Consider the following 144,179-nt stretch of genomic DNA (forward strand, 5'->3'; position numbering starts at 1 on the left):
GACAACACTTGAGAGGGGCATTATGTGCATTCCTGCGCACTATGCACCATTGGCCCGAATTCCTGTCCGTCATTCCACCACAGCCGCGTCGCTCCGCCCCCTCTTGCGCAGATGTGAGCGCTGATTGGCTCTCCCATTAGTCCTCCGAATTCCCCCGCTGGCCAATCGCTGTCGAGGAGGACGGACCCTTTCCGGTGGAACCGTGTGTCGCGCCTACAGAGCGCACACGGCGTAGAGGAGAGTACGGCGCACGAGTCTCTGGAAGGGAGATAACGGGTTGTGTTTTTGCCCCCCTCTCCACTCAAACAACAAGAACAAACCAAACCTGATTTTTTTAGGGGGGTTTACAGAGTCTTTTGCTCACTAGGAGGAGGGGAAGCGAGGGATTGGGAGCCGCAGGTTTTTTTTTCTTTTTTCGTTTTTTTTTTTGTTCTCGCCTTTTTCCCCGTAAAAGAGGATTCTGTGTGTTTTTCGCGGTGGTGGTTTGTGTTCTTCGCTCTCGCCGCAAAGATGATGGTCGGAGAGGTCGAAGTGAAGGAGCGACCGAGGCCGAGTCCCGACTATTTGATGCAATTATTAAACGAGAAGAAGCTCATGACGAGTTTGCCAAATCTCTGCGGCATCTTCACACACCTGGAGAGGCTTCTCGATGAAGGTAAGAGCTTGGGTGGGTAGGTGGGGTGGGGGGGGACACAGTCTGGACACTGTGTGAGGGGAGAGAAAGAAGGGAGAGGGGGAGACACACACTGGGGGGAAAGGAAAGGAAAGCGGGGTGGGATTGGGAAGCGTGACCACGGCGCAGTCCGGTGTCGGCTCTGGATAACGGTCGCTACCATCGACACCACCAGTTTCCCCGATATTGCTGACCGTAGCAACCGTTGCTGGCCGTCCCAACTTCCACCGAGCAAAACCTGACATCCAGTAGTTAGGCTACGTTACCCCCTTCTTCTTCTTCCTCCTCCTCTCTCCCTCCAGTGTGAGTTTGTTTTTGCACAGCGAGATTGTGTGTGGAGGGACCGAGAGTTGAGTTTGAGCCCTTTAGCGTCAGGCAGACAAGGCTTTCTTTCCCCCCGTTGGAGTTTGTGTTTGTTGCTGCTGCACTACTCTTGACTTTGAGGAGGAGGAGGAGGCGACGAGGCGAGACGAAAACTTTCTCACACTCTTCTCAGTCAGGGGAAAACGCCACCAATGACAACGTAACAACAACAACAACAAAAGTATAGCGAAGTTTTTGGGGCCCCACTTTTTCATATTAATGAAGTGTCAGTGTCGGGTTACGGGGGGTGAGTGAGTGAGTGAGGGGGGGCTGGTTCCACATGTTCCCCAGCAGGTTAGCTTCGGGGTTAGCCACATTTGAAGCTAACGAGCTCTGCTGCGATCCGCTAGTGTAGCTACGTCTTCAAAAAAAAAAAAATATATATATATATAGAGGACGTAACATCGTGTGCGTTTAGTCTCGGACGTGTATGTCAAGAAGTATTATAAACAAAGGGGGGTTCAACTTTCGCTGTCCTCCCCTTGTCGTCGTTTTCTCTTTGCTTCGAGGGGTTGTGTGTGTGTGAGAGTTGTTGCCCAGCGGCCGAGCTTAAAAGCACGGAGGAATGTGTCTGCTTGTTGCCCAAACAATAGCCAGTGAGTTGCTGCTGCTGCTGCTGCTGGGAGGGGGAGTGCACGAAGATTATTTCAACCGTCCAACTTTTTCATTAAAAAAAAGAAAAGGAGGAGGACACCGTTGTTTGCCTCCCTCTTGTTTTTTGTACCTGCTAAAGCATTTGTCTTCAAACGAGAGTATGTCTCGATAATATTTCCTTCCCTTTGCTGCAGCAGCCGTCGTGTTTTCTGTGTGTGTGTGTGTGTGTTTGCCCTACCAAAAATTGCGTCGCCTTTTGTCGGCGGCGCCATCCCGACGGGATTTGTCCGTCTACGTGTATTTCCAAACCATTGTTAGTGTTTTTTTTTTTCTTTTTTGGCACACACACACAGATACACCGCGGCGGCGCAAGATAAACGTGGCTTATTTGCCGTTTATGTTGATGGTATCAATAACATAAGCTGGTCTAAGCGGAAGGTTGGACCTATGGTTTATGTAACTGATCTGGGGACACTAGAGAGCGCCACAGCCCCCCTAGCAGACTGTCCCCGTGCTGTGTTGTTGGGAGTATCGTATTGGACACATTGACACAGATGAATTAGAAATAATATGACTATGTCTGTGTTAATGAATACACGTCTTCAGAGACCCACACACGGCACAGCACAGCAGGCGCAGAGCCCCGTGCATGTGTAATAGTTTCGGCTGCATGTCTGGATGAGTAGGCTCTTCAGTATGTAGTTGCTAAACCGGTTTGCAAAGATTTTCTTGTTTCCTTGATGGGTGATAAACAAGACAGGTCAGGCGTTAAGCGGACAGTTTCACCACGAGGAAGCCACATTAATGCAAAATGTAAAACACTAAACAAAATATTATTACTCAAATTAAGTTTTAACCTTAATGTTAGTTTGGCACAATGAATGTTAATGTTCCTCTGTCTAATAAAGGCCAAATACTGTTTTATTATCTGCGGTGATGTTATAATGTTTTACCACCAGAAAAATGGGCATTTCCGTTTCAGATTGAGTCTATCAGAATTTTTTTATTTTTTTTATTTTGCAGTGAAGTAACAAAACAGTGTTTGTTTAGTTTTGTTTGGGAAGGAGAATAACAGTATTTGAGCAGTGTGATGGTAGTATTTTCCCCACATAAGAATCACCAAGTTTGATTCACTCCACACCCCATAAATGCTTCACAAAAGAAGCACTATGAAGTTGTTGTTTTTAGAAAAGCCAATTGCTTTATTGTTCCCCATTGGGACTGATGGGGTGTGTTGATATTTTCATTGAAGGGAGAGTCAGGAAACAGACTTGTTTTCTTTTTCATTCCCGTTCCCCTTTGCAGTTATACCCAGCCCCAATGGTCGCAGACCCTGGCAGGCTGCTGAATAGCAAAGAAGAGGGACCATGCTCTGTGTAGCGCTCATTTACTCTCAACTACTCAGCTGTGCTGCTGTTGGCACACTGTATGAGCCAAGCCAATGGAAGCAGTAAACCTTTTTTTTTAGATCCTTTGTGGCCAATTGGGATTTTCTTCTATTTTATTTTTTTATTTTTTATTTTTTATTTGTATTTTACACTCATTGGCCTTCAGTTTTTCACACTAAGTAAATCTGTAACGGAGAGTGGCTGCTCTGATCAGGGTTTCCAGTTGTGATTTTAGGGAGGACCGTTAGACCAAGAGATTCACCATGGAACGAACATAGTCCACATAGAACGAACAAATACTTTCTCTGCGTTTCCCTAAAGCCTGTGATCAGAAGGTGCAGAACATATGTAACACAGTATTAGTATTACACTCTTTTCAAAAGGGGGCTAAATTGCCCCTTGTTTTGTGCAGTCACACATTGCTTTGCATTTTGCCCGTGTTACCTACTTGTGTATATATACCATCACTTCTGAGCAATGAGTGCCGAACTTAATCAAGAGTAGAAACGCACTGCACTCAGCAGAGATGTGGTCTGAATGTGGCACAGGCAGTAAGTGCTTTTAAGTAAACGCGACACATCTGAAGCCTGCACATTTTCAATTTTTCAAATCTTTGCTTTGTAAACACAGCCTTTAAATATTTCAAATCTACCTTCAACCTATAAATTCCATCTTTGCTTCTTTTGGAAAGTTAAGTAATCGCGTGACGTGACTTCAGATTTAGAAATGACTAACACTGATTTGCATATCTATTTTTCGTTTCCATCTGTTTTTGTAGCTTTAGAGAAGCCGGGCTGTTTAAAGTTCAGAAACTGCTCCTGCACTGCTGAACTGGTCTGACGCTTCTGCGCAGCGCCTGGCAGGGTGAAAACGGATTAAAAAAAAAAACCTTTCCCTGTCTGGTGTTAAAGAAATCATGGGTGAGATGCTCGCGACTCCACAGCCTAAGGTTTACAAGGGTTTCCACAGCACCAGCCCAAACTTAACCACGCCGCCAAAAATTGCGTGTGTGTGTGATGAAAGCCACCCCAGTGCAGAAGAGGCCTGTCTGACTGTCTGCTTCCTGTTAGGGGCTGTTGGGTTTGCTTTCCCCCTTTGGACGGGGCTGAAGCTCTGATGCGATATTTGGGGCCGGCCGGCCTCCTCCCACTCCCTGTTTGTTCTGCTGTGAGCTGACCCCACCCAGGTCGAAGCAAACGCACAATCCAGTGTGCAGTTTTTGAAAAAGAGAAAAATAACCTTTCCATTTGGCTTAGTCCTCACAAATTTGTCAAGTGTGTGTGTGTTATTTTTAATGTGCTGCGTTAGTTACCCTGTGCTGTCAGATTGCTTCAATTCCAGTGCAGAAAAGTAACTTTTAATTATTTTCTATTTGTACTCTGTGGTTGCTTGTTGTGCATTGATGGATGGAGAACATTTTCTAACTGGTTCTTGCTTGTGGAAAAGATCAACATTACACTCAACCTCCAGACTGTGATTTTCAGTCAGACAGGAAAAGACTCCAGAAGGAAATCTTTAACTTGTGTGGTGTTAATTGCATTTGATCTAGCACGTTTATTTTGTTTTTGTGTGTGTGTGTGTGGAGTTTTCTCCTCAGAGCATTGTGTGTACCTTTTTTTCAGTCAGTGCTGTTTTCATTGAAATGAGGTGGTTTTTCAAGGTGACAAGAAGAAAGCGGTCACTACTTGAAGCAGAAGTAGACACATAACCGTCTCTCTCTCAGTAAAGCGTCGGTTGTCTTTGCAGAGGTACACAAGTTTCTGCATTGTCGATGAAACACCTCTTGTCTCCTGAGTCTGCACTGTTTTGTCGGCTTAAATGTGATTGAGCATCGTGAATAACCTCCCTTTGTCAGGCATAAGTGCAGCAAATATGAGCAACTGCTTTTTAAAAGTCTTTTCCAAATTGTGCGTGTCTCAAAGAGTGTAGTCCTCCGACAGCTGCACGTCTCTGCCCCACCCACCCACCCAACATTTCGTGCATGTCTACACAGCTGTTTCCATGGTGGAAGAAAGCTGACACCACCCGTGTGTGTGTGTGTGTGTCACGCCTGCCCCCAACTTTAGTGGTATGCATGGACGTCCATGTAATGCCGCCAATACGTATGTAGCCCCTCAAGGTCACTCTGGCCGATTGACAGCCCCCCTTTGAAATCCCCTTGCGTTGCAGTTGTTCATCTCCCAGAGGTGACACCTGCTATGGAGGTTTTTTTATGTCTCTTTACGATCTGCCAGCCAACAAGCTCCTTCAAATTGCTGTATTTTCTCTTGGCAGGAGGAGACAGCCCGTATAACATCTAGAGATGTAGCCTACTAGTGAAGCGCTGGCGCTGTTTTAAGGTAGCGGAGCATAGGAGAAAGGAAGAGTTTTTATTTTTTGTTGTCATGAAGTGCGGTGACTAGTCAGATTGACTGAAATATAATATAATCCAAGTTCCCCATACCTTTTCCTTACAGGCTCTTTTTTTTAGCTTTATTTGTATAATAGATTAAATGGCCCATTGTTCCATTGCACGCTGTGTGGTGGAGCTGCGCGGTGCATCGTACCGTGCTCGTTCATGCCACAGCAACCCCCCCCACCCCCTTCTGCAAATACAGTTTTGTGTGTCTGCTTGTTTGTCTCTGTGTGCTGTGATTTAACAGGACATTCCCGGGAGAGCTGTCAGCATTTGGAGGACAAACTGTCTGCTGTCCACTGTGGTGCGTTTGAAGGGAACTGGTCCTTTGGGAGCAGCTGCTTGGAGAACAGATTTTGATAAATGGGAGAATGCTAGAAGTCTGCGTTTGGTTTTCTACCTGACGTCTCATATTTCTGCCAGTCCGTCTCAGTGGCTCTAGCCCCTGATTTCTTTTCTGTTTCTGCGTCTGTGTTGCGGTCCGCGCCTTACTGCCGTAGCTTGACCCCTGGCATTCCTCAACACAGGGCCAGACCTGCGCTCACCTTTGACATGCAATCAATTTATCGGCTAACAAGACTGAGCGCTGCTCGCAAAGTAAGATAGAGCTCAGAGCCGTGAGAGAGCACGGATAGAGTCTGACAGGAAGAGAGAATTAGGGGTGTTAGGCCAGGACTGTTGTTGCAAGCAGAAACCTGTTATAACCCCCACCCCCAACCCTTTTCTTTTCTCTACCCCCCCCCTCATTCTATCCCAAAGCGCCACTTATAAGCTGGAATTTAATTAACCGGGAGCCATTCTGTGAGCTGGTTTACTGAGCCGTCGCCACCAGTGAGAAAGCAGAATTGGAGGCTTTGTGCTGTCTCTCTCTGTCTGCCTCTCTCTAGCCCTCGTGATCTTTTTTTCCCAGTCTCTCCTCCCTGGTTATAAATTAGGTGGTAACACAAGTCTGACAGGGTGAGGTGTAGAGGTTGTGGCAGGACCCCAGCGTTGCCTGGCCTGTCTTCCTTCTCGCTCGCCTCTGTAGCAGCAGCAGCCGTCCTATCCAGCAGCAGCAGCAGCAGCAGCAGCAGCCCCACCACAGTTTACCCCTCCACCCACCCACCCCCGACTCTGTGAGCTTCAATCCCTGTTTTAACTCCCACCACCGGACCAAACTTGCCCCCTTGGCCTCGCTCCAGCCCCAGAAACGCCATTCCCCCCCCTCCCTCCCAGCAGGTGCTGTATGATAAAGTCATCCAACGGCAGCTTGGGCTCTTATCTCAGGCCTCAATCCCATGAGTGCTGGGACCTCCTTATCGCTGCTGCCTCTGCCTGGCCTCCTGTCTCCGTACCCTACCCCGGCCGCCTGGCTGACTATCTAGCTCACTGTCGCCATAACCAAGTGTCTTTCCCTCTATTACGGTCGGCTGTTAGACAACACATTGCTAGAGACCGTTTATCTCTCTGTTTTTCCTGTCTTTTTTCCTCATCCTTAAAGCAAGGCGATCCTGTTAAAATTAACAGTGAATAATGTTAACTAGATGCACAGTGAATTTCCCTGAAAGAATCAAAATGTGTTGCTCTCCAGCAGCCAGTCATTACTGTGTGTGTTTGAGTGGCAACCAGATGAAAAATAACAGTTTTAAAGAGGAAGGTGTGTCAGGGGATGTTGTAATCACTGTTACAACAGCTCGCTGACACTGAATTGTACATTAGATTGTGTCGCTTATTCTTTTTTTCTGTAACCACTGCAGTTACCCAACTTGAATCAGCTTTTACTTTTTTTTGTGTGTTGTCTCGTGTAAAAACATCTACGGGAAGTTACGCCCGTTTCATACTGGAAAGGAGCATGGAGAAGGCGAGTCAGTGGTTTGTTTTTCCTTCAGACAGACAGGGAGAATGAGGGGGAGCTGCTTTTCTTGCTGTGGTGACAAAGAGAACCAGGCTCCTCTTTTTGCTGCTCTCTCCCACAGAGGTGGGTCTGTCTCTTAGCTTTCTTTTGACTAATTTAGATTACATCATGAATCATTTCTCATCTCGTCCCTCCTCCACACACTTGTGCGGATATGCAACACAGGAGAAGTATGGGCCCCACCCTGTCACATTCTTTGAGTGCTTCAAATAGCACTCCCACCCCCCTCGCTCGTAGTAGTCCCCCTTTTTTTCACTCCCCCCTTTTCTCCGCCTGTCTTTGTTTTTTGAGACCTGGCGCTGCAGTTAAAGTTTCTAATAGTTAGGTTTCTCAGGAATCATACCAGCAATATTTGTCACCATTTCCTGTTTCCTTCCCCATTTTTATCATAGAAAGGAGGAGAAAAAATGAGCTGAATGCTCACTCTGTTCCTCTCACTCGCCCACCCCTCTGCATTCATTTTCTCTCTCCTTTCAGAGGAGGAATGGTAAGAGAGCGTTGGCAGCAAGCTCAGGAATTTTACCGGGAGCACAGTCAGAGCACTTAACCTCCAGCCTGGTGTTTGTTTTCCCCACACACTCTCTCATACTGTGTTTTAGCTCAGATTAATGTGAATGCCATCCACAGCGAGGCAGAAGAACTTTTACTTTTACTTTGCTTCAACAATCTTTAAACGTTGAGTGCATAATTTGATATTCAAGAGTTTGGTATAACTGACACAAAAACTCATCAAATTACAGCCAAAGTCCAGTGCTGTTTTTCTAAATGGTTTTAATTTTCATTTTGTGACAGCTTTCCAACCTTTCCTTCATACTCGTCGACTCGAGTTCAGCAGCCCCATCCTCCTCCTCCTCCTCCTCCTCCTCCTCCATCCTGCTTCACAACAGCCCAGTGGATCCGTGTGCTTGTGCTCTGCAGCCTCTGCCTCGGTGTCTCACTAGTCGCAGACTGGCCGATAAATCAAATGAGAATAATTTACCTGTCCCTGTTGTTTCTGTGAGGCTTGGCAAGAGCAGGCGGTGCTGCCATAACCTTCCCTAAGGGCCACAGAAAGTGAGGTGGCAAGATGGTGGGATTCCTCTGTCGTGTTTTTCCACCAAATAGCGAGCACTAAGAGCTGCTTCCATACTCTGTCTCAGCTGCTTCCTCGAATCGATTCTCTACAGCTTTTTACTCTTTTTTTTTTTAGTCCTTACAAGTCAAAGTCCAAGTTATATTCACAGTGCTCCCTGTTGCTTTTGTCTGCTTTGTTGATGCTACCCTATCGATTTTACAGTTTCACTATCAATCAAAGCTTTTACACATACACATTTTTGTCAAATGACGTTTCTTTGCCAAACATTGTATAATGTTCGTTCTGTACCGTTGACCTCAATCCATGTTTTTACTGTGGCATTTCCAACCAAATTTTTTTTGGCTGTAGTTTTTATACACATTTAACATTAACCTCTGGTGCAGCTGTGAACTCACCAAGCTCTCCAACTGCAGCTGTATCATTGTCTTTGTAGACAAGCTCTCCAGCAGCCAGTCATTACTGGAGAAAATTGGGTATTTAGACTTTGTTTTGGTACACTCAGTTATGCTACAGTTTGCTTATCACATTTTGTATTTTTACCTTGAGCAGTCTTTGTTCGATCTGCTTTCAATCTTGAATGCAGCTCATGTCTCATAAAGGTGTTTGCTGCACTGTTTTTTTTGGGGGGGATGATGTTGTCCCTCTAGATTTCCCTGGTCTTTCTTTGAATGAAATTGACATTGTGTGAAAATCTTTCTAGCATGTGGCCACCTTGGGATAGCTTTTCAGCGCTGACAACTGAGATCAAACTCTTAGCAAAATAAGTATTGTCAATGTTGTCTCAAACAACTGTAAATATTGTTCAGTTGTTGTTTAGCTTAAGGTAGAGGCAATGGATGAATGAACACTAGTCCCAATATCTTTTGGGAAAAAACTCAGACTATTGGACGTTGCTTTACAACTGCATGTCAAATACATGCCATTATTAGCAGAACTGATTTTGTACAGGCAACTTAACAGCATGTTTTTGAGGACGGTAAACTGGTTTGATCACATGTCAAAGTGTGTTAAGCGTAAAGCACGAGCAGAGCACGAGCAGGAAGCAGAGTATCCTCCTCTAAGCCTTAATGCTGCACGGCTCTCTGTGAACACAATGAGCATTGTCTGCAACTTTGAGGGCTCGTTCAAAACTGTGGTTATTCAAGTTTGTGGTTGTTGTTTCCACCACCTTATCCTCAGCCACACATGTCGCTCTGTATGAACCTGCAATAGGACGCCCTTTCTTATATTATCAGATTAAAGAGGGGTTGTGAGTTAGCAGCATGTTGCTCAATTAGTTTTTTTGCTCCCTGCTTGTAGCGGTGGAATTTATGGTGGGGTTGAGGAGGAAGTCTGCACAGATTTCTTGAGGCAGCGTTATGCAGTAGTCACTTAAAACAAAAAACACTGCCCCCATAATCCATTCAGCATTGTTTCAATTGCTTGAACAGGGTCGTTTCTCTGTTACTGACAAATTCACACTTAACCACTGTCTGGCCTAACCAGAATTACATGTGTTGCACAGTTGTCTTTTACAGTGGCTGTCTGGCCTGCAGTCTCCTAATGTACAACATGATTTGCTTAGCATAATTTATGTCCATGTGCATCACATCCACCCAAAAAAAGTGACAGTAGCAGTGCATGAATGAAGTCACAGTTGTACAAGCACATGTGAAACAGTTTTGTATCTGCTGCTGTTTGTTTAGCGTTTGCCGTCGCTTGTCTGTTTGTGGCGAGGCTTAAGTCTATCTGTCCTTATCAGTGCAGTGGTTGGGAGGAGATTACCGAGCAGAAACAATGGGTGGTTTTGTATGATTAGTTTTTAATTGGTGAAACAAAGAGCCTCTTTAGCGCTTGTTTGTAACATAGGAAAGACTGGCATAAAAAAAAAAACCCACGATAACTGGCAGGAAAGAATGTGCTGTCTGTATGAAAGGGTTAGCGAGTGTGTGCACCTCGTCCCTGCTCAGTAGATTGATTGTGTTCGCTGAAAAGAAAAAGACGAGCAAGGCTGCCTAGAGCGAGGGGAGGATGGCGAGGGTGATAAAGAACTGTTGGGGGGAGACAGAGGATTCCTATGTGCTGTGAATGAGGTCATCTGGTTGGTTATGAGGAAGGTCGCTGACCCCTCCCTCAGCTCCACACGCCACCCCTCTGTCTATCCCTTCCTCCCCCACAGCTAATGATACACAATGGCTTTTTGTGCTTTAATGGGCCAGACACACACACACACACACTGGGTCATTCCTACCAGTTCACATAGAAGTGTGCACACAAGTGCTGTCTGTCAAACAAGGCTGCTACATTGCAATGCATTTTTATGCACTGCATTTATTAGCTGCACATACCCAGCCATCTTACCAGCGAATCCAGTTCCGGGCTTGTTCAGTAAAGTGAATGAAATAATGCAACTATAAAAAATATTTTATGTGATTAATGCTGATTGCTAACCCATAAAATAATTCCTTTGCTGGAGTAATGTAGTAGGATGGGATCGGAAAACACTTAACCACGATTTATACAGTTTTACCTGACTTTATTGTTGTTTTTGGCAATATGTGTGTGTATGTTAAATGATTGTAAAGTGGTCTACTAAAGGAATGTATTATACTGTTTTGATAAATGACAAATACAAATACAAAATGCATGCTTGTGCTTGGAGAAAACAGTCTGTTGAAAAAGGCAGCATCTATCCTTATTTATTATCCCAGTCGATAACGTCCCTAACCCTGCGTTACTTAGACACTTTTCCCCCTTGACCCTGACCATGACCCCAATTACTCTGGGTTGATTTCCAGATACACTTCTGACCCAAAGATCTAACGGTCTCATCAATGACCAATACACCATATTATAGTAGCTTACACCATGGTCACACAGCTCACAAGTGGTTAAGACCACCCCAGACGTAACAGTATTTAACGGGTCACATAAATCCTAATGGAGCTTTAAAAAGTTACCGTAGAGTTGTTTGATGTTTTAAAAAAAAGGCCCAACCAGCTGGTGCAGTGAAACAGTTTCTGTCTGTGTCTACCCTCGACATGCTGCTCCACTACACTTTGGCCTTAACTCCTGCCATCTTCACTCAGTGTCATTACACAGGAATGTTGTCCATAAAAGACTTGCAACGTGTTGTCTTAATTGTTGTCTTGGAGAAGATTGCAGCTGCTCCTGTCTGTCTGGTGTAAAATATTTTCCCGCTAAAGGTGCGAGGACAAACATGGGGCACAGTGATTTGTCTCATGTTGCTGTAAAAGTTAGAATTTTAAATCGGAGATATGTTTGTGACCCCCTGCATTATAACATCATTTACTGTCAGTGTTATTGGTCCTGTGGGGAAGGTTATAGGCAGCTGCGGATGGACGGTGCAGAGACACATTAGGTGAGACAGGTGTGGCCATGACCAAGGTGCCAAGTTGCCAGCTGTTGTTGACACCTTAAGGTGAAGAATAGTCTGCCAGGAGATGGACTTGTCTCTCTCTGTCCCATGTAATCCTCCTCTCCCCTCTCTTTGTCCACCTTTCCTCTCCTCTCCCCTACTCTGCTTTCCTGGAGAGTGTTTTGTCTGACGTGAGTTTAGGCTGTTTGTGATGGGAGCTCTTCCTGCAACCTTATTTTTATTGAACGTCTGACACTTTCGATGAACCAGACCTCTGTTTTGTCTCCACTCCTCCCTCATCACCATGTATAACACCCTTCTCTCTGTCTGCGCCCCAGACACACATGCAGTGCGCTTGGCTTTCTCACTCACATCTTTTCCTCTCTGTCTCAAACATGTACATGCATCATGTTTATGTCACACTGTTCACTGTGTGTAATAAATGATAGATATTGTGGTGCTTGGCATGAAGAGTGTTTCCATCGTTTTCATAGAGTTCTCCAAAGAAAAAAAAAATCTGTATCTGTTCTCCCAAGGGAGTGACTCATTTTTCCTGGCTTTGTCTTTTTACCTATTAATTTTAGCAGAGCGACTGTAGCTTTCGTCACCCTCTTTTCTACTCTGTCTTCCCGCGCTCTTCTCTCATGTCCCGTTTCTTCTCATTTTTCTTCGGCCGCTCTCCTCTTCCATTTGTTTCCTCCTTTTGCAGCTTCCCTCTCCGTACGCCAATGTGAGCATGTGTGGCAAAAATCCAGCCTTGGGGCTACATTGCCTCTTTCATGTGAGGACCAGTGGTGACATTAAAGGCCCGCAAGGTGGTCCGTCTGTTTGCATCAGCCCAGCTCTCACTGTCTGCTGCCCAGGACCTTAGTGTGCACTCGTCCCTCCGCTCATTCACTCCCAGGCTCTAACATCGGGTGGTGGAGAACAACACGCCTGTGCCTGCTGGCTGTAATTGTGCACATGTATATGCATTCACAGATTTGTTAAGCCCTCTCACCCAAGCGCTTTGAGACAGATCGATGTTTAAAGGCTTAAGCATAGTGGAAGCTTGGTTAATGACAGATGAGTCGGCAAGACGGCTTTCCTCTCTTCTCCTTTTATCTCCTCCCTCCCTCCCTCCCTCCCTCCCTCTCCTCCCTTTATGACATCGTCGTGGCCCAGTTGTTCGGTCCCCTTCAACATCTTTGTTTTTTAAATGCTGTAGATGGTACATTCAACATGACTTGCCAGACAAAACAGATCAACCAGATGATCTTCAGGACCAGACAACCAGACCAAACAAATGCACAACCCAAGAGCAGCTCTCCTTATGATCTGCAGACAGTCAGGAATGGGGGTGAGGGGGGCATTTCCTCAGTCTTCAAGACAAGCAATCTTTAAATCTGGAAGTGCATCAGACAAGTTTTTCAGCATCCCATAACAATGTCAGACCTGTTTGTTCTTCATAGAGATTCAGTACCAGTTTGACTTACAACTACCAACACTTGTACACAATCCATACCCGAATACTTGGCTCGTACGACTTGAAGTTCTTGCAGAGAAGCACGCATATGCATCCTGATATATTTCATATAGTATGGCTAATTCGTGATGTAAAAAGGGAAGCCGTTTGAAGTGGCAAGATTCAGATCCTGGAAAAAAACTTGATGTCAGGCGGTGGAGATAATAAAGAGCCAGCGCAAAGACACAACAGCTGTGATGTGAGTCTGTGTTGTCGCACCCAGGGACAGCAACTAAGTGGCTGCTGGACTGGAACTTGAGATGGTAGCTACAAGCCCCAGCAGGCCCCGTTCCTGGGGATGAAACAACAGCTGACACACACACACACACACACATACATACTCTGAGATGTAACCTGCCTGTCGTCCTGTGTTCGTAACGTGTCCTTCCCCCTTGTTGTGTTTTTTTCTTCTTCATAGAAGATCTAGACCCGCATTGCTCAAATTCTGTGTCGCATTAACCACATTGCTGTCACCTATAATTGCAGCTGCTAAATCACTTCAGGGTGGGTGAGAAGCTAACATTACAGGATGACACATTAGCTAATTAGCACCAGCAAGTAAAATTTTCCTCAAATCCACATTACTAAGAAAATACAGAATACAGGACAAGTACCGGTGTCGTCAGTACCAGCGTTAACTGGTGACTTCCACCTGAGTGTGTCGATCATCGCCTGAAATGAAGATAAATGTGCTCGAGTGTACAAGTCTTTGAGAGGGTTTAATTCAGCCTTTTGTGAGCCTTTTGAAAGCTTATGTTTGCAGCTCTGTTGAATTGTTTTGTATTATACTGAGAAGTATTTAAATCTGCCGTCTACCAAGGTCTCCTACTACATTGAGGCTTTCATGATCTCATTCGCCCGTAAGTTGCTTTGGACAAAAGCGTCTAACCAAATGAGTAAATATGAATATATTTACATCAGTAAGGATACACTGTATTATTTTTAGATAGTTTTACCTGAGTGTTTTCTTATTTCCTAATCCGATACAATAAAAACACAAACCCAGTGAGGCAAGCATGGAGTTGAATGAATCTTTGGCGCACACTCTTATCAACAGCTGCATATGATAAGAATATGATAAGGTAGGAGTTATTGCATGGTTGTTGGATTTGATTTCCTCAGATTGGAGCAGTATTTATTGATAACAGACCATTTATTTAGTCAAATCTTATTTTAGCAATAAATCAATAACTTTCATAGAGGTGCTACTACCTTTTTTTCTTTTTTCCAACCAGGAGATACCCACCGTCTTCTGGTGTAACCCAGTGCTTGGCTGTAATTTCTCCCACCTGTCTTTAAACAGGATTGAAAATGAATTGCTAATGAAACACACGTGGAGGCAGTGGTTTCCCTTTTTGCCTTTGTCTACGTTTTGTGGCATCATTTTTTTTTCCTGATGTAATCAAGAGACCTTGTTCTCTGATAACGAGAGAGTCAGAAGAATGTGGCTGTTCCTCATTCTGTCAATCCTTCACCTAACAAACACACATAAAATAAAGACTTTTTTTCCCCCCTCAACCTGTTTGTTGACATTCTCAATACTGCACTTCTGGCAGGCTCCTGCTGCTTCCATCTGTTTCTCACCACGAATCTCTTGAGTCACAGTTGATGTAAGGATTTGCCTAAGAACTACAGTTAAAATGCAGCTCCTGTCCTATCCTCCCCATGTGTTGCTGTTTGACTGTGTTTAAATGTGATGAAAACGACCAGCTGGATAAACTCTACCTTAACCTGATTGCCTAGTTTGCTTTCCATATATATTATTTTTCAGTTCCGCCAAAAACAGTTGAGCTATTATTTTGGAAGCATGGGTAAAAAAAAAAAGAGATTATATCACATAAGACACAAAGTCGAAAATGTTTTTTTGAACTAATGGGGGAACTATGAGACATTTTCCATCCTCTTTCCCATCTTCTCCATTGGTTGTGAGCACTGTGGTCTCCTTAGTTACAGGGGTGGGGACAGGAAGCGCTGTGCATGTTATCGTCTCCTGTCACATTGACAGTCAGAGCCTTTCCTTCCTTCCTCTCTTGCTTCCTTTTCTGACAGCTGGACCTTTCCTGGCATTGTTGCGTGACGGAGGGTGCAGCTGCGTCTAGGGATAGATGCAGTTGAAAATGTGTTTAGTAGATGAATATAGTGGTCAACTCTTTGGTCACCCCTTTGAGGCATAGTGTTTGTTTGTATCTTAACAAGAGTGGGTGTCTACTGACAGGAAATGTCCATTTTCTTGAGCCCCTCTGGGCAGTGGACAAAGGAAAAGGGATACCCCTTCTTTCACAGGCCAGGGTATATGGGTCCAGGGCGGCAGTGAACACAAATTGGGGCCAAGGACTGCTGCTCCAGTTCACAACGCAGGCCAGCATCAGCATGCATCCTGACTCTTCATCCTGTTATTCTTCCCACACCTTATCTCATAGCCTCACATCTTGTCAGGCTCACACATGCATCCTGTGCTGTGCACTTTTACATCGCATCCCCCCTGTGTGTATGTGTACGTGTGTAAGAAGTATGCCTGATGCCGCAGTGGATACAATTGTTGTGTTTCCTGAAGCATATATAAGTGCATACATGGACCCACACATAGAGCATTAAATGAGTTAGAGCAAACCAAGAGAGTGTTTCATGAACAGCTCCATACCGCACGGCACCGGTCTCACTTTTGTTTGTCTGATTTCTCTGGCAGGTAAAGGCTGTGAAATGAGTTCCCATGAGATGCAGAAAAACCTACAATCTGTTTGGCTGCATGCGTTGTTCATGCCTTGAACGTGTTCCTGTCCATACTAATTAATCCAAGAGTTTTTGATTGCTCCTGTTTATAAATAAGCATCATTTTCTGTATTCATGGACCCACACAGATACAGGATATATACCAGTGGAAGTAGAGGATGGTATTACAGCTTACCTCAGATAGTTTCTTTTTCTTCTTTTTTTTTGACCAACTGTATCCTCTCAAATTTGTGAAACCATTTTCAGCTCATGAGGCTTCTCTCTTAAAGCCAGCCTGTTAAATGACTATTGCTGTGTGGCTTCCAATTTAACGCTACATATCGCACCCCTTTTTAGATGGCAAAAGCTGCAGTAAAATAGCCCATCTTTGCTTGGTATCTCAGAAAGGAGCCTGACTCTGCATCTGTGTGCATTAGTTTTGTTTGTTTGAGCTGAGCTAAGGTATTGGGCTACTTTTTTTTAAAAGGTGAACTGAGGAGAGTGGACTCATAAGCGCCGCTTTTGCTGTGCTGCAATCGCTGAATAATTAGCATTATTATGAAACTACTGAGGTAAAGAGGTTTTTCCGATTCTGTTACCTACCACACTACCAACCCTGTGCTCACTGAGAGAAAACCGTCTCTGTGTGTGAGAGAGTGTGAAGGAGAGAAAACAGTTTCAGTAGCTCTGTACCTTGCTCATTTCGCTTTGGGGTGCCTCCTTCGAGTTTAACAGTGTGTGCGCTCATGCACACGCACGCGCACTCACACAAGTTTCACCTCGGGATCCTGTCGAAAGTCCCCCACGCAGAGAGTAATGAACGTTGGCCCCTCGCGGCAGCCATTAAGAGTAAGCCATTATGGTTCAGTATTGAGCCAGCCCTCCCTGCCCGTTTCACCTCATTCTATGGTAGACCCCACTGAGTGCACAAAACTGGCACTCCTATGGCTCATTGAGCTGCCAGCATGCCCCCCACCAGCACACAGCCCCATAAAGCAGTTCCACATCATCAAATGTGATGATCCCTTGTTCTAATTTTAGTCTGAGGTCTTAATAGCTCTGCAGATACTGTCTGAAACACTAATTTAACTGTTAAGCTGGGGCTGGGGTGGCATGGTGACGAGAGTGAGAAGAATAATAAGATGAGTTTTCCATTTTTAAGGATTCCTAGATGATTGCAGTAAAAAAAAAAAAAAAAAACAGGAAGTGATGCTACTAACAAGTGTACTGGATAAATAACAAAAATGTGAACGTAGCAGAAAGAAGGCACTGCTAATCATTTTACTTGCAGTTTGCTAACACCCCTCTTTGCCTTTTATGTAATTGTTTTTTTTGTTTGATTTTTTTTAACCAGTATTTTGGAGCAGAAAGAAGTTTTTTTAATTATTTTTTTAATCTTTGGTTATTCCATTTTAGGATGTTCTGCAATTTCTGCTATTACTGCTATTCCTTGGCTACTTGACTGTTGCTTGTGGATTTGCCTAGTTTATTATCATGATCTAAAAATTAACATCTTAACTCCTCAAGTCTGGATCACCTTGGCTCACTTTGAGCCGTGTAATCACTGCACCCATTTGTCTGTCACTGCAGTTGCTGGAGTTGTTCAGTGACAATAGCTGCTCTAGTCAAATGGTAGCCTAACTTCTTGTTGCTGTTCGACGTTACATACAATTTGTCAAACATAAGACAGTCCTACATTTTTACCGTTTCCTACACAGATTTCTTTTATTCTGTATTTTCAGTCCCATGTTTCCCCACTCCATCGCTATTTCTGCCCCCCCTCCACTTCATCTTTGCTTTGGTCCCCCTCTCCTTGTCTACTCTGTCGTTTGCTTTGTTTAATCGCCAAGCTAAAGGGCTATGACACGTTCTTATAGCACACCGTCACCACTGCTGCCAGAAGCCACGGAAAGCCACATTCAGCTTGGCACTTCTTCCTCCTGCCTGCATGCAGCCACGGTGACGGCCCCAGAAAACATTGCATTTGTCACCAGTTATGATTAATGGCTTTGCTGATTGCTGTTCGTGGCCACCACCACACCTACACACTCTGCTTTTAGCATACATATTCTCTGGGGTTCGGCCAGAATAGAGGAAGATGTAAACCCTGCCTCCAATTTATCAATGTTTCTGACATAATTACTGTCTTTGATTCATAGTGTGATTCGATAAACTACAGACTTAATTCTTTGTCAATATTTTGAGTGAAATAATCTTAAAGAAACCAAATTTAAACCAAATATATTTTTATGTTTATGTATTAGTTGCACAATTCAAGTTCTTCTTATGAAATATCATACGTCTGCAGCTCTAATAGTTCTGATTAGTTTGATGCATTCTGCGAATAAAAATGGAAGAAGCTGCATTCCCCGTTATGTTTGCCTTGTGCAGAGTACAGCCTCGCAGCACTGGCTTCTAGTCATCATGGAAACATTATGAAACCAGTGAGAGTTAAGGGAGAGAATGGGCTTGATGCATGATAAACAACAGCTGTGTGATACTGTAATCTGTGTTTTTATTCTTTGTCACTATACTAAATATGAAGCAGTGGCTATTAAGGCGAGATGGAGGAGAGGTGTAGCTGTGTTTCCTTCTCGTTTCCTGCTGTATTTGTTTAGCAGATTTTTCTCTGAGGCAGTTTCCCTCCTCCTTCTGTGAGGAGTGTTATTTCTGTGGGTTCACTTTCTCAGGGGAGCCTTGCCTACAAACACACAAAAGCTTATTAGCTCGTGCGTGTGGGTGTTTTTTAATGTTCAGCTGGGTGTTTGTTTGTTTTTTTATATGTACTTGAGTTTGTGTCAGGCCACGCATATTCCTGTCCATTGTTGGACCATAACTAAATGTTGTGCGAGTCGTTATCTATGTGTGTATTTTCAAGCAGCGTTCAGCTCATTATTAAGATCAGAGAGCGGAACGTGCTGCTTTCAGGGAGGTAGTTAGCTCGGATGTGAACGTGTGCACTCGCACACCCCAGATGTATATGCTCTCTGCAATGTCTGTACCACTGCGTGTGCCTCAGACAGATACTGTGCTGCTGCGCGTGTATGGAGGCATTTTTCCATTTTACTATAAATCAACTGTCCATTCCCAATTTGGATGAAAGCGTCGTTCCTCTGTGTCTTGGCCTGCCATTTACCCATGAGATGAGCAAGAAAGTGTGTGCGTGTGGGTGTTTTGCTGTATTTTATTACTTTTTCACCTGGATCAGAGAGGAGAAGATCCCGAAACCTTGTTATGCCAGTCGTTTATTTAGTGGCCTATCTACTTAAAGACCTGACGCTGGAGCTTTTTACCCAGCCTGCCTTAGGAGAATCCCTGACACACAACATAAATCTCCCCCCCGGCTTCCAGCAAACAGCACCGTCATTTCCGTCTAGAACCATTTAGACCCCCTCCGCCCGTGGGAGCCAGCGCGTATATCCACATCATGTCAGGGTTCGAGAAGCGTGCGGATGAGTCACCGCAAAGTGAAGCTGTGTGTGTTTCTTAGTACCATTTTTGAATTTGACAGTCAAGATGGATTGTGAGACGTTAACAAAGAGCTGATGGCACAAATTTAAAACGCAGTAAATACGTTAAATCTGCTTCAAAATACTCTCAGGTTATATTTATTCTTGAAAAAGTTGCTGCATGATGTAATTTATGCATTTCTTCTATCCATACTGGCTGATATGATCTCTTGGAGAGTGATTGGTGACAAACTCCTCTGTTTCCAAAATGCTAAAAATCCCATTTTGTGTCAAGAGGCCAGCCAAAGCTAATACGATGCTTCAGCAGGCAGGGTTGAATCCATTGTGCATCTTCCAAAGTGTTTCTTTTTTCCTCCCTTCAGTCAAAATTGCCTGTTTTGTGCGACTATTCCTACGCTTCAACTCGATACTTCAAGAGGAAACGCAAGCGGGGAATTTTGTGCTAAGAAGCGTCACAACTTTTGAAGATAATCAGCAGGTTGAGAATTTACTTGTGATGATGAGCGTCGCAGTGTGTGACTGATCTGTGTGCAGCCAGTGACTGAAGCAGCAACCCAGATTGTTTTCTGCCGCTAAAATGAACAAGTGTACCCTAAATATCACATGCCGCTAGCGGTAGATGCTATAGCTCTGCTGCTGCTGTGCCCAAGAACTCGTCCCCACCCAGTCACATGCAGCCCAGACTGATATGGGGCCAAAAATTTATTGGTTTGAAACAAGTGTGAAATAAAGTGTTTTTAATGTCAGATATACCTGAGTTGAGAGTGGGTGGACATTATCAGGCCGGGGGGAGAGGCAGGGTCGGATTGGGATACACAAAACTAAGTGTAGTCACATCTGCAGTTGTCTCCGAGTCTGTAGAAAGAGGATTATTGGATGCCATGGGGTGAACGACTTGCACCCCGGTGTGTTTTTGACTACTGCAAGTAATAGACACAGTTGGGTAATGCCGCCGTAAATGAGTTGGTGTGTTTGATGCAGCTGTTTCCAGAGACATAACATTACCTTAATTGGATTGAACAATGGTGAATCCACAGTTGTCGTCCGATCAACTCCTGCATGTCCAGTAGTATTGCTATTATAATATTATGTTCCTATGCCCGTAACTTCTCAGTTCATGAGGCTACAAAACCAAAATAACGTGACCTCGTCAAGCAAGATATATCACAACTAAACCTGGTATGTTCCTTGTAAGAAATGAAACGCATGTGCTGTTCCTGGCCATGGCGATAGCGCAGCACACTCATTAACAGCACAGGAGTAGTTTGTGCATGAACATCAAAGGATTGTGCGGCGCAGAGCCTACTGTTAAATCAAAGATTAGGAAGTAAAAATAAGACAGAAGCATGAGGAAACTTCTTTTTTTCCCTCCACAAAGAGGGAGGGGGAGGGGGAGGCAGCTGTGAGTTGACGATAAGGCCCAGAAATGCATACGTTTTCATGGCTCGGTCACCCCCACCAATGCGCACTATACTTCGGCTCTCTGCTTTAAAAGAAACCTCCGTCTTTCATATGCTTGGCCTGCCAAACCCCTAAACTGTTGAAGTGGAGTGTCGTCTTGGATAAAGTTGTCTGTGCTGTGAATAAAGGGCAGGAATGCATTAAACGCCCAAATCCTTTCGCTTGCAACGGGTACCCAGGCTTTGTGATTGCTAAAGTGCACAGCTTTAAAGTGAAAAGGCTTGTTCCTCGCCCGAGTCTCGTTTCACTCAGCACCAGCACATTTAGGCCTATCTGTGATTGCTGTGGTTTTTTTAGACACAGCCTCCACATTTCTTATGCCTATATTTACCTCGGCTTCCAACCCGTTTCCTCACCTGTTTAAATCATTAATTGAACGTGTGTGCATTTGCAAGCAAGGAAAGGGATGGAAGGATTCCTCCTCACACACTATAGGTTTTTGATCTGAAATCACCCTAAACAAGAAAAGACTCATTCAGTCTCTGTGTAGAGTTCAACATTTGATCATTTTGGCTTTAAGATTAATTGGTGTTAGACTCAATCTGTCTCAGGTGCCAGATATTATCAGCCTAATGCCAGGCATCACAAGGCATCTAAAGCTGCTTTCCTCAGGCAAAGCTGATCATACACTGATTACTCACCCATTACATTTCTTTTGCTACCCTCTCTCTCTCTCTCTTTCTCCCTCTCTCACACACACACACTCACTCACATAATGTGTATGAACAGATTTGCTCTGCATGGTCAGAGGACGTTTTGCTGTGAGCTACAGGGTGAGGACAAAGCAGTTATAGAGCAGGTCTATTTTTGGGCTCTTAATGGACTTGTTCTCATTCTCTAGTGGAGCAGGTCTGGCTGAATGATCTTCACCAGTCTTAAACCTGATTACAGCATCTCCTCCTGGATTTCTCCATTGTTTTTTTTATTAATTTCACTCTGCTCCCCCCCCCCCCCCCCTGCTCCCTCTTTGATCTTTCCCCTCCACTCCATTACCCCAAATTTGTGCTCACGCTGTGTTTACATTCATTAGATCACATTAGATGAGGAGAGCTGCAACATTAGAAAGTATTCCTACCTCATTTGGTTGTTTTTCCTTCTTCTACGTGTTCTCTCTCTTGTGTCTGCCAGTGCTGCCACTATGTGGCCAGTGTTTTTTGGCATCAGGCTGGGTGAATAGATTAAAAGCGTCTCTATCTCATTGTACTGAGCTCCTGATGGCTGTCAAATACCACTCATTCATATTACTAGCTAGACTTAATGGGTTTACTTTCTATCCACACATGAATCTCTGGTGGTCCAGGTATAGTTCAGCTTTGCCCTGTCAAGAGGTGATGGCTTGGCATACTGAAGAACTAATTATGGTTGTGGTAGCAAAAGTGCTCAGTGTGCAGTCTTTCTCGAGCGTACTGCTTTTAAGATTACATTTTTTACATTATGCTTATACCTTTGATATTGCAGTAAGTCAATTTTTGTAAAGGCAAGACCTCGGTTAAACGTTGTGCTTGGAAACTTAAATGTTAGTGGGTTTCTATCTTACATTATTCAGATATCCTCTAAATTTCCCCCTGAAATTAAGGTCCACTGACTAGATTTTTCCAGCGCTGTCAACAGCAGCATGGTCTTTGACCTAACAACTGAACTAAGTTTAATACTTGGGTCACATAATGACAGCTGAAAAACTTTATCCACTAAGGGCCTTGAAATGCTTGAAAGCTTCAGACAGCGCGCCTCGAGTTTTCTGTTTTAACTGCTTTTCCCCACTTCCATCCAACTTCCTCCACTTTGATTCACCGAACTTCCAGCCACATCCTCTCCCACATCCCTCAGTCCGCTGCCCCTCGAAACCCCTCCACAGTCCATCCACCCCTCCAGCACCCTGTCCCTTGGGTGTTCATCTCTCTGCACTGCCAAGATCACTGAGGAGATGAGGAGAAATCTTCTCTTCACTTGAGCTCACAAAGGGCAGATGGATATTCAGCTGCAGCCGGTTGCCATTTTCTTGTTTCACTGCAGATTTGAGAACAAAAGACAGAAATTGAGTGAAACAAAAAAGAGAGGAAAGAGAATAAAATGAAACATGTTTTAACTCAACAGTAAGGCAGAAGAGAGCAGTGAGAGTCAAGAGGAATACAACTGCACTCTGCTTGCTCAGCACTGTGGTTATAATTCTTCCTCTTTCCTTTGTCTTTGTCTCAGCAAACCTTCTTCCACTTTGCCCTCCAACTACTCCCAAGGTTGATTTTTGTTTTTTCCTGACAGATCGCTCAGTAAGAGAGAGAGGAAAAAAAAAACTAAACAGAGATATTATTATCTCTTCCATTGTCTGTGTGTGTGTGTGTGTGCATAAAGCCACCCCCCACAGGTAAATAGACAGCTCTGACAGGAAAGTGCTGTGTGAGTGTGTATGTGCAGTTTGCAAAGTCAGATTGTGGATGACGCACCGGCACGAAGCTGAGAGGAGACTGAAGGGGAGTAAGAGGGGATCTGTTACCGCTCCTCATATAGCTGTTAAACACAAGCGTAATCCAGATTCCTGCCATCTAATGCCAGAGTTGAAGAAAAGTTCTCACCCATCCCTTACTCGTGTTGATTTTTTTTTTTTTTTGGTCCTCTTTTGTCTTTTCTTTCCAAGATAGTGATCCTCAAGTCTCCCTCCCTTCTGTCTCTCTTACAAATTCAGCCTTTTCTGCTGGGGTGGACAGCTAGACAAATGATTTTGTCGGTCGTGCAAGGCAGGGGGTAATTTTTTAGGTGAGCACAGCGCTTCAGAAAAGACTTGCTGCGCTTAAATTAGAGGTTGTCAAATGCTGCACGTCTCCACTGATGGCCCAGCACGGCCCCCTTATGTTAATGTGGCATTTCAGCAAGAGGAAATAGAATTAGGAGAAGGAGGGCTGCTGCTGGTGGTTGCTCAGTCGCATTGTCACATGTGCACACTTCTTTTTTATTTTCTCTTGTCAACCAGGCGACTAATGCTCCAAGATACATACAAGACTTTGCATATTCATATGTAACCTACAGAACGCTGGCTCCTCTTAACTCGTCATTGATGGCTCCTACACACATGCTTAGCCCACCAGTGATGTGTTAAATCACTCCTCTGTGCTTTATGAACGTTGGCTTAAAGGAAAAGGCAACACAAAAAAAAAAAAAGATACTAAAGACCGGCAGCCAGAAAGTGCATTTTCATTTTGCAGAGGGAAGCGAGAGCAAAAAGAGAAGCTATAGCAACCACTGACCAGGCTGCACTTACGGACATTAAACCCACAACTTAGTAAAGATACCGTCATTAACCAGCAGGGCCAATAGCGTGTAAAGTTTGTTTTGGATAGATGGTGCACATTTGCTATTAATTCTTATGTTAGACCTTCCCGGTCTCCTCCCTGTGCAATGTGTCACTGCCAAGCCCCTCTGTTCCTGCACAAAGCCTGAATTTGGCCTGAAGCTGCTGGTGTTGGTTAAGACTGATGTAATCTATCCACTGGGCTAGATACCATGAGGATGAATTCATCTTGAGGGAGGACTGGGAGTATCTATGTGGACTTCAGAGCGTGGTGAAGTCATGTGGTTTGGGAACGAGTCGCTCCGGGGCCAAGTCTCCTCTCGGGCTTGTTTGTGTAGTTCCAGTGTGAACCCAGCGTTGTCCACACAGCTGCAGGCCAGATGTGTAGGCTCGTCCATGTACACAAGCCCATCAAACACACCTCGGTCTGTCATCGATGGTATCCAGCGAAAACACATTTTCACCTAAACAACAAATCCCTGCTAAGTAATTACATGGCTCAAATCCATTTCGGTTGAGTTGTTGTAATCGTGTCTTCCCACAGAGAATCTATCATGTGTAATTTGTTAACATATTCCAACTTAAATCAAAAGCACTGAAACCTTATTATGCACTTGAGTGTCTGCCTCGGTCAGAGGATACGACCTGGAGGTCACCCATGCTTTACAAGAGGCATCTAGCAGGGGAACTTGACACTCGGCTGTAGAGTTTAATATAGAGCTCCCAACTGCCTGTAAGTCTCATGAGAGATGGAAATATTGCCTAACAGCCGTCCTCACTCCACCCCAGACAAGTCACTCCTAGTGACCTCACCAGCCCGATAGTTTTGTTTCAGCATTGTCGTCCTCTAACTTAAAAACACAGACTACTCTTTTTCTCATACTGCTTATTAGCTTTTTTTTTTTCGTTCAGTGATGATGGCACGACTGTTTGGTACGATGACGGCACACGTGGGAAGTCAGAGAGTGTGACCAGTGTGTGTCCTTTTTATTAACGGGTGTTACAACCGCAGCTGTCGTTCCTCGTCCCGACTGTGACACACAAACATAGCACGCGCACACAGACACACAAGGTGAATGATTTTGTTTTCTGAACTGTCAGAGCAGAGCTTTTTTCCTCTGGTGTGTGAAGTTGTATGTGTGTGTGCTGCTGCAGAAGAAGTCAAAGTGGGGTGCATGTGAATTAGAGGGGAGTGTGTGTGTGTGTGGGAGGGAGGGAGAGGTCCATTAGTTTTATCTGACAGAGGGATCAGATCTGAAGGCATATACCTGAGCCTGAGCGATTCTCCGTGCCTCATCTCCCCACCTTCCCAGCCGCTCACATAGGCTGCTCTATTAGAGAGGAGCCACTGGGGAGTAGTTGGCAGAAAGGAAAGATGGTGGCCATAACCCTTCAGTAATGCAATGCTTAACTTCTGTCTCTGTTATATAGAATAACCTGCATACATGCGCAGTTTTTTAGTCGGGAGGAATTCATTGTGAAAAACTGATTCCTGCAGGTAGTAGCAGGCCTCCCTGCTCATAGGCTACAATAAACAGTTTGTGATGTACTCTCCACAAAGTTACACCATTGTATTTCTAGTATTCAAGGCAATTGACAAATTCCTGTTGTTTTTCTTTGCTCTTTTTTTTTTCAACAGCAGATTTATATGCTACATTAAGCCTTTTCCCCCAGAAGTCAAAATCAATATGACAGTGATCTATTAAATACAACTTTTTATAATAAAGAAGCCCAATTGTAATGTAGTTATTCAGTTGCTTATCACAGTGTACATGTTTTTGTGTGTTTCAGAGATCAACAGAGTGCGTAAAGACATGTACAGTGACACAGTGAATGGCCTTGTGGACAGACACCCGCTGGAGCTGCCTGAGCCTCTGGGACCCATCGTCCACCTGCAGGAAAAACTGTTTGTGCCTGTCAAAGAGTACCCAGATGTAAGTAGCTTGTTTACACATCTCACACACTGTCGGCCATCTCACTGTGCCAATAGTCTTGGTGCCTTTTCCATAATTGCTTAAGGACTAATATTTACACGGCAATGAGCAGGCAAATACTTTGTCTAGAGAAAAATACAATAAAGAAAATAATTGTGAGGTACATTCAATCGATAATGTTGTATGTCTGTAGGAATGTTAAGCATATTCTCCTTTTTGTTGTTTAATCAGCAGGTAAATCAGCAGCTCTAACAGATCCACAGTTTGTATTTGTGGACATGCTCACCCACATACACCTACACAAGTTGATTTACAGACAGGTGCCAGTAGCTCAACAGTCTGCTAGTGCTGTGGATGTACCCACTGGGAAAAAAAGAAGAAGATTTTTCTCATTTTTTCCAGTTAACGGTTTTACACTCTGTGGTATTTTTCTCATACATTCCACTCTTACAAGCCTCCTGTCTTCTTTCTTCTGCTTTTTTTTGCTCATAGTTCTCATTTATGTTTGATAAACAAGTAATTGTTGACCAGATTGACTGTTTTAGTTTGTTAAGCAATAGTTGCAGCATTCATTGCATGTGTGCCAAGTTGTTAATGGACTACCTTTTAAAGCTATATCCGGTGGCAATGAAAGCTGGTCCTGGTCTCAGGAAATGATGGCATGCTGAGGTGTTTATGAGCTACCTGAGTGGTAGATTAGTGCTGAGAGGGAGAGGAGGAGGCAAATAAGAGGAAGAGCATCGTGAGAGGTGAACTGCAATTCCTTAAACTGGTTAGATTGTATTTTTTTCACATGCACACACACACAGACACACACACACAGGTTAGGGATGAATAGTGCATGGTGGAGCTGTCATATACTGGCTGTAGAGATGAGGATGTTGGTGGCAAAACTGAAGAGACGAGTCAGTAAAAGCCTTGTCTGAAGAACAACAGATGTGGTGTGTTGTATGTGTGTAGCCATGTCGTGTGTGTGTGTGTGTGTGTTTAAGGTTCTGACCACGGTCAGTCTGCCACTGTCCTGACCCCGCGGTAGTCTCCGGCACACACATGAGTGGTTGCGTCACGTCTTGTGGAGCAACGTTTCTCGTCGTAATCCCCGCAGCTTGCAGTGAGGAAATGAATGGAGGGAGGTGACGAAGGATAAGAGACACCGTAGAGCAGGGCAAGGCCCAGCCAGGCGTGGATTGCATTTTCCCCCTGACAGAATTGATAAAGGGCACCAGGGACTGGATGGGATAAGCTGAGCTCCAGCTGACCCTCAGACCAAACCCAGCCTCTGAGCTCACATGCTAAATCAGCCAACCAAGTCCCAGTCTTTCACCTTTCATCTATAGTGACAGGACCTCAGGTCCTTGAGCACTTCCCTAATTAGCTTTGGTATGTTCACTGTAATATTTATAATTACTGACATATTATTATTATTATCCTTGACGTGTACAGAAAATGATTGTGTAGTTTATCATAAAAGTATAACCTCTCTATATATAGATATATATCTTCTATAAATACTGTACTGGGCATACATTATGTAGACCATTAGAAAGAAAGAAAACTGTAGATGTGGTTGGACTGATCCTGTATGTGTGATGGATCCATTAGTTTATGTGCAGTTGTCAGAATTTATTTGGTCTAAAATTACTGATTTTATGTTATAGCCAGTTATTTAGTTTTAAAAGTAACGTCTGATACTGTGCTTTCTAACTGGAGTCATCTCTCTCTGTATAGCAAGCTATTTAAAGATTAGCAGATGAGCCACAACAACATTAAAACCCCACAACTTGTTTTAATGTTGTAGATGAACTGTGAATCTGATTTGTAGAAGAATGAATGAGGTTCGCGAACATGTGTGAAACACGGGCGGGGGGCACCTGTGGCTGTGAAGATATTAATGAACTGACTCTCTCTCACACACTCGCACACAACAAGCACGCACACAAACTATTAAAAGTGTGGCATCCTCGAATGACCCCTGTGCTCCCTTCGCTGGATGTGCTATGCTGTTCCGAACAGAGCTGGACTGTAACTCAGTATTGTGTTTACGAGCTGCCGGGAAAGCTACTAAATTAATTAGGCTTCCCCCTGGTGGCTGAGATGACTCACTGATGACCTTAGTAGACACAAATTTATACACACACTAACACGAACACAAGGATGTACAAGTACAAGCAAATAAACATCCACGGTGACGTTAAAACAGCAGCATATTTCACCTGGACACTTCTCCCCTCTATTTCGGTACAAACATGCACACACTGTAGTCATTAAGTCTGCAGGAAAAAAGGCAAATGCCAGATAGTGTATCGATGATTGGAACAAAGGGAATTCAGCAGCAGGTCTAAATGGATTTTCTTTCTGTCCCTACTCCTCCTGTTTCCAGAAATTATATCTGTTAGAAGAATGTGTGCAGAAACTGTTAAACTGGTTAGTTTTTGGCTCTCAAATGTGGTAACGTGTCCTTTTGCCTACTCCCTCTCTTTTCACTGCTCCGTCTTCTCCTTGCAAGTGTAAGCTACTGGATAGGTTGATATTAGGGAATGAAATGTGGGGATTCTTTATTTAAACAGCAGACAGAAAGTGTTGCAGTGTGCTCAGCTCGTCTTGATAATTGTTGTTTGAACACACTGTGAGTTACAGTATGTCAGGTTTCAGTTTATTTTTTCAAGGAGGATAAATAGAGGAGGCACTGGGTAGTGGGGGAAAAGATGGGGGGAGATGGTGCAGGATCAGTGTGAAAAGGGGGAGAGGGGAGAAATGATGAAGTAAGAGGAGAAAAATGTCACTTCCTATCCATGATCTGCCCATAGCTAAAAGGAGAGGAAACTGTAATGATGATTATTAGACGGGGGAATATTTCTCCCCCACTCACATTTCCGTCTGATTTCCCAGATTTCCCACATCGAAGACATATGCATGTGTGCTTGTGTGTGTGTGTGTGTGTGTGTGTCTGTCTGACTGATGCAATACTAGGTTCTCTCAAGAAAACAGAGAAATCTGGTCCAAGTCTCAGTTTTGTGTTCTTGGCAGCAGCTCACCTGCCATGGAAGATTTGTCATCGTTCATACTATTTCCCTGTCTTTTCCCTCTCTCCACACTTATCTTGTCATTTTGGGACGCATGCCATCCACTTGCCTTCTCCTCAGTTTTCGCTTTAATTTAAAGCTGAGACTCCCACCATATCCCTGGGCCGAGGTCACACCAGCTTGATGGGGCTTTCTCTGTCTCACCTACGACTCCTCTGCTCTGGTTTCACCAGTAGATAATTAGATTGTCCTGGTGCCTGGATGCAGTGCAGCATGTCAACTCTACCAAAATAACTTGCCTTGCCAGCACGCTTCTACTCTAATTCCCTTAAGTGTGTCCCTCCTCTGGCCTGTGTGTACTTGCCTGTGTGCTCCACATCTGTCTGTAAACGTGTTTGTGTGAAGGCCTGTGTCTCTGTCACCCTGTCTGCCCGTGTGTGTGTCTGTCTACCCACTCCCTCGCCGTTCTTCAAAGTCAGCCATTTCCTGATGTCGTCAGTGGTGCAGAGCGCTGTGAAGCGTCACCGTGGTGACTGCATCTTGACTGACAGCTGAGTTGCAGGCTATCTGATAACTTCAACCTTCAATTAAATGCTATCTGTGGCTGCACTTTTTTTTTTTCCCGAGCACACGCTCACACACACATTGATAGGCGGCTGACAGACAGCTCAGCATGTCATTTCCGTTGACCTTCAGGCATCTGATAGGATGTGTGACATGTCTTTTAAGTGTGTCCCTGTCTCCACTTTATTCCCTGCGTATTTGTATTTGCCAACCATTAAATGTCCAGGTGCACATGCACACACAGATGCCCCCCCACCCTCCCTTGCGTTGCTGACTCTGTGAAACGTGACCCTCGGTTAAAGCTGCAAGCTGATGTGCAACTGGTAAACAGGTTTGTTCTCTTGCCAGCTTGAAGAGAGAAAGGAGCGACCACTTGTCTAGATAGGACTGTAAAAACTTTGCAGTTCAGTTCTGTTGTTGGTTGTTTCTGTGGCATTAGTGTTTGTCTCTTGTTTAGGGGGTTGCCATGGTACTTTTGGTTGTTTACCTAAGTAATGGACTCCACAGAGGAACAGATGTTTGATCTCCCTGCAAGTCCTCATTTTTTGGTTATTAGTCTGTATTTCGAAGGTAAATGAATCCAGTTCATGTCTACAAATGGATTGCCGGCTTTAAAAAAGCCAAGAAATGGTTGATCAATATTGGTTCTGTGCTCTCTGTTGGCAGGGACAGGAGATTGGTTCCTTTTGTTGTTTAAATCAGTGTATTGCATTTAAAAGAACAAACGTTGCCTTTTATGGTGCATTTCTTCAAGTACAAAACATTTTTACAAAATATGAAAAAGATAATTAAAACGCAGATTAAAAAAAATATGCTTTTGTAAAACTAATTAGAAAGTTCAAAATAAATCAAGAGTATGTTTCTGCCTCTTTTAGTGATAGACAGTGGTAAAATAGCTTTATCGCCTCATGATGCTTCATCTCCACCGCAAGGTACAAAGATCTGAGAGAACCAAAGAAAGGGCTCTGGTGGTTTGAGGAGACAAGTCGTCCTGGACCTTTCTTTTTTCATTGCAGTAAAATTGCCCGGCCATCCAGCCAGTTCCCTGCACAGGGATAGTCATTAAGCTCGTTCCCATGAGGGTGTCATCACTTATCATGCCAGCTCCTGATATCCTTCTGACCCCCTTAAGTCATTACCAGTCCTGGAAATGTACCGCCCCACACCTCACCTCACCTCACCGACAGAGCAGCAGAGTGGAGGATTTTGATATCTCTAGCTAGCCAGCCATGCATGATGATGATAATTTGATGAACGGATGGTTTTCTAGTTAGCTATTTGATGAGGAGGGTAATTACAATGATAATTTAAACAGAGAGGACTATTTGTTGTAGTCAGTTAACATGACGAAGGGCAACAGCGTGAGCTGTTAAATGTGTATTTATAACTGCACTAATGCCAGTGGGTTGCTTCCGTGTTAGCAAATTGCACTTGTATACTGTAAGTGGATGGCGTCTTGTGATACCTCAGTCTGTCTGTCCCTGAAGTCATTAAACTGAGAGGCACAGAGAAGTGAAAACGGAGAATGAAGGACAAAGGAAGTAGGTTTACCACACAGGGATCAAAGGCTGCACCGGGGACGTAGTGTCAGCTTATACAGAACGTGTGTGCATAGACTAGATTCCACTGATACACGGTTTTGGAGACTGCAACAAACATTGATGCCTTTTCTTTTCTTTTTTTTAAAAGCCCTAACAGATACAGATACAGCACTGCAATTCAGAAGAATCTGTTTGGGATTTCTCATATTAAGAGTGGAACAATGAACTTTCACAGTACAATCAAAGATGATGGATAGATTCATGCACTGGATGAAAAATCTGTGCCGACAGTGACCTTTTTTCAACAAGACTGAATAAACTGATAATTTATTGTAAATAGCAACACAACTAAAACTAATCCTGCAACATAAAGATGATATATAGGGCTCAGAGATAGTTGGAAACATGCACAAACACTAAATCTTAGAGTAAAGTACAGATATGCAAGATGAAATGTGCCAAAAGCCTCACTTCTTTAGATTAAACATGAAGCTGTCGTCCCCTAACAGCAGCACTTCATATTCTGTATAGTCCTGTACACCAGTTTTAATATGATTTGATTTTACTAGGCAGCTGGTAGTCAGTCGGATGACGTATGAGTAAAAGATGGTGCCGCTTGAATGAGATGGCTGATGCTTGATCAGATGATGCAAGTGCAACTTCACCGCTCTGTCAGAACTAACACAATGCTCTATTAAAAGGATCGAGTATTGGCCAGATGTGACTAATCTAAATTAGATACTGTTTCCCTCCCTCTCTTTACGATGGGCTTGCGGATAAGGTAGCGGAGCATGGCCAACATTATTCCACAGCTTTGTCAAAGGGCAGTCTTCTATTGACTTATGATGATTAACTAATGCTCAAGTGAACACAGAGGGATAGACTGAATGTTATTTAGCATCTTCCTCATTATTTTTTTTTCTCGCTACAGTTTGCTTATCTAGAACTTCGCAAACTTTGCCCCGTGCTTTCCTAAATCACGTCTTCCAAACTTTCAGCCGACATCAATCTTTACGCTTTCCACCTCTTCGTCTTCACTTCTCTGTATTTCCACCCTGCCTGCAACCCCAAAATAAACCCAAACAGAATTATCAAAGGAGCCATGGATTAGGCGCTAAATGCTGGATGTGCTGAATAGAGAGCTTTGAAGTCTATAGGGCTTTGAGGCAAAGATGTCATCATTGGAATCTAAGTCTAATTTTCACTCCTTCATCGTCCCAGCCTCACCACCTCTGTCCCTCCTGTAGATCAACCATACAAACCGCTGCAGGTTATGCACCTGTCTGCTCCCTCATCCCGATATTCCCCTCTCCATTTAGTCCTTTTTACAGTGTGGAAAAGATATGTGCAGCTTGTGTGTGTGTGTGTGTGTGGATGGCGGGGATCAGACTATAAAAATGCAGGTAAAAAGAACAGATTAATTGAATGGAGGAACGTTTCCTCCCAAAGATGAAGATTGAGTGATGAAAAGGACAGACAGTGGGCCGGTGGCTCGTGAGGTTGTGTGTAAAAGAGAAACATCGATTGCCGTTGTTAGAGACCCATACGTTATGAGAGAATGCCGGATATGCAGAAGAGGAAACGCAAGATCCTGTGTACTAAGACGAAGAGGAAGAGGAAGCACACACTGTTTCCAGAGCCTATGAATGGATACAGAAAGGAGGAGGTGTGGAAGGAGAGGGGAGGTGTTTCTGGCAGCTAAGAGCAGCGTTCAACTCTGCGCCCTCTCTCAAAACCTCCAAATACCGTAACTCGAAGTGAAACGAAGCAGAGGGTATCTGAGGTATGAGGAAAGGGGGGGGGGGGGGGGTTTGCTGTGATGGATGGAACGCCATTACTTTGGTATGAACTGTTTCACAATCATACATCAGGGCAGGGTTAGAATCAAGAGAGATCAGGAGCGAAGAGATGAGTAAACTCAGAAGAGATGGCCGTGCCTGGTGTAACCACAGACTCCACCTTGCTTTGATACATTGCACCGAATGAACTGTTCCTCATTTCCATAAGCCCAGCACGGCCGGCTAATAAGTGATTGGTATTCTCCTCCTGCCCCGGCCCCGCTCTTTGATAAGCCCCGCGCGCACACACATAGCCAGAGAGCATGATCTCATTTCCTGTCTCCCCACCACCACAAACAAACGCCGTCAAAGGCACAATTGTTCTGCTTCTCTGAGCATTGTTGGTGGAGCTGCCGTTGTTTCTCAGTTGTTCACACAGAAACAAACCACAATGCGCGGGCACACACACAAAACCCATGCGACAATCAGCTCCGGGTGCCGAGGGTGTCTGCAAGAGTTCACCCCATGTATTGTGGTTTCACACACGCCCGTGCTCATAAACACACAGTGTCGCAGACGTAGATATGCTCACAACAAAACCCGCCTGTGGAGTAGCGATAACTGGGGCTAAACAAAGGCCCTTTAATGTCAGTGTAAGCCCTTGTCCTGAAGGGGGCTTTGTGTGTATGTGAAAGTGCATGTGTGTTTCTGTCTGTCTCTCTGTGTCTGCACACTAACTACGTTTGTGCATCTACTGTAAGTGTTTCTCTGTGTTTGTGTGGAAAAAGTCAAAGACGAACTGCGATGAGGCTGAAACAGCAGAGTGAGGGAAAGAGCGTGTCCGACATAGGTCCCAACAATCTCCCAATGCTGTAAATGAGCAGGGCAAAAGGGAGAATACAACAAAGATACAAGCAGGAGAGACTGCTGGGAGTTTGCAAGTCAGCAAAACACACAGTTTATGCCTGTAAGTTTGGTGCTGACAGTGTTTTGATTAAACAATGCTGTTAATTATACATACTTTTTTTTGCACTTGGGCAACCCCAGTATGACTTGTTGCTCCCTGCTACCAGTCATGGGCAATCAGGCAGTAATGGGGAAACTAGAACTGTTAATTATAATCATCACCACTTAACTTGATTTTTTTTTTTTTTTTTAAATATAACATTGGTGTTGATTTATTTTAATTGTTAAAAGCCTGTTTAATATGACTTTCCTTGTCAGCATTGATTGCTTCAAGGGCTTCTGGAGGGTGCAAAGCTTGGAAATTCAGCCAAAAAAAAAGAAAGAAGCTACAGCAGTTCCCAGACGTGATTTTTTTTTTTTTTTTTTTTTTTTTTTAAAGACCTCAGTCTGGCGAGCAAGTGGAGTTGATGTAACAGCGGGAATGTAGAGGATGAAAACTAGCTTTTTTTAGTAGGTGCGGAGGAGGCTAGATAGTTTAGCAAGAGGAGGTGAAGAGAGAATAGTGTATTTGGCAATGAGGGCACTGCATCCATCCTACTCCTCTGGCTTAACTGAGTGGAGTTCCTGGCAGGCTCAATGGCCCTGCACCCTTCTGATAACTCACCCGCTTGGCTCCCCATTGTCTCTACATACCAGTGGCTTAAAATGGAGAGCACCTTTTCTAACAGCATATCAACATCCATGAGAAGAATGTCAAACCCTCAGTACAGAGCGGGAAGCAGGGGGAGGCGAGAGCTTAGCTTTATTCCATCACTGCGATGATATTGGCTTCTTCTTCATTTACAGTAGAGTTGCACTCTGAGCTGCATGGTTTTAACTGAATGAGGTCGATGTTGTTGTTGTTTTTTTTCTTCCCGACTGAGACCGAGGCGAGATGCTTGAAGCGCGGTTGTCTCATGTGTGTTAGTGATTACACTTTTCCTCGAGTGATGAGTGGTGTGAATAAAACTTGTGGTAGCTGCTCGGCCAGACGCGGCGCCCGCTCTGTGCTCTGTGTGCACATGCCTCCGTCATTAAAACACATCTGACACTGGTGCACCAGCCGCTACCCAGAAGCGCTTACTCTGTGGGGGGGGTGGAGGCCATAAAACCCAAGCCACACGCATCTAACCCACCCACTCTAACCTTTTATCTCCTCAAGCAACCTCTCGCATAGAGTCGCACATCTGGAGTGGGAAAACTGTGAGAGTGTAGTGGCACCGTTGGCCCCTGTTGTTCACAGAAAACCTCCCAGTGCTGTAAAAAAACAAGATGTTCATGACTTTTCCCCCTCTGCTCCCGTGTCATCATCTCTCTAACCCTCTTTTCTCTTCATTTTGCTGAGCTCTCCTCCGTCAGGCCCTTCCTCGCTGTCGAGTGCAATTGTCATCAGCATATGTCCACAGAGAATACCTTCCACTCTTACAGTGAGAGAAGTATTGGCAACATAGTGAGAGAAGATGAAAGAGTAAAATATTAAATGTGCTCTCTGTACTTTTCGAACCAGCAACCACCTCAGATCAGTCAGTTTTCAGGGCTTGCTCTGTAATGCCTCTACTGTACTTAATATATTCATAGCCTGTAGATAAGATGGGTTTTTGGACTGATGGAAGATATTGTTTCCCATGTAGCATGTTAGGCTGGAGGGAACTGTCACATGTCCCACCTCCAGAGAAGCCTACTTTCATATATAAACTATAACTGTTTAAACCTTGTAGGAGTAAAAAAAAAAAAATGGTGTGCCAAATGACAGCAAATATTTTTAGCTAGCAGGGAAGCTATGTGACAACACACAGGATATTACCACTGTAGCCTCTGCATAGTAGGTTAGAGGCTGTATTTTTGTGTGTGTTTTTGTTTGTGTATTGCACAACAGCACCACCATGACGCCGAGAGCTTGGGGTCCACCCTTGTCTGTAGTGGTGCCGTGATGCAGACAGACAGCCCTCTCCTGTGCTCCTTGAGGCTCTCTCTGTGTGTGTGCTTGTGTTTGTGTGTGTGTGTGTGTGGTTGCGTACGACTCAGATGCAGGCCAGCACGCAGCGTTGGTGGCTGACCTCCAAGGACAGGTGCCCCTGCATCCTCCAGTAGGCACACACACACACACTGCTGCCGCAAAATAGCCCCTGCACCCGTTTTCCTCGATTAGAGATAACCAAACAGACAGTCGCCTTGTGACGGAGAAACACACGCATGAAGTCTTATGTAGCTGCGCGCTGTGATCATCTGCAGGGACTCCAGCAGCTCTGCAGCCACAGGGTGTGTCTTTCCTCCCAGAGACAGACGACAGGCTACGGATGCAGGCAAGCCCAGTGACGGGGACAAGGAAGGAAAACAACAGCCTGGAGTTTTTGACTGTCCTCACCAGTGTTAGTTTAGATTGTTTAGGGGAAACACACCGACATCCCTTTAAATTTATAATCCCTCTGTAATTAAATGTGACTCCTCTGATGGCCTTTTGAATTTTGCAGACGCATTGGTGCGGTGGAGTGCGTAAGCAGATGTGACTCTGTTTAAGAATTTAATGCAGGGGTGTCACGGCTCAGTGTAACGGCTCAAGAGACGAACAGTTGTGCTTCTCATTGTCATGGAAAGCTTTCCACTGTGCCGTTTTGAATATTTCAGGTTTGGAAATTTTCCGTACGGCCAAAAATGTCCCCCTTTTAACAGCATCAGAGATGTTATACACACCATAGTCTACAGTGTTCAAGTATGGGTGGTTTGTTTACCTCTCGATGCATCGCCGTGCTCCCGAGCTCCCCTGCTTTCCTTCTGTTTTTTATTTTAGCTGAAAATTGTGTTGGATTATTTCAACACATTTTCCCTTTATCCCGTTGGAAGCCAGTTTCAAGTGGAGAGGATTACGTTGGTAAATACGTTTCCTTTTGGTACAAAGCTCCCAAGCCACTCACCACTGAAAAGGGGGGGTCGTGATAAGAAAATTGTGTCAAGCAAAAACTACCTCACGTCACCACTCACCTCCCACTCAAAGCTCTCCACTCCATTCTCTCCTTGTTTCCTCGCCACCATTCCCACCCAGACTAATTTCAGGTAGTTTTCTATTTTCTGCCCAGGACTATTTTGACATCAAGTGTAGATGATAAGTAAAAGTAGGAGCGAGCTGACTTTAGTGTGGCCTGTCCTTATATACTTATATTGTGTCAGGCAGGAAAAAACATAAGCCTGTGTATCATTTGTATCTTCCTTGACATATTTTATAAGCTCTAGTTCTAGGCCGATTTAGCAATATTGCATGTGACTTCTGAAATTCCCTGTATTTGATTGGATTCTCGACCCTACAGTTTCCTCAAGTCAATATCAGCACAGTCAGTGTATATAGTATTTCTTCTTAGAGTTTCCTGTAAACACGCTTCTACCTTCAACAAGTGAGCAACACTGTTGTTTCCTCGAATATCAAATTGCACATTATAGGCTGAATTTTAAACGCATTTGCCATTTATAAAACTTTGGCCCAAGAAGTTGTTTTCCTTAGCTAACGCAAAATGACTAAAACATGACACATGGCTCAATATTTCTTCGCTCCACGTGTGCATGTAAACCTGCACCACCACCGTTATGAATATTTTAAATGATAAATACAATCCCATACAGCTATGCTTGGGCTGCAGCAGGTGCTTTCACAGAGTGTGGTACATTTACTGTGTAAAGAACATAGAGAGGGCACAAACTCAAAGTCTGCTCACTAATTCATCTGTACTGTTTGTGTTGATAAGGCACCGGCCGGATATCTGCAGACGGCTGCTAGCTAGCTTCAGCTACTCGGCAGGGACAGACTGAACAAAACAGAATCCATACACTTCACATTTCACATCCAGAGATGATATCTCTTCAGCAAACACGGCACAGATCACATCACTCTTTTTTTTCCAGTTTGTCCTTCTCATAGATGCAATCTCTAGGTTTGCTCCGAGATAGCCACAGTCAACTTACCGTCCCATGCTACGACAGTCTTATAAAGCACAATAGAGCAGCATAGATGGAGTGTGATTATTCATGTCATAATTTACAAGACCACAGGAACTCATAGCTGCTCTCACAGCCAGCTATCATCTGTGTTGCTTTTAAACCTGCAACAGTCCTTTTGTGGACATTGTCAACTCCACAGGGCAGGCACTGTACACATTATGCAGCCCCAAATGAACCATTAGCCTCAAGGAACAACAGCACACGCATACAATTAAGCACAGATGTTCATTCAGAAAGGGTACAAATGTGCCCAAATAAAAATAGTGATTAATCCAAAAAATCTATTTTTATCGTTCTTATTATATTTTTATCCGGCCCTAGTGGGGGCCAGCCGTCGTCTCTCTGTCCTAGAAACACACAGTGACATGTGCTGATGTAATAGATTTGGCATGATGTGTATAGTTGTGGCAGCGGAGGTGCGATAACCAGCAAAGCTGATGTCATGCTGTTTAGAAGTTCACTGAAAGTGGAGTGTGCGTGCGTGTGTGTGTGTTCGTTCGTGCGTGTGTGCAGAATGCTGTCTATGATCCAGTTCAACATGAAACTTAGAGCTTTTATATTCCGCCTTTGTTATCGATGGGAGATTTTAATTGCTTATTAAACCACTCTCCACTATGGTCTTGCTCTTCTTTCATCCATTGACTCACCAGTTTATTTCTCTCTCTGTGTCTGCAGTATAACTTTGTGGGGAGAATCCTTGGCCCTCGGGGACTCACAGCCAAACAGTTGGAAGCAGAGACGGGATGCAAAATCATGGTGCGAGGCAAGAGCTCCATGAGAGACAAGAAGAAGGTAGGTTCATCGGTGTGGCAGTGTGCCCAGTGTTAATGTGTTTTTATCTCTTGATAACAATGTAACTGAGTTGATTTCACTCACAAATAAAAAGACCTACATTCTTTCAGCCAACCCGGCGCTCACCTCTTTCTCTCTCTGCAAGGATCTGTCTTGAAGTATTACAAAATAATATGAAACCTGGTTTGACTGCTGTCATGCAATAACATCCCACCAGCCCCTGTAGGAACATGAGGCGGACACACGTCGAGTTGATGCCCTGTGGCTGCTTTCTGACACTTGATAGGGCTGTTTGCACAAAGCTGTGCAGTGGAAAGTACAGAAGGCAGTAGTAAGCACACGGCCAAGGCCAGGGAGCTGCCTCTATTTCTGGAGCTGCTGAGCCGAGGTTGGAGACATAAAAGGCTAATGTTGTGTGTCAACATATCCCATGACCCAAGGGGTGAACTTGGACCAAAAAAAAAAAAAGTTTACATCATTTTCCTGAAAAATGGATATTTGCACAATGTTTTAGCCTAAACCCGCAGCGTGCATTATCCAATGTGACTGACTGTTGCACAGTAATGTTGATGAGAGTCTGCCAGACCATGTTTGGTAGTCGTGTGTCACACCTTCTGTCAGGTCAGCCTCACTCCAGAGTGGACTCATGGCACATTTATTTCAGCATACATACTCAGTTTTGATGCACAATATGATTATGATTAAAGCAGATTAAAGATAATTGAATGATGAAAACATGAACTTTGAATGCAAGCAACTCGCATGCTTTCCCAAGGCGTTCCCAAGTGTGTCAGATCAGATTTGTTGATGTCCTTTGAAGTTTCTGTGAGGACAAATTGACAGTTTTTATTTCAAGCATATGTGCGTGCCGTGCCCATGAGCTTTAGCCGAGCCATTACAGCTGCCTTTGGCTGTTTTTCTGTTTATTTTTTCTTCATTGAGTGACACCTTTTTGGAGTTGAATTTCTTTATATGCTATCCTATTTTTTCCCTTTTGTCTGCGCACCCCAGTTGCCCAGATTTGCCAGGCAGTGGTGCTATATTACAATGCATTATATTACAAGTCAGAAGGTTGAGTGTATTTCATCCCTTTTGGTATGGGAATCACCTTCCCTACACACATACACACATACACACACCCATCTCTCTCTCTCTATTTCTCCCTTTCTCTCTTTCACTTACACTCATACTCTCACACACACACAGAGTCCACAGTGCATCGTAAGAGAAACAGGGTTCATACACACAAATACACAGAGATTTTCAGCTGAGTCATAATCTTAGAAGCTCCAGTTTGCTGCAGGGCTAACATTTTCTTCCCTCTTTCTTTTTTTATGGCTCCTCCATTCGTATTTTAATTTCTATCTCTTCTCATTTCCCTTGGAGTGTGTTCATTATCACAGAACAAGATGAAGACATTCTGCTATGGTTCTTTCTTTGGAATTAGACACAGAAGTAGTTAAATGGCAGTGAACACGCTCAAGCATGTACAGACTCACGCCCGCATGCACGCGCGCACACATCCTTAAGAAGTTCTGCTTAGCTCATTACATGAATCTATGATTACCTTCATAATCTCTTACTATCTTAAAACTTAATGACATGTGCCAGTTTGTTATGCTGTGGGGCGCTGTGACGGGACCTGTGAAAGGCTCTGCACAATTAGTACACCAACAAAGGCCCAATACAGTTAAACATTTATACAAAAATACAGATGAGCGCTTTGTAGATGGTAGCAAGTTAATGGGAACATTTCCTGCACACATCCATATAATTTAATTCATTAAGATGATGTTTTCCGGTCCTCACCATGTCCCTTACCTTATAGCCCTAACCTTATTGTCTGCTTTAGATATTTAGAGTAACATTTGGTTAAATTTTGGTAAAAGAGTAAGCGGGGAAAAGAACATAATGGTCTCCCTTTGCTGTTCCCATTGTTAATGTCTCACAAAAATCACTATCGGGTTTGCTCGCTGTACCCCAAAACATTTTTGGATGGCCCTGGTGTGTCATAACTGTGGCTCAGTGGCAGACAAAGCCACAGCCGTAGCCTCCAGTCACTGCATCCTCAACCTCAGTATTTTCAGCTTGATGCCCTGTGGCAGCAGAGGAAGCCACGGCAGCAGCTTAGCCAGTGTGTTTATTCAGGATCCATTAGCGGCAGCGTTTTTATGCTCTCAATAATTCAGCTGGTTGCTCCCTCCTGGGCCGCACTGCCTGACGGGGAGTCGGCTCACTGGAGCTACACAGTGGGAGAGAGGGAGAGAGAGAAACAGAGTAATATAAAGAACAATGGCAGGGGAAGAAAAGCAGATCAAGTAGAAAATAAGGAGTAAAGAAGCAGGTGAAAAGAAAAATGTGGCATCTCACACTTTGATTATATAAAACAAAGTGACAAAGTATAACGTTTGCTATTAAGGACATCCTAATCAGTCTTTCTCACTCCCGGTCGCTTGCAAATTATCTTATTACTGAGTATCTCATGTCTCAGATTTTAATTATTTTTGTCATTTTTTACTTCCACTATACACAACAACTTGTGTTGCACGCCCACCCCACACACCCCCTGCTCTACCCATTTTCTTTGATTGTATCCCATATAATTTTGTGTGCAAATCACTTTGGCTGTTGTCATTTAATTCTGTCTGGAAGTGCTGTTCAGGCCTGCTGCCACTGATCCTGTTTAAACAAGTCTTTGCTTTGTTAACCTCGGTCAAACAAATTATTTTCTCCACAGACGGTTTCTCTTATTCAAGATTTACTGTTGATATTAAAACTTGAATTAGTATTTACCACGGCTGCTTCTGCTGCTTGTAAAATTTGAACACATTGTCAATTTTAACAAAGATAAAACAACAGTAATTAGTCGTCATTATTATCACATGAGTCATTGGCGACTGTAGTGCTGTCACCAGAGCTGTATTTGTTAAAGGCAAACACATTAAAGTCGTTATTCTGTGCTCAATTTAGTAGTTTTATGAATTTAAGAGCTATGATTTTTTTTTGTTTCTTCCCCAAAGTAGATTGAACAATTTATCATAGAATATAGAGATGATCTATGGAGAGAATCTGGTGAAATGTATGTGTTTTTTTTTATTAATCTGACAGTTGGACTCATGAGCATGAAAATGAAAAATCACAAAACCCACGTGTGTGTATGTGTGGGCGGGACTTGATGTTCGACTCAAATGAAAGGAGACAGGAGAGACTAACACAGGATAATAACCTGTCCCCAGACTGCACGTCACACTCTGATCAAACAAGACTGAGTGTAAGGTGTCTGTGAGAGTGACTGAGGAAGTACAAGTAACATTGCTGTGACTTCTCTGATGGAGACTTTTGGACATCCTGTTTTTTTTGACACATTAGTGGAGACAGGATGGATCACACCCTAATTCCATAGAGGACATTCCTCGTTAAGGTGTTCAACAACAACACCACTAAAATAAACCCTCTCCCAGTTTCTTGTGCTTGAGTTTTTTTGTTATTCTTATTTTGTTGTTAAATCCTGTGCAGTTTCCAGACGCTGCCTAAAGGGATGAAGCTTGTGAATAATGTCCTTTTTGATGATTATTGTCTAAACAGTTGGAAGGAAGAGGGAACTCCTTCTGGAGCCTTATTCCACTTAAACTTTCATCTAATGTGGCAGCTTGACTCTCCCAGGTTTCACTTTTACAGTCATGCTTAATGCAAAACAACAGCAGGAACAACGGCAATTAAATTACAGACACATTATATCGACCACTGCATAGACAGAGCAGGGATTTCCCCTCGCTTTTGCAAAAAAACAATTCCCTAATTCTATTTTGGCTACCACGCAGTGTGAGAGATTACAGATGCCACTGTAGACAGCTGTTTTAGTTTGAGCCACACTAAATGTACTTTCAGACTTGCACCTTGAGAAATGCTCTATATCAAATAAATTTGCTTTGATTTGTTTTTTTGCTGATTGCCTCGACACATAATAGCTGAAACTGTGGTATCAGCACAGTGACTGGCAGAACGGTGAAGGCCCACACCGGCGGCTACGTTTAACTTCTGCCAGCCAATACACAGTGCCACAGCACGTCTCCCACGTCTCATTGCTTAAGAACTAATATGTGACATTGGCAGTCAATATGTTGAACTTGATTGGCCTGTTGGCAGTGCAGCCGGCTAGTTTTGTTTAAAGTTTAAGCTTTTTTTTTCATCTCTTTGTGACAAATTACTTGACACAGCACAACTGAAAGCTGTTTCTTGTTTATTAAGAATTTAGAGGGTACGATTATGTTGATGAAACAAACATTGTGCTTTTGGTGCCTATGCAATGCACTGGACATTCAGGACGGCAAATGGCAGGAAGTGTAGCAACCACTGCAGTAAGGTTTATTGGTGGTGTTATTAATTTAATAACTTCTTTTGAGATATACTGCTATGTGGTTCCTTTTTCTACACAGAGCTGAAATCCCTGACATTTAGGTGACCTGTACAGGATGGCACACTGTCGTAAAAAATTATCTAACCCAATGCAATGATCAGAGTTCACTAAAATCATCAAGCTTTATTAAGTTGCGCTTTATTTCAGTTCCCAACAGCTCCCAGTGAATGTGTTCATTTCTCTGAGTTCAGCTTTGATTTGTTTTGGTTCACGGTAAATATTTTATTCCATATTTCTCTACATGCGCTGATCCTTGTTCCTCTACAGTTGCGCTTGTCCTATCTTGTCCTTTAGAGCCCCTGTAGCTCCCTACTGCACCTGTTTTGTCTGCTGGCATTTACCCTCGGTTGCATTGACCCCGCTTGGAAAACGTCTGATCAAAGGAGAAGGGGCAGCTCAGAGCAGGAGAGTTGAAACAGTGCAAATAGTTTAATTTATGAGTGTTAAAGTGCAACATAGCCAGGACAGAACTGTGGCACCACATAATCTAAAATCCTATTGAAGCAGCAGTGTGGTATATTAAGCAGGACTGACCTTCAGCCTCAACGCCAATGATTGAAAGCTCTGTGTCTGAAAATGTGCAGCCTGTTATGTGTCCTTGCAATAAATCCCTTTCAGCTTCAGGCGTATAGCTGACCCTGTGGTGCGGCTTCCCTCAGGCAAAACAATGGTACCGACAGAATCAATAACGTAAAGGAACGTCAACGTGTAAACAGCGTTTTTTTCCCAAGTATTGCTTCTTAAAAACAGGAGGAAAGAGACCCCCGTCTATTTTTGTAACCTTTCTGTATGTGGTGTCATCCACGCCGAGAACGGAGGCCTGAGAGTTTACTGGGCTCAATTCGAAGGGGTGTGAAAGCCGGCGGGCAAACAGGTGTTGTACAGGCTGATGATGGGAGTCAGGCAACATAAACAACATGGAGTCTTATCCCTCTGATCCTATTCTTAGATGCCGTCTCTAGATGCAGTGTCCGTGCTATTTATTCATGCTACATATTTTTGCCAAAACCGATTACCCCGGTATGTGGTTATTGCCATGGCATTTGATGCTGGCCAGCGTGGACGTTCTCTTCAAAGGCTTTCCCAGTATTCCCTTTAGCACTTGCCTCACCTCCTGTCGCTTTTGTCACCCTCTCCCCACTGCGCCCCCCCCACCGCCAACCGCCAGCCCCCACCCCCGTTCGTCATGCTGTCACTTTCCCTCAGAGGGCACACACTGACCTTGTTCACAGGCAGTCATGCTGGTGAGAGGCGTGTGGGTGTGCATGCGTGGACGCGAGTCAGTGCATGCATGCGCATAGCCGTGAGTGTGTGTGTGTGTGTGTGTGTGTGTGTGTGTGTGTGTTATTCTTCTTTTCCCGGATCTCTTTGACGACAATCTAACCAAATCAGAAATCTGCTCGAGTGAACGCAGACATGTGATCGACTAATCTTGTTGGGTTCAACTTCAGCAACAGCATAATCGGTATATACTGTATCTACCATGTTGTTATTATTATTATTATTATAATACAGTGGCCTGCGTGCAGAGGCAGCCCTCTTGCCCTGTCTTTCTGTGTCCCCTCTAGAAAATGCTGAGTCACCCTCCAATCCCCATGTCCCCTAATAGGCCATAAGCAAACAGCCATGGTGAAATAATGGCCTGACAGCTGAAACTAGGCCCTCCCCCTGTGTGGAAAAGGGGAAAACGAGAGTGGAATATTGAACTTTCTTCTGTGTGTGTGTCACTGTGTGTGTCTCTGTGTGTGTATGTGTGTGTTGTAAAAGAGCAGTGCCATGGCAACAGCTCTCTGTGGAGTAGAAAGCAGGTGGGTGGCACTCGGATCAGGCTCTGTGTGTGTGTGTGCGCGTGCGTGTGTGTGTGTGTGCGCGCTCCCTCTCAGTTTGTGGTGCGGGTTGAGTGCACTGAAATCATGTCAGGTGGACCCCCCATAGAGCGCTGCAATGCATTGTTTGTAATTAGACACCCTCACAGCAGCACGCTTCTCAAAAAAATGAGCAGTGATGTGAAGTTGAGGTGGTTTGTATATAGGTGGGGGTAAACGACTCGGTGTTCGTCAACAGTCTGCACAAACCTGCACCAACAGCAGGAGGTGAGAAACCGGGGACGCAGTCGACTTCCTGTAACTCTGACCTCGTTTTTTTTTTAGAAAAAGAAATCAGACAACATTTTTAGAGTTTGATCCGTTTTGACGTTTCCGTTTTGTTTTCATGAATTCTGTCATACGCTAACATTGTTACACTATAATCCTGTTTTGATGTTTTTAATGTGGCGTCACACATCACAGAATCTGAGGTTGTGTCTGTTCAGACAACCTAGACCTCAACTCCTCACCTCAGGGGGAAGTAGTCGGCTTTAAAACCGCTGGCTGTCATGGTTGTACAGTGACATGCGATACAACCTCAAAAGCTTTTTAGAGTGTTCTCAGTGTGTCTTTGCTGCATTTACTGTCAGCGGGGCAACCGGCAGTGGTAGGAAAGCAGTTATGCGAAATGGAGAAAAAATATATAATTTTTTTTTAGAAAGATACAAATGTGAAGCTACTCCATATTTGCCGTCACATATCCCAATTTACCTTTTTAACAAGAATGACGGGTAACTGGGCTTCTCTTGAAAGCACATGAAAAACGGTAGCACTGTGCACCCTTTCCCAAACTCAGCCTCCCCAGTTCAAATCTTGAAACGGCTTCACATGCAACTGTGTTGAAAGGCTATTGAGCAGTGACAGTTGGTTTTCAATACAGCCTATTTTGCCTTTGATGTAGAGCTAGTGCTACAATTTTGCACTCTGAGCACTTTGGTGGTGCCTTTTTCAGCAGGAAAAAAAAACAAGTCCCTCAGAGAGCTATTGTTACTTAGACAGTATTGTCCACACAAATACAAGTCAGACAGAGGTACACACTTGCGTACCTCTACGCACAACCCTGTGGCACTTTGAACCGTATCCATTCCTCCTAGTTAAATTGGTGTGGTTTAAAAATCCCCATCCATCTCTCGCTCTCTCTGATCTCTCCATCCATCCATCTTTCGCTGATATTAATTGCTGCAGGGCTAGCTGTCGTCTTTGCCTTTGTGAAGCGAGAGATCTATTAAAGAAAGGTGTCCTTTCAAAGTTAAAGCTAAATAGCTGACTAAAGGGCCACTCCTGTCATCCGGCTTCTCTTCACAGGGCCCTGTCGTCCTCTGTGTACGCCTTGCTCTCGCCTGCGCTTCCTCTGATACGCTGTGTTATGTTACTGCACTGGAGCTCCAGCACACCCACACTGTTACATTCACTCACGGTCTTGTCTCTTTCTCTTTCCAGGAGGAGCAGAACAGAGGGAAGCCAAACTGGGAACACCTAAATGAAGACCTTCATGTCCTGATCACAGTGGAAGACACACAGGCCAGAGCCGAAATCAAGATGAGGAGAGCAGTGGAGGAGGTCAAGAAGCTCCTCGTACCTGCTGTGAGTCTTTACCCCCCATGCAATCATGTACACACGTCACACATGCAGTGTTTAATGTTCACCGTAAGTACAGTTATTTGAGTTCACCGGGGAGTTGATATAAAGGACATGGTTTAACTCTGATTTAAGAGCAGTAATGCTGAGAAACATCTCAACTACCTTAGTCCGAACAACAGGATAATGAGGCTACATATGGCACAGCACCTCTATCCCACTGTTAGCATCCTGTTTACTTCCATATATAGAGCAGGGGAACAGGTTGGCTGTACCACCAGCAGAGTGGAAAAACATAGCTAGCTGCACACACCTCCTGTGACTGCCACATTTCATCTCCGCATCCCCTCTGCCCCAACTTCCTCATACGCTGCCACTGGTGATATCTGCCGGTAGCTTTTTGGCAAGCGCTGTGTGTTTTCCCTGTTAACTGTGGAGACCAGGTGGGCAGGGCAGCTGAAGGCCCAGATTTGCCATCAGGTGGCAACGCGCAGGGCTTGGTGGTCTGCGGAAATGAGACCAGCCGATGCCAGGCACGCAAGGTTAAACAAGGGATGCGGTGTCATTTGAATGGTAATGTCGTTAAGCTGCTTTCCTTCATGCACTTTATCCTGTAAACGCAGAATTATGCCTACATGTATGCTTTGCATTTACATTCTTTCACTTTGGGAGAAAAATATGCAGCAAGGAGGTTGTTTGCCCTAGATATTGCTGCATCACAGTACAATTCATCAGCCTTAAATTTTTTTTGCAGTAGCAGAATTACGATGCTCACTGGGCTAGCGAACACCCCTCCCCTCCAAAAAAAAGACACCCCTTTTAATTATAACCAGATACACAGTGATTAGGAGAAACCAGGAAGTCTGAGCTGTGAAATTGTGGAATGATTTGCACATGTTTGTGACGCTGTAAGAGTTCAGTCTAAATCTGTCAGAAGGCACCTATAATAATCGTACCACATGTCCAGGTGGAAATGTGGGATAACTTTATTATTGCCATGTTTACATCCGTGTGAGCTTTAACTTTTTGTTCACCTGAGCTGCACATGTTAAGATCTGACAAGAGGGGCCATCATGTAGAGGAGCCGCCTTCCCTCTAGTGCCTCCCCATCTGTCTGAACGAGGCCTTAGCCCAGCCTGACAATGTGGAAAGCACTTCAATTCATGTCCTCTTGTTTAAGGATTACTTGTCTCTATTCAGCCCGTCTGTCACTTCCTTTGGGCACTTGTTTTGTTTCTGAGTGCACGAGTGTTTCAGATCTCCACAGCCTGCATGTACACAGAGGATGTTGACACATGCACACAAAATTTGCGCGCGCTCACACAAACTTGATGATGAAGTTGTTTCTGGAAGCGACAATGTTCTAAAGAGTGATGCAGAATGAGTCACTGTTAACACACACGTGTAGACACATACACAACAAAACCCCTCTTGGCGTCCATTTAAGTCAATGACGGCTCTCAGCAGCTAACACTCATCTGAAAGGAGTGCCACAAAAATAGCCTCCCAACTATTCTAGAAATCTCTGTGCATTTCACAGCCTAACAAGTACATTAAAGATGGTCTGGTGATTCAGGCCCAGAACCATTTAGTGGGTTAAGAAGAAGCTCTCCTCTTTTATTTCTCAAACACAAGGAAGCAGCTTCCAGCTCTTTACGGACACTAATGAAATCTTGCTCATAAAAAAGTTTCACTCTACCCTTAATTCAAATAAGAGTTTTATAGAACTAATTAATGACCCATTGCAGTCCACCAGAGGCCATTTTTCCTTCAAGCAAGGCATCTTTGCTCAATTAAATGTAATGAAAAGATCCTTCCATTAGACACACATTATGTGTTGTGTGTTTTCCCGGGTCTATCAAATGAACCCGTAAATTCTTTGATCCTTGAGGGACAAAATGTGTCTCCCTTATTCTGTATTACAATAAAATACACAGTGCATTTGTCTCGTTATAAAAGCATATTTTTTAACACAATATGCAGCACATTTCATTTTGTTCACTTAAGTAAGCCAAATTGGGAACCTGGGCTTTCCATTCAGCTTAAATCCAGATCTTAAAGCACATTGCTACAGTGGCCTGTCACTTGCCAAGGGTATGACAAATGGGAATGTCAATAGTAGTGACGTAGTTTCAGTGTGGCGGAGTAATCGCCCAGTTGCCCTGTCCATGAATGTTTGGTTGGTGCATTATCTACCCCGTGAACCTCCCCAGGGGGCTATATATTTTTTCATGTCATTACGCGCATGTGCATACAGACGTCATGAGTGGGTGGGCAGTGGGCCTGGCTGGCAGTAATGCCCTTTATCATGCTAAACTAAATTGGATTAAAGTATGGACGCAGTGGGTACGCACTGTTCTAATGAAGGGCATCTTCTCCACATTTGGCAGCATAAAATCGCCTTTATTAAATCGCACAGGAAACAAAATGAGGTCATGCTTTTTTATTCCCTTTCAAGGAACAGGCTTTAGTTGTCATTGAGGAGGACCCAGCTCCAGAAGTGAAACAAAGAGTGGGGATAACCTGAAGGTTGTTTATAGGCTTTATAATGATAGTTTCGCTTTGACATAATCTCATAATTGACTCACTTGGGATTAGAAACCAGGATGTCTAGAACGGAAAAACCTATTCTTATGCAATTTAGCTGAACTCGCAGTGACATAATAGTGAGGCTTTTAGAGTTTATTTATATAATAGGAGGAGTGTATTGTATGTAGATCATTGTTGAACATTCATGTTTTTTATTTGATAACTTTACATCAGAGATTTGTTCAGAAACATCAGACTATCAAGATGAATTATATGCACATATTACAAATTACTTAAATTGCTGTGCAAATTCATTATTTGCCATTTCAGTTGTTGACGTTAGTAAAGCAAATATGGACTATTTTGTATCTCGCACTACTCGCTCAGGTATCAGCTGCTTAGAGTTGAAAGATTCTACTGATGGGAAGTGTTGAAGGCTCACACTTGTTCCTCTTTGCCCTCGGTAGCTCTCTTTTGCTCCCGAGTCCTGTGAACTTTTCAACTATCCATGAACTGGGAGCAGAGGAACATTGAAGAGATGAGAGAGAGACACGGGGAGGGAGAAAGAGAGAGATGGGTGGGAGAGCTTGATTGAGCTACTCTTTCAAGTGTGGATTTACTCCACTGATCCTGCCCTCGTACGCACACATATTCACAGACTAGCTCACACCCACCAGCACACACACACACACACACACACACATGGATATCCATGCCCAGAAAAATGCCTCCACATGCATGCACATACACAGACACACATACCGAGTAATATGCTCCACTTATCCCTCGAGTCCTTGGTTAAGGCCCTCAAACGAAGCCGGCAGCAGAGCCCCACTGCACTTTAGGTAACCTCCACTTAGATACTTGCAGAGCTCTGTGCATAAACCCTGACTGGTCTGTTCCATTCCCCCTTTCTGTCCCCAGAAGTGCTGGACAGCACTAATGACTCAACTGTAAGCAGATATTGTCCTGTGATTGACGGCGAACCCTTGCCAATTGTGCAAGAGGCTGGAACTTTGACGTGTATATAATCCATGATTATGTAGAATGATGTAGCTCTCACAAATAAAAAATCAACTCTCAGCTGACATTTGTAAACAGAAACAAATCCCTCTGAATTACGTCCATATGTTATTAATGGTCCTCTGGTTGAGTTGTAGCACTCATGTCAAACAAAGCTTGGATCACAAACAGAAATGATTCCCATGTGTGACAAGTCTTGGCCTGCCAACTGTATGCACAAAGTGCCACATATCCATGTGACTTTGTATCAAGCCGGCCTTTAGCCTCAGTGCACTTTCTATATAGTCCATTTTAAAATGCCTAATATGAAATGTAGCAGCGGCAGAGATGGCAAACTCAACCTTTATTGTGAGCAAAAAAACTCATCTTAAGCATGTTGCATCACACAAATATATTTTTCCCTCTGACAACTGAGAGAAAAAACACTCTGTGACATCGAGGTTGAGATAAGAGCACAAATTAAATGTCTTAAATATTTCACCACAAGTCGTACAGAAGCACCAAGTCACTTAGTGTAGATTTACTGTTTAATTGTCATTATTATGTTAATTGAGATAGACATTAAAATGATATTAAGTTGTTTTAAATTGTACTTTTCTTGAGTGTTGCAAAGTGAACAGGGAAAGCAAGAAAAAGAAAAAGTAGGGCATGATTTAGATTTTGTCTGTATTTTTTATTTAGGTCTGATAAAACCCTGACATGCTGCCTTCCTGTGGTGCTTAACAGACATAACCACTGTTAAACTAAACTTTTAAACTGTGCCATGCCCACTCACCATAATTAAAAATCTGTGACACTTTGGTTGAGTCAGTTCGACACTGTTCGGCTTTAGACCTGTTTTTGTGTGTCTGTTCACATTTGTGTGTTTGATTGACAGGTGCATGCACTGGACATTGTTATGGATGTAATTGTCAGTCGTACTCTCAGGTCACAGTCATGTTTGAAGGATTTATGGGAGAATGACAGACAAGCAGACAATTGAACAAGGCCATTTGAGACCAGACACTGCCCTTGTCCTGAGATAACCCTCACTACCTTTACCTAAACCACTTTTTCCTACCAGATAAAAAAGTGCTAGAAATGTCCTTGTGTCCACATTTTGCCTTTCGGCACTCGATCTCCGTTGTGTAGGTGGCGGTGCTGTATCTAATTTTTTAGACGAATAAAAAAAGACTTGAGATTTTTATCTTGGTGAACTTTGTGGGCTGCAGAATCCTGACACACATCCACGTGCTGAACATGCTCGAAGATTATAGAGGAAGCTATTTTTTTCCCTAACATTTATGTTTTCAGTAATCACTCTGGTGTGACGTAATTGTTAGGATAAAGTGGCTTTGACCTTTCCTTTTTTGAGTTAAAATGTTCCTGATTTAGAAGCATATGTATTTATATCCCACTTCACTGAAAGGTGCACTGTAAAAGTCCGAAATGATAAATGTTAATGTAAACGCGTTACCCTGGAAACAAACTCCCTGTACAGCACCTCATGCATTTGATCGATCAAATTGTTATTCCTTGTTTGTTATAAGTCGGTCACAAACAGGGTTTGTACCCTGGTGCCACGTCTCTTAATTCTGGTCTTTTGTGATTTCCATTTCCAATATTTTCAAGTTGATTCATTTGACCTGAGGATCTGGTAGATTATGGCGTAAAGCAAATTATTTTTATTTCATAAGAACTTAGTGAGCAGGTCTAGCTGCTAGCTGCTGGCATAGTCCTATTGAACTAGAATCTAAAGCCATATGGCGATGTGTATGGGATGTAAGATAGGTTGATACAGTAACCCCCCATGCCAGCCACACTGCCCTACATCTGATTCAGTGCAGTGACGGGTCGCACTCTCACTTGCCGCAAGGTACCTACAGCACATTAAGAGGAATAGGCTCGCTAGCCTTTACTCTCTTAACACACACACACACAGAAAAAGCTGTAAAGGTTAGGTTAGAAAGGAGAACAGCACACAGAGAAAGAAAGAGCTAGTTGGCGTTGAGGCACTTTGGCTCCTGAGAGCCGAGTGCACGTCTCCCTGAATGAAACTGTCATTGCCGAGAACAAAGTGAGCATGCTAGCAGCCTGAGCACACCAGCGGCCTCGAGCACAACTCTCCATTTGCAGCACAGTGGGGACACAGTCCTGCTTCCTGGCTTCAGATCGCCATTCCCTCTTGTGCCCCAACCCCCCACCCCCACCCCCAGTTCCCCTCGATATTTCTATTGTGCCTTTAAAAAAATCTATTTTTGGTATTTTCTCACTTACTTAGTTCTAGTCCACATTATGGAAATTAAGAGAGGCCTCCATTGCTCCACTTTCTTTTTTCATTTATAAATGCTTTGGCATTGGCCAGCAACATGAGAGCTCCCCATTAGTTGCCATGTCTGGCCCAACCAGTCCATTGTAGTCCTTCTAGGCCAAGGCTAAGTTTCTCTTTTGGGAAACCTGTATAGCGCTCTGTTCTTGTTCCAGTCTCCTGCATCCCTGAGCCCGAGTCTCTCCTCATCTCTCTTTTTCTCCCGCTCTGCCTTGGACCACCTTTGAGGAAGAACATACAGTAGATGGTGTTTTTGTAAAAGGCAGACAGATGGACCTTAATGGAAGCCAAGTTTGGCGATCTGCGGGGTGTTGTGTCTGTACTTGCCAGTATGCATCCGGCTTTGCAGAGTGTTACAATAGCAGCACCATCGGAGCCACTCAGACAGGAAAGGCACAGAGAGAAGATGATGCAGAACAAGCAGAGCTAGATTTAAACAGTGGAAGTCTGTTTGAGGCAGCAGTGTACTGACTTTGCGATCAATAAACATCCCTTTTTGTTTTTCTTTTCGTTTCTCTAGTTCTCACTCTGCTCTCTCTCTGTCAGCAGTGTATGACAAATGAGTACAAAACACCATCTGGCTGCATCCATCCATGTGTGCCTCCCCAATTAATGATGTTTATTCTCCGTTAGGCCTACCTATTACTACCATTCTCCTTTTATTTATTCTTAATCTACTCCCTCCTCACCCCCCACCCCTTCCCTAACATCCTCTGTCATGCATGACATCCAGCATATCCATCGAAGCTTACGTCTCTCAGTGAGCCTGACTGGTTGACTCAGGTGATCATTCCTATCACTGTACCGGATCCACATGGCTTTAGTGGTTCTGACGGCAAAACTCTGCAAAAGATATCATGGCCACCATTGTGTTGTTGTTTTTTTTAACTGCAACATGGCGTGATGATACAAGTTGGAGTGTTCATCTTGGATTAAAGAGATAGTACGTAGTTCGTACTCTTGAAGTGGTGTATTATTTTGAGACAGGACTCCAGTGTTTCTCAGTGGGGGAGAGCAGACAACTTTCTACTGCAGATATTATACCTAATGGCCATTTGTACCTCATACAACCCCACTTCATAAAAGCTGAATTATCCCTTTAAGCTCATACTTTTAAAGTGTATGCCCTGTAAGAAACATGCAAGACCTGCGCTACAGCTGCTGAGTAAAGGTGGTGATCATCTGTTCTTGCCCCATTTCCTGTCCGATTGTGAGCGCGGAAATGTGTTGAATGACAAAAGTAGCTATCATCCCACTGTGTCTGCCAGCTGAAGTAGGTTTAGAGGCCTGTAGGTAGTAGGCAGTAGGTAGATGGGGGGTGTTACATCAACCTGGCTCTCCCTCTTGGCTGTTATTACCTTCATCAGGCTAATGAAGGAGCTGGATTGGATCATATTAACCTCCTGATCTCCACCTCCCAGGACACCGCAGCTACAACAGGCTGGACTGCACTGTTCACTGCTCCCATTATATTTGTGTGTGTGTGAGTGTGAGTGTGAGGGAGAATGGTGAGCCCGTCCCACCTGCACGTAGACACTGCATCTCCCACATGAATGTTAATCATCTTTTTAATTGGCTTCCTTGACTTGGTGACCTCTACTTGAGACGGCAAGACTGCATCACTGTGTTCCTCCTTCGGTGCTGTTATGCTGTTTTCTTGCTTTGCCTGGAGAGTGCGAGTGTGACGGTGAGACCGGTTCTGGCCTGGAGGCAGGGTGACCTTAGACTTCCAACAATCCTCTTGTCCTCCACTTTCATCATTATCCATCTTGACATCCTCACACTCTTTGCACTCATTTATCCAGCCTTTTGCTCCTTTTATACCCCGCTAATACATTTGAGACGGGCACTTCACAGACGCCTATTGAAACCCTGCAACCAGGAGAGCAGAGGAGAGCAAACACTAAAACTGTGTGATGTATAAATCGCCTCTGATTAATGATTTGGAGGTGATAAGTAGGTAATTGGAATTGACCACTTAAACCCGTTTTACCACAGGAAACAGATGTGGCTTTTGTGACACGTATGCCAATAATGATTACTATTGCATGTCATTTCAATGGTTAGTGTGTGTGAAGTGACCATGATTGGTCACATCAGATGAAACAGTATTTACTCAAGCATGCACGCTGACGTACATCCCCTGTTAATAGCCCTTTTTTTTATTATTATTATTTACTCGTCGGTGACATAAATAACAAGCAAGCAGAGGTCCCGTTCAACTGCACACCAGACACCAAAAGAACAATAAAATGCCCCAGCTCCGTTGGGTTAAATGTTGGCATTAACCTCAAACACATGAATGCAGGCTCATCATGCATGGCCCTGTATTGTATCCCACTTCACCAATGCAGGATGCTTTGAAAATAAATGGCAACAAACACAACCAGTTACATCACGTGGAAGAACCATAAATGAAAAGCCCACAATTATTGGCAGAGAATGGAAAAGCTATTTTTACCTGGGCCTCGTGGCTTTCCAAGAGGAGGAGAAAAGGGAAGAGAGTATTTTTGTATTTATCATCTCAGAAATGTGCAGGAAGGGAACCCACCATACTCCCAACCAGGGTTGATGATGTATTTCACTGTTTGTTTACTTTTTCTTTCCTCTTTGTCTGCCACACATTCTGTTCAGTTACCTCTCTCTACACGAGTTGTCTCCCTCAGTGTACATCAGGAAGACATCTTAAATTTTAATTTTCCTTGTCTCACTCTTAGGTCGCATAAAACATTCATCCATTGTAAAGGTGTACATTTATTCCCCTGTTTACTCGTTTGTCCCCTTGTTTTCTCTCTACCCATCTTCCCCCACCCTCAGTTCGTCCTTTAGCTTTCCTTACTTTGTTGTGTGTTCGCCACTTCTTTTGCTGTCTGCTGTTCTCTTTCTCTCTCTGCGTCTCTCCTATTACTGTACCGGCAGTGGCTTGAAGACGACCACATCAAGTTAACACACAGGTTGCACACACACCACAGAACAGACTAGAGAGAGGTCTGTCTCTTCTCTAAGCCACGAATCCTAACAGTGTCACATTATATAAGTATTTAAAGAAAAGAAGTTTTTTTCAGAGATTGTGTGGCCACAAAAAAACATCGGTAATTCGAATGATTCTTCAGTTGCATGCAATTCTCTACTGTAATTCTTTTTTATTATTATTACTTTACAGCATACGGTAACTACTGAGCTTCTGTCCATGTGTCCCTCCTGTCGGCCTAAACCCAGCGGGGGGACTTGGTATGGTTTTGGCTTGAGGGTCCCTCCTCGCCACATCTCCATCTGCCCGTCCCTCCTCATACTCAGCTCCATGGCTCTCCTGGCAGGCAGACAGGTGGTACTGACCTTAAAGAAACAGCACCCCTGTCGGGAAAAACCTGCCTAAGCCTGGCATCCTTCCCTTGGTCTTGTCCTCCTTCTCTTTAATTTCCTGGCCCCTAGCGCTGAAACACATGCAGACTTCCTCAGCCAGTTTCAGCCTGGAGAGACTTGGCCCAACCTGTCTCCTATAGCTACGTAGCTGAAAAACAACTATAGAGGCACAGCAGGTGTGATCAGATAAAGCTGCATTCATTATGATAATAATTATAATCAGATAACAGTCAACAGTTGAAAGCATCCCAACAAAGGAACAGTTTAATGCAGTGGCCTTGTAATCACAGGAGTGTTTGAGTTTAATTTAGATAGAATTTCTCGTGTATCTGCGTCTACCCAGGGACGGACCTATAGTAAGCTCATTAGTTGTCGTGGGGGTTGGTGTTTCAGAAATACCATAAGAGCGAAGAAAGCGGCAGTGTGACTTTGAATTCTGCACTCTCCTCTGTTCCCCGCATCATCAGGAGTCTGCTCACGGAGCCAGCCTCGGAAAATGGTGAAAACTCCAAGGCGGGGAAAAGATTCAGATTGCAATAACATTTGTGCTGAATGGCATGTTTCATCTCCTTCCCCACCTTCTCTCGCTTGTTTTATCCCTCTGTCATTCATCAGCTCGCTGGCGTGGACAATTGGGGAAGAAGGAGAGCAGCACAGTATCGTGGCTTCGCACTGTGAGGTGCAATCTACAGATGCTACTGTAGGATCAGAGTAAATTACATGTAATGCAGAGACGGGTATATTCTTAAGCCGTCTAATTCGTAGCATTGATTATCCATCCATCTATCTTCCTCCGCTTCATCCGGGGCCAGGTCGTAGGGGCAGCAGTCTAAGCAGAGAGGCCCAGACTTCCTTCTCCCTGGACACTTCCTCCAGCTCTTCCAGGGGGGATCCCAAGGCACCTCCCCAGGGAGGAGGCATCCGATACAGATGCCCAAGCCACCTCAGCTGGCTCATGTGGGGGAGTAGCGGCTCTCCCAGGTGACACAGCTCCTCACTCCATCTCTAAGGGAGCGCTCCACCACCCTGCGGAGTAAAACCTATTTCAGCCACTTGTATCTGAGATCTTGTTGTTTCCGTCATGACCCAAAGTTCATGACCGTAGGTGAGAGTAGGAACGTAGATTGACTGGTAAATCGAGAGCTTCCCTTTCGGCTCAGCTCCTTCTTTACCACAACAGACTGGTACCTCAACCGCATTACTGCTGCCACTCAATCTCACGCTCCATCCTTCCTTCTCTCATAAACAAGACCCCAAGACAGGAGGCAGGAGCTCTCCTCCGACCTGAAGGGTGAAAGACACCTTTTTCCAGTCGAGAACCATGGCCTTGGACATTGAGGTGCTGATGGTCATCCCAGCTGTTTTACCCTTGGACACAAACTGCCTCAGTACATGCTGAAGGTCCTGGCTTAAAGGAGCCAACAGGAGGACATGATCTGTAAAAAGCAGAGATGAAATCCCGTGGTCCTCAAACCGGACTCCCTCCGCCCCCTCTGGCTGCGCCTAGAAATTCTGTCCATAAGAACAATGAACACTGATTTATCAACAAGTAATAACTTAAACAGACTTGTTGAACCAGGCTAAATGTCAGGATGCTCAAGTGAAGAGTCCTGGTGCTAAGTCACTTATTGTCTGCAATGAGTCTGTGTCTGCAGGTCTGGAAACTTCCTCCATGGTCCTGAGCTCAGCCTCATCACGCCGCAATTAGCACTTTCTCTCTTATGGTCTCTCCTGAGTTCTTCCATCCCTTATTTCTCCTTGAAACATCATCCTGTTGCTAATCCATCTCTTTCATTTCTCCCCCCTAAGGGGAATTAATCCTGTTTCTTCTCCTGTCTCATTCATTTGATTTTTTTTTAAGTCCGCTCAGATCCCCAGCGAAGGTGCATTCTATGTACACAGGCCCTCTGCACCACTTACAGAATTGCCTCGCCCGCTCATGCTGTCCTTTTAATTTCAGTTCATGCACATACACATGCACTTCAGTCCCCAGCCACGCAGGTCCCTCACACTGTAAAATAACCTCCTTTCTAATCCACCTGGTTGTGCTTGGCTCCTCCAGGGCTTTTTTTCAAGTGTCCTAATGCAGAACACAAGGAGGAGGGGGCGGTAACAAGTCAGGCTGAGAAACCCGGGCAGTTTTAATCTGCCCTGGTCCTCCAGTGACGAGGGGAGGGACCCTGCAGGCCCCTGACCAATCTCTCTGCCTCTCTTTGAAGGTCCACTTAATCCCCTTACAGAGAAGCAAGGAAATGCAGAAGTGTGCACGTGTGTGTGTGTGTGTATGTGGATGTTTTTATGTGTGGGTTGCTGCGGTTAGGACCCTGTAACTCCAAAGGCTCAGTGCTGATCAAGACTTATGCACATTGTCCCTCTGCCACTCTGTCTCATTGTCTCCGTCACACACACACACAACTTTATACATTGTCCACCCGCAGTAGTTTCTGAACTTCCCCCGGGGCCTTACCAGGGCCAAGCATCAACATCTGTGTAGTGGGACACACACACACACACACACACATATACGGCGCGCTCACACACACACACACATTGCTTTCATCTCAGCCTCTCCAGCGACTGTGTGTCCCAGTGTTCAGGCAGGAAAATAGGATTGTGTAGAGCTCAGCGTTTAGAGAGCCCAAAGGCCGCCCGTCAAATTCAGCTCCTACAGTCTGTGATGGCGTGCTTTGCCAGCCATCGTTCAAGTCATTTCAAACTCCATTCTCTCAGTCCCACCAGCCAACTCTGAACTGATGGCTTTCTTTGTCTCCTCCGCGATGTCTCCACTGACTTCACTTTCATTGCGCTCAAAGTCCTCTTCTTTTCTCTTTCACTGTTTTTTTTTTGTTTGTTAGTGGCGATGTTTGTAATACTCCACTTGCCGTCTTATTGTGCTGACTGGTTTTCCCATGGTGGAACTTGGGTTGTGTTCATTGCGGCACAACTTTTTTTTTCTTTCTGTGCAATAAGCTCTGAAGGCACACAACATCTGTAACAATAACATAGCGTTAAAGATAAGAATATACATTTCAACAAAGCATTGAAGCAGCTTTACAGCAGCTAGGATGCCTCTTTAAGCCAGTCTGTCCTCTATGTGTTATCACAGTGAAAGTTCTGCCTTCAGTAACATGGGCCCAGATTTTCGCAGCATAATATTCAGTTTGAATTGGATTCCCAGATCTTTTCCCATAATCAGCCTAGCATGTTGACACTGACTCTATGAATTAAACGGAGCCAGATGAAGTGGCAGAGGAAGGTGTGCCTAAATAGGTCATTACAAAAAACAACTTTATTTGGCCGACTTCACATATCTAGGTAGATCCATCCAAGAGGTTGCAGGTTTGAATCCCATGTCTTTCAGGAGGTGCTTGGATCTCTGTTTTAGGAGGAGACTCCAGTCGGTGATCAGCTCTGAGTCAGGATCTCTGAATCTGATGCAAATCCCCTAGCAGCATTTAAAGCTCCCAAATCATCTCTGGCCAAATCCCTTCAAGATATTCCCTGCTCGATTGGATGGCATTAAAGGATCGCAGCGACAGAACAATACACCGCCTGGCAGCCTGGTGGAATGAGGGATAAAGAGAAAGGAGGAGAGGGAAAGTGGAAGGGGAAATGGAATAGCAGTGGGAGAATAAGGTAGAGACTGAGGGTGCAAATCAGCAACATGGGCTAGGGTAGCACGTGAAAGCGATTTAGCGGTAGGTTATCGTTTATTGGTTGTTAAGGAGCAGATGATGATGAGAGAAAGGGGACAGGAAAGACCTGACAGCTGTTTGTTGGGCTGTAGACGTGGTAGGACTGCATGATCCCCCCTCCTCCCTTTGCTCTTAGCCCTGTAACATCATCTGTTTGTCAAAGCCGGTGCAGGCCAACAAGCTTTAATAATATATCTAAATCATGTTGTTAAATCTGTATATATTTTTCTAGGTTATTTATATGAAGTTTAATCCTCTCTTAATGCTGTTATGTTACATGGAATACCAGCCCAGTTTCTGAGGATAAACAAGATCACTCAGAATTTCCGCACAGCTTTTCCCCTGTACTACTGGAAATGCTTTTGATGGGAGAGAAAAACTGTTTTTTTTTTGTTTTTTTTCCAGTTGTAGAGAGCGCAGCGAGCTGGTAGAAAAACATATTTTCTCTCTTCTCTCTCTCTCTCTTTCTCCTCCCCTTTTCTCTTGTCGGTGACACGGAGTCTGTGTATTTGTGTGTCAGTTGATATTGATGGGGTTAGCCCAGAGCACCAAGGCTGCCCACTTCTCTGTTGTCCAGCACAATAAAAGGTTGTTATGATCCTCATAGATCCAGGGGGCCAGACTCGGTCCGCCACCCATATTTACATTGCATTTTTATGGATAATCTCAGGGAAGCTGTGCAAGTAAACGAGGCTCTACCAATTAAATGAATGCTTCTCTGGGACACATTGAAACACCCTGAGCACCTACTACCACTGCTACATCAGACAGAAAGAACAGAGGCAGCTCTGTTACTCTGAGGCCTTGGCACTTATGAGCTTTGTTATGATTCAGACAGTGGAGTATTAACAGAAGAGTTAGTTCCTGACTTTGTAATGTGCCACTTTAAACTGTACCTCAGTAAGCTGCGTGATTGACAGTAATGGGGCGGAGCAGCCGTGATGTGTTTGTAATAATCTGACTGGAGTCAGGTTCGCTTCTATGCTAATGAGCTAGTGTGTTGGTGGTTTAGCATGACTAATGGCACACACTGCTAACAGAGCTGTCTGGGAGTGAGGAAGGAAGCAAATGAGTAAAGGAGAAATAAAGAGGCTTTACGGGAATGTTGTGAAGGTAGGAGACAGTGAGAGACGAGAGGTTGCAGGAGATTGCGTTGTTAGTCTGTGGGGAAAAGGAAAATACAGTTGAGTCCTGATTCTCTTGGCAGATATGTTCACAAAAGCTGTGGAGCAAGGCAGAGGGAAGAAAATTGCCTTTGAAAGTGCTGCAGTGAATTTGGGAAAGGACATGCAGCACTTACTCCGAGCACCATCTTTAACGGTTCTCTTCATGAGACAGAAAAGGTTATACTTGGTGGTGTAGTGTAGCTGTGTAGTTTTTCCTGTAGTTGATTGATAGATGATCTTGTCTTTGCAAAGTGAAAAGGATTTAAAGTATTTTTATATATGTATGATATGGATTTAAGTATAATACATTGTTGTTATGTTGTATTTCACTTTTGTTACAGTACTTTGTTGATTCTTACATTGCGTGAAAAACAACTGCTGTTTGCGCATGTGGCATTTAGTTATGTGTTTTTTTTATTTTTGCCGGAGCATTTATTTGATTTATTATGTTGTCTATGGGAACATGAGAATCAGATTTGCTGTGCATTGCATCTGTTTTCGTTTCTTAGCCCAATCCAGCTTCCAAGTTTGCTTTAGTTGACTTGAATTGATTAAACTTTCTTGTCATTTATTTATTTAGTGTGGAGATGTTTTGAAGCTCGCTACAAGCACTCATTCCTTCCTCTTCTCTAACTCTCCGCTTCTGGAGAGTGTGGAATTGTTGATAAGTCGTCTTGGCAGCGTGGCGAGAGTAATCATTTTCCTCCAGATGTTAGAGTTTGGGAGGGAACCAAAAGGGAGTGGAGAGAGGGAGGGGAACGGGAGAAAAACCAGCTGCCGCCACTACCAGTTCCACCCCTCTACATCAAGTCATCTACTCCTCCCTCCCCAAGGCTCCCAACACCACCACCTCCTCCTCTCCTCTCCTCTCCACTCCGGTGAATGTTTTCTCCCCCTCCCCTCTCATTCTCAGTTCTACACATTCTGCCTCTCCCTGTATCCCAGGAGGCAGCCGGGGCAGGCTGTGTTTACTGCTGAGGTAATTGGAGTAGTTTGGAGAGAGCCTGACCCTGGCCCGGCTAAGGCCTAAGATGGGTGTGTATGTGTATGTGTATGTGTATGTGTATGTGTATGTGTATGTGTATGTGTTTGTGTATGTGTGCATACACCAGTTTGTGATGACTGACAGTGAGGCCAGGGAAGGAAAGCAGGCCTTAGCCAGTGTCAGCCCACTAGGGAACAGACAAATTGGTTTTCACTACGCTGTCTGTCTTTTCTTGTCTCATATTCTCCAGCCCGATCCCTTTCTTCTTCCTGAATATCTCTCCATCTCTCCACCAACTCAATCATTCACGCTTCTTTCTCTTGTACATGCTCTGTGCGGCGTGTGTTTCTTCTTCCTCCTGGTACTCTTTTGTTTCACCTCTCTTTCATTCCCTCACTCTCTCTCAACTGTTCATCATTTCTTCTCTCTCCGAGCTGAGCGTTCAGCTGTTCCTGAGCTGCATAGACAGTGACTCTTGCCAGATATGAGCAAAGACGCCCCCTCAGTTGCAGCCATAGACATGAGCAAATTCATCCAACCTAATCCAGGCGCCTGTTGTGTTTATCTGTGGGTGAGATGGATAGGAAAAGGCCCAGAATCGGGGCGTCAGGGGGAGAGTGAGGGTGCAGCTCTGTAAACACTCTCAGACAGCTACTCATCTGTTGCTTATTGTCATCCACACACACACACTAACACGCGGTGCATACGTAGCACCGAGCATAAGCTCTATTGTCTGTAACAATTGGCATTAGCTGCAGTTTGTATTCATCAACATATGGGCACAGGCTTTGATCAGGCGAGAGGCACAAAAGAGTGAAGCATGACAGTGATTTAGCATGCATCTAGTGACCTCATCGCAGGGTTGTCAGGTAGGCAGTGGGACACGGCTCACCTACTTTGGCTCACCGCGTCTCCCTTCTCCACCCTCCTCCTCCTTTTCCCTCCTTTCCTCATCCTTCTGTCTTGCTCCTCCCTGATAGCTTTTACCGCTCTGCTGATTTCACAAATAGGCCTCATTGATTGAATCTGATTCTTGTGGATAGAGCAGCTTTATTGAGTGGCTTTTTCGCTGATGGACAGGAGTGTGTGGGTGTGTGTGTTTGTTTCGCACATGCGTGTGTGCATGTTAGGGATGATAAAGAAAAACTTCCTCTCCTCATCCCTCTCTCACTCTGTAATCCAGCAGTTATATCTCTCCTGGGAATTCCAGCAGCCAGATCATTGCAGGCACACACACACACACACACACACACACACACACACACAGGCAACACTCACGCACACACGGTCCTGGTAATCGCTGTATCTGAGCGAATTGTTATGGGTGGTGCATGCTGACTGAGGAGTCTGTTAATTGTGGCGACACCTTGAGCAAGGCAACATTAAAGTGTTAACTGCTCTCTCTGGTGCTGTTCATCAAACATTCATCTAAGCTGTGCTCCTGTGGTAGGAAGCTGGCCCAGCACACCCAGGGCTACGCAGTTTATAAAGCGAGAATATGGAACTTTTTACTAAGCTGCAGCAACAGCGGCCTGTCAAGACACAAGTTGTAATTACAGGACGATGGCACGGGAAATTATTGCGTTGGGCTCCGAGTTATTAAAAGTACCACAAACAGAATACAGCGAGGAGCTAACAGTCCAATTTTGAGTGTTAGCTCCTCGCTGTATTCTGTTTCAGTTACTCAGGAAACAAACACAAAGTCATCTTAGTAATCAAGCCGTCAAATTGGCATTCATTCAACTGATCGAAAACATCTGCATTTGAGTGCTTAAATGTAGATACTTAGAGCTAGTCTCTGTCATGATGAGAATACTAATACAGCAAACCGTTGCAAGACCCCAACTTTGGTCTATAGTCGGTGCTGTGTGACCTTAAATGTTATGTCAAAGTCATTGCAGGGGGTTCTACCTGCCCAGTATAAATTAACGGGAATATTTGTGTCATAAAGACGATTTTGACGCCATTATTTACCCTAGTCACCAGTTATATCTTTTGGTTTCTCCTGATCTCACAGAGCCACTTCGGATCTGCCATCTTATTTGCTGTGTAGGTCAAACCAGAGTGCTGACACTTCCTCAAACTTCCTCAGAGCACTACAGAGAACAAAAAAAACCAGACAAAAACATTGAAGTGTTGCGGTAGGGAATTTGTATTTTGATGGGGGGAAAATGAGCTTGTTTCAGATGTAAATCAGAAATGATCTGTCGGGGTTTGGGGGCTTTAGCTAACAAACTGTGTTAGTGAGAAGATGGAGCTATATCAGCAGCACTCCACTGGGGGTACACACATTTCACAGACAGCAGCGCACACCTCGTCCTAGCAGCAGCATCTGCGCTCTTCCCCTCTCGCTGCCCTCTATTTTGTGCCTCTCTCCTCTCAACAGGCAGTGTGCCACCTAGGCAGAGTTGGATGGATGGTGCCACCCTCTTCCCCGGTGCCCATTTAACCCACACAACCCTGCAGATCCATCATCATACAACACACACAAACGCATGCAAAGCCCTAACATTCATATTCCAGCATACAGGATATTTGTCCTGAGCTGCAGCCAGCTGCCAAGTACCTTGTATCTTCTGAGGGACCAGCCAATCTCCAATGGCCCCAAAATGTGCTCTTTTTTTCTCCCTCTGAATTTTAAAGGTTATTCTTGCTGCCAAATATAATATAATAATAGAAACAAAGACACCAAGAATGTGTGGCTCTGCAGTTTGCACCTTGCTCACAAGGACTACCTGCTCTTGATTTTAAAGGAAACCCTAAGGAATGGTGTAAATGATGGTTGGCAGACAGCAGGCTGGTGTTTTAGGGAAAGCTGCTGACAGGTTGGGTTTTTGCAGAATACATGGTGTGTTTATATGGCTCCTCAAACTGTGAAAATAAAAGGCAAAAACAAATGCTTTTGTTGTCACTATAAAAGTGTTAATGTGAAAGCATAACAAGCACCCCTCCCTCCGCCTCCCACACCCTGATGATTTGTATCAGGTTATATTGCCTTAATGCCTAGCCTTTTCCCCATTCCTTCCCTCAACTTTGTCTAACAAGTCAGCTTGGCCTACTTCCAAAGAACCACTGACACAGTTTGTAGGGAGATGCACACATACACAAAGAAGGAAGGAAAAACAGCTGCTTTGATTCATAGCAGTCATTAGTATATTTTTGCAGACTCTCGGGGGTTATTGTTTGTTTTTGATATGTTTTTTTGTTGTTCTTGTTTTTACTTTTTTGTATTTTACAAGGTTGTAGAGGTCATGGTTTGATTAAATTTGTGGTGTAAGTTACTGAAGAGGAAAAATAAAAAAGAAGCAAAGGTAACGATGACAAATTGCATTCAGTGCTGTTTACTTTGCACACTTTTAGGTGTGATAGGCAGCTATGTAAGCGCTTGTTCATTCATGTGTACAAGTGTTTACAGGGAGGTTGCAGCATCTAATTAGTAGTGATTTTGACTCTATTGTGGGAGGTTTACTTGCCCATGTTAGCCATTGACCTAGACCATGTTCAATTAGCCTAGTATGGTTATCATTGTTGACACTGGATATCAAGTGGCTCTGTTCACCGCCAAGGCCAATGGAAAGAGAACAAAATGAGGCTTTGGTGACAATTTAGGAGCAATGTGTGTGAGAGTTTTACTAACTATTTAATGTCTTAATTAGGATAATTGTATCAACAGGGTTTGTTTTCATATCAAATAGCTACTAGATCCACAGTTGTGAAATCACAGAATGAACCAGAAATCTATTTTGATGATGGGCCTCAGTGTAATTGTGAATTTCTTCACCCCTCTGAGCATCCTGTCAAATTTTGATGAGAAGAAGAAAAAAAATGAATCATGATGTTGCATCACGAGATTTTGCACCACCAGTCTTTTGTCCATCTTTACAAGGTGGAAAAAAATGCAGCTTTGAAAAAATGTTGGCGTATTGTTGTCCTTTAAGACTTCGCCAATAAAAGAAAAGAGAGACAGAGAACTGTGGAGGTAGTGAAGGAGAGAGAGAGAATTTCCTCGCTTCGTTAATTGGCAGCTCTTGTGGTACACTAAACATTTCTCAGGCACACACACACCCAGCTGAAAACTGTGACTGCTCTGAGGCCAGTGCCTTATATTTAGTCAAGGGAGACCAGCCTCTGTCACTTTTTCTCTTGCTTAACCTAGCTCCTTTTCTTCCTCTCTTCTGTGGCTGTGTTGAAGAGGAGTCTCAGGGGAGGGCTTAACTCTGAGCCCTCACTCTTTTTTTCTCCCTTTCTTTCTCTCTCACCCCTTCCACATCTTTCTTTTCCTTATCGTCCTCTGAATGGAGCGGCAGACTTGTGGTTGAACTGTGAATTAGTCCAGACTCTCGCTCAGAGATAGAATAGAGAAAAGGGGGAGGTTCAGTATCTGCCCTCCTCCTTTATTACCACCGCCACATTACTGCGTGTGTAGGTGATGCATTTACACACAGATTCGGAGCGCGTGCATAAGCCTTTGTGTTCGTGAGTTGAAGTGGCGAATGAACAAGCACCACAGCTGTACTTTTTTTTCCTTTTCTTTTTTGTCACAAAAAGCATGAAATCAATAAGGTAAATCTGAGGTCAGCGAGGTTTCACACGCCTGTCTTTGCACCCTTCAGTTTGGAGAGTAATTCACATAAGGCCCTTCTTAAATTATGATGTACAACCTGGAAAATCACAGGGGCTTTTTTGTTGTCATGGTTATTGAGTGTTCGGTAGCTTCAGAGGAAATGGAGTTTGGAGGGGCGCAGAAAGGAAGGGGGGAATAGATGGGTGTGAGTGGGAGGAGGGGTGCTATCTTAATTGCTTTCCGTGAATAATTTCAGTCCCCTAATTTGGCGATAATGACAGTGGCTGCTGCTTTTGTATTTATTTATCCAAACATTAATTGACAGGACTGACATTAGCCAGGGCGGTTATTGCGCATTTGATTGCGCACAAGGGAGCAAAGAAAATTACAGTAATTATCATTCTGATATGGATTATGAATATGCATTCCCACACTTAATGTTTCTGTCAGCATTTTAGTAACAACAAGGCACTCTGCCATGACAACAGCACTTTAGCTTATCTCTATCTCCTGCTTCCCATGCAGACCCCAACCCAACCGGTGGTCGTAGAGAGCAGACGACAAGTCCGAATGATTTAGCTGCTCCACTGTAGCTTTTTAGCAACACGGTCATGTAGCGGTTGTCATGTGGACCGTTTCAGCTGGCCCGGAGAGGGGCCTCTCTCTCGGCCTGTGTGGGATTTATGTGGGGTGAGTTATAGTGGATGGATGTTAAAAATGTCTTTGTTTCTTAACAGGCGGAAGGAGAAGACAATTTGAAGAAGATGCAGCTGATGGAGCTGGCGATTCTCAATGGGACGTACAGAGACAACAACATCAAAACACGTAAGTGAAATCTAGTGAGCGCTCACACACATACAGTATTTCCACACGTAACGTAGTCCATCTGTTTTGCACCATACAAAACTAATCTTTAATCTGCACAGACCATACATTGATCAAACATACTTAGTTATATCAGTAAAAAACAATCATTTATTTCTGTATTTCTCATTAACTAATTCTGTTTACCTTCATCAAATTAATGTGTAGTCAGACCTCCTGTGTACATACCATTGTATTATCTCTGACCACTAGCAGACCTCTCTCTCTCTCTCTGAAGCTCTCCAAACAATTCATGTTTACCTACCCCTCCATGAGTAGGACAACTTCCATTTCGTTCTTCTCCGTACTTCTCTCCTCCTCATCCACCCCCCATCCCCATCCTCATTCCCACCCCCTTGCAATCCAGATGCAATCGCTCTGTATCACTTGCTCTTTGCGGACTCTAAACCGCCAGCACATTGCTACACTCCACCTGCTCAACTCTGCATGTTAGTCACTGTTTCACACATCTACAGCATTTGCTCCTTAATCACAAAGTGTTATTTGTAAATGCATAACTGCATCTGGATATGGACCGAATAAATCCAGATCTTGTGCAGTTACTCTGAACTCTTGGTTATGTGGTTAATTATTATTCCAAATTTAATTTCTACATGATCAGAAACTCATCAGAATTGTGAAATGAAACTGTTAAGTGATTAATTTCACCTTTTTTAATATTCCTTATTTAACGTCGGCTGAATTGGTAGCCGTGATGATGAACAAGCCCACCACCTAACCATAGTTACCGTAGCGTTTGATTTAATTGACCTGCCTTTGGGGGAAGCTTGTGTGGCGTAGCACCAGGCACATGCTAATGCAGAAGCACGGTTTCTCTGTGTGTTCATTTGTACACCATCCAATCTAAATGGACCACTGACTGTACAGAGGATCAACAGTCCTTTGAATCACTGTAAACCTGAGTGTAATATGCTCCCACAGCGACCGACGTGTCAAATACAAAAGTCTTACCAGTCTTTTGTGAAACCTGCTCCTTTGTGTGTCCCCTTACCCCCCTCCTGATGTAGTCAACTGCTCCATTTCCGTTGATGTGTGTGTTTTGTACCTTGCCTATGCCATTTCCACTAGATGAATGTGTAGCTGCCATGGTGATTGGTAATGCTTTGGATGCATTGGGATGACAGCAGCATTTTGTGCTTCTCGTGTTGGTGTGAGGGGTTTTATTTTTATTTTTGTTTTGCTATGTTGACTTTTTTTTTTTCCGCAACAAATTGTGGCTTTTGTGGTTCACCACCATGATCATTGCATGGACTAATTTTCCCTTTTGTCCCCCTCCTCCCCTCTCTCCTGCCACTTCCTGATCCCCTTTTCTTTTCCTCCTATGTATTCTCACCCTTCACTGATCATCTGTGATTTTGATCGACCACACAACACTTTATCTCTTGTCCTCTTTCTTTCTCTCTTTCTTTCTGTCTTTCTACTCCTGTCCTTTGCTCTCTTGCTTATGGCAGCCACCCTTGCGTTCTCTCTTGCAGCGGCGGCAGCAGCCGCACAGGGCCCCCGCCTCATAGCAGCCCCCACGGGTCAGGTGTTGCCTCCACAGGCACTCCACAGACCCCCAACACCAGCCGGGGCCCCCATCATGAACCTCATCCGGCCCACTCAGATGGCTGCCATGTTGCCCAATGGCACCCCCACCCTGGTGCCTCCCACACCGGATGGCGGGCTTATCTACACCACCCCTTACGACTACCCTTACGCCCTGGCACCCACCTCCCTGTTGGAGTACCCCATCGAGCACAGTGGGGTTCTAGGTAAGAGAGCCTGGGGAAGCATGGGTGCAACAGGTACAGCGGCCCACTTTAGCCATTCTGGACACGAGGCCAGCTTGTTTTACCCCGGAGCTGGGGTGCTGGACGCGGCTGCCATGAGCCACAGTCAGGACTTGTTGAAAGGTAAATATGTCGTGTCCACCTGAGGATCAAAACAAACAAACTCACAGGGTGGATGTGCTGGTGAAGCTCTTTGGTTAAAGGGATGACCAGCTGCAGTTATGTGGCTCATATGGACGCTATATTATAAAGGCAAAGGGGGACAAATCTCACCTTGTGAGGGTTAGGCTCTTGGAAAGTTCTCTACGTAATTTAGACCGAGGTTACTTCACTGTTTTTAGTTACGCTCTCGCCAAACAGTTATGCTCTCAGGTTGACATTGCCTCTTTTTTGCTAGGTTTATATAGGAGGACTTGGCTCAGTGTGAAATGAGGCACGCTGACAGAAACACGCTCACATACACGCAGCCTGCTCTCTAACCCTTTCATGCACTGGCCTGGAGGCATATTCAGTCTGGCGGCAGATCCCCTCGGATTTCTGCAGCTTTTGAAATCATTTCTCTGCGCTGTTTTCTGCAGGCAGGCCTTGATGCCTGTAGATAGTCCCCCTCTCACTCCCACTGGGGATGTTCATTAAATTCCTCCAGTCTTCCCTTTTTTCTTCTCGTTCCCCTCTCCCCATTGTCTTAGCTTCACCCCTCCTGAACTCGAGGTCTGTGCCAGTACCTGACGCTGCTCTTGGCGTCTTTGTCAGGAGTACAGTTCACCATCAGGGTCTATATGTTATATTCATTGTCAATGGTGCTTTAAGCTTAACACTTCTGCTACCAAAGAGACAACTGAACATGTATGGATAGAAGAGCCTGATACGGACGCCCTATTTTATAAGGATGCTGCAGCAAATAAAAGCGAAGAAGCCTTTGGCAGTTGCTTTCCCACTTTAATTTGACTAAGTACTCCTCTAACGTCGTCCGCGACATCATCTAGCAGCGGCGGACATAAGTGTGATTTTTAGCTGACCTGTGGATTTGAAGCGCCTCTGGGAGTCATGTGTAGAACAGACAGGGGCAGCTGACTGGCTTTTCTCTCTTTAACTTGCAGGGTTACACCAGCTTAGTGCATTTTATTTACTCACACTATCGATCGGTGCCTTCAGCAACACAGGGGCCCTGTGGAACACACTCACTCTCATACTCACACAAATACTCGTGCACTTGGCTCGTCGACCGCCTGTGCTACTGTGTCTACTAGCCGCAATTGGCTTCTCTGAGAATTAGGAAAAGTCAGGCCATCTGCCGCTTCAAAGAAGTGTAGGTGGCAGCACAGTCATCAGCCAAAACTTGCTCTTAATTTGATGCAAGAAGAAAATCTTGGTTGAATTATTTTTACTTATTCCACATAGCCTATCTCCGTTTCGCCCTGAGACAGCTTAATCTTTTTCCCCCCCTTAATTTCTGTGCGTACCACATTTTTGTAATACTTGAACATACATGACACACGACGGATAGTTTGCCTGTGTCATTTATCCGAGGCAGTGCCGGGCGCGAGAGCAGGAAGAAATCAGTAGTGACAAATATAGGAGGTAAATGACAGTCTCTGCCGCCATTGAACAGATTGACCTGCAGAGAAATGGTGAAAGAAGGAAAGAGAAAATGAAAGGGAGAGGGAGAGGCAGGTGGTATCTGGCACTATTCAATTACCATCAGAGCTGTATTGGATTTCCCCACCTTTCAAAATAAAGAGACAAATTTCTCTCAATCCCTGTCTGGATCCCACAGGAAGCCGAATATAATTTTTCCAGACAGCCCAGGAGCCTGTACCCTCTGCCTGCCCCCTTTTCAAAGAGTCCTCTATATAACTCTGAGCACTGTGGAATTTTATTACTTAAGTTATGCATTTTTAAATACTAAGAAAAACTCCAGAAAGGTGTATAATTATTTTCTATTGCATTTTTCTACACATAAAAAGAAAAAAAGATATGTGTGGTGTGTATATGTACTATAAACTGTATTATGTTGCTATTCTGTGTATTGTTGTATTATCCAAGCATTATAATGATAATGGTTAAAAATGTGAATGTTGTTACTGTAAAAGATGACTGTTTTTTCCCCTCCTCAAAGTGAACGGTTTCTAACCTTGTGGACCTGTTACAATCTAGGTGCAATGGCTACTAAAGTGAGACGGCATGACACGCGGGTCCATCCTTACCAAAGGATTGTGACCGCTGACAGAGGTCAGTTTAGTCTCTTAGCTACACTCTGCTATTGACTGATGCATTTCAATGATTATTATGCCTATTATGCCTCGATGCCTTAGTTGGGAATATGTATATTGTCCGTATCGTATTTTTTATTTTTTTGTTTTGCTTTCCTTTCCCCCCCCACCACCTTTCCTACCCCATACATCCACACACCAGCTAAATGGTTGATTGTGGTCTGCACATTTTGTTTACATTTAGTACTTAACATATACAATATATGTTGACTGTGTCAAAAGCTCAGGCAAAAGTGATCTTAACAGCTTTTGGTTCATGCAGCTGTGAAGCCAGGACAGGTAGTACTTTGCAGGCAGTGTTGAAGGTGTATAATGACATTCCTCTGATGTGAGATTAGAGCCTAAAATGGGGCAGGCTTGTTCCCATACATGATTTATCTCCTTAGCTCATAAGGAGCACAGGAAAAGGAGAAGCATTTCTATACTGTATCTGAGAGACCTAGTAGACAGAAGACAAGTAGCCACGCTGCTACCAGGCACCATTTCACCTTGAAATTTAAATTTATTTTTGATTTTATTTTTCTATGGAAGACAGACACGCACAGACATAAGCTGAGGTAGCTTGCATTCTCTCCAGTGTATTGCAAATATATTGAAATAAAGCTAAAATACATTTTTAATATTTCAGTTGTACGTGAGGTACTGTCATTTTATATTTGAGCATTTTATATCAAATGTATTTATGGTTCTTGTGTATATTTATATTATATAAAAATATACTGCTAAATAAAGAGAAAGAATCGGAAAACATCGATTCATCTATTCATTGCACATTTAACCCTAGTCACAGTTATTCCTCACATAACATCAGTTATTCTAAGTCCTCCTTACAACTAATCACACTGTTTGTAACTTGCACTCCAACTTATAAGACACTAAAACACTAGATTCTTGTTTTTTTGTTACTTTGTTTGTCTGTTCGACCTCTCTTTGCTTCTGTTTTTTTTAGTTGTTAGCTTTTTTTGTTTAGCTTTCTTTGTTTAGTTTTTGGTTTTGGGGGCAATGTGCGCTTAAATTAAAACCGCCAAGCAACATTTTTCAGGGTGGGGGCTTAGTAGGTGGGATCATGATGTGACAACGTCATGATTATGATGAGATTAGCTGGGTTCATCTCATTTTGGCAGGGGAGTTAGGAGCAGGGGCAACATGAGAGATTGCATTCATTTTATTGTTAAAATGATGTCATTCCAGTCTCTTCTTGCTGACACTAATATCCTTTCTATCTTTTTTTTCTGTTTGTTTTGTTTTTGTTTCTAACCACCTAGCCGCCACCGGCAACTAACACATGACCTTCTGACCTCTGAACTCTTCACCCAATGACGAGCCGCCCCAAGCCTGCCTGCTGATCAGTTAACTGGTAATTGCCTTTTGCTAGCCTCTCGGACGCAAGTGAGAGAGAGAGAGGCGCCTGCCCGTACAGTTACCCTAACACATTCTGACAAAAAAAAAAAAAAAAAAGATAGAAACCAACGCAGAATCTTCACAGAAACACAACGAAACCCAACAAAGTTGTGTAATATTCATTTTTTCCCTCTGTTCATTGAGTTCAATTCCCATTCTTTCTCTTTCTTTTTCTTCATGAATCATATACTGGGTGGATGTGTTTGTGGTATTACTCATATAAATCTGCACTGAATTATATAGCAATAAAGACCCCACCCCCACCCTACCCACCCACTCTCCTTTAATTGCTCTGATTTGGTGACCTCACAGTACGACTCAAACATCAAACTCCTATTTGACGCAAACCATTTGGTTTCACAGTAATGACATAATCCCCCTGAAATGTGTGCACCCCCCACCTCACCCTTCCAAAAGAAAAGTATACTTACCTGCCCCCTCCCCCTCCACCCCCACCCACCCTGTTACACCACCCATCTATTGGGAGAGAAAAAGAAACAGAAGGAAAGAGAAAACACACTCACATTAACTTGTTTAATTTCTGTCATTTTTCACATGTAGTGCAGTTGTTGAGCTCTAAAATGTAATTATGAGCTGACACATTCTGGGTGTGCCCCTCCAAACAGCTTTCTGTCTGTTTTTTTTTTTTTTAAAGCATGGCTAAAATGATTGCAAAAGGAGCTTTTTATGATTTATATGTTTTTCTTCTGTCTTTTTGTTTTTTATTTTTGCTTTACTTTTGAGTCATTTCTCCACTTGATTTTGGTTTCTCTGTTGTTCATATTTGACTAATTAGCTTTGCTTAAATTGACCAGCCAATCTGAGGCAGGTGGTTATATCTGGAAAACAAAGCGCAATCTGATGTTTGAAGCAGGCTACAGAAGCTTGAAAAATGATGAAGGGCAAGATGGGAAGGTCAAAATTGGGCTGACGGGTTTGTGTGTGTGTGTTTCTTTTTTTTTTAATTAATACTACAATGAAAGTAGGGTGTGCTGAGGCTTCGGGGACATTGGAGCAGTGCTTATTAGCTACTGCCCATTGCTACGCCCCCATCCACACTACATTCATTTTACAGTGCCTGATGTATTTAGAAAAAATATCTCAATGAGTTAGCTGAGCTGTGATCAAAAAGACAAAAAAAAGTATTAAGTGTGCATATTTAGCCAAAGGGTTTTCCGATTAATTATTATATCTGCAATTATGCATCTGTCTCACAGAGGGCTCTCTTTGTGATTTTAGAGTTTGGGGTGTGAATTTGTGGTGCCTGCCTTCAGCTGGAACAGTCAGCTGCTCACATAGATGAATTTTGACCCATTAATGCTCTATTTTTTTCTGAGGAGGTGAACGCAGGCAATTAACACTAAGTCATCATGCTACTCAGTTACAGTACATTGCGAGAGGGGTGGGCGCTTAGAGGCTTGGTACACAAAAGCTATTTTCACGATACCCAGCTTCCATGTTGAGTTGTTTCATCGGCCACATTGCCATTGTTTATTTCTATTTTTATTTTTATATTTTTTTTAATATCTCAAACATTTGGCCAATTCTTTCGTTGTTGAAGTGTATTTCTCATTTTCAACCCCAGTTGAATGTTGTTCATTGGCTGGGAAATAATTTGAGCCCTCCTGCAATTTAGAGTTTTAATTATTTCAGTGATGAAACATTTCTTTTTTTCCAACACATGCCAAACCATCCGAAAAGCGCATCCACAATGTGTCACACCTCCTGTGATCGTAGTCTAGCTCCTGAGCCCCACAATCTTTTGTTGAACTCTCTCAAGAAAAAATAGGATGTGAAAGCCATGCCTGCCTGTTCAAATTGCTTTATACATACGTCTTATATATATATATAAATATATATAAATATATAAAAATGTAGATATCTGTCATTGCATATACAAATACAGAAGAGAACAAAAAATAGATAATTTTACAGGGTGCTGGAGAAGAGAAAAAAATTGAAAAATTCTATTTTTGGCAATTTTAGCTTTTGATACTTTACTTGCAGTTACAAAATCTGAAAAAAAAGAAATAAAAAAAAAAGTTTAAAACAGTATATGGAGAAAACAGAAAAACCGAGTAGCTGAGGAAAAAGTGCTGTTACCTTGGATATGATTGGAAAGGAAGACGAAGACCAAAACAGTCCTAAACCCGTGGAAAAGCTAGCGAGGATCAGAGCGAGACAGAACACCCAGACAGTTTTAAAAGGATCAAATCAAAGTGCCTTATCAACAGTGGTTTCTGTTTTCCAAGTATTCCAGTTGTGTTCAATAATATCCAGCACCCACCAAGTGGCGCAGAGAGGAATGGCTAGTGTTACACGCTCTGAATAGTTGAGCAGGGTAGCTCCCACCATATCGTGGTGTTACCGAAGTTATTCTATGCAAAAAGAATAGCAGTCGTTTTGACCAGCTAAAATATGTGCCATGGTTTTGTCTTCCTGAAATTATTTTTTCCTTTACTTGATGGCCCTTTACTCTGCTGTATGAGCAGGTTTTGTTCTCTTTTTATTTAGATTTTAATGATCATATGAAATATTGTCTTGATTTTTTTTTTTTTTTTTGGTGACTGTGACTACCTTATTAGAACAAATTGAACTGCCAATAGCAATGCAGTAGTCTGCCAGAACATGTTTTTATCGTGAGCTGAGGAAAATACATGACATTCAAGGGAATGGAGACGACAGTAGGGACTCGTCCCTGTTGGCATTCGGCCTGTTTGTTTCAACAGCTGCAAACTGATAGCACCCTGTCCATGTCAGTGTCTCTCGATGTCATTTTACCAACAAACTATCAATACAATCATGAGATTCATAATGGACAAACGAAATAGTGGCTAATGAAATAATCAAGTCTATTTCATAGCCAAATAGTTTCCAGTTATTGAAACAACTGACAGCTTATCACTGGAAGGTGAAATAAACCCTTAATATTAAATTGAAGAATTGTTAGATCCCAATATTACCCTTGGCAGTTTGTTTTTTCTATTCATAGCTCTTTCATCATGCTGTTACACCGAAAGGTCAATGAATTTTTCTTTTTCAGTGTTATTATTTTAAATTGAAATGCAATATTAAAGTGGAGCAAGAGATGGCTATTCAGCATTTGACAGTATTAAGAAATCTCCCTCTGCAATGTTACAACTTGCTGTGTCATTGTGAAAGGCTGGATAAGTCCATCAGGTGAAAGGTTAACTCTATACCTACCGTATTCTCTCTGGCCTGCCTACTACATGTATGATAATGTAATTAACAGCCATTGTTACAGGTTTATAATGTATTTTTCTAATCTCATTTTATATGTATATTAATCATGTTTCTGAGTGCTTTCTTTTTTTTCTTCTATAATTTTTTTTTTTTATGAAACCCACTACTGCTTTTCCCCCCTCCTAAACGGCTCTCTTCCTCCCCCTTCTCTTTTACATCTTGAAAACTGTCTCTTGTGGGGAGTGTTGCCTTTTTCCTGTTATATTTTGTTTTGTTTTCTTGCCAATTCCCAGCTTGTTTAACTCATTAGCTACTTTATTAGTTTTCTTGTCATAAGTATTTTTACATGCTTGCATTTAGTTTTCATGGTGTATGCTGTTATTTTTCTTATTAACCTCTTGGCATTTATTTTAATAAAACATTCTTAGTAAGAATTTTACTAACTTGCTGATATTTTGTCTTGTGTTTTTAACCAGTTTCATGAATGTATTACCTTGGTCTGGTTCACGGACTAACACAATTAAAACTGGTGTCTGGCCACCACTTACACTGACTGATGACACGCACACCACATAAACACATACACACTGTTGTTCACTTGTGCACATACAGTATGCTCTACAGACAAGCACTCCACACACCTACACCTACACTACACACACACACACACACACAACCTAACTGGAAACTGCACGAGTTGATTCGCTCACGCACTCTCACCTCTGTGCTGGAGAAATCTGCTGACACTCTTCATACTTGCCCTCCCCCCGCTCAGTTTCAACACCGCTGCTGTGTCTCGTCGTCTCTGTTAGAGACAACTCTCCTGTTAGTTGTCCTGTCCTTCTGTGTCACTGACCTCATGAGACGGCAGGAAGTGTCGCCATGTCGGCAAAGCAAAGGGGAAGGGGAGGTGGAGGGTGGAGAGGGTATAAAGCTGCACGTTACTCCAGGTCACTGGTTAACTTCTGGGTCAGCTGCCCCCTCTTGATCTAAAGCACCGCTCCCATTAAAAGGGTGATTTGCCTGTACACGAGCGAACGTTACTGTCATAGAGAGTCAACAAAACCTAATCCCTGAAGATAAAACTCATTGTGTAACCATTAGTTAGTGCAGGACTACATAATCTGTGCAAAAATACTGCATATTAGTCATCTCAAAAGGCTTAATTTTACTGTGAATATGTGGAGCGGAACATCTCATCACCACACATTATAGAACGTAGTGAGTTATTTACCACAGATACCCGGGGCAAATTTACAGATGACAGTTAAAGTGTGATCGTCTAAAGCTTTCCCCACTTTTTTTTTTTTTTTTTTCCATTGCTTCAATGGCTTGTTATGCCTGGATAGCAGCATTACAGTTATCACCAGCTGTTGTCTGTTTGGTGAACACTTCTCCCCATTCAGCTTATTGATATAACTGCTAATACTGGGCCATTTGGGAGCATCCATAATGCTTAGACACACACCAGTACCACCAAGCCAATATGAAGTACTTTGGGATCAAAACAACCTTACTATTCCTTTCAGTGTAAAATGCTGATACGGCTTTCAGCTAGCTAGTATTTATGATTTTTTTGGGTGGGTGTGGGGAGGGGGGTCTTTATTTTTCATTTTTGTCTGAAACACTGCCAGTGTGTGTTGTTCATTCTCCTACTGTGTCAGTGCACTCATCCCTGGGTTCATTCAGCTCTCTTCTCTCTATTCAGCTTTTCTTCCTCCTCCCGCTAATTCAAGGTATTGACACTGACACACGAGCAAAAGATTAACTTCATTAATCCTGATTATTACTTTAACCCACTGAGTGATGCCTCCAGATTTTTTTTTTCCCTTCTTCCTTTTTAAATCTGCACAACAACAAAAAACAACGTGGCCTTAACTGTTGTGATTCCCTTCATGTCTCAGCGAGCACAGAACAAGGATTAAAAGTGTCTAACATCAAACTTAACACTTCTCTCCACTCTGAAATTAACATTTTTGTCTTTGATCTGAAAATGGGTGTTTTTCGCCTATAACACCTGCTTGTACACCAGCAAGTAGAGACAGAGATTGGATTACTGGCAACCAGCCCAAATTCTTTTTTTACTTTTTACATTTTTCCATTGTGTTTTTTCCTCCTTTGTGGATTCAGTGTTGACAGCCACACGCCTTTTTAATTTTTATTATTTGTAGGACTGGCCTTTCATTGTTGATTGGCTTCTCTGTGCTGTAATTTGAGCAACTTGAGCATAAATCCGTCCATTAGCGGCCTTGCCTTTTGTATGTCAGAGACGTTTTTTAATGGCTCGCCTCGAAAACTGAGCTGATAAAAAAAAGAAGAGAGACATTATAGGTATTTTTTTTCAGAGCACAAATTGTTACAAACACTGCCTAAAACTTCACTTCTGTGAGTTGAAAAGTGCCTTTTTTCCTGAAATTGGAAAATTACATATTTTTGTACTTTATCATTCAAGTGCCAATTCCCTGTCTCCCTTTATCTCACCAAAAGCTTTTTTTGTTGAGCACAAAAAAAACTAAATGCCCACGCTTTTTTTCTCTCTCTCGCTCCCAGCACAATGTACATACACTTTGAAACATAAATTTGGGAAAGGATGACCAAAGTGGGGAATTTGGTCGTGGGCGTTTCCCTCCATTAAACCTCGGCTTAATGGGTCCTGTTTTTGATTTGATCCACTGAGAACTTATCTCTTTTTTTCCCCTGTGATTGGACCACAGTATGCAGTAAGTGGCTGTTTGCATACTGCTGCCACCTCTGGCCTCAGTTCTCAGTGCATTTCCAAATCTGTCGCAGGGCATTCAGTGTATTTAAATACTAACTTGCCTTTTCACCTGTCAATCTTTTTATTTTTCTTCTGTTCTGTTTAACAAACATTCCTCCAATGAGTTAAACGGCAGGATAACCAATCAGTATTGGTCTCAGCGATGTAGCACTCAGGTGGTCAAAGGGCAAATGCTACCAAAATACAGAAAGAGGAAAATTTAGCCCCACTGGATTTTTGTGTTTTTTCTTTTTTTTTGGTTTTGGTTTTTTGACTGTGATGAATATGCATTAAAAAGTATAATACATTTTTTCCTAAAATTATACTAGTATGATATATACTGTAAGTTCCTCATCAATATAGTGGTGCACTAAAATCTGTGAGATATTTTTTTCTTTTTTTCGTGGAGTTGTAAGTTTTTATGTGAAGTAGCTTTTGTTTTGTTTTGTGTTTCCTTGTTTTTATAGAAGATTAGACTGAGAATTTTTAATAGGTTGAAAAACATGTAATGCCAGTTTTTGTTGCTCACACCAAAAAAAAAAAAAAAAAAAGGAAAACAAATGTCATGTGTGCAATAAAGAACCATATTTACAAGCTTCCCTCTGACTGCTCTACCTGGACTGGTCCTTTTGCTTCTCCGCTCTGCTTCTTTATCGGTGACATCATTTCTATGGATTTGCTGTGACTTTTTGGACTTTACAAGGTAGGTGCGCCGCATTTGCAGAAAAATAAAATGTTAAGAGTTCAACACTGGCAGAATAGCTGTCGCCTGAGCCCTCAAAGGGAGATCGGAGCCCTCTGTGGGTTTTAGTGTGAAGTTGCTAACATGTTGAAAATGTTGACCTTAAGAGAGAATCACATTGTTAAATACCATCTCTACTGAAGGTATTTCATTCTGCTGAAGTTAGAGTTTAGACTTATTTTTACCATCTGGGCCAAGGAACAACTGGCTCATAAATCCTCTTCCAGGGATCATACATGACAGACAACATGAAGTCATGTGGCATCAGGGTGAAGGCTTGACACCTCGACTGCAAACTGAACACTTGCTATTTAGAGACATTTATTTAAAAAAAAAAGGCCAATGACAGACAGTGATGTGTCGGCGTGTCGCTGCTGCACACAGTGAACTCATCACAGAGGTCAACCACTCTCTAAAAGCTGCACGTCGCAATCAATGAGCCACATGCAGTGTTTACATGCTCAGTTCTAGGTGAACAGACAACAACAGTACAATGACTCAATGGGTAAGTCAAGTGTATGTCAATCAAAATCTATGTTTCATGTCTCCAGCAGCAAAGAAGAGCTGATCTTCTCCATTTTAGGTTTGACCCTCTTGCCCCCTTTAGTTTCTCAAAAAACAACAACAACCCGTACATAGGGTTGTTTTACTGCCTTAACATTTTGTGACTTTTCCATATTTCATATCAATTGCTCCGCAGACTTTGGAAATGACTGAAAATAACGTGTTACTGTGTGTTTTGGGTCTCTGAGGCCTCAGTTGTTAATTATGATTAAATACATCCGCTATATCTGACTGGTGTACTTTTTACCACACACCTCACATAAATCTCTTTATGTTATTGGAGTTTTATAGCACACGACTGTGTCTGGACAGAGTTTTATTCCTGCGTAGCCAATGAAAAATGTCCTCATTTGGTAGAATAGCGATGCTTAATAGTCACTTTTTTGTGTTTGTCATGTTGAATAAATGCACAGCTCAGTTTAAGGAAGCCAGTTCAATATTTCCTTATTACACATTTACCCCTTATTAAGGGAAGTAAATCACGTGTATGGGAGACCAACCAATAAGAGGAAAAACACGGTTTGTAATCAAACCGTAACCTGTTAACTGAGACAGCATCATCTGACAATTGGAAATGCTACAGCTACTGTAGTGTTCTCACGTAAAAATCTTCATCTTTGTTATTCTTAGGCTAGAAACAGAAGCATAATCTCATTAACAGACTGAACGTATGTATACCTACTACACTTCGATTTGGTTTCTGTTCCAAATTTTGACGGTGCACACATGCCAACTGGATGCAAAGTGGTGTTTCTATGCTCCTTTTAGCTCATGGCAAGCACAGGTAGAAAATTAAATTCATGAAAACAAACAGCATCTTTCTGTTTTTCCTCTCTCATTTAGTAATGTCAGTGTGAGTTATTTGCTGGAGGCTGCTGCTCATCCTCCCAGACATTTACCTTGATTATCAAACACACCATGGCAGCTCACTGGGGGGAGTTGGGTGCATGTTGAATGTACCGGGACAGGCAACAGAAAATGGATTTCTCTGGATCCCATAAAAGTAAGAGCAACCTGCCACTTCAGTGGGTAATTATCACCTCCTTCCTTGTTAAACTGATGAGTCAGTGCTGCAGGTTCCTCTCATTTACACCAGTGTGCCTTGTACAACTCCTATGGGCTTCTTGATGACTTATGACCTGTGAGGAGGCGAGATTAGCCAGCTGTTGTCTCACTGTGAAAGTGGAGCAGTGTGGGTGTGTAGTTGCATCTTTTTCACAATTGCATTCACACTGATGCGGTAATAAACAAAGGGCTTTGAACTGGACGTCTCATTAAAGCTAAAACTGGCAACTCTGCAGGAAAAAAAAAACTCAAACGATAAGGATGAGTCCCTCTCTCTCTCTCTCTCTCTCTCTCTCTCTCTCTCTCTCACCGCCTCTCTTACTCTCTCATCCTCTAGCTGGAGGACAGAGCTGCTGAATAGGACAGTGGGGAGTAACGGTTCACGTGGGGGCTGCTGGAAGTGACTTTAATGTCATGCAGGAAGCAGGGAGAGTGGGGAAGAGCGGAGAAGAGAATAGGGAGGAGGGGGCTGATGGTGGCTTTGGCCCCCGGGAAGATGCATCAAAGGAGCATTTGTCGCAGAGACCAGCTGGGAGTCTAATCGGAGAAAGAGAACTGCAGTTAGTGTGTGAGCATGTGCGTGTTTTGAAGGGGGAGTGTGGAAGGGTTGCATCAGTAGTGACAGATGAACCAGCTTCCTGTGGAATGAATATAGGGCATTCATCAGAGTGCAGCTGTTTCTCTCTCTCTCTCTCTCTGTGAGTGTGTGTGTGTGTGTGTGTGTGGGTGTGGGTGGGGTGAGTTGTTTTAGAGTGCACAGTTGTTGCAGGTTTCAAGCTCACATTGATGAATGAAACTCTATAGTTCTTTGGGCACCTGTGCCGAGTGACACAGTCGAGCAGCTGGATTTTGTGTGTTGGCATCTGATTGTGAGAGAGAGAGAGAGAGAGAGAGAGAGAGAGAGAGAGAGAGTGTGTGTGTGTGTGTGTGTGTGTGTGTGTGTGTGTGTGTGTGTGTGTGTGTGTGTGTGTGTGTGTGTGTGTGTGTATCCATTTGAAAAAGTGAGAGTGAGACAGATCCCTCTATTTATTGTGTAGCAAACTTTTTGAGAACATTTCCTTTTTGTGTTTATCAGCTGTAAATAATATTTCAAAGCAGATGGCAGGTATATGGCTTCCTCACAAAGTCTTCATACCAAATGTGCCAAACTCAAATTTTGATATTTAGTCATTTTCTCACACCAATGTTTAATCATCAGCTGACATTTCCCTGACACACAAATATCATAATGAGAAGTGAAGTCCTTGACCCATTCACCAAGACCAACATTTCTAAATGTAATAAATGCAACAAACTCAGCCTCTCTATGATACAAACTACTCAACTCAACTCAACTTTATTTATAAAGCCCTTTAAAACAACCACAGCTGAAACAAAGTGCTGTACATAATGCAACATATGGAAATAAAACAATTAGCAGAAGAAAAAAAAATGTTTATTTCTTTTAAAACAATTTAAAAGCAATAAAACAATTTACAATTTAAATAAAACAATTAATTAAATAAAATAAATAAAACAGACCATAAAACACTAAAACAGAGGTAGAGTCTCATGCTGAGTTGAAAGCCAAGGAATAAAAATGGGTTTTAAGACGAGTTTTTCATTCACAAAGACTATTCACATAAAGAGAACTTGCTCAGTGCAATGTGTCGACACTGAGACAGCACACAGTAGATGATGAAGAGCAAAAATAACTCGATAATAACTAACGAGTTAATACATTTTGCCTTATGCATACTGTGACTGTGGGTGCTGCTCTATATGTAAAAAAATAAAAATAAAATACAGTCCATGATGGTGGAAACTACAGAAGTGGTAGGCCTACTACTGCTACAACTCAAACAGGTCATTACTGTTTAACACGCAGCTGTTTCTGACCACATTTCCCCACCAAAGCCTTCAGCCTGTGGCGGTTATAGACAGCAGACATTTTAACAGACGTCAGCTCTGACGGCACAGGTGCAGCAAACAACTGTCTTTACAGGCCTTGATGCCCAATACCAATTTGTTTCCCTATATTTTTCCGTCCATCTGTTTACATGTTCGATTGAAGTGACCCATATCTGCTTTGCTTGTAGTGTAGCCTAGTGTCCCAGTAAACTGAGCCAGTGAGTCCTAGGGGGCTTTCACACCTACCTCGTTTGGTCCGGACTTTCGGACTTTACAGATAGATCGGATCAAATTGACAGGTGTGAAAGCTCCCCCGGACCACGGTCCGGACTAAAGACCGAGTCTTTGGTCCAGCCTCAGGAGGTGGTCTCGGTCCGGACTATCCTGGACCAAGGTCCGCTGCTGCGTAGTGTGAAAGCATTTTTTTGGAAGGTTCGAACTATCAGACCAAATACAGGAAATAACGTCAGATGCGCTCGTACTGAAAAAAGTAAATAAACAGAAAAAAAGGAAAGAGGAGCCGCGGCAACCGGCGGCAACACTTGGGGAGAGGAGGAGATCATATTATATCCAGATTTGGTCAGAGGGATGGGTGTGTGTAGGCTACACTTGTAAACGTTTACACGGAATTAAACAGTAGAGTGTTTAATATAAATCCCCGAACGATACATGCAAGCCTATTTTTTTATATAATGACCCGAATCTATTTTTTTCCGCCGAAAAAAGTCTGAAAAAGACGGATCAGCAGGTGACACCAAACAACGTCTGCCCCAGCAAGTCAGAGCTTTTATTTCTCTCACACTCACACACAAGTGACCTGGAGAGATGCAGCCGCATCTGACAGGAGGATCGCGCGTGTGCGCATAGCGTGTGTGTGTGTGTGTTCCCCTCCACTACGCAAAACAGCTGATCGCTGATCGCTGATACTCTGATCAATGAGAGCATTTCGCCGCGGCACAATCCTCTTTTTTTCTCTCCTTTCATCAGCTCTAAACTCACTCTTCTGTACCGCGATTACAAACCACAGCGTGCTTTCCAGCAGTAGGCTATATTTTTTCTTTTTTTTTTACACATAGGCTATTTTTATTTTATTTTTTTCAGAGCACTTTCTATGCGCTAACGTCAGACGCACGCTCATCCGTCATGACGTCGGTAGATCCTTTAGTCCGCTGTCATAACAGCAGTGTGAAAGCGAACTTTACTGGACTATATGGAAACAATGTAACAAAAAAAAAAATTAAGTCCGGACCTTGGTCCGGACTATTAGGTGTGAAAGCGCCCCTAATCTCACCCATAATACCAATGTCCTGCAACTCAACACCTGCCCTGAACGCAGCAATTAGTGTGATTAGTTACACCTGTGCTCTCCCTGCTATGACCTGTCACATGGTTCGTTACATTAGAACTGAGAAGTTGGATTTTCCCAGAGTTCCCGGTCGGCTACGTCTTCACAAACAACCCCTGAAGTTCTAATTCCAAGGCCTAAACGTGGAGGAACGTCTGTGACCCCATGATGGCAATCCAAGATGGCTGCACCGCACATCAATGGTGAATAAAGGTTGTATCAGGATGTGCGAGAGGGACCGGGCCCAATCACAGACGCAACACCAGGGTGATGGTTAACAAAAGGTATTTATTTAAAAAGATGAACAAAAGGGATCCTCAAAGTCCAACAGAAAAGAATAAAGTATCAATAAAAAGGGTCTAAGTCCCATGCAGGCAAAGAGAGGTACACAAAGTTCAACACAAGAGACACAGAGGTTAAATAGATGAGGAGATACAATGCACAGGTGGGGAAATCAACAGGTGTGGTACATTAGGTAATCCTAATGACTGACAGGAAGACAGGGGTAGGACACAAACTTCAAATTAAAACAGGAAGTGAAGAACATGGCAGGTTGTAGACTACAGAACACTATTTATTAGCCACTAAGCCTTGCTTTTGTGTTGTTAAACACAAACACAGTAGCTATCCCAGAATGCATTGTGAAAAGGTTGTGTACAACTGATGGTCACTAAAAAAAAGAAGAAGCAATATATTACTATCATGCAGCACTGCACATGTTCTGAAAGACAGAGACAAAAGTGCTGAGAAAATTACCCAAGCATAATGTCTGAAAGTGTTTCTTCATTTCGCTGATGAGCTCAACTCCCTGGATAGTGAGTCTGGAGGAGTGAATGAGTGATGCAACCGCACTGAGGACAGTCTGTCGTCAAGGTTACATTTCTTTTTGCTGGTTTCAAAAAATGACATTGGCTAAGTACTAAACCCAAACTACTAGAAATTACTTTTTTATGTTAAAAATAGATATTTTGTGGCGTGAACTTCAGGCTAATGGAGCACTGCTAGCTTGGTATTGGTAACATAGCAGAGTCTTGCTCATCTTGCTAGCTGTGAACCTCTGTGTCTTTTGTTAAGCTCCACTGTGCAGTACATTATCGCTGCTTTCCCCCCATTGTTGCCTCTGAATCAGAATGGCTTTCATGATTTGAAAACAGACTTCTGTGATGTGAAGGTGAAGGAAAAGGTGAGCACCTCAAAGCACACACATCACGTTCAAACTCTGCTTTCCTTTAGCAGAGGCTCAGCAGGGCTCTTTGAAGGGAGCTGACCTTCCTCTGACCTGGCTCCCCTGTGGTTTGAACCATAGACTCGGCGGCCAACATTATGTCCTCGCACCTATACATAAACACAGAGAAAGCCACAAATCGAGAATAAAAAGCCTCCCACCTTCTTCTTCTTCTGTGTGATTCACACTGAGAATCTTTATCTGGTTGCAAGAATAACTCAAAATCTCCAAGCCCTCCTTATCTTGGAGGTGTTCATGTGTGTGTACATTCAGGCGTGCTGTATGAACATGTGTGTATGTGTGTGTGTGTGTACTTATGCACAGCATGTGCAGGAGTGTTTGCATCAGGATTCACTTTCAAACAGCAAAATACTGTTTGTGTGTGTGCGTGTGTGGGCATGTATGTGTGCGTGTGCTCACCCTGGGAAATGAAAACGCTGACCCAATTTAATACACCTGTGTCTCGCTGCACTCTGGCCCAGTACTCAATCACACACACACACGCGAACACACACACACACACGCACACACACACGCACACACACACGCACACGCACACACACACGCACACACACACGCACACACACACGCACACACACACACACACACGCGCACACACCTCAACCTGACTCTAGTGGAGTTCGGCTCTCCAACATCACATTATCCTAAAGCTCTGCCTCGGCTATACAGATATATTCAGCCAATTCAAATATAGATAGTGTTTTTTTCTTTAGCCACTTTTCTTTTTCTTTTTTCATTTCAAAATCAGAAAAAAAAAATAAAAAGCTGCAACATGAAGATGGTGGTATAACTTATCAGAGGACTTTTTTTTATTACTTTCACATTTCCTCATGTTCACAATTACAACACATCGTGAAACCACTGTGGTGTGCAGTTGTTTCAGAATGAGATTTACAGTTTTAATAATTACAAAAGAAAAAAAATGTTTGAAATGAATCATCTCATGTAATTTACTCATACCCACTGATATACAGGTGTATCTGAGCGCAGCTATGATATTAATAATGTATACAAATATACAGTGAACACAGGAGTGGTAAATTATTCTGGGATTATTTGCTTTTCAGATTTCTGCTTTCATGTTTGTATTATATGTCTGCTGTCTGGGATGTGCCTCCACTCTGGCTATGCTTCCTCTCAGGCTGAGCTCCCAGCATGCCACTCAGGTCCCGGTGAGCTGCTTGGTGCCGTGTGGTCTCACACTGAGCGGTAAGGCGGTAATGAACTTCCTGCCATGCCACTTGCACGAGCGCAACACACACAAACACACACACACACACACACACACACACATACACATACACATACACATACACATACACACAGATACACACAGGCGCACACTCTTATAATCTCATTCGCATCCTGAAGGCACAAAGCGATGTCACATTAGCATGATACTATCTTTTCTTGTGAGTGTGTGTGTGTGTGGATGCATGTGGGTTCAGGGAGACAAATGATTACATTGTCCCTCGATGTGTACTTCCTGTGTGTGTGTGTGTGTGTGTGTGTGTGTGTGTGTGTGTGTCTGTAATTAATCTGGGCACACGGTGGGTGTAAACATAAGGAATGACAGTTTTTTTTTGTTCTTTTTATTTATTTATTTTTCCTCAGATTAATCTGTCTCGTCAGATCTGCATCCGCACTAAATCTCCTCACTCTGGCCTAGAAGGGGATTCATGAGGTACCACACACACACGCGCACACACACACACACACTGAGGCTCCTAATTTAATATGCATGTTGATTGCGGCTATGTTTCTTCTTTTTTTTACGTTTATTTTTTGGGCTTTTGCCTTAATCAATAGTGTAGTAGTAGTAGTAGAGAGAGGAGCAAAGGGCCGCCTGAGTCGGGATTCGATACGGGGCCAGGGACTGTAGCCTCTGCACATAGGGCCATGTGTTTCCACCTAAAATATTTCATGTTTTCAGTTGTGTTCTCCAAAATGAAGTGTGGTGTTCTATCAACTACCTTTGTGCAAATCTCTGCAGGAGGACATGACAGTAATACACAATTAATCAAACACCAATTATCCTGATTCATTTTCTTTCTGTTTTCCACCTGACATGACATTTGCAATTTTTTTCAAAATGAATTATCTTCAGCAGACAGAGTTTGCTAGTTGTCATGGAACTGCAGATTCATTTTCAGGGAAGGATGGAGATAAAAGTGCAGTGACTGTTTCTGACTCGTTTATAAGATGTCAAAGAAAACCCAACTTTTAGCAAGGTTTTAGTTTTTGCAAAGTTTTTTGTTTGTTCGTAGCTTTTGGTTTTTAGGTTTAGATTCCTTAGGTTTAGAGTTATATGTGGATGAAAAATACCATGAAGACGAGCCACACCTGCTGGAGAGGGACACTGAACTGACCCATCAATTAAGTCACTGTTGTTTCCTTCCCTCATGTTTCCATTTCTGTTTCCTGTTTTTATTTTGACACTCACCTGTCTCCAAGTCTCTGCTCTTCCTGCTCTCCTGTGTGATCACCACTCAGGTCTCATTGTCTCCACTGCCCATGTGCATTCAAGCTGTGCTCTAATTCAGGGGTTGCATCCTTCAGAGGCTGGTTGCCTCAGAGTGGTGTGACTTGGCTGTCCCATTTCGAAGAGTCTTTCAACAGATTTGTCTCTCTTTTACTGGGAAACAAGGGATCCAACGGTGAATCCTTTGTGGTCCAATCCATACCAAGATTCATTGCATGCCAGTCAGCAACACCAACAGAGAGCTGCTCTAAAACGTAAGTACTGTGTCTCTTAATTGTTAAAACTATAGGCCTTGAAACCTTACATTTTCATGAACAAATGTTACATCTTGTCAGTGTTACGAGCTATACTTTGCAACACAACTGTAAAAGTGGGCACAGCACAACGAAAATCCTTCTCAAACCAGACCATCTCATTTCAAATCAGCCTTTGTGGTCTGCAATGGCTACGTACAGTGGCCATGACATCTTATTAAGTCCCAAGGGGTTTTAGCTAATTGTGATTTACATGCATTTAAAGCAGAAGTAAGTGATATATTTGTGTTGATATAAGTCTTAAATAGTTATATCTTCCGACAGCAATCACTTACATAGAGTGTTTGGTCTGAATCACGGGTCTGTCAGTCCCTCTGCTCTGCTCTGAGTCGAGGAGAAAACATTTATCGTATCCTACAGTTTTTATCCATTGAGGAGAGAGAACGGCATGCAGGGCTGTGTGTGCAGCCAAGGGACGCCGTGAATGTGGCGACGTAGGGACGAGGACTGTTATGGTGCGTTCAAGGAAACTCGTTTTTTCCGACCTGTGAAGTCGTACCAGTTCGATCTGGTACATAGACTGTACAAAAAGACGTACTGGTACGATTTCACGGGTCGGAAGTTACGAGTGGCCGTTATAGTGACTTTCACCGGTAAAACAGGTCGGAAAAACACGAGTGGGTTGCCTGGAACGCTACAAAGTCGTAAGTTGTGACTTGAAGCTGTAATTTATGATTTCAAAAGCCTGCCTGGAACGCAGCATTAGCGAAAACGACCGGATCACTCACTTCTGCTTTAACTAGCAAAAAGAAGAATGGACCACTCTTTTCCACCCATCCCTCCCTTTTGGTCGTCTCTGTGACAAATCACTGTGGCTCATCTCAAACTTTGAACCCTTTCTCTCATCATCAACAAGGGTTTGCTATTCTATCTGTGACTAAACATTTCTCCCTGAGCGTTTGCTCTTCATTCACCCCCAGCTTCTTCTCTGACCTCCTCACCTCAGCCACCCCCCTCTCGCCTCTCTCTCCCCCCTCGTTTTCTGCCCTTTGGCCTTGAGCCACAACACATCCTCACTCCTCTGACCCTCTTCCTCCTCTGGCCCTTGCCCAGGCCAGTCCCGCTCCTCTCATTCAAGACATTACGTCTCTAATTGAAGCTGACAGCCACATCTATTTCCCTGCCTGCTGTAATGTGGCTGTCACTGTTACACACATTACTCTGCACAGGTGAAACCGCGACCCACTGGGTAAATGGAAAGCTGTAATATCACCCTGTTAAATCATTAGATTGGCACATCTGGGGTCTTCATCAATATGGCTGTAATTGGCGCAGAAGGGAGAAATAATTGTGTGGTAATTAGTGAAATGAGGGAATTTAGAGCTTCGTACCTCTCGCTGCTTCTGTACCAGAGGGATGTCTTGGTAAGTAATGATGCCTCTATGGAAGCAACGGCATCACATACCTGTGACATCTGAGAGAGTCCCTCTGATACCAGCTGTAAGGAGATGAAGGCACTGAAATGTACACAAACCCTGATGCAGAAATGTTGTGGTTGGAAACCTGCTGGGTGGTAGTGGCAGCAGAAGATGTGGGAGATGATGTGCACATGCAGCGGGAAAGAAGAAACGCTGATGATGGTAAAAGAGAAAGAGAGAGAGAGAGAGAGAGAGAGAGAGAGGAAGTAGGAGATACAAACTCCTTCACTCAACTCCACTGCATTGCACTGTGGGGTTGTTTGCAGAAAAGTAGCAAAGACACAACGGACAAGCACTTTTTCTATTTACGCACACACACACACACACACACATACACGCACGCACACATGCATTCACGCACATGGCCACTCAAAGACAATGGCACAGAATAAATGAGTGCGCCATATGGAAATCCGATTCTGGACCCAGTTATGAGTTTTTGATTCCAAGCTGCGTTTCCTAGAGAGGACTGTTTAGGACAAACAAACTCCATGCAGCTGTAACACAAGGAGACATTGTGTAAAACCATGAATTCTTCCTTTAAACCTTTTTTTCCCTTTTTTTTTTAAGGCTTTATCTCCACGTTTTCCCAAAAATTGTCTGTTTGTTCATCAACTTAAATTCATTATTTTGTTTATTGGTTCATTCATTCATCATTAATTCATTTTTTTCAGTTTTAGTTGCTGTTCTTTCTTTTCTCTGCTGCTGGTTGTCATCATTTTCCCATGGATGTCATTTGCTCTGATGAAACCTTTATTATAAGACTAACTATAACTAAGAGTTATTTCCATTATGTATAACTCTGTTCATTAAGCAGATTCTCTGAATAAGCAACTCAACATTTAGTCCGTCAAATATCAGACATTATATTAGTGAAAAGTGCCCATAGAGCTCAAGGCAGCATTTAGAGACAGCTTTATTTCTTGAACTGATTTGCAATTTACAAAAGTAGATGGTGATAACAGACCATATCTTGAATTCATGAAGACACTGTCCCACATGACCAGTGGTTGGCTGCTATTTTTCTTCAGTATTTCTCGGTGAAAATAAACATTAAGCTTTTTCTTTTTTCGTCAGGGCAGTGGGAGCACTCCAGTTTCCTCTCAGGGTGTCATGACAGTCAGAGGTAAGTCTGGGTTATGTGAGAGGCAGAGGCCACAGAGGATCTTGTACATGTCTGCTTTTATCACAGCCTGCATCTTCTTCACTCTGTGTCTCTGCCTCACATGTTGCCAGTATCTGCCTGTCCAGCTCTTTTTATATCTGCTAAGTACAGAGTACAGCCTGTACGCCATCACTCTCTTTCCTCTTTCTCTGGTCTCTTCGCGGTTTTCCCACCTCTTCGCTGTAAGACTTAGTCTAATAGAAAAGAGAAGGGGAAGGAGACAGACACAAGACCTCCTTGCTGTCTGTGTTTATTCATCTTAGTGCCAAGGCTGAGATTTCTCTGCTTTGATTAACTGACACAGTTCTCCTTAAAGAGAGGCAACGAGTGCATGTTCATGTAAACTGGTCTTCAGGGACCAAGGTTGGCTGATTTTTTTTTATTACAGAAGGAATAGAAAGGATGAGTCAACCTTGTTCATATGAAATCTTTGACAACTGGTACATTTTGTCTGTTCTCACCATGTTGACCTCCTGGTAATAATATAAGAGAACTTCTCTGGAAGAAGCCTGTACCGTGTATCCGCTTTGTTTGATTTGGAAGAACATTATGCAAGAATAGAGCATGACTAAGGTGTTGTTCTGCATGATGTTAGCCACGCTATCCTATATGTGGATGTATGAATTATCTGAACCCTGCAGGAATTCCCTCTCTAGCTTTATCTGGCATTGCAATGGCTGCATTCTGATACAAACAGACTACAGATGGGGAGACGTTCACAAGAAAGGGAAAGAAACCCAACTAGACAATATATGTTTTTAAAAAGCAGTGTTTGCAGAAATATTAGCATTTTCTGAGCACGATCAAAAGATGTTTCCAAGGTTATTATGAACTATATGAGATAGAGCTCTGCCAGCACAGATAAACCAGTAAACATGAAAGAGTTTAATTAAATGTGTTGTGTTATACTCCTGCTTTAAGTGTCTTTGAACAAACTTGTGGAGAAAATGTAAATTGAGGTTTGAATTCATGCATATACTGTAGATAAAGAGACTTCAGCAACAATATGCATCATGCACATGTATGAGCGACCATGGACTGATGCTAAAAATAGACTTCAACCTATGGACATGATGACATCGCATGACCGGGAAAAACAAAACCTACAAAAAAACAAGAGAGGACATTGACATCCACTCTCACAATAGCTGAGCATTTTTCATGAGCTATGTTAAGCACAGCTTACCGGCCAATCTGCTTTCTCCCCAACACACACACACACACACACACACACACACACACACACACACACACACACACACACACACACACACACACACACACACACACACACACACACACACACACACACACACACACACACACACACACCTACCCACCCAATCATGTAGGCCTGGGGCAACTTTTCATTAACGTTGTGGTATTACTTAAAACCCATTAAAATAGGCCCTTCCTAATCTAAATCCAATAATTTGTGCACTTCCCCCTCCCTCCACTGGCATCATGCTTTCCACTATCTAACCCAATACCAAAAGAGAAGATTCATTATCTCTTGTTTGGACAGGGATTATGCTGATCGGGGCGGCTTAAGGCAGAAGATATAAAGACTCTTAATAAAATTCTTCAGCCGTTGCAGCAATGTGCCATCTAATTTAAAGCAGTCAGACCCTTTAACACTCACACACACATTCCATCACTTCCCCTCTTCTGTCATCTTGACGCACCTTCTTCTCATCTCCATTTCCATCCCTTCAGATCATCCCTCTTTCCCTGTCTTTTGTCACTAAAACCTGCATTGAAATGTTAGTCGGGGTCAGATTTATTATCATACTGACTTTCTACATGAGATTATGTGACTGATTTTATTCTAAAGTCAATGCATTTTCTTCGTTCCTGTATGTGAGCATCTCCTACAGAGCCCTGGAGGCTCACAACAAAGAACTAATTCATGTCTGAACTGAAAATGTACATGATTTTTCTTTCTTTTGCGTGTAAAAATCTGATACTGCATGTTGAAAAGTAAAAGATAAAGAAGAAAAGTATCAGACAATGCAATATTTCTTTCACCTCATGTTATGGCAGCTGGAAGGCAAAGGCCTTTTTATTGGTTTTCATTCACTAACACACCAGAGGAAATGTGTGTGGGATTCACATGAAGAGTTCATCTCCAAAAGAAATCCTGTCCTTCAGCACCTTAAGTTCGTCACCAAACACTTAAGTATTCAACACTTGACAATGTAGAGGATTCTGTTTATCACACCTTTTTTCCCACTTTGACTCAAGCTCAGAAAACAGAAAGTGCCATTATTTTATCTTGAGGTAGCCTGTGACCGTTTTTCATAAAGAGATGTCGAACAAAACAGTGAACCTTTTTTTTTAATTTTTTATTATTATTTTGAATGTGTTGGTGTCAGAGCCTTGGAGGATAAGTGCACTGCATTTAGATGTAGCCGATTAAGTCATGAGAGTCAGTGCCGACTAACCTATAGAGCCACCGATCTGTTTCCTTGGTCATCTAATATGCATGCGCACATTAGCCTGGAGTGAAGCCATGAACTTGCATGAGGCATGGTGATGGTTGTGGAGGCTCCAGGCAGGGACGGATCTATCCATCCATCCATCCATCCATTACAGTGATAGTACACTTCCCCCGTATCATACTCTTCTGCAGATGAAACTCCAGTTCATTCCCTGTTCACGTGGCAGTGAAGTCAGTTTTTATGAATGTATCCATCTTCTTGATGTCAGCGCCATTTGACAATCCATTGTCAGCTGAATTGGTTGGAAGAGTGACTGTTAGCCGCAGCACTTTTACGGGCATAATCAGAGGTTATTTTTCCTCTGGCCTGCTCTCCCTGTGACGTTGTTTATTTGTTATTTGCTTGTATGCCATTACAGTAAAAAATCTACTTCATGGTATCTGAGAGCAATTGAATTGATGCATCTATTTCCTTTGTGTTTAAATTTTAACCAGCGAGTGAAATGTACAGATGTGAGTAAACAAAATTATTCGCAGAGACGGCTGAGAAGTGCGCTTAACAATAATGGGTGGTGCTGCGGGAAATAAGTACGCTTATACACACACTGTAGGGTCAAATGGGAAGCAGGAAAACACCACACAGTCATTTGCAGGCAGCTGGCTGCACACCTGCATGTGCACGTACACACACACACATCCAATTATGATTCATTAAGTGATTTCTGTGGCGACCAGGCAGTGAGTGTGTGTCTGCTTCAGTCATCATTAATGTTAATTTACAGGCTCCCGAACCTGAAGAGCACTGGAGCACAATATCAAAATCTTTAAAGCAAATACATAAAATATGACCTGTTCGGTAAGAGAATCAATATTGCATGTTTGTCTGGAGGAAAGCTGCTGATGCATTTGCTGTGCTGACTTTTCCAATTTCTACATCTGAGATTACCATCGCTTTTGAGTATGCTGCTCATTTTGAAAAACAGAATTTCATTCAGTTACTGCTGTAGCTGTATGCCCCGAGGCTCTGTGAGAGAGGGAAAGTGTATTAATGAATTGAGAGACAGACAGTGTTATTTAAATCACCTCAACAGCATAACCTGAGGCCTAACACTGGCTCTCTGCTGCTTTCCAGGCCTGTTTTTATCCCTCAGCCAACCAAACTAAACTTAATCATAACTCAGCCAAACTGAAGACAACAAACCTGAAACACACAACTCAGCAGCACTGAGTCAGAAGGTACTAAGTCTTCAAATCAAATCAAAATGATAAAAAAAAAAAAATCAACCACTGTGGAGTGCTATGCTACACCGTTGAACCCAACCCAATAAACCAAAATGCAAATAACTAAAACTTAGTGAGTCATGTTTAAGAAAATAGTTTGACTCTTTGGGGGGAAAAAAACTCTTAAATTTCTCCCTGAAGGTTAGACACCACTCTCACTTTGTATGCCGCTACTTAGGGAAGAGTAATGTTGCCATGACAGCAGTAAGTTGGCTGTGGGCTGCAAGTTGAGCCAATGGATCTATTATAAGGACATCCATGGTTGAGCCACATTTGTTTACATAAAAAAAAAAAGAACTGGCATCATGGGAGGTTGCATGGGGTTATTATGTGCCAGTCTTTGCCTGGCAACCTCGACGTGACCTCATAAGCCCAAGAAGTTACTGGTTTGCCACATAACTCCTTGTAAAACCACAATGTGTCGTCTTTGTCGGCTTTTGAACAGGATTTCCTTTCGAAATGTCGAGCTATTATTTTCAATCCTGTGGCTTTCAGCAAAGTTTTGACACAGAAACCACAACAGAGATCTCTGTATCACAATCGGCCAGCGTCGATGAAGTTTTTAAACCTCAAACTTCCACAAGCTCTTAATGGTTTCCTTAAAACTGAGATTGCTGTCAATGCTGTTGTTTGAAATAACTGATTTTTCATGAAAAAACACAGCACTTTCAAGTTATTTGAGAATCGTGAAAGTGGAAAATATAACCTACCTAAAGCTTTTATTATTAGTAATGGTCAAAACCTGTCTATTCTTATTATCAGTTGTCAAAATATCACACTCATGAAGGCAATGCTGTGCATTTTTTGTCTCATTGGGACTAACAAGTGTAATTAGCTTCAAATTTAAGTGTCAGCTGTTACCCTGGGCTACGGCTGAATGAATATACAGTAGAGAAGTGTTCAGACCACTTGTTTATGTTATTATGGTATGTTGCAGCTTCATGTTACAGTCGTGAAAATTACAGACATCCTCAGCATTTTGTGTTGTGAGGCAATTGTGAAGCATCTTATAGGTAAATTCCAAGCATCACAACAAAAAATATACATCAATGTCATATTTCAGTTTTGCCTTCTGTGTCTAAATTTAGTTTTTTCTTTGGCACTGGAAAGATTTTTTTTGTTTTAGCAAGTAGATGCAACATAACAAAATGTGAAACAAGGAAGAGGTTTTAACATTTCATCAATGCACTGTACATGGTCAGTGTTTCACACTAAGACTCAACTGTGGACTGAACATCCTGTTTGTCTCAAGGAACTCATCTGGAAATATCAGCCAAAGCGCGCGCGCGTGCGCGCGTGTGTGTGTGTGTGTGTGTGTGTGTATGAGCATCCTCCTGTTGTTCCTTCTGCATGCCAAAGCTTTAGAAGCTACCTGTTCTCCCAGAACAATTAAGCCAAGCCTCTTTACAGTATCTCAGCTCCAATTAATTTTAATATTTAAACAGCCATGCAGAGACTTCTGAACCCACTAGCGCGAGATTAGAGTAAACTCAATTAAATATTGATGGCCATAAATAAACATTCTAATTTGGCGTGCCGCCATGGTGCGCTGTAAATCAAGAGAAAAAATGATTTCACTTGAAATACTATGCTTATTAGCTGAGCAAATGTTGAACTGGGGGGTCAGGAGAGGAGTTGAGAGGAAGAACAGGATTAATGTGGAAGGACGTTGTAGGGGGCGAGTGGGAAGAAAAATAAAAGAACATATTGTGCTGTAAGTCCTAAAAAATATTAAACTAAAGTATATGTATGGATAAAACTAACTGGGTTTTAACAGGAACTTTCCACGTGCTTCATTTGCATAATAATAGAATAATAGCAAAGATGATGGAGGTTATATAACTGCAGAGATGTTTCACCTTGTCCTTGTATAATAGAAGTGAAAATAACATTGCCGACCAGGTAGGTTGATCAGATCCCAAGAAAACAAATGTTGGACAAAAAACTATTTTTATATGGGACAGTGTTGGGCACCCATTGCCAATGAGAGGTAGTCAAAATGTTGATAGATTTTATGTTAGTTGTAAAAAAAAAATAAACGCATAGGCAGGTTTCAATTAGACAAATGGTGCTTTCATCATCTAAAAGCGAAACTGCATTACAAAGTAGAAAGTTTCCTTGCAGAAATATTGAAATCTTAATATCGTAATGTCACACATTGACAGGACCAGATAGGCATATTATCATCTCTCTCTCTGAACACTGACATGTAGGACCCGTCAACCTGTCTATGTGCATTTGTGTGAGTGTGTGTGGAAAGGCAGCACATCCAGCTGAATAGGTCAGTGGGTAATGCCAGTGGCACTGGATTGGGAGGCTGAGGGTTTGAATCCCAGTCATGGCTGGTATATTGCCTGGGTCCACATGATGTGCAGAAGAGCTTGCTTTCTTATAATTAACAGATGTGAAAAGTATTTGCTGTAACCAGTATAGCAGAACATTTCTGTTATATGACTGACCTTGTTCCATATCGCAGGTTTGAAGTGGCCATTAAGTACAGTCACCTATAGTCACACAATGGTGGTAGGTGAACACCATAAAATCCCCTGTGTTACTAATAATCTCATTTTAAACACCTGTGCCCTTGGAGGTTATCATGGTGATTTTTCCTGCTTTACCTGGTTTTACTGAGTGAGATTCAGTTGAAATGCGGCTCAAATAGACTTAAATATCCTAACTGTAATCACATAAAGTTATCTGTTTGTGTGTGTCTTTGCCCACAGGTTGGTGCCTCAGTGTGTTACTGTAGCATTTGTCAGCTTTTGTAACAGCAGTTGTATGCAAGTGTATGCAAGTTATAGAGTTCAGGTTTAAAGAAGCACATCAAGGTCATTTTCAAACATCTTTCAGCACTATACTGCAGACTGCATTATGCCTGAGCACTTCAGGAAAGCTTCTTACATTTGCTTCTCTATTAATACACCCAAGGTTTTTTCTTGTTAAACAGATGCATTGAAAGATATTTATGTTAAGGGATATTACTGGAATCAGACAAAGCATTTTTCTTTTGTTGATTTTCCTCCCACTACATTTGATGTTTGTTTTGTGCATGGCTCCCTGCAGTCATAAAATAAAAAAGCCAAACTTTCAAAAGATTTAATGCAGAACTCTGGCCTCATATTCCAGCTTCATTGACCTGCAGAGCTCAGCTGTGGCAAAGGTTTATCACAGAAAAGTCTTATGTGACATTATAATATCCCCCCTTCATCCTTTGAGCCCCCTGGAATAATTTTGTTTTATCTGGAAAAAGTCTGCAAATATGTTACAGAACTTGCAGACGGAAAACAAGTTTTTGAGAGGCTGTCCACGTGCTCAGCTCTGACTGACAGTGAATCATTCATGGAGCACAGGAAACATGATGAGGGCTTGATTAAGGGCAGGGAGAGATGGGCTCCAATGTTAAATCAGTCCAGACTGAAGGCTGATTAGACGAAAACCTCAACATAAAAAAACACAGAAGCTGAAAAATCCTCTATCAGACAGGTTAGTGAATCTAACTCACTGGCAACTTCTTAGATAGCGAAGGTCATAAGGTGCACATATTTATATGTCAGTAAGTAAAAAGTGTACAAACTTATAGGGAATATTTCTCATAATGTTCCATAATAATTTTTTTGTTTTGTTATATTTATGCAACATGTCATCAAAGCCGTGCTGCCTGAATGCAAATGGAGAATCAAAGGCAAACATATGTACACATACACAGTGAGACATACACAGACATTTACAGAGATTTTTCTTCTCCAGGCTCATGAATTCATAAGACAGTGTGTATGCTGAGCGGAGCAGACTAACATGACAGCCTCCTGACAGCTCCTGTACACAGGCAGCCTGCTCTGTGTTTTAGATATACAGTATATTTTGAAAGTTATTCAAGAGCGATGGGGGCTGGTGGGGGTGGGGGCAGACACGCCACATGAATAAATAGAAATCAAACACTCAGCGGCGGCGGGTTTTGGCACTTTGAGCGAAGATATGGGGGAAGGTGTCAAGGGGTATGGCAACAGGGTTTGACAAGGGGGCCACGACGGGCAGCAGCCGCTGTCAGAGCGCCAGGTGGTGATGCGTGAATCAGGGGAAGGGAGATGTGACGTGGTGGATTCTTCCACTGGTCGCTGGAGAGGACCAGAGGCTGCATTAGGGGCCCTTTAGCACACTGTCCACCTGTCAGAGCTCTGTCAGAGCTCTGGCCAGCTTCATAAATACTCATATGCATGATAGCAGACATGCAAGTGCCTCTTTTCTGTGGGTACAAAAGCAGCCTATCATTAGACTGTGGCAAAGAGGCGAATACCTGTGATACCTGAATGGATGCATTCAGACTCTGTGACACAGGAAACAGATATTAAAAGCCCAAACCTTTAGAGACACTGACTATCAGCCATTAGTCTGAGTGAGCTTTGAATGAGTCTTTCCTTTTAATTTATCTAGAGAAAAACAGAATTAATTTATTACTTTTTATGTAACACACATGCTAGATGAAAACATATCTCACCCATTAAAAGTAGGGTTGGAGATCCTGAAAAACCACAGGCCACATTTTGAATATACATAAGCCCTCGCGGCATGACCCAATGTAATCCCAATGTGAGCAACGCAGTTTTCCACGATCACTGCGCAGCTTCACTAACTGTCTGCCAGCTTTTTTCTCATGGCTCATTCATGTGAAAGAAAACACCTAACATCATAATATACCATCCATCAGGGATACTTCACCCAAAATTGATAATTCAATTCCAATTTTCTCTATCTCCCAGTGGCTGCAAGAAATTTGCTGCGAGATGTTCTTCCTTCATACATCCAATGGTTTACAACGACGAACGAACATCTCACAGCAAATCTCGTGCATGCACACAAACATCAACAGAGCCACTACTGCTACATCAAGGCTAAAAACAGAGATTTTTTCCAAACAACTTTTTCATGTCGCGGCTTCAGGACACTTGGGTCAGTACGGGCCAGCAGTATGGAGGTATTTGGATGTCTCATACAGTAGTGTGTGTTTTGGACGATTCAAAAGTGAGCGCTATCCACTGCCATCATATGAAAATCCGTTGCCAGCTGGACCGCCCCTGGAACTGCAAAAGCACTTTGGTGACTCCAAGAGTTTTCCAAACACTTCCTTGGCATGACGTTGAGTAGAAAATTGGTGAATTATCGATTTTGGGTGAAATATCCCTTTAAAAGGTTTATTGTGAATGCTGACTTTTTATAACCTCACATGTGTCTCTGAAACTGCATTCACCCACAAAAGCCACAGGATTTGGTTTGAAGCTGTGGAAGATTTGATTTAAGTTGAGTCTTAAGGTTTTAGCCTCTCAGTTAAAAAAAAAAAAAAGTCAAAGTTTGGTTGCATGATCAGAAAATTGTAAAGTCACTTGTTTTGTTTTGTGAATATTATACTCAATTCATGTAATGGTTTTCTAATCCTGAATATAAGGCTTTAATGTGGTGTTGCTCCCATCCTCTCTACTCTCTCCATCTGTCCCTTTGCATTTCCTGAGGGGAAAGCCGGACAGTGGGCAGAGTGTTTTTGGAGCAGGCACTGGAAGCAAAGGCAAAGGCAGAGAGAGGGAGAGAGAGGGGGGAGAAAAAGCTCCCATTCACAGCCCCATAATACTCTATTCATGAAGCCCCATGTGCTTTTATTATTTAAAGCATTCTCCCAGCACAGAGAGCTCCATCCTGTCTCATTGTGAAGCCATCATCTGAGGAGCTATTTCCACAGAAGCAAAAAATAGTTCTATTTGTGAAATACTGATTATCTAAAATGGGATCCCAAGGCCTCGATGGAGGGGAATACTGGATTCCACAGGCTTCCATGTCCCACTGGTGGATTAGGTTTTTTTTTTTTTTTACTAACTCTCCTCTCCCTCATCCTAGCTCTGCTTGATGCCATTACACAAGCCTTGGATACCAACTGTTAGAAAATGCAGACTGTAATGCATCACTTGTCAATGTGAAAATGTATAATTATGCTCATCTAACAAGTTTTCAAGGCCAAATGAAGGTAATATCTCTTGTGTGAAACAATAATCTTGCAATGCATCAGTGTAATTGAAAAAAAAAATTGCAACATTTGCTTATTTGTCACCGTGCAGCAAATGTGCTGTTTTGACAGCTAAAAAAAAAAAATCTCACAAAGGATGTAATTAGCTTTGTGTAGGTGGACTTGTGTAGATGATGCATATTAGGGTGTGTGTGTGTGTGTGTGTGTGTATGTGTGTGCGTGCGTGTGCCCTGCTCATTTGGATTACACCGTATTGTCTTACCTGCCTGTATTGTTTGTTTGGTGAATAGTCCCATCATCTCTTGTACCTTGACACCCAGGCCTATTGTTGCCACAGTCAAATCACATGAAAGCCAGACTAATTGAACATGTATTGATGGAAATGCGGTGCTTTGACTCTCCCCTTTGGCAGCCCCGGAGCTGACAGCTCCATCGTTACACTGGAGTGGAGTGCTGCATGTTGACAGACACATCCAGAGATGAGGACAAACGGAGACCTCTGCAGAAAGAGTGATGAACATGAAGGTAGAGCTCTGGCACAGACAAAGACAGACATATAATGTAAGAGAAGGAACTGGAAGGATTAACAACTACCTGTCACATGTAGTGCATATATGCAATCAGGACAATAGTCCTAAATACTGGCAATCAGGGCAGATTCATCAGAGTCGTATTTTCCTGCCCAGGAAGGCAGCACACTGTAATTATGTAGGCATCAGCCTCTGCGACAGCCACCCGCGCTAGTTGTAATTTTGCCCAATTTACGTTAGAAGGCTTCAAAGGGCCTATAATTTGAATCCCTTCAGCTTTATGGTAATGTGTTAGCATTGACTGTCGCACCTTTGTGTTCGCATAAAATGAGCACACGTGTTGAGAGATGTGCCAGAGGGAATTTTTGTGAGGAGAAGAGAGCCGTGTTGACTTGAGGGTGGCAGCTGTAATGACAGGGAGATTGAGGGAGCGTTCATGCCTGTATTTCAGTTCAATTTGTCCTGACGGAGGATACATTTGTACCTTTTATTTCTAGGCCAGATCATGTTCACACAGGCTTTTTACAAACAACGCAAGGGTTGCAAACAGAGTCCTGTGGATTGACAGGAATCTCACTGACTGGAGAGTATGGCTGAATACCCTGTATCATCACAGCTACATGCACCCTCATGGAGAAATCAAATGACTTAATTAGTTGGTTTATTAGCTTATTTATCTTCTGGTTGCTCACAAAGTGAGCACAGTGCTGTTCTAAGTGATTACGAGCTTTATTAGTGGAGACTGTAAGTGGACCTCGTGACAGAGATATTACTGGAGGATAATTGGTCGTACTGTGAGGTCGCTAGTATGTTTCATTCCTTTCGCTTTTTATTGTGCAGCTGCAACTGTACACAGAGGTTAAAAGCACAACACCTCTGACTTAACTCCTTTTAACACATTTTGGCTCATCTGGTGACATACACAAGTTACCATGGCAACAAAGTGATGCTCTTTCTAGCCTGTCTGCACAGTGCAGCAGATCCCTTTGGTCAACATTTTCATGATTGGATAAATAGCCATATAGATTTTAAGCTGATGCTAAAATCACTAAAATACTCACACACCATCAATCTACCTTGCTGGTAGACCAAGACTCTTCTCTCAGGTGGTGTCAGTTTATTCCACACCAGGTTTCATCAAGATTGACAGGTTTCACACCAGCCCAAATAAGCCTTAAAGGTCAACGGGTGTGGTGTGAACACTGGCCCACACACACACACACATACACACACACAGTGATGACATGAATCCTGCATAACCTCTGTTCTCTGTGTACATGACTTTCTGTCCATATGGTCAATTACAAGGTGTTAAAGGCAATGACAGCATTAGAAAGCTATATGCCGAGGTATCGACAGGTCATGAGGTACTCTAAGAGCTCTTCTTTGAATTTCACACAATGTGTCAAGAAACAGCCAGTCAGTGAAAGGGAAGAAAACAAGCTGTTGGTGTCAAAGGTCGCGGTGCTTCACATTGTGTCTGACCAGGATTAATAACAAGGCTACTATGCCTTCTCTCATACTCTCTCTCATACTCTCTGCTCTCTCTCTCAACTCCACCCCTCCGCCCCCCTGCTCTGTCTCTGCCTTCTCTCTAAGGGCTTCTTAATGACTAACCTGTCAGGATTAACATCTCTCCCTATTTCACACTGTGGTATCCAGCTTCCTCCTCATCCTCTAATGAACAGCCTCGGCTCCAAGGACGGAGCAGACAGGGGTGAAGACAGATGAAAAACTCAAAAGAGCCCATCACCGCCAAGCTTCACATTTCAAGACTCCACACCACCCGCGTCTAGCCAAGACGGCTCTTTTCCTCTTTTTTCGCCCCCCCTTTTAACGTCCTCTGTCATTCCTGCCTTCCGATGGTTAGGACAACTTAATTAATCACTGTACAGCTCTAATGAATTGACCAGCCTGGATGTATTGATCCCTGGGGTATCAACGGCTCGCCTTTGTGAAGTCTAATACCCTCTTCTGAGCTCAGAGATCAAACATCTTGAGAAAAAGTGGGAAGGAATATCTCATTGAAACCTTTTTTTTTTCAAGGAGTAAGAGGAGGTCAGCTCGAAAGACACTGGCTGAAGCCACTTCAGCAAATATGTGCATTAGGCAGAAAGCAAATCCTCATCTTCACCCCCCTACCCCCCAAACACACACACACACACACTCCTCTTCTCTCCTGCTCTTGCCTCGGCTTGTGTTACATGTGTCACATTTATAGAAATAACATTCCTTTCATCAAGGGAATTAGTGTTATATTTCAGGTTGTCTTAAATCAGAAGAGGAGCTTACAGCTTATTAAAGTGTCGTCACGGCACCACCACGAAGGATGCTGGGGGATTTGGCAGCCTTCTTCAAGACTGGATCGCTCAGATCTTTTTCTAGGCCGAGGTTAGATTAGGCATTGATCTGAAAGGCTAATTTGATGCCACATTACAGCTGTGAAATTGCAGCACTGTACAACTCCCATTTAGGAATATGAGCTGGACAACTCCCTCTCCACTTCTCCAAAATCAGTTATGTAAATGCAGTGAGTAGAAGTAAAAGCACGGCCATGTACAATTATAGCACCAAAATTGAGTGACCAAAGAATTCAATTATTAGTTGTCAGTGTTAATCTAAAACATGTTTCACACCTTTATCCATTCTGCAGGTCTTATTTTTACCCACACCAGGTTTCATGCAGATGAAAGGCTACAATTTATGATACACAGTGATTTTTTTTCTCTATACGCTGAGACCCGAACACTGCAGTAATCAGTGGGTTTGATAAGGCTATAATTTGTGGCTTCTGCATTAGGGCTAACAGTCAGGTGTTGCTCTCTTCACCTGTTGATTAATCCTCCTTTACCGTGACTCTGCCCACTGGGGAATTGGAACCAAACAAACACTCCCTTTTTTTTTGACCTATAAACTTTGTTGTTCCCTGATGAGGAATTCATTCAGCTGATTGGCTGCATAAATTCACCATAAAACTGTATTATACAAAGGATTGGATTGGCATGATGAATGGTAGAAACCTAGTGGTTAAAGTTCACTGCACTGTAATTATCATCAGGGTCTTTAGATAGTAGTAGGCATTGGAGCGCTCAGGTCATTTGGGAGTTGGTCCTCCAAGCAGTAATTCATTGTTAGTCTCCAAGATGGCTGGGAAGACGCTGATACAGTAACCAGCTGGCCATTCCCCATTGGCAGTTGCCAAGCAACCAAGGTCATAGCCTGACCCTACGCATGTAGCAGAAGATGTGATAAGCTAATCCTTTGGTTGAAGGAGTAAACAGCTACAACAAACTGCCTGTGTCTCAGTTTGTTAAGGTAAAGTAGTTGCAAAAGGCTTCTCTTCTAGGACAGAGTGGAGTCTTGACTAAGGTTTGGGGCTGAAGTGCCTCCATGAAGAATACGGTTATTTGGACTTGTGTGTACAGGCTTTTAAGGGTAAATTTAGCCATTAGGAAGAAATCCTTCAGGGTTGAAGCATCATTACACTGTGTTAACTCATCCTGCCCATTTCTCATCGCCTTGATCGATCAAGCCTCAGTAAAACGCTTCTACTTAAGACATCTGGGTCTCTCCACCCGTCTTTCTTCAGCAGACAAGATTACCATCACACAAACACAAAAGGGAAACAAACATTACAGATAGGCCTAAGTGTTAATAGCATCCTTTCCCTTGTATCTTATGACTTACACTCTGCAGGCGATTATTATTATAAGATGTGAAGAGTAGTGTTTTAAAATTAAAATAAAAATTTAATTGAAAAAACCCTTTTAAAAGGTGAAGTAAAAGTGAAAGTTCACCTTCTATAATACATAACAGAGATGTGAATCAAGGCCAGAACTTAATCATTGAATTGCATGTTCTATTAAATAACTGATCAATGAATACCTTATAGATCCATAAATAAAGCAGTTTAAGGGATTTCCAGATCATGAAAAACTAAAAAGCTCTTTTTCATCCACTCTTTCCCCCCCACTGAAATCGCCTTATGAAGGAATCTTTTAACAGCTAGGATGTACAAGAGGGACAATGGACAAATGGGACATATACTGTAAGTGTGGCACTGGTATCAGATTCATAAAAATGTTGAATCAAGTTCATTTTGGAGGATATACTGTAGGTGAGGTGAGTCAGGAAAAATGTAATTAAGGCCCAATGGGGTTTAGGCTGTATCAAAAGCAACTACACAATAAACATATGTGTGAAGAAACGTTGCGAGCTGATTGGCAAAGGAGAATATAGCTTAGACAGCAAGGCGAGCTATAAGAGCCAGCACAGGGCTAAAGGCTAGTGATTACAGAATAGCAAGCGAGCTATGAGCAAATGTGGAAAAAGCATTCACATCAGTGACAGTCACTGTAATAGAAACTATGCTCAACAAGCATTCATTTTACATGTAAACAAGACAAAATAGTAAGTGAACCACAAAACAGTAGCCAGCAGAATAGCCTACAGTAACACTTTTGATGACGAGCAACAATGGTCCAGTTATATCAGAACCAAGGACATTTCAATTATGCTGTCAAAGTCGACAATACCAACAGGTCACGACTTCCACTTAAAACCCATCATTGCAAAAACCTAAAACAGGGATGTTGCGTACAAGTACATGTTCACGTGTTGTCCACCGTGTCCCCGAGCTGTATTTTGTGTCTTTGTCCGGCTGTGAGGCTTTTAAAGCATTATTTACTGTGACTGAGTGAGTGACTGCCTGGCTGGAGATGCCAGCAGATTTTTGCGGAGAGGACACTCTCTCCGTCTCTGATCCAGACACCACAGAGCATCTGCACAATGGAGTTAGTCAGTGAAGTCTATCTGCCATAAACTAAATCCCTCTCACTCTCTGCAACTCCCTCCATCCCCTCTCAACTGCCCTGTCCCCCCTCTCTCGCTGTGTCTATCACACACACACACACACACCACTGATCTGCACATCCACACACACACACACACACTCACAATGAAATGCTCCTCAACTTTACTGAATGCCCAAGCGTAGCAACCAACCTCCTTTCTCCCCCTCCACCGCTCCCCATCCCTCTTTCATGCTCTCATGCTGATGCATTGGGTGGGATTATGCGCGAGGGCTATGCGCCGTGCCGTCCCCCTGCCACGCTGGGCCGTGTGCCGCCGGGCCGTGTCTGCATGGCTGACTGTATTAAACATAAGCAGCTTTACTTGATAGGGCTCTATCCAGCTTTAATTACCACAAACTCACAAAGTCTGTGGACAGCACTCTTCGCTCCCGCCACTCTGCAGGACAAACAGGGCAAAAGCCACTCATCTGTAATTCTGCGAACAAAGAACCATAAGGAGAGAGATGATGGTGATGTAGGGACAGTGGCAATTTGGAGGATACTAGAACATATGCAGTTCACGTCTTCCATCAGTACAATCACCAGCTGTGATATATGGTGATGATGATGGTGATGATGATAGGACACAATTCATTATTACAGTCGTAACAATGGCGCTGCCTGAAGGTAAGGGCAAACTGAATTTGCTCATCACATTTGTAATGTACTAAAACTTAACCATACTGTGCAGGAACGGATTTGGTTATACTGTACACTGCAGAACTGAGCAGCTCTCTGCAGCCAAATTGGATTTGTTTCACCATTCAGGAAGTTAGGATTTTGACCATGTAGGACAAAAAAAATAAAAGGACATAAGGATCATTTTACAACATTTTATGGTAAGTTTAGTTCAGCCAAGCCTGGCCCTGCCAACAGGGTGTCATGGGTGCATTTCGACTGCTAAAACGGTGAAAACAATGCTTATTATAAATTCCCTGCACAATCACACAGGTGTTTTCAATTATTCTGGTTAATCAGACCTCCGCTCTGGTTGAAGAGCTGCGCTGGGAACCAACCTGCCCTCATCAGTTACTGTTTGCTTTTTTTTTTTGGTGCCTTTCAAGTTTTATAATGAGGCAGGAAATAATGATAATGTTGGCAAATTTGCTTGTAGTTATTTTTGGTCCTTGAATTTTGAACAGAAGCAAACAGAAATATTTAATGAAACAGTGAGAAATTTAGACAAATAAAAGGTTTCTTTGACAATTAGATTTTGCTTCATTGTGATTTTGTTGTTATGTTTGTAAACAGTATGGACTTTTAGGAGGTGTAGTCTGTAGCTGTCACACACAGACCTGAGAAGAGGTCTAATCAGGCAAAGTGAAAACACCTGGCTGTGGGTGTGACATGGGTGTGTCAGCTCTTTAATCAAGAAGCTGTGATTGGCCCATTTGAAGAACTCTGATGTGGGCTGCCAAGTATCTGAGGTGTCTTATTGGCTTATTTCACATGATGTCAGTGCTCAAGACCAGGAAGTTTGTGGTGACACAACAATGAACTGTGGAAGTGTGTCCACTGCACATGCCAAAGGCAAAAACTGCAGTTAAGCAAATAGTGGAGCATTAAAAACCAACATCCAAGCATCCACAGCTTCAGTTATGAAGGCAGAGAAGAAATAGTGGAGATAACAGGCTGCTGTCTGCAGCAAAGTTTGTCAGAGGGACAGCTCAGTATTAACAGTGGCTGAGCTGCTGGAAGAGGGAATTACAGGATTTCATAACCCTCAAAGTTTACCAAGACAAAGGAAAATGAACTTCCAAAGGTAAGGATCAACTATGTTTAAAGGAATAATTCACTCAAAATTGAAATTATCTACTCATCCTCATGTCGACTAAGGGCTGGGAGAAGTTTCAGAGTTATCCGTGGCTTCAGTTACAGGGGGTCTCGGCTAGCAGTGCATGATGATGTCAATAACTGTTGCAAATGGATACCAACTGTCTTCGTAACAAAAAGACACACCAAAAAACATCCAAATACCTCCATAGTGCTCGTATGTAATGTCCGTCTTGTATTGAAGCCCCGAAATGCGAAATTGTTCCGAAAAAAATGAAATAAGTCTGTATTTCAAGCTTGTTTGTAACAGAAGCTCCTCTTCCTTGGTCCGTCCAAATCTCGCGCGATTTGCAGTAATCGCACTGACGCCAGCGCAAATCTCGCGAGATTTGGACGGACCAGGAAGAGGAGCATTTCGGGGCTTCAATACAAGACGGACATTACATACGAGCACTATGGAGGTATTTGGATGTTTTTTGGTGTGTCTTTTTTGTTACGAAGACAGTTGGTATCCATTTGCAACCGTTATATTGACATGCACTGCTACGCCGAGACCCCCTGTAACTCAGAGAAGCCACGGATAACTCTGAAACTTCTCCCAGCCCTAAGTCGACATGAGGGTGAGTAATGAGTGCAATTTGAATTTTGGGTGAACTATTCTTTTAATTTTTGTGCTTTTATGGGACAAATTATTGATGTTTACAGAAATGAAAATGTTTGAATTAGTAAGCTAATGTGGCCATTTTGCAATGGGTTATTACTTGGAGATGAATGGATGTTTTTCTCAAAGAGCAGTGGATGCTTGTTGTTATGCGGTTGCTTTTTTCCCCTCTGCATTTTATCAGTGTTCCTCTCATCAGGGTCAATAATGGGTCATTTTCGTAGGCACATGTTGAATGCCATGTTTTGGCTCAAGCTAGCTCCACAAGATGTTCACTCTAAACTGGTACGACTGTATTTTTGTTCTGTGATACTGAGGTGGCAGCAGATGTGTGTTGACACAGTCGGTGGCCCTCTGACCTTAAACTCCCAGAGGCTTGTGGAGGTCTTAATCCAGCCACGCTGACAGACTGTCTGGCACTATCTCAATGTCCCTGTAAACCCACTGTTCTAAAAGAATTAAGGGCATTTAAGTTGTCCCCCTGACAAAAAAGCCCAAGTTGACCACACACTGTAATTGCTCAAAGAGGACTTTAAGTTGTCACAGTGCTGTGCCATAAATTAATTATCCTAAAGCGCTTAGTGAAAGTCACTATAATGGCTTACACTGAAGGGGAAAGGGTGAATGGAGGTGAGCGTTCAGCCATGAGTACAAGGGGAAGAACATGAGTGACCATAAATTCATGGTAGTGGTTATGAATCTCATCACGGCAGCTTGACTGAGTTATGGCCTGCTCTGAGAGCGGTGGCCTGTGCTGACTCCACGAATGCCTTAAGAAAGAGGACAGAGAACCTGAGACTTGTTGTCGCTATTTTTTTCCTCTTTTATAGAAATTTAAAAGCAGCTGGTTGAAGGAAAACAGAAAAGGGAGTGGGGGTTCGGTGTGTGTGTGTGTGTGTGTGTGTGTGTGTGCAGTTGTCACAGTAGCCCTACAGCCTCCTGGGAATGACCTGGCTGCCCGCTGTCAATGGAAATCATCCATCTTTCCTCTTATATTCCCTCCCTCTCTTGTATTCATTCTTTGGTCTCTTTCTGTTTTATTTGCTTTTCCACACAGTCTTTCTACTACTGATGAATAAATTGATCATTTTAGCCCAGTAAGTAGACATTCACAGAAAGAATTAGGCTACTGATGTAAACACAAGTTGAGAATATGTAATGCATCATTTGCAATGCACATATTTACAGTAAGCTGACATTTAGGTTAAGGACTGATCCTGATAGCGTTTAGCAGGAGAACAACACAGCTCTAAAGTGCAGGGTTCAAACCAGTAACTTGTCAGTTACACACCAGTTGCTGTTATCACTTGACCACACTCTCCAGTTCTGAGTAGCCTCCTTGTGTGTTAGCTCTGAGAAGCCTCTGCTTTTTGAGGCTGTTTTGCTTTAAATTGGCTTCATGCAGAGGACTGTGGGGCCATGAGAGCATTTGTGCTGTTTGATGTAACAAGCTGACTTAATTACCCACTAACAAGTTACACTGAGGCACAGCTGAGTACCAACATCCTCTCCAACATCATCCTGCTCACTCAGTCTACACTGTGTTGCTAGGTTACCTGTAATTGCAATTAAATTCATTTCAGTTCAGTTCAAACCTTTTATTGCTTGATCAGGGAAATTTGATTTTCAGGCCTATTTCAGAGTCAAAGCATTTTCAATGGTACAAAGCGTATGTATGTGCTGGCCACCACAAAACACAACAAATATTTTGATGCAATGTGTCAAGTTGTTTACTGTTTCTTTTTTAAGCGTTGTGAAATAAAAGGGAATTGAAACATCCTCACATTTGATGTGATTTAATTTGAAGAATTAGAACAAACATTACACTGATTTCTTTTTGGTTTGTTTGTTTATTTTACAATCATACTATTTTGCATTGGAACTCCTTTCCTCAGCATTTGGAGAATTTGACCCGCTCTTGTCAAAACTACCACTTACAGTACATTTGGGTCGTACTCGTTTTACTCAGGAAAGAATATTCTAAGGCAAAACACTATTCAACCATATGTGATTTCTCTGAGTCAGAGAAGTTATGACTCTTATTGGGAATTAGAAATACACATTTACCACACAATTTTTTATTTTATTTTATTTTTTACCAAACTGCATGTCGAGTGAAAAATAAAGCTTTTGATAATTTTACAAGTTATCTAAAAGAATAATTATCCCCCATTAAATTCTGAACAGCACAGCGTTCATACTAGACTAAAGTCTATTAATGATGACACATAAGAAATGACAAGCATTAAATATGTTGGACTTCCTGTTTTGACCATGTGTTACAAAAAACCTGTAAGAACAGGGGAGATGAAAAGATTTTCCATCATGTCTAAGTTATTAATGAGCCTCAGAGTGAGGCATGCTGGCTCAGGCGGAGAATCCAGATACGTTCTCACTTTACTTCCCCCATTCATTCTCAATTTTGCTCCCATCCCTCCCTCTCTATATCACTAGCCCCTGACAGTTTTATCTTTATGTTGTCTATCAACGTGCTCTCCCAGGTCTTATACACTCCCTTTTTTTTGCAAAAGGATGCCGGAGTCTTCTTGGCCGTAATCGAACAGATACATTGATTTATTTCACCTTGTCATCAGAAAATATTAAAATATTCAAGTAAAAAGTTCTTTAACAGACACGGTTCCCTCATGTCAAATACTGTAGGGTTTTAAAAAATGTGCCCGTGAGTAAATCTGCTCTGACATAAGGATGCACAGTCACAACACTCACACATTCCCAGGAGGATGAAGCCAGTGCAGTAGCTCATCCTACTTTTCCTCCCATGTGCTCTCTCTCATCCCTCGTCTCCTCAGGGATTTCCTGAGCCGTCATTCCCGCAGCTCCTCTCTCCACCTCCCAGTCACGTTATTCCATTTCTCTTTTTTCACCCCCAGTTCTCCTTGCGTGTCCCTGTCTCTCAATATTGAATCCTATAGCTTCCATCTTCTTCCATGCTGTATTGTTTTTCCCCTCCCTCCTCCAGTAGACCCCACCTCCACCACTAATTTCACCACTGGGGCTTTGAACTTGATGAACTGCCACATCACAAAAGTTTGCTTCCTGCCCTCGATGCCTCATCCTCATCACCATCAGAGAATAGAGAAATTCAATATGAATTGCTGTCATTATTGCAAGGACATAGTGAGATAGAGAGAGCAAGAGAAACGGAAAGAGATAAATGGACCAGAAAGAGAGAGAAAAAAAACAGAAGAGGTGGGAGGTGGCAAGGATAAAATCTATATTCACTCCCTCTAACGTGCCAGCGATAACCACAGAGGCCAAGCTCCTCTTTTCAAAGCCGTCTAAACGAGGGCGCGACTAAAAGCCCTGAGAGCCTTTCAGCCAGGCCTCACCACAGCTCGCCTGTCAATACAGCATGACCACAGGCTTGGAGAGAATAAAAAAATAAAAAGATAACAAACAAAGGGAAAAACACACACATACCCCGAGGCCAAGCGTGAGCCTGACATACAGTTTCTGTATTCTCTTGTCTCTGACAGCATGTTCGCGTCCAGTCTGCATCCTTCATCGATTACTCAATCACTTGAGTTTGAAACACAAGACATGCAGTTTGTTTAGAGGGCAGTTTATTCCAGAAATGACACACAGACGGAGGGGAGACGGGCTAAAACGGGCTGAGGGAAATAATGAAATGATGGCAGGGACAGCGACAAAGAGGAACATGTAACCTATGCATTGTTGCATTAGTGAGGAAAGAAAAGGAAAGGTGTAGTGGAAAGCATAGCTATGCATAGAAAGTGCTTCATTGCCTTGCATTAGGGGATAATGTCGTGCATTTTCCCTTTAATGAGGAAATTTCTTGGAGATTGAGTGAAGAGAAAGCCGTTTGTAACACACAATGATCTTGAAGAAATCATACCTCTCTTCAGTCTGCTGCAAAAATTTGATATAAAATGAAAGTGCCTCTATAGCAGATATTTTACACTGTGCTCAAGTATTGTATTTTTAGTCATCAATAATGTAAAGGGATAAAAGGGATTTACAACACTGTCCAGCTACAGTATGTACCTACATGAAAAATGTTTATAGGGAGAATTATGGCTTTATGAAAATGGCCTTTTCATTGCACTTTGGTTTTATTTGTTTGGCGGCGCATCAGCTCTCAGAACAGCTTGGCAATGCGAGAAGAAGGTATTGAAAGCCTGTGAACTCAATGACTGAGTCAATAATAAGTCAATAATTAGATATCACTGCTCAAAGTACAAGCAGAGATGACAAAGAAACATAGAAAAGCAATTTAATTTAAAGGAGAAAAACAGCACATCTGAGTTATGAAGCTGTGACAGTAGTGTGACAGACATTGGGATCTACAGTTCAGTTGCAGAAGGTTGTAAAGTTGTAGTTGTTGCCTTATACGTAGTGTAGTGTTCCTTTTTTTAAGACTGACACGTGCTAACTGCACAGATTTCAATTGATTTTAACTCTTTAAAATCTATTAAGTACATCAACTTTATTAGATATAAAATATTGAATTGCTACACTGTCCCTTTAAGCTCGCAGCCTGTTGCATCTTGTCACTCCAAGAGGTCTGCAGCTAAATGACAGATTTGTCACGCCTCGTGTGCTGAAGCCCATTATTGATTTTCTATCAGCCATTACAAAATGTGGCCAATACTACATATAGCAAAATGTCATTTAATGTGTCATTTTGATGTATAGGAATACAAAGTAAGTGTGCTTGCGCTTTAAAAATGTGCCCTTTTTTTTAAACAATATTGCACATCATGAATACGCAATACAGTCAAAAACGTCTTGACTACTGTATACAGAACAGATCTCACAGATATATGCACAATTTATCATAAAGATGTAAGATATTAGGTTTACATTAAAGCTAAACCTCTGAATACATTTTCTTCTCCACTTGTTTGTTTTTATTTTGTGGGATTTGATAATCCCACGAGTGAATTCAAGGTTTTACTATAGCACAGGGGATACACATGCTCATAATTTATTCAGTATCTATCTGAACTGTATTTTGAAGTATGTAAATGAGTTGAATTGTTAGTATTGTTGTTAATGATCATATTGACAGCACCCAGTAAAGCTGAAATGTTATAATGACTCCGTGCTGCAGGCGATATCACATCCCACACATGTAAGCATGAGCCAACACACTGCTGTGATCACGGGGGAACTGACCTGATCAATAATAACTAAATGATGAACTGTAGACCTCCTTTTTGCATGAAGATCAGTGTAATTTTACTACTGGCATTATCACTGAGAATATCTTGTTCAAGTGCCACTGGCAATGAAATGCAGATGGCTGCTGTAGTATATCTTTAAAAACAATATTGTGACAGGGCAGCTGCAGTATGGGTCAGTGATTCTGTGATGCTGCTTCGATCTACAACAGATGGGCCCTGCAGCAGTGCTGGAATTCCCCTGGTATCCCCACAAAAAACAACACTGAACTCTCTGCCTCCATTTTACATCCAGGAACTGTGTTTATTTGAATAACTCCTCCAAACCCATTATCTAATGACATGACTCAATGAGTCACTATCCCCCAGATACTGCTGAGGGAGAAACACAGTTTTTGGCAGAGAGCGGCTCGATTGCAGTGGAAAAGGGGGGGGGTTTCGAATGAGTTTCAGAGGAACAGAGTACTGGAATGATTACAGCACATCAAATCTGCATATCTACAGAGAGGAAACGTATGTGACTCTGGGAGTATTACTGTACCTTGACACACTTAACTGCAAAGGCGTCGCTCTACAGTGCCAGCCTTTCTGCAGGAGGATTTGGAGAAGTTAACAGATTTTTACCTCAAAATTTTAGAGAATCATAGATGATCTACCACTTTACGACTTAAATGCTTCATGCTCACTGGACCCTGAACGCATCCGGTTGAAATTTACCTTGAACTCACCAGAGAGAGTGAAACTGTTCAACACGACTCTCCGGGGACCCATGAACAAGCAGATGTGTCTGAGGGAAGGCCTAATGAGAACACAAAATTTAGACAATGCACACTTGAAGAGTTCATTCTGTATTCAATATGCAGTGTGTACTACTGTGTAATTGGCTAAAGAAAATGTTCCAGAGGAGCAGTTATCGTACATCAACATTGACGTCATAGTTTAAAATAAATAAATAAATAAAATAAATACTACTTGTAACCTGTTCAAAAAAAGAGAAATCTGTGAGAGTGTAACCTGTTAAAAAAAAAAAGGAAAAAAAGAGAGAGAATAACCTACCTGTTGTCTCATAAGTAACCTGTAGAGAAAAAAATGTTACAACAGTTAGAAATATTTTATTTTTATATTTTCCTTTTATTGAGCATAATTTTCATTTAATTACTAATTGCAGTCTTTATTTCGTTCTGTATTTTATTTATTTGGGTTATCCCAGAGGTCAGAGGTCAGTAGTGGTTCTGTGAGGAAGCAAGTGGTTTCATTCGCTCAGAGTGGAGCAGCTGAATTGCGATTGGAGGAAGTCAGCTCGTGCCCGCCTCCTCGGCGCATGTTCGTGTGAAACACCGAGACACACACAGAGCGCATGATGGCATGAGGAGAGCAGAGCCACAGGTGTTTGGAGTGATAAAAGTTCGGAAGAAAACACTGGATATCGAGCAAGAGGAGCTGTTGGAGCTGGCACCTGAGCGTCCGGTAACCACGAGAAGCGACCCTGGGAACCCCACCTTTGTTTATTCCTTTCTTTGCCCGGTGAGTACGGTGAAAAGTAGCTAGCTCAATGAGTTAGCATTCGTTCGCGGTGTGTGCTAACCTGCCGAGCCGGAGCCTTAGCTCACTGTGTGGTGTTTATTTCCCCTTGATAGACGAGAGAAATGCGTGTGTACGTGTGGGGAAAGAGTATATGTGCCTGTTATTCACGTTGTGTGAGCAGAGAGAAACGCCATTAAGCTGTGTGTTGATTTAGAAGACTGCTTTGTTTTTTATGTGTATTATTGTGCTGCTCCATTCAGGCACAGGTTAAAGTTCTTGATATCAACTTAAAACAAGTTCATATTACCTGATTTCACTTACCTTAATCCAGTGTGAGTGTACTGTCGAGCTGTGAATATATTGAAATTGTTTACATGTGATTTCTGATTGTTTATCAGTGATTTAAATGATTTTATTTTTCATTTCAAAAGAAAAACAGTTAAAGTTAACCTCAGGCTAACACTGTAAAACATGTTATCTTGAAATAAGTTAACAGTGGGAAAAGTTGTTTTATATTGATATTGATTACACTGAGTAAATGCAAACTGTACAGTTAAAAAGAAAAGGTGAATAGATTTATTCAAGCCCTGTTGTATTACGCAGGCTGGGTTTTTTGGACACCTTGGATCTTGGAGTGAGATTCTCTTCCTGACGAGGGAGAGTGGCGAGCCAACCCGTGTGACCACTTGGATCAAAGAGGACATCTCTTCGTCAACCACCATCCTATCGGTCGGGTAGGACTGTGAAGGATTCACATAGTTAAAGGAGAACGATACAAATTTTTTATTTTTTATTTTTATTCTTTTTTTGGGAAAAACAAACTGAGAAAGACTCAAACATTAAAGGAGCACTATTTTTCTACTCTCGGAAAAGAGACACTTTATTTTATTTTATTTTAAGGGTGCACCCGATTCAGAGACATTGAAAATGATATAGAAGGCCGGCCGAAATTGTAACATTGTTTATTACATGTGTGTTAATACTTTCAATACATTCAAATATTGCTAAACTTACCTCTGCATGTTCCCTTTTGCTTAATTGGTGTCCAGTTCATTACTCTAACATTTCTCCCTCTCGAGTCTAGGAAATTCTGGTCCGTGTCACTTACCCTTCAGGTGGGTTACACAGTAAAACTTGGCGAGCCAGCCAGGAGGGAGACAATTAATTAATATATTTCTATCATAATCAGATTAAAGGGACACCTTTTGAGTAATTGAAAAAAAATTTTTTTTTTAGGTATTTTTGGTTTTATTGACTCATCTCATTTTCAAGTTCATTGACAATTCAGTTTTTTCCTTGTTTAAAGATGGATATCATTGAGAAAGAGGGGGTAAAGATCCCTAATGCTGTTTTAGTCAGTGGATTAACCGATACTGAGTTTGACAATGAGGTCTTTGAATTTCTTAAGCAATATGGGTCTATCTCTAGAATAATCAAAGTACCTACCACAGATCCTGTAACTCAGGTAATTGTAGAGTTTGAGTATGGCAGTGCCGTAAAAGACCTTGAAACCACTCGCTTACCTTTCCGAAGACCATGTGTTACCAAACCTGAGGTTATTCACCATGTGCAGAGTCTTGCCAGCGTTTACAGTAGTGATGTGGGAACCAGTGCGACAGAGACTTACCTTTCTGGATTGAAAGACTTAGCTAAGCTGAGCGGCATGGATTTTGGAAATATCCTCCGTAAGGAGCTGGCTAGGATCAGTGAATCCGTCAGCACTGAGACCCCAGTTGAAACCAGTGAAGCCCCTGTGGAAACTGAGCCGCCCCTTACACAAAGTGATATCCAAGCTACTGCTCCTAGCTTTGTCAGTGTCCCCACCGAGGTGAGTCAGACCTTCTCCAGACCCCAGACTGGCACTGAGGTAAGAGATCTTCTCTCTCCAGTACGAGAAAGAACCAGCCCTTTCCACTTACCTTCAGATCAACTCAGCACGCCGGAAGTGCAACGTGTTGTGGTTGAACACATAGTCAAGAGCAGTGAACTTTCATCTCACCTTCATTCTCCTTGTAAACTGAAACAGTTTTCCGGACGGCTTCCTCAGCCAACCTTTGAGGTCGACTACGACACGTGGCGCAACAGTGTGGAGTTCTGCTTGAATGATCCGTCAGTCCCTGGCTCCCAAGTGGTAAGGAAAATAGTTGAAAGTCTTTCCCCTCCAGCAGCAAACATAATCAAGTCATTAGGACCTCAAGCTTCACCAAAAGAGTACTTGACCTTACTTGATTCTGCTTACGCCACTGTCGAAGATGGGGATGAGCTTTTTGCACGATTCTTGAACAACAATCAAAATGCTGGGGAGAAAGCGTCAGATTACCTGCAGCGACTTCACACAGCATTAAACTATGTGGTCGCGAAAGGAGGGATTTCTGCTCCTGATGCTGACAAACAACTTCTCAAGCAATTCTGCCGTGGATGCTGGAATAGTCTTCTCATCACCAGTCTTCAGCTTGAGCAGCTCAAGAGCAAGCCACCATCATTTGCAGAGCTTCTTCTCTTACTGCGAACCGAGGAAGACAAACAGGCTAACAAAGCTAGCAGAATGAAACAGCACCTTGGTTTTACCAAGCCAAAAGCCATGTCAAATGTGCAGGCTGCACACATATCCTACACAGAGGATATTAGCGTGCCACAGGAAGCAGAACAAGCTTTTTTAGCTATGACCAAAGACATCCAGAAGCAGATCGCTGAACTTCAGGTTCAGGTCGCAAAACTGAGTGCATGCAGTCCGGAGAAGCCTGGAAAAAAGAAAGCCACAGTAAGTACAACACAGAAATATAAGACAAAAAATACCCAGCCGGATGGACAGCTTCAGCAAATGACAGCCATGTTGAAACCAAAGCCATGGTACTGCTTTAAATGTGGTGAGGATGGCCATATTGCATCCACCTGCAACAACATGCCCAACCCCACCCTTGTGCAGGCCAAGAAAGCAGAGCTCAGGGAGAAGCAGCGCGCTTGGGAAGTCCAGAATGGCTCACCCACCACGCCCCGGTTAAACTAGAACGGGCTTCCATTGAGGGGAAAATGGAAGCCAAGCAACCACCATGTCCCCCATCTACAGGTGAGCAAAACCCTGCAATTTACTCCCACAGAGTCACACCAGAAAGAAAATTGCCGAAACATCTTGTAGGTAGCAAATGTACGGCCAGTGTAAATGTAGGTGGGGTGGACTGCAGTTGTTTGCTTGATACCGGGTCACAGGTCACCACAGTGGCCAAGTCCTTTTATCAGACCCATCTGTCTGATCATCCTATCAGACCCATCAGTGACATCCTTGAAGTAGAAGGAGCAAATGGCCAACCTGTTCCTTACCTGGGATATGTGGAGGTTGACCTCAAGTTCCCGAAAGCCCTTCTTGAGTCCGAGCCTGAAATGTCAACTTTGGCTTTAATTGTTCCTGATCTCAGGTCGAATAGTGGTGTCCCATTGCTAATCGGCACCAACACTTTAGACCCTCTCTTTGATCAGTATTGTCATGAATCTTCATTTTCCCATAACTCACCTTGCCATGGCTACAGTCACGTCCTTCGTACACTGCAACTGAGGAAAAAACAAGCAACAAGTGGAAAGCTTGGTTTTGTGAAGCTCAGAGGGAGAGAACAGGAAGTCCTTCCAGCGAAACAAAAAGTGCTGCTTGAAGGCTGTATGTGTGTCAGTTCAGTCAACACAGAGAAATATGGCCTGTTAGAGCAACCATCCAGATCCACTTTGCCAGGCGGTGTGTTTGTGGACTCTTGTCTCATTTCCTTGCCAGAGCATGGCTCCAACAAGCTCCCTGTCCTCCTTAGAAATGAAACCGAACGTGACATCATCCTACCTACCAACTGCATTATCGCAGACTTGACTGTTGCAGATGCTGTCATCGAGAATCACCATGTGGTTGATGAAGAGGATCAGAAGCATGTTGTTGAGTGCTCTACTCACCAAGCAGAGGCAAAGCTTCCTGGGAAAATCTTTGATTTCGGGCCTTCTCTTCCTGAGGAGTGGAAAGAGAGAATTACAACAAAGCTCAGTAGCTTTTCTCACATCTTTGCCCAACATGATCTTGACTTTGGTCATGCGACCAAAATCCAGCACCACATCAAGCTGAGGGATGATACCCCAATCAAACAGAGACCCCGTCCGATTCATCCTCGGGATTATGAAGCAGTCAAAAAGCACCTTCAAACCCTTCTTGACGCTGGCGTAATCCGAGAGTCAGAATCCCCATTTTCATCACCGATCGTGGTGGTGAGGAAAAAGAATGGCGATGTCCGCCTATGTGTGGACTATAGAAAATTAAACCTGCAAACAATAAAAGACTCCTATGCATTGCCAAACCTGGAAGAGTCGTTTTCCGCTCTCGCTGGATCCAAGTGGTTTTCCGTGATGGACCTGAAGTCTGGGTACTATCAAATTGAGATGAATGAAAGTGACAAGCATAAAACCGCCTTTGTGTGCCCCTTTGGATTCTGGGAATTCAATCGGATGCCCCAGGGAGTCACCAATGCACCGAGCACATTCCAACGGCTCATGGAGAAGTGCATGAGTGATATCCATCTGAAGGAGGTCCTTGTTTTTCTTGACGATCTCATTGTGTTTTCGGACACTCTTGAAGAACACGAGACTAGGCTCATCCACGTGCTCAGCCGTCTCGAGGAATATGGTTTGAAACTTTCACCAGATAAATGTAAGTTCTTTCAGACTTCGGTGCGCTATTTGGGGCACATTGTTTCCAGCGATGGAGTGAAGACTGACCCTGAAAAGGTTCAAGCCTTGAAAACCTGGCCGAGACCACAGACCTTAAAGGAGCTCCAATCCTTCTTAGGCTTCTCCGGTTATTACCGGAGGTTTGTCAAGGATTATTCAAGGATCGTCAAGCCCTTAACCAACCTTACAGCCGGATATCCACCACGGCGGAAAGGAGTCAAGGTCAGTGTGAGTGATGGAAGATACCTCAGCCCGAAAGAGCCGTTTGGTGAACGCTGGGATACTGAGTGTCAACAGGCCTTCGAGGCGATCATACACAAGCTAACATCGTCCCCTGTCCTTGGTTATGCGGATGCTAAGCTTCCTTATGTGCTCCATACGGATGCTAGCACAACAGGATTAGGAGCCGCTTTATATCAAGAGCAGGAAGGGACCCTGCGTGTGATTGCCTATGCTAGTAGAGGACTCTCCTGCAGTGAAGCAAGATACCCAGCACACAAACTTGAATTCTTGGCCCTTAAATGGGCCATCACAGAGAAGTTTCACGACTATTTGTATGGAAACTCCTTTACTGTCATCACAGATAACAATCCCTTGACATACCTACTTACCACAGCCAAGCTTGACGCTGCGAGCTACCGTTGGTTAGCCGCACTCTCGACTTTCACTTTCAATATCAAGTATCGAGCTGGTAAGCAGAACGCGGATGCGGATGGGTTGTCAAGGAGACACCATGGTGCCTTGGAAAATGATGCTGCATCGCAGGAAGAGAGCCAAAGGATTGACCGATTCACTTCCCAGCTATTGACATCCATAGGCAAGTTTGAACTGGTGACCCCAGAGATTGTCGCAGCTACCTGTCAAAGACATACTGTGAGGCAGGTTCAAGAGCTCTCACCTTTCTATGGCTACGTTGAATCTCTTGCCATTCAAGCGGATGCAATCCCTGATGTCTTTGAAGGAGAGTCGCAAGATGGGGCCTCAACAGTACCCAAGTATAGTGAGTCTGACCTCAGGAAATTTCAAAGAGAAGATCCCGTTCTTGACAGAGTTATCAAGCTGGTGGAGTCCAACAACTTACCTGCAGATCACACAGCAGATTCTCCTGAAGAACGGTCGATCCTAAGAGAACGGAAAAGGCTTCAGTTGAAGTCAGGCATTTTGTACCGGACACGGGAGTGTGAGGGACAAACCCTCTTCCAGCTAGTACTCCCAAATGCCCTAAGACCCACTGCACTCAGGAATCTCCACGATGAAATGGGGCACTTAGGGATTGAGCGCACTCTTGAACTTACCAGATCACGGTTCTACTGGCCGAAGATGGCCGCCGAGGTGGAGAAGAAGGTGAAAACATGTGAGAGATGTGTTCGGAGAAAAACACCACCAGACAAGGCTGCCCCGCTTGTCAATATCCAAACCACTAGACCAATGGAGTTGGTCTGTATGGACTTTCTTTCATTAGAACCAGACAGCCACAACACTAAGGACATCCTCGTCATTACGGACCACTTCACTAAATATGCCGTAGCCATCCCCACCAGAGACCAGAAGGCTAGTACCGTCGCAAAAACCTTATGGGAACACTTCTTGGTCCATTATGGGTTTCCTGAACGCTTGCACAGCGATCAGGGTAGAGACTTCGAGTCTCACACCATCAAAGAGCTATGTGCGTTAGCTGGCATCCGTAAAGTGAGAACAAGTCCTTACCACCCCAGGGGAAATCCTGTCGAGCGGTATAACCGAACACTCCTCAGCATGTTAGGCACCCTACAAGACAAAGAGAAGACTCAATGGCGAGACCATGTCAAACCCCTCACTCATGCTTACAATTGCACGAGGAATGACGTCACCGGGTTCTCGCCATATGAGTTAATGTTTGGCAGACAACCGAGGCTGCCCTTGGACTTAGCCTTTGGGTTGCCAGTCAAAGGAAAAGAGCCCAGTTCACACTCTCAGTACGTAAGGAATCTGAGATCTCACCTGGAAGAAAGTTATCAGGTCGCCATTGAAAACTCTCGCAAGGTCGCAGAAAAAAACAAGAGGCGATTTGATAGAGTTGTCAGAGAGTCTACATTGGCTGTTGGGGATCGAGTCCTCGTCCGTAACCTTCGTCTCCGCAACAAACATAAGCTGGCGGATCGTTGGGAGTCCACAGTCTATGTGGTTACCAAGCAGATGGGCGACTTACCTGTCTACTCTGTGAAGCCGGAAAAGGAGGAAGGACCATCACGGACACTACATAGAGACCTTCTACTTCCTTGTGGATTTCTTCCTGAAACTGAGAGAGAGGAACAAAACCCAAAGAGCAGTCCAAAGAAACCTCGAACAAGGCAGCAAAGTGCCATTCAGCAAGATGAAGAGCCCTTTGATACAGATAATGACACATATGACGGCTGGTATGCAACTGCTACCTTACCGAATGTTCAAGACAGGAGATTTGTTACGGTGTATGATATGCCAAGACACAGTCTTGCACCTGTCCCAAGTAACCATGGTCAAGACCCTGCAAATCCTCACCCTTATCACATCAGTATGGCTGAGGAGGAAGTAGAAAATCCACCTGAAAAGGAAACAGAAAACTCACCTGGAAAGGAAGTAGAAAATCCACCTGAAAAGGAAACAGAAAACTCACCTGGAAAGGAAGTAGAAAACTCACCTGAAAAGGAAACAGAAAACTCACCTGGAAAGGAAGTAGAAAACTCACCTGAAAAGGAAACAGAAAACTCACCTGGAAAAGAAACAGGAAACTCACCTGAAACTGAAACAGGAAACTCACCTGAAAATGAAACAGGAAATTCATCTGAAACTGAAAATGAAACAGGAAACTTACCTGAGACGGAAGTTCAAAACTTACCTGGAACGGAAATTCAAAACTTACCTGGAACGGAAATTCATAACTTACCTGGAGACCTACCTGATACAGCTTCAGAACCTATGGAAGAAAGTCCTATGGAACCAAAAGCTAAAGACCATGCAGAGAGACCAGCTCTAGAAAAGACACAAGAACAAACAGAAACAGACATTCATGTCAGGAGATCACTCAGACAACGTGAACCAGCACGTAGGTTCCATTACCCTGAGTTGGGTCACCCCCTGGTGTCTGTTGTAACCTCATTATTTCAAGGGTTGAGTACTGCCCTCACCAATTCTCTCAATGACAGTGCGAGTAGAGATTGGTTAGCAAGCATTCCCCTTGAAGTAGAAGAGACAGTAGTTACCAAACAGCCTTTTGAGCATGCAGCGGGACGTGCATACATTTAAAGGGGGAGAGTGTAACCTGTTCAAAAAAAGAGAAATCTGTGAGAGTGTAACCTGTTAAAAAAAAAAAGGAAAAAAAGAGAGAGAATAACCTACCTGTTGTCTCATAAGTAACCTGTAGAGAAAAAAATGTTACAACAGTTAGAAATATTTTATTTTTATATTTTCCTTTTATTGAGCATAATTTTCATTTAATTACTAATTGCAGTCTTTATTTCGTTCTGTATTTTATTTATTTGGGTTATCCCAGAGGTCAGAGGTCAGTAGTGGTTCTGTGAGGAAGCAAGTGGTTTCATTCGCTCAGAGTGGAGCAGCTGAATTGCGATTGGAGGAAGTCAGCTCGTGCCCGCCTCCTCGGCGCATGTTCGTGTGAAACACCGAGACACACACAGAGCGCATGATGGCATGAGGAGAGCAGAGCCACAGGTGTTTGGAGTGATAAAAGTTCGGAAGAAAACACTGGATATCGAGCAAGAGGAGCTGTTGGAGCTGGCACCTGAGCGTCCGGTAACCACGAGAAGCGACCCTGGGAACCCCACCTTTGTTTATTCCTTTCTTTGCCCGGTGAGTACGGTGAAAAGTAGCTAGCTCAATGAGTTAGCATTCGTTCGCGGTGTGTGCTAACCTGCCGAGCCGGAGCCTTAGCTCACTGTGTGGTGTTTATTTCCCCTTGATAGACGAGAGAAATGCGTGTGTACGTGTGGGGAAAGAGTATATGTGCCTGTTATTCACGTTGTGTGAGCAGAGAGAAACGCCATTAAGCTGTGTGTTGATTTAGAAGACTGCTTTGTTTTTTATGTGTATTATTGTGCTGCTCCATTCAGGCACAGGTTAAAGTTCTTGATATCAACTTAAAACAAGTTCATATTACCTGATTTCACTTACCTTAATCCAGTGTGAGTGTACTGTCGAGCTGTGAATATATTGAAATTGTTTACATGTGATTTCTGATTGTTTATCAGTGATTTAAATGATTTTATTTTTCATTTCAAAAGAAAAACAGTTAAAGTTAACCTCAGGCTAACACTGTAAAACATGTTATCTTGAAATAAGTTAACAGTGGGAAAAGTTGTTTTATATTGATATTGATTACACTGAGTAAATGCAAACTGTACAGTTAAAAAGAAAAGGTGAATAGATTTATTCAAGCCCTGTTGTATTACGCAGGCTGGGTTTTTTGGACACCTTGGATCTTGGAGTGAGATTCTCTTCCTGACGAGGGAGAGTGGCGAGCCAACCCGTGTGACCACTTGGATCAAAGAGGACATCTCTTCGTCAACCACCATCCTATCGGTCGGGTAGGACTGTGAAGGATTCACATAGTTAAAGGAGAACGATACAAATTTTTTATTTTTTATTTTTATTCTTTTTTTGGGAAAAACAAACTGAGAAAGACTCAAACATTAAAGGAGCACTATTTTTCTACTCTCGGAAAAGAGACACTTTATTTTATTTTATTTTAAGGGTGCACCCGATTCAGAGACATTGAAAATGATATAGAAGGCCGGCCGAAATTGTAACATTGTTTATTACATGTGTGTTAATACTTTCAATACATTCAAATATTGCTAAACTTACCTCTGCATGTTCCCTTTTGCTTAATTGGTGTCCAGTTCATTACTCTAACATTTCTCCCTCTCGAGTCTAGGAAATTCTGGTCCGTGTCACTTACCCTTCAGGTGGGTTACATACTACTTGTAGAAGAAAAGAGAAATGTGTTCTGAAATCCAGATGTCCCTCTACCTCTTTGCAGCTGTTAAATGCCACACTATTTCCCACCGTCGCAATGATTATTTACATGGCTGCACAACCTCATCTCATGTAAGTACGTGTCCAGGTACACAAAGTGTAATCTATTGATTTTGTGTACATGGACATAAATTACACTTTTTAATGGTTATGTTTGGACACTCACACCACATGGGTAAGGTCAGGGAAAGGAAGTGGTCTCCTTAAAACAGCAACTCTGAATGCTTTCCATTATTTTACTCAGAGAGACGGGGATGCCCCCTCAGCTCCCCCTACAGTTGAACCTTTAGCCAATGCCTTTCACTTGAGTCCCTGCATCAAATGAATAGTTAGAGAAAGATTTGACAGAAAGTATCTTTGTATGCAGAGAATCCGCTACTTAAATTTCTGATCTGTTGTTATTCATCTTAGCACCTCTGGTCTGTGAATCTTCTGACCAAATTTCATTCTACAAAAAAATCTGAAATGGTTTCTCTTAATAGGGTGGCTCAGGATTGCAGTCTCTAAAAAAACACTTAGAGGGATACTTCACCCAAAATCGATACTTCACCAATTTTCTACCGTCATGCCAAGGAAGGGTCCCGGGGGGGTTCGGCTGGCAACGGATTTTCATATAATGGCGGTCAATAGTGCTCACTTTTGAATCGTCCAAATCACACACTATGAAACATCCAAATACCTCCATACTGCTCGTCCGTACTGACCCAATGTCCTGAAGCCGCGACATGTTCTTCTGTGTTTACATCACACATCCAATGGTTTACAACAACGAACATCTCGCAGCAAATCTGGCGCATGTGCAGAAACATCAACAGAACCACTGGGAGCTACTACTACAACAAGGCTCAAAACAGAGATCAAATTATTTTTTTCATGTCGTGGCTTCAGGACACTTGGGTCAGCACGGGCCAGCAGTATGGAGGTATTTGGATGTTTCATAGTGTGTGTTTTGGATGATTCAAAAGTGAGCTCTATCCGCCGCCATTATATGAAAATCCGTTGCCCCCCCCCCCCCGGGACTCCAAAAGCATTTTGATGACTCTGAAAGTTCTCCAAACCCTTTCTTGGCATGACGGTGAGTAGATGATTGGTGAATTATTTTTGGACAGCGGCCTATGTCAAATGACTCTAATGCATTTTAATGTAATACACAACAACAGTGTGTGGACACATAACCTGGACATGAAGAATGAAAGTGGTAAAGACGGTACTATGGTCGACTGAGCCTCATTTTTGCCACATTGGAATGGTCTGATGCTCGTAGAAAGCCAAACACTAAAAGATGCTTTGACTCACAATGTCTTTCGCCATCTGCTAAACATGGAGGAGCTGAATGGGCACAGATTGCTGTGTTCTTGCAGCCATTAGGTCCAGTGATTGCTCTGCAGGGTCACATAACAGCAAAGCAGTGTGAGGCCATTTTATTGAACCAGATGCACCCTATGGTGCCAACACTGTTCCTCCATGATGTTCCCTTTGATGTTCCAAGATGATAATGACAAATACAAAGTGCTCATCACGGTTGGTGTTTTAAAACAGAGAGATCATGTCAAAAACCTCACATGATCCATAAATTACCATGTCAGCTCATTAATATATTGTATAAAACGTAGTTAAATGGTGATCTTCTTAATCCCCACAAGACAAAGTAGTTCCCTTCCTTTTAATAATATGTCAAAGTTTCATTAAGGGGCTCCCTGGAAACACAGTTTAGGTTAAGAGACGCTAAGTGTGTTTAACCCTAACCCTGTTTTAAAATGATCATTTGACTGGAAATGGACTCAGCTGATTGTCGTCTCCTATCTTTTTCTTTTTCTTTTACTTTTTTTGTAAGTCATTCAAACTGTGCCATCTTGCTTTTCTTTCATCTCTTGCCAGACATTTTATTAGAAGAACAGCAAACGGGAAATATTTGAAGGGATTCTTTTTTCTTACAATCTTTTTTTCTCTTTTTCTTCTCAGTTCAGTTGGAGGCAAGATTGAAAAATCCATGTAGGGATAAAACCAAGAATTCATCTTGGGCTCAACATGTTGTGTGGACATGGCACCTTGACCTCCCAAGAACAAAACTGCTACCACAAGTCTTGAGATTAGTCATTTTCAGTGGGAAGGGGGGCAGTACATGTTTCAATCGATGAAAATATCATCAGGGACAAACCTATTTTCCTCAGCTCTGTTGTAGATAAATATTGTCCAATCCTGCACTGTCAATCCCCCCCTGCTTTCAAATGGAGACCCCACCACCCCAACCATCCCCCTCTGTTCCACACATGGATACACACACACAAACACACACAAACACAAACACACTCACACGTACCACCATAGATTTCATCAGAAATGAAACACAAAAAATCCAAGCAAGGTGTAGCTGCTGGTGGCGGCGGGTTGTGTCAGATATGGATTTGTCAAGTGCTGATGAATTACATGTTTTGAAACGATAACCCCTATCAATCTTCTCAGCCCAGCTTTTGGCAAACGCAACAGACCTGACGCATGCTGAAAAACACAATCGATAATACAAAACTCATGCACACACACACATCAAAAAGAGGGGTGACAGATGGATATATAGAGAAAGTGAGATATGGTTTATTATTCCTACCTGCCCCCATACAGCAACCTATCTAATAATAACTGTGATCAGCGATAGTGGTTTGACACCCACCCCATGCGGTAAAAGAGCGGTGGCATATTAGCAGATGATTTCAGGGCTCCGCAACATACAAACAACTTGACATTTTGCACTGAATGAAAATTGAGCCCGGGAACATAACACTACAGCTACTCAGTGGAGTAATGTGTGATTAGTCTTCGCCGGTAAACACAAAGAGAGTGCTGCAGGTAATGAGGGCTGCAAAATGGAGGCACGGCTTCAACCATTTTTTGGTCGACAGCAGTGATGGCAGGTTTGACGGTTTCTAAACTCTGTTTGTGAATCTTTGGTCTTGCCGAGTCTGATTACAAGAATCCTCTGATCAAAGATGGCTGATTTCCTTTTGCATTGGATTAAAATGAAGAAGCTTCTCCATCAAGCGTTGCTGAGGAAACAGTGCCTTAGATTTCAGTCAAATGAATTTCAATCAAGTGAGTTTTCATGGATTCCACTGTCAGCTTTATTGGAAATGAAATAAGTCTGTGTGGGCATATAAGTGTGTGTGCGTGTGTGTGTGATTAATATGTTGATTTAGACTGTGGATGCATTGTAGGAGAACACATCTGTCCTCTAGCAGAGCACAGTGACATAAATGCAAGGCCCCAGCTGTAGCAAGCTTCACAATAGTCCCATCAAGTGACAGTCACACTGGTATTACGGCTGGACCAGATCCCTGAGTGAGTGAGTGTGTGAGTGTGCGTGAGTGTGCGTGTGTGTGCGCAAAAGAGGGACATCAGTTGAGTTCGGCATGGATTTGTGTATACAGCTTGCATGCGCATTCATGTTTTTGTGTGTGTAAATCGGGCAGGTGGCCATCACTGGCAGAGTCTCTTCCCGAGGATGTGTCTGAATACAGAGGGCCGCTGTTATTGGAGGGTCTGCCTCTCTGTTCTCCACATCTGAGGGGTCCACACACACACACACACACACACCCTCACAGGCACCCGCTCCATAGTGTGTGCTGGCAAGACATTCAGTCCCATCACACTGGGACACTCTTCCTGTCGAACACCAGGGTGTTGAGGCTTTTCACACCACAGATCAGAGTCCAAGCCAAGAGGAAGAATAGGAGGAGGTCAGAGGGGTGTGCAGACAGAGGAAATGGTATCAGGATAATGGATGCATGGCTGAACAAAACATGAGGCTTTTCAGATGGGAATAAAATAAAATACCAGGGGAAGACGTAAATTGGCCAATCTGACACTCACTCCCTTCTTTTTTAACAATTACATCGCTGCTATTGTGTGGAATCAGAGCACATAATTGCTGTAGCTTCAAATTACACTGAATGACAGTGTGCAGATAATGTCTTGACAAAGTTGAGTATTTGGACATATGATTCATGCAATGATTAACTAAAGAAGAATGGTATATACTACATACATAATGGTATATACATAGTACTGTTTGACTGATTGTGACAATCTGCCCCATTTCTACATACCTATAAATGTGGAGAGTGACAATTTGTGCAAATGTGGTCAGTCAACAGAGAGATGTGATGCTCCTCCTCTGAAAGACAGAGGCTGGAAATTGTATTGTGGCTGCAAGTGGGATATTAACTAATATCTCTGAAGGAAAAGGCAGAAGTTTTGCAAAAGAATGGAAAATAGGCCCATTTTTCATCTCGTTTAAAATATTTTCCTTCACTTCCCTCCCAGACTTTTGTACCACATGCCAGTAATAACCACCACTTGGCACCAATTCCCCCACAAGCACATAAAAAGACATTTAAAAAAAGATGAAAAAGAATCTTTAAAAAAAGTGGAAATATTGTGTGTGTAGTTGGGAGGTGAACTGTGGTGAATCAGCACTGATTATCCCTTACAGCCTGTTACCCCCTACTGCTATGAGTCTCAGACCGACTCGATTGTTGGAGCGGACCTCTCTGAATCAGAAAGTTTTACTGGAAAGTACAAGTTACACAAGAGCCTCAATGCATGTTTTCATTTCTTCCATGAGTCAGTTTAAATAAGTTCCCATCAGGGTTAAGACTTTTTGTGATAGCACAGAAATGCAGTATTTCTTAATGGTCTTTGTGCACATCTTTTCTCCTGCAATGACTGAATCAGATTAAGTGTCAATTCACAGCTACTGTTCTCATCTTTAGATGTACACAATCTCTATTATAAATTTACAGGAAACCAGGTTTGAGAATTTCATAATTTGTGACATATTGAGCTGCCATCCTGGAATGAACCAGCTCGTTTTATTTTTTGGATATTCAACAGATAGTAGTGCATTGTGGGTAGTTTGGCCAGGGAGCATACACAGAAAAAATATTTGAGTATTAACAACTGCGGCCACATGGTACCTTAATTTGCAGGCAAGTTAGCAGACCACATAGAAAAAAAATGCTCTCTCAGGCCAGGTTTTTAATTAGGAAGGTAGCCAGAGGGGTTATTGTTTTCACTGAGTGGCTGAAAATAAGTTGAAACTTTTCCATTTCCCTGTCATTATCACCAGCCTTCTGAACCTGTTTGTAAATTGTTCTGAAACAGCCCACCCCCCACCCATTTTCTCTGTAATTTGGAGCATCAGACAGAATTAGACAATCTGCCCATAAAATTTGGTGCTGGGGGTTTGAGTTCCTCAGTGGGATGATGAAAGAGAAGTACGAGGAAGCTGAACATGGTTTTTTTTTTTTGAAGTTATTATGATTTGATATAAGTATATGTTTTTGTGTACTCCTTGGTGTTTGGGCACTTATTTGGTAACAGTTTTGGTAAGTAATGCAATATCTGAGCAGTGTTGGCGACATAGACAGTAACCATTTAAGGGGCCAAGGTTGTTAGTTGTTGCTTAGTCCCGATGTAATTCAATGACTCTTTGAGTTAGTTATTTTGTGCAGGATGAGCTGTTGCTGGGAGGTTTGTGTGGCCAACAACCACTGAATAGAGCCATTTGATTCGCATAATGTACAGTAGTATGGACACAAGGTGGATGGTCTCTGGGCATGTTGATGACGAGGCAGATTTTTATAAAACATGACCGAAAAGTACATCTGAATCAGCGTAATAACTTGCAAACCTACATGTAATCAGCTTCTATACTTCTTGGGTGAAATACAAAATTGAGGGCTCTTTCAAAAGTGTTTTTATGAAGAAAAAGGATGGGTTAAGGCTAACAGTATAATCAATGCCATGTTGGGAGAGGAGAGGAAAAACACCTTGTATCAATGACATCTTCAGCGCACCACAGTAGTTGACAGCACAAAAATGTTTTTTTTTTGTTACAATTTGTTATTAAAAAAAACATTTTCTCAGTTTTATGAAAGGGAGTTTGACTTCAGCCCAACTTTTTTTGAAAATGTTTCTGCTTTATGAACTCAGTCTACGGTGGCCCTGAGAGCTCAATTCACTGCAACTTAAGAAAACTTGCCAACAATACTCAACACAGAATACACCAGACACAAAGTGATGAATCTGGCCAGGATGTACTTGCATGGATGTTGAAGCATCTGCACAGTTCCTGTTCAGTGCTTTTGTATTTGGTTATGTTGTTTGGTATTTTCAGCGTGTTTGTGTATAGCTATTGTATATACAGTAGTATAGTTCTGCTGTGCAGTACAGTATGTTGTCAAGTTGATTAAGCAGTTTTATGAATTTGTTTGTGATTTGTCTATTTGCATGTGTTGAGCGCTCAGGGCCACCGTATCTGTGGAACTTAATATAAATTTTGTTCAACAACACACTTCACCAGGTAATAAGTGTTTTCCCTTGTTTTAACTTAATTCTCATGCACAGAGAAACCTTGAAGTGTTTTTAATTCCCCCATTTCTTTCTGTTGATGCATTTCTTACCCTGTGTGTATGTAATTTTTTGCACCCCCCACCTCTCACCTCACAACCAGTGTCCTATGGCCATTTCTCCTCATTAAACTGGTCCTCCCACTTCACTGACAGTTTGTTGTGCACTTTTCTGACTAATCAGAATCTGCTGCTGCTGTTTGGGAGAGGTTTAACAGTGTCATGCAACATTGTTTCATAACACTAATCATTAAGTCCTATTGATTGGCACATTAATCAGAGGAGTTAATTGAAGAAGTACATGAATGCTAATAAGTGTCTGATTTGACAGAAGTAGAAATCTGTTATTAGATCGTACATCATCATTACCCACAAACTACTGTACCCTCTGCGAAAGTGTGAATACGTAATGTCGTGTATTTCTCAGATAGATGAAGTTCCTTATAATTAAGCTTTAATTGGACGTGTATCACTGAGAATTAGGGGTGGGTGTAAGTGGGGCAAAGTTAATCTCAGAGAATATGAAATTGGATGGAGTTGAAGGGAAGGTTTTGTGTTTTCTTTTTTTTTCCTGTTTTTTTTTTTTTTGGCCTGCATCAGCACTTTCACCCGCTGGCTTTATTTAGGCAGTTAGCGACATCATTAGCAAGAGTCTCGGACAGTGTCTGACCTTTTCACCTCTCGGCAATCACACCCTGCATCATTTTCTGCAGTATACCAAGTTCGCTGGAGTCCCTGTGGTATAAGTTCATTAGTAAAGAGACGTGACAGCACAGCAAATGGCTTTTTCCAAAAGTGCTTGTGAAAAAAAATCTCACAGAATCCTGTGACGGGTTATTAGTGAATAAATTAAACAAACAACCAAGTTTGCATAAACTGTAAGTGATTTTTACCCTGAGTTCAGTGTTTTATTAGTAATTTTATTCATGCAAATCACAGTAGCTGTGGAGACGTGGCTCAGTCCACCAGACTGAAATATTTAACAACGACCAAAATTAATTAAGATGGTGATCATGGTAGCATTACACCTGCTTAGCATCAGCATGCAGCCTGTTGGTGTCATCATTGTGTAAATGTTAGCATGCTGACAATAGCGTTTAGCATGAATCATGGTGCCTATCAGCCTCACAGAGGTTGCTTTTCCTGCAGACCCGTGGCCTTGTTAGAGTTTAAAGATGATTTGCCCTTGTTTAATTGGTTTTCGTTATCATTCAGAACACTCTATGGTCATGTCACATTGCTGGCATCTCTTTTTGTCCCCTGGGTTGTCCTACGAAGTGACAGCCCTGTGATCCGATGGCTGGACTGATCAGCTCTCCTCTTCAAAGGATTGGCGCTCTGCCCAGCGGTAAACTCCGTGCCCTGCAGCAGTAGCAGGATCAATTGATGGATTGTCAGCATATGCCGCTACAGCGATCTGAGCTATGCTCGGCAAAATCCAAACATGTGCCGCCCTCTTGAATAAGTTTAACTGATCCATCGGTCTGTGGCACTTTCGATTACTGCGCCAAAATGCTGTGTGTACAAACAAATAAACTGGAACCAGGGGCAATACAGCAGACGTAGTGGAAGATTAATTTAGAAATGAAAAAATAAGTATTAGAAGCTGTAAATGAAAAGCTGTAAAAGTCTTAAACACTGAAAGAAAGAAAATGGGCTGTAGGCTTCACAGCCTGTTGCCTAATGACAACTATGTGTAGGAGCCACCTACTCATCTGGCACCCACTCATTTGCAGTTGCACTGACTGACAGTGACGTGTTCATGTAAATGTGGTTGCACTGCAGGTATTTATAAAGAAGAGCTATCAGGTAACCTTTGGAAACTACTGTGAGCCTTGGATACACAGCATCGTCTTATTCATTTTGCTAGATTTATGCAAAGTACCACGAGTGAGTGCACATTTCTATTACCAGTAGCTCCAGTGAGAAAACAGCAGTTACATTTAAAAATATCAATGTAATGATTCTCCATCTACTTCCTGATGCTTTCACACATTACTTTAAAAATTACCCTCATGAACAACAATGTCGAAAAGTGTCTTTAACCGCACATGTCTGTGTCATTGACTAAAACTAATTGTGCAGACAGGTGTGAGTGTGTGTGTTACAACACCATGTCACACCTTGTCACAGCCTGTGCAGAAGGATGTGAAGATTATAAGTCTGTTTGTGTCTCATTTGGCTTTTCCATCGTCACGTTCTCTGGTGATGCATCCACTTCTGTGTGAGGGTGTCTGTGTCTGTGTCAGCCGGTTGACTCTCAATGCCGTTCGGCCGATATGACTCGGTTTATTTATGGCAACAAAACATTGTTCTCATGCCAATGAAAAGGGCAGACGTTTTGAAAGGTGTAGGAACTGTATTCTGGGCAATGCACCACCGCTACCTGAGACTGTTATCAACTAGACCACATGTGGGAAGAAGAGACACTTCCAGGCAGTCAAACTTGTAAACAATATTTCGGGTAAAGCAGACTGGTTGCTTAATTCAGCCATTGTCTGGAACCACACAGAGATATAAAGTACAGTATGTGCTGAAACACAGTGTGGGCATAACTGCAGGTGCTTTAATTAGAAACTAAATAATGGAACAGAATGGACGAGTGAGCCTAAAGCAAGAGAAAAGGACTGGTGGCCAGACTGAGGGGGGAAGAAATGTTTCTTAATCATAGCTTTGCGCCTTGGAGCATGGTAAGTTTTAATGAATGATTGAAAACCAATCATCAATGCCTTTTTGTGCCTGTACATTAATACTGCAGGACGCCAGATGACCTTTTCCTTTTGAACTGAGTGAAAAATGACATTCTGGTAGAAATTGTGTTGCTTTTTTTTCAGTCTTACTTACTATGTGTTTCTCCCCCCTGCTCTACAGCCACCCAATCCCTCAGGAGATTTCAATTAAATTGTCCTACTGAGTTCTTCACTTACTTCCCTTAATCTCTCTCTTGGCTTGTGGCAAAGTGTGATTTTGTTTTTCCCCCCGATGCCATTTCCAATTTAATAGAAGTGCATTTATGTTTGCCTGTGTTATGAATTAAAATGGAGTTTTTTATGGGTATAGGTGCGTGCGGCCATGGTTGAGCACCCCTTCATTCAAACTCCCTGTACCTTGAAGGTGAATAGTGCAGTGCCTATGTGAACTCCATAAATTGAGTTGTAAGAGTTCTCCTTTTGGTGTTGTTGAAGGCAAAGCTTCAGTCTTGCCCTTGAGAAGGTGTTGGCTCCTACTGAATTATAGATGCAGTCAGTCAGGATAAGTCAGTTCACTCAGAGGGTTATATTTTCTCAGGAGACGTTCAACTCTCTGTGATGAGTATTCTCTCCATTAGGAGACACAATGTTGTGCCCATTTATATGATTCATACTAGGGGTGTAACGGTACACAAAAGTCACGGTTCGGTACGTACCTTGGTTCAGGGGTCACGGTTCGGTACGGTTTCGGTACAACAGACACTAATTGAATGTAAAACTAAAATCTGTCTTGTGTTATAAAAGTTAAAAGAAAAAAGAATACAAAATAAAACAAGTGCATTAGGAGTGTTATAATGCCATTCAGTAATTCTAGAGGAAAAAAAACGTGCACTTGACAACTGGCAACTATTATTCGAATTATTAAATTATTATTATTAAAAAAATATTGTTAAAAAAACAAAACAATAAACTGACATCAATGTTGGTTTACACAGTTAAATTAGACTAGCAGTTACTTTGGTGATGTTTCTGGTCCTGCCTGTGTTCTTGCTGGACCACCAAGAAAGACACAGGTAAGGAAAAAAGGAGACCGCACACTAGTTAAAAGCTCCCGTGACAGTTTAATGTCACTCACACGTTTCGGGCGTCAGCCCTTCATCAGACAAAATGTGTCTGATTATATATAGTGTGCGGCCTCCTTTTCCTCACCTGTCTGTGTTCATGTCAAGAGGCTTAAAAGCTGCGGGATAAGTTGTTGCACACAACTTGTCTTTTTACTTGCACCAGTGATTGACATATCGGGTTGAACATGCGCTACGTGTTTGATGCGTTTCTAGCGACGCACCGCGCATCCGTGAAACATCGCCGACGGACTTTGTCCGGTGGACCAGTCGCGAGCGTGGATGTATTATGGTCGCGAGCCGCCGCCGCCGTTTGTTTCATTGAGAAGCCACAGTGACATGAATGAAGCAGACAGCTCTCCTCCTCTAACTTCACTCTCTCATCACTTCTCTTCTTCGTCTGCTATGACGGCTGCAGGCAGCTTCGAGGCTCATTACCGCCACCTGGATTCGAGTGAGGACTCGACTTTTTTTTTTTTTTTTTTTTTTAATATTCATTCAGACGTATTCGTCGTGTGACTGTGTGCACCGAACCGTGACCCCCGTACCGTGACGGCACGGGACGAATACATATACCGTTACACCCCTAATTCATACAGAAAAATTCAAATTCATTTTGGTAATGTAATACACAAAATAACACAATCCTTCCAACATTCAATGGCTTAAATTTGACTCATGGCACCTGACGGATCAGAAATGTGTCTTTCTTGGTTTCCTCAGTGAGGCCGTGTGTTTGTGAGCTTCACATTCAGAGACATTAGAGACTCTAATGAGGGCAGCTCAGAGATCTGTGGACTGTGCAGCCCATCTTCTCATTTCTCCACAACATGAAAAGACAAGCAGAGAACCGCCTACAGACCATCCCCGCATAAATGATGAAGCTTTTTGTGCCTGTAACACTTTTTTTTTTCTTTCTTTTTTTTTTGTCGGAGCTGGGATGCAAGGCAATCTTTCACATCAAACTAGAAGACGTTTTGTAAATGCTGCCCCTAAAATTATTCCCAGCTGACACACAGCTTGTTAGCCCCCCCCTTCCACCCAGAAGCCGTTCCTGGGACATTTGGCATGAGGAGAGACACAGACAGTTACATAAAAGCTGATGAGTGCCTGGCATTGGACTGACAGAACCCATGGGTGTTCTCGGCCGACACTCTTTGTCCATGTGGATGTGTAGATGGATGCGCATGTGCGTCATTATTGTCCTAAATTAGTTCATGCATCTGTCAGTCTTCGGGCCTGCACTGATAGCTTGTCATTCATAGTTGGTTTAACTAAGCTGGGCAGTCAGGCTGTGCCCTCTAGTTGCGTTCAACCTTGCTCTCAGTCACATGAGCTGATGGCTAACAAGTTGTCACCCTCTGCTGTTTACAGGCAATTGCCATTGTACCACCAAATGACTCAGTCATGCTTTGCTGTGATATTAGTGGCTTGCCGACATGCTAATTGATCCTTTGTTAAGTTCTGCTTGTGTAATGTTGAAAGGGTTTTTGAATTTTGACAGAAATAGACATGGATGTTGTCTAAATTGATACTGACAAATTGTAATAGCTGGCTATCAATTGATTTTGTAGCCAGCTTGCTAACTAATATCAACTGGTTCAATGTGGATTTTTCTCTGGAGTGAGGCCATGACAATAGAGTTTAAATGTGGCTACTGTATGTTATCATGTTACCATATCACTAATCCCATTAACACCACTTTACCATGTGGAGATATCCAAAGCTCGACAGACAAGCGAAGGCTAGTAATGGTTCCTCAGCTACAGTTAGATGATCTCTGTGTATCATTAAAAAACCCATCAAGGCGATCAAACACTCGCAGACAAGGAACAAGGCCTGGCAGAGTCAGGAAGTTTCTGTAAAATGAAGCTGCTTTAAGGGTGAAGGTCAGGGAGTGACTGTGATTCACCAGCAATGATCAGCATGAGCATTTGAAAGAAAAACAAAACAAAACAAAAAAACAGATTGAAGTAAGAAGTCTCTCTCATCCTGTTGTTTTTAACTTTAGTGAAGCAATTCAGATGAAAAGAGCAGCATCTGCATTCAGCTTTTGAAGATCTGAATTGGCGGCTTTGGTTGACATGAGTGGGACCTCTCAGAAACATTGTTTGTCAGTGTCAGCATCTTTGGTGGCCAGACAATTTTAAAGCTCCCATGTGTCTATCACCCCCCCCCCCCCCCCCCCCCTTTTTTTTCTTTTTCTTTCTACTACATTTAGTTTGCAAGCATTTCATGTTTTTCTGGTGATTCCCTCCTAAGTTGCATCGATTTGTCACAAGAGATATTAGTCTGTCATGACCCAGGTATATATTTTGTGAGAAGATTAACATTCCCCCGTAAGCGCAGAGTGCAGCTGCCATTTTCCAGAGTGCTTTATATTTTCTGGATGCTTCTTTGCTGCAGAGTCAACAGTCAAAAGTCTTAAGCTGAATGTGTCCGCTATAGTGTATAGATCGTGTGCTCACTCTTCCCAGCATCCTCATGTGTAGTTTCTCTTTTTCTTCACATCTTTCACTCCTGTATGTTTTCTCTCCTTTACTCCGCTTCCAAAAATCGAGTCTCGATCTTGGCGGAATAAGCTGCAATTTTTACCTCAGATTTAGTGGGAAGAGGAAACCAATGCTGATATTGCACAACCATATTTTAAGTAAAAAGCATATCCAACTTGGCTGGATAGTTGTGATCTGACAAGAATATATCACAGAAAGTAAACCGCTAGGTGATTTTAAGATGTACAAATGGAGGACAGGAATAAGTGGATTGTTATGTGCCGAGATACAGAAATAACTAAGGGAGAGGGAGAAAGAAACAAGTGATGCATGAAGAAATACGCGGGAAATAGGACATGGAGCAAAGGTGGGGTGCACAAGATCAAGAAGTTGCATTGAAACTGCAGGAGCTTAGTGTAGACACAGCAGGAGGCCAGTGGAGGGAAAATCATGTCAGGGAATATCATGCTGTCACAAATCGCATCGCCAACTCCCAGCTGAGATTGATCCGCCAACCTTCTGTTACCCAGCCTTTACACGCCCATAGTTTTTTACTTCCTCGTGATGCAGCTAAGACATTTCTCTGCAAGGTAGCGCTGTGTTGTCACGAGCAGGTGACTGTGGTACCAGTGTGGGATCACGAGGTCAGGGCTGTGACTGGAAGTGGTAGAAGAGGATTAGTGGCCCAGCGGAGGGAGAAAGGGGCCTCCCTGCAGCGGAGAACCAGCTGGTCAGCAGGCAGGCCAGCCCGGCTCCATCTGTCAGTCACCTGCTCGACCCTCCGGGAAGCCTGGTAAATCTCTCCACCTCCTGTAGCTCCCAGAGATTATGTCATCCAGTTTGGGTTGTACCACACTTCGTCTACGATCGAGGCCGCACGGACAGCACCATCAAAATACTGCAAATCTGAAACCTTGATACAACCTTGATAACCTTGAACATCACAAGATAATTTTTTTTTTATCCTGTAAGACTTAAATGCTGTTTTTGATAGTCAGACATACTTGCATTTGGAATATGTTTGTTTGTGCAAAAGCCTCTTTTCCTGTGCAGTGCTGGGGAGTAAACAGAATAGTCAGCTCTGAATATTCTTTCCTTTGACAAATGATAATACATTTTAAAATAGAGTTATTGCCTCATGGTCATCTGCCTCCACCAGCCAGTCTCCCTTCTCTGTCCCTGTGTTACAGCTTTGAATTATGGCCTCGTGTTTTTACATTGAACCTTGTGACATCACATCAGCCTTTGATCATTTTGATATGAATTGTCAGCACTTCACCATTACATCCTGTTAGATATTTGTGTGAAATTGTGTCCTCATTGGAACATGAATTCTTGAGCTATGGCCAAAAACATGTTTTGTGGTGTCACAGTGCCCACACGGAAAGAACCTATAGGTTTGAATATATGTGACATACATCAAATTGGCCGTTTTCATATATACGCATATATGCTATATATATGGTGCATATATGCTGGTGCATATATGCTATATATATGGTGCATATATGCGTATATATGCACAATATATGAAACCTATATGCACCATATACTGTATATATAGCATATATGCGTATATATGAAAACGGCCAATTTTATGTATGTCACATATATTCAAACCTATATTAAAACCTATAGGTTCTTTCCGTGTGGGTGACCCTAACCTTTGACCTCCAAATTCTAGTGAAGTGAGTGCTTGTACCAAACGTAAGGTTTTACTGCGATGTGAGATATTCACAACCACAGGGCTGATGGGTATTTCTCTGTAACACACGATCAGCAGCAGAGCCAGGACCTTTGTGGATGAATGAAAATGCCAAACAAGGTTGGCACAGTGATGTAGCTACTAGTCTCCTCCCGACTGTTTTATGTCTGCGCTATACCAGTCACTGAAAATACTTCACCAGAATAGTGATGCAAGTTGTGCTTGTAGCTTGCAGCTTTGTAACATTATGTGATAAGATCAAAAGCTCCCAAATACACATTTTGGTGAGACTGTGTTGCTAACAGCTGTCATCAGATTCTGATCCTGATTTCACATATTGCATTGATACCAGGTATCACTATTGTCTGCCCACTTCAAACCTCACTGTGTTCATGTAGGAAACCCCACTTTTATAGTAAGAAGCTGATTAAGGACATTGTTTGGGGCCCTCTAAGTTTCAAGTGGAATAGGTGCCATGATGACAATGCTGTGTAATATAATGTGCGCATGCTTCCAAGTGAGCTGTCTTCAAAACAAAATCAAAGTCACTGTTGTAAATTTACATTCAAAAAGACAGGCTTTGTTAAAATCTTTTCTGTATTTCATTTCATGTTGAGTTCAAACCAGCTGTTTCTGGAAGCTTTCAGGACTGCTCAGGAAATGTTATTTTCCCAAGCCTTCAATCACCCCAGTTCTGTCACAGCCTCTGTTTTCGTATCTCATCTATACCCAAGTCAGGTACCAAAAACAAAAGATGTTTCCTTTTTTTCCCCTCCCTCCCTATTCAAAACGATGCTGCATTTTGTTTTTACTGCTGAATCCCTATGACAGCTGTTGTGGGTTCCTGTCAAAAAGTGTTGTTTCTTCTTCTTTCTTTTTTTTTTTCTTTTCCATTTCCCAGTCTCAGTCACACTAACAAGGGGTGAATAAACAGAAGGTAGTAGAAGAGTAAAAAAAAAAACACTAGCACTAGAAATGCCTCTGCCCAAGAGAGTCAGCAGAATTCGGAAGTCTGGAAAGGTTAAACTTTATGGCATGATCTTTTCCCTTCATCTGATACACATTCAGAATATCAAGAGAAAATTATACAGCACGCTGATAGTTGGGGTTCTGGTTTTCAACAATGGCTCTGTTTGATTCATTTGCTGCCTTTGTGCTTGATGCTGAAAGCCGCCATTGCTCCCCAACAATAACAGATGTCAAAATCATGTTCCCCTAAAAGTTTATAACCGCTGTGTGCTTATTGCTGCCATCTTAGCAGAAAGGCAATTGTATTTGATTGGCTGTGACTGTGATTGGCAGAAACTTGGCTCTTATTGTTTGGCCACTCATGTTATCATATTTGAGAAGCCCAGCTAGCCTACGGCAGTAAAAGCAAGAGGGGGATATTGGCTCCTGAGTAGCTGGCATCCAGCCTCTTTCAGACAGGCAATTCCAGGGGAGCAATTGTCTGGTTTAATTGCTCCAAAAAAGAAAGACGGAGAGGCGGTGAAACTAACAAGCTGTCAACAGAATCAGTAATTTACAGGCTGTGTGATAAAAACAGATTTCTATTTTTCCTTTTTTCTCTCTCTCTGTGCTCTGTGCAGTTGTGATTTGCACAGTGGGACTGACACACACTGATTTCACTAACTCTAGGACTGATTTGATGGACCAGAGCTTTCTCCTGTCTCGTCATTTGGCCCGTTCCTAAACTAGAGAAGCACTCGCAAGGAGTGTACATTTGCCAAAACTACACAGTCAACTAAATTTGACACTTTAAGAGACGTTTTAATGTGCATCTGGATCTGGATTAAATAGACACAAGGAGAGACAATAATTACTTACAGGTGCCAGGAATTTTTTTCAGTGTAAGTAAATGGGGAAAAAAAAACAACAACAAAAAAACAAGAGGGATTAGCAAAAAATTATGTCAAGAAATCATTTAGAAAATACTGAATCTGGATCTGCACCAAAAACTAATTTGTAACTTGGCCCATTTCCTTATTTCCACTCCAGTTCATTAAAATCTGCAAACTACTTTTTGAGATATTTTACTAAAAAAACAAACAGACATGGCCAAAAACATAAGCTCCCTTATGAAACACAGGGTTTTTTTTTTTTCATCGGTGAAGCCACTTTTATTTTCCTCTTAGTTTTTCCCCCTCTTATATCCAACATTTAACTGCTGCAGTCAGAAAGGCAGCCACTGCAGACTGTGACTGTCTGACATTTCAGGGTAATTTTCTGTTAAGAGTAACCTGGATTTGAGCAACACATAACCTACGCTATGTGGAGGCAGCAGGCACCAGAGTGTCGGCCAAATGAAACACAAGCCTTTGATCCTACCACAGATATACCCTTTCCATCTGTTGTTGCCACAAAATAGCTTCACTTTTACACAAAATTATTGATTGTTTTTTGCAGAATTAATGACCTGTGAAATCTGATTTTGAATCTCAGCAGTGAACACAAAGGAATACCAAAATAGGGGGAGGAAATAGGTTAAGAGCAAAATGTGTGCAGCACTAAATCAATGTGCCAGAGACACAAATAGGCACAAATTATTGAATAATCATATCAGGGCAAATTCATGCACACAAATGAAGCTGAGCAGGGGGAAATGGACATTAAGAGGCACAGGCACATCCACAAAAACAAAGTGCAGTGTGTGTGTGTGTATGTGTATGTCTGTGTGTGTGTATGAGGTTGTGGTCCATGGCCTATTCCTCTCCCCTCTGCAGCAGCCTCCATCCATATTCATAACCTCCCAGAGCGATAGTGGAGGAAAGGATGGAGGGGAAGGAGGGAGTAGGAGGATTTCACTGCGTATAGAAGTCAAATTGAAAGGAATAAGAAACACTGGGTGGTGTGTATTTTTGTGTGCGTATTTGTCATGAAGATATCATTCCCCATGATCCTGGACAGGTTTGTGAACACAAATCGAAATGTTAATTAGAGGCTATAAACAAAACAACTAATGACTCTCCTGTTATTATCAATCTTTCAAACACACCATTTGCAACTCACATGAGTTCGACTTTGTGGACTCAGCAACAATATGCAGGGTGATTTAACAGGGATAAGCGTACAGTTTCTGGTTCATAACCATTAGTGCTACAATTAAATTCAAATGGATGTAAAAGCCCAGACAAATATGCGTGAAATGTATGAAAGCAAGGTTAAATAAATCGTCAATGCAGGAGCTAGACGTTTTCTGGACTCCCATTTCTTCTTTTACAGAACTGACTGGAAATGGAGAGAGGACGGCTGGCATTAATCAGGATCTGAAGGTTTAGGGTAAGGTTAGAGGTTGTTGTATATCAGAACAGGACTAGTTTGTATGATGTATTGGTTGAACACACCAGAAACCAAAGGTGTTTATAGCTGTTCCAAGTGGCCAGACTCAGAGGCAGGATGAGAAGCCAGCTGAGATTATATGATTAAATATGGTGAGTGTGCACATTTTCGGTTGGAGTCTGTGAAAGGGATATTTGTGCCTGGTTGTTATCTCAGACAACAAGTAGTTGTTATTGCAAATAGTTGTTATTACATGAAAACTTCAAACTTGGCCTTCATTTGAATTTATACCATACACCAGTAAAGTTCAGTGACTGTATCTTGCAGTATATCCCACTGTACTGGTGGTGTCTCCAGGAACACAATTTGCAGTGATTACAAACACAAACACACAAGGTTAGAAGTGCAGTACTACCAGCCTGGTAATGACACAAGTAGCTGTGTCACAAATGGAAAAAAAAGAGAGCTTGGGGGACAGGTTAATATACTTAAGAATACTTTCTCACTCCCCCACAGCTTGCCAATTACTGCGTGATGCAGCCGTGATAGCCCAGTTTCAGACACAGCCCTGTCTCCACCTTAAGTCCAGGTGGAGACAGTCTGTCCCGCATCTCTGATGATAGTACAGCACTGGCATCTTAAAGGGATATAACATAATGCATGGGTAAATGCAAAGCCGCCGGGGCAGTCGTTTTTCGACAAGGAGTCTCTTTTCGACACAACACCGGCTTTGAATTTACCTCGAAAACAACTCTGTCTCGTAACGTTCCATTATTATTTCATAGCGTGGTGAATGTGTAGGTCCCAACTTGTCCACGAGATCGTTTTGGAGTTGTTGGATTTGATGAGTTTTGAGGGAAAGCCCGAAAATACCATGAGCCTCCGTGGCGATAGCTGAAAAACTCGCATCTCTGCCCACCAGATCATGTTGCAGTCGGACCTAATAAGTTATGTTTTCTGAGGTTAGAATACACTGGATACCCTTAATCCAGTCCTTCTGCCAGTTTGATGTGCACAACCAGCGAACTGGCAGAAGGCATGTGAGTTTGTACATGGATCAGACATGATAATGAGACAGACAAGCATTCAATAGTCACATTACATTTTAAGGTACACATTATGTGGCACCCCAATGTGTCAGTTCAACACAGAAGTAGCCTATAAACCAGGCTTAAGGCATCATTGTGTTGTAAAAAAAGACCTACACCTCCATCATATTCTGTTAGAATAACGAGAATAAGTGTTAGTGTCCTCTCAAAAAGAACTGTGTGTGTGTTGGTGTGTGAAACTGGGAAGTGAAAAATGTTTCACCTGGTTGCCCACCATCTCCCTTATTGCTTTTACATGCTTTTCACACTTATCTGTCCCACACACAGATACACATCTGTCGTTCCTCCATCTACTTCATCTCATTCATATCTTATCGGTCTCCTCTCTCTTTACCCTTATTTAACTGTCTATTTCTTCAAAAGAACTGCAGGCTGTTGAAAGGGAAGTTTGTCATTACATCAGTTTGATCTCGTGGAATCCCAACCTTTCGGTGGAAACGGTGAGACAAGCTTGAAGTCTGTTTGGCATTGATTGGTCCAATACTATCATATGTGCTAATAGCCCTTGTCAGTCTAGGCTGATTTGAACAATTCTTTCATGTTTGATTTCAATGGGTATGGAAATGATACGATTCATGGCCGTATAGCTGGCAATTAGGACACAGTCTCTCTCTCACAGACACGCACATACACACACAGCACGCACTCCCAGAGGGCCACTTGATGGGGTGTATAATGTGTTTTCATGTTCA

At 42.9% G+C, this 144,179-nt stretch overlaps 1 protein-coding gene across 6 annotated transcripts; it reads left to right on the forward strand.

Annotated features, from left to right (window-relative positions):
* Window positions 1-232: 232 nt before the first annotated feature.
* qkia (QKI, KH domain containing, RNA binding a) lies at window positions 233-76,210 on the forward strand. 6 transcript variants are annotated; one of them, XM_083998395.1, is made up of 8 exons: window positions 233-655; window positions 25,959-26,101; window positions 38,615-38,731; window positions 46,454-46,597; window positions 66,962-67,049; window positions 68,561-69,004; window positions 71,039-71,113; window positions 72,420-76,210. In XM_083998395.1, exons 1-8 carry the CDS (start codon window positions 511-513, stop codon window positions 72,434-72,436), a joined length of 1,173 nt encoding a protein of 390 aa, XP_083854521.1. In that variant the 5' UTR covers window positions 233-510; the 3' UTR covers window positions 72,437-76,210. The 6 variants fall into 6 exon arrangements, with proteins under 6 accessions (XP_083854521.1, XP_083854524.1, XP_083854520.1 ...); XM_083998398.1 differs by having other exon boundaries at window positions 68,561-68,863; XM_083998394.1 differs by having other exon boundaries at window positions 71,039-76,210.
* Window positions 76,211-144,179: the final 67,969 nt, after the last annotated feature.

Source organism: Trachurus trachurus (genome assembly GCF_905171665.1).
Source record: "Trachurus trachurus genome assembly, chromosome: 22".
Lineage (NCBI taxonomy): Eukaryota > Metazoa > Chordata > Actinopteri > Carangiformes > Carangidae > Trachurus > Trachurus trachurus.

Excerpts from the sequence above, each read along its gene's own strand:
- qkia (XM_083998394.1), top strand. The coding sequence starts at position 511 with ATGATGGTCGGAGAGGTCGAAGTGAAGGAGCGACCGAGGCCGAGTCCC. Across the intron at positions 656-25,958 it reads GGAGAGGCTTCTCGATGAAG|AGATCAACAGAGTGCGTAAA; the intron begins GTAAGAGCTTGG and ends TGTGTGTTTCAG. Across the intron at positions 69,005-71,038 it reads CAGTCAGGACTTGTTGAAAG|GTGCAATGGCTACTAAAGTG; the intron begins GTAAATATGTCG and ends GTTACAATCTAG.